Source organism: Rhea pennata, unplaced genomic scaffold (assembly GCF_028389875.1).
Source record: "Rhea pennata isolate bPtePen1 unplaced genomic scaffold, bPtePen1.pri scaffold_44, whole genome shotgun sequence".
NCBI classification, from domain to species: domain Eukaryota; kingdom Metazoa; phylum Chordata; class Aves; order Rheiformes; family Rheidae; genus Rhea; species Rhea pennata.
Genome location: NW_026907683.1, coordinates 653,707 through 794,814, shown reverse-complemented (window position 1 = coordinate 794,814; position 141,108 = coordinate 653,707). Strand labels below are relative to the sequence as shown.

The following is a 141,108-nucleotide window of genomic DNA, read 5'->3' as shown; positions in this document are numbered from 1 at the left end:
TATCGGTGGGACTCTGTCAGTGGGGTGACAGCTGTACCGAGTCCGAGAAAGCATTGGTGGGACTCTGTCAGTGCGGTGACAGCTGTAATGAGGCTGCGCCACCTGCACTGGTGAGACTCAGTCATTGAGGTGCACAGCTGTAGTGAGCGTGCGCGTTGTGCATGGGTGGAACTCGGTCAGTTGGGTGTACAGCTGCACCGACGTCTTACCACCTGCATTGGTGGGACTTGGTCAGTGGGATGCACAGCTGTACTGAGCGTGCGCAATGTGCATTGGTGGGACTCGGTCAGTGGGGTGCACAGCTGTACCAAGGCCGGGCAACCTGCATTGGTGGCACTCGGTCAGTGGTGTACACAGCTGTACTCAGGCTTCGCCGCCTGCATTGGTGGGACGCGTTAAGTGGGGTGCACACCTGTAATGAGGACTCGCCACCTGCACTGGTAGGACTCGGTCAGTGGCGTGCACAGCCGTAACTGAGCCTGTGCCACGTGCACTGGTGGTACTCGGTCAGTGGTGTGCAAAGCTGTACCGAGGGCTCGCCACCTGTATCGATGCCGAGCCACTTGCATTGGTGGGACTTGGTCAGTGGGGTACACAGCTGTACTGAGGCCTTGCCACCTGCATTGGTGGGACTCTCTCAGCGGGGTGACAGCTGTACCGAGGGCTCGCCACCTGTAACGGTGGGACTCAATCAGTGGGGTGCACAGAGAAATACTGTTAGAGAAATTCTGTGAGAAAAGCATTGCAAATAGGTAACAAGACTCTAGGACAAGAGAGGTAGAAAAGCCGTACTGCAAAGTATAACCAGCTCCGGCCAAATTAGCCTTCATAAAACCGCAGTGCTTCTAAGAATGCGATGGTTAGGTAAGACAAAAACAGCAGAGTAACGCAGAAGTGACCTTAGGTTCATTAAGGCTTATTAACATATTAAACTTCACAACCCTAAATGAATAATGAGATGGAAATGACATGATAATGATGTTACCGCCTCTTCTTCACTTCCTATGCTAATTAACAAGAGCATTAAAACGCAAATGCAGAACAATTACCTGATGTAATGAAACTGTAACCAATAGAAAGATTTGTATAAAATACTCCCTGAAAAGTGTGTATAAATCAAGAATGAGAGGGGGAGAAGGTGTGCTAGCTTTGTGGATTTACCACCTCGCACCCATCTCTGCGCAGAAATGAAATAAACAAGTGTCTTGACCCTGTGTGTCTATTGGTTGCTTGCACGCTGGGTAACAGAACCCATATTTTGGACAACAGCAGGACAAACACTTTCTTCTGAAATGGCAAAAGGCAGTGAGAGCTACATGGGGCTCCTCACTACCACCACCCAAAGCACAGGAAAAATCCAGTCCCTTGCCAGGGTCAGCAGGGTCAGCACCTAACCACACCACACTTAGCACACTGATGGCTACACGTGGCTGCTTTCTTATTTCCCCGCTGCAGCACAGAAAGCTCACACTACAGCACGATGGTGGGGTAACTTGCAGAGACTGCACCTGGAAGGAAGAGAGACCTGGGCTGCGCATCCCTTGCAGGGCACTTTTGCCTTGCTGCTCCCATTCAAAGGCACTCCTCCAAACAGATCTCCTACAGGAAGGACTCAGACCCTTGACAGTCAGCTCCCAAGAACTCACCTGCCTTTCTCCAAAGACCACCACACCACAAGGCCTTCACTCCTTCAAAGGGATTCCAACAGGCTAAGGCCCAGCCAGAAAAGCTCATCTCCCACAAAGTCTTTCCCTCTCAGCAAACACTGCTGCAGACCAAAGCTCTTATGAGCAAGAGGAAATGAGAGGAAAGGAGGGAAAACGCAGGCTTGGTTCGCATCCGGGAGCAAGGAGAAACACTCCCTGGCCTTCAGGAAAAATCCATGCTGCAGGTGCTGGCATGCGCTTGGCAACCCCAAGGCCTGAACCTCAGTGCATCAAAGGCAGCAGGCTGCCAGCAACTCTGGCCCATGACACCAGGGCAGCCTAGGCCCAGCCAGCATATTCACACCCCCACCTTGCAGTGCTCCCCAGCTCCCCACTCTGGCAGCATTCCTCATGCACAGCACCGCCCTCTCCAGCTATCTCCTCCCATGATGAGCACCAAAATACTGGGACCACCACCCGGCTCCCCAACAGGGAACCCCTGCAGTGCAACACCCTGCCCACACCACTGCTCGCCTGACAGACGGGGGCCAGCAAATGTGCACCTCTGCATCAGCAACGCATAGGGCCCCACAAGTGCCCCACAACACAGCCAAGCTCTCCAACTCTGCAGTTCCCTTCTAGTCCTCCAAGGCTTTGCAACATGCACTGCCTCTCAGCATCCACTCACAGTCCTACACATGGTTACTTCCCTTCTCCAGGAAGCAGACGAGTGCTCTCACAAGCCCTCATCAGGCCACCTCTTGCCATTCGTTTGTGCCTCAACTTCCCTGAACAAGAAATCTCTTTCAAAATGTGGCCGGTACCTGTTTGGGGGTGACATTCCTTCTGTCTCCTCCAACAGACTTTGCACCCATTCTCCACTGGCTGCATACTCAGACAAAAATCATCAATTTCTAAGGCGTTACAGATCCAAATGTGTCATAAAAGCATGTGGACACCTGAAAGACAGGCACAGCATTTAGACCTTGCAGGAACATCTCACAAGCTCCCTCCTGTTTCCACAGGGGGAATTTCCAAAGCACACACACATGCTGGCAATCAGAGATAACTAACGCTGCTTAGACTAGCATTAGATTGATTTAGCAGTTTAAAAAGCCCAGCTGGACTCCCTAGCTGTCTGGCAGCAGGCCGTAAGCTTCTACTTAGCAACAAGGGGGAAAAACAAACACCATGTCCATATTCACTAGAGAACATCACCCACATTTTAAATGTAGTAGTACTAACTCAGGATCATGGAGTGGAATAGAATTTGTGTCAGACGATGGGGAACATCTTCTTGATTAATTAGTTGACTTTCTCTACTGCTGTAGAGTTCTGCAGCAATCAATCCCTCCTCTGGGCACACACAACAAACCGAGGAGTCACCTCACCACCACCATCCAGGCCATGTGGCTTCTCCTGACCTGTCAGCTGCTCACAAGGGCAAACCCCCAACACATGCCTGCTGAGGGCCTACGGGCTTCAGAGACACTAGTTGTATCAATATAACTTCCCCAGCCATGAACCACTACTGCCCGAGCAGGTACTCGGACAAAAGAGACCTCACACTCAACGCCCAGGCCTAACTGCCTGCTGCCGGTCTATCAGGGACTCAGACGGGACCTCGCAGTCACCTGACCAACCAGGTCTCTGTCACTGGCCAAAAAGCCCCCAAGGCAGGAATTACCTCACTAGAACTTCCCCAGCCAGCAGACAAATCCTGGCTGATCCGCTGCTCAGGCAGAAACCATCTCAAAAACACATCCCAGTGCGGACCTGCTGCTGCCCTATCCACTGCTCCGCGGGAAGTGACATCACAAGCAACAGCCACGCCTTCTCCCTCCAGCCGGCCTATCAGGGACTTGTGCAGAACTGACCTCACCATCAACAGCTGAGCCATGGGCCTCCTCCAGCCCCACCAGCTACCTACAAACACTTGATGGGATACAGGGCATTTTCTCATACAGCCCTTTTAAACACTAGGGACCTCACTGCCCACCCTGCTGCTGCCTGCAGCTTCCCCTGCCCTTTCCCATGGCTGAGCCACCTCCCAAATGGCCTCCCTGATTCACTTCCTGGCTTCATAATGCTCACAGTGCAGCAAAGCACCCATTACGTAGCAGTTGCAACCCCCCAAAAAAAGATTCTCTTCTGCCTAGGTAGTCTCTATATGTAGCAAGAGAACAGGGCCTCATGTCCCAGTCAGAGGGAGAAGCCTTCCCACAGCTCACAGTCTACTTCCTTCCCCATTGCTGAACAAGCACAGCAAATCCTCTCCACATCAAGCACGACAAGCACTCTCCTATTTTACGTGCTGACAATTTGAGACATGGCAACGGACTCCGTCCAGGACATTTCAATTGCTGAAACCAGCAGAGCCAGAATTCAGCAGCTCTTCATCCTCATCTAGGATTATGGGAATAACAACAGCAAGTGTGAAAATGGCCTTTTGTCAACTTCCAAGGCCCCTGAAAAGCAAAACACCTCACACTTAACAGAGCTCTTCTGCAAACACCCTTCAGGCTGCTCCCAGGGTCACAGGTCCTGGAGCAAACCAAGACATATGGAGCAAGCACAACGACTTGGTGACGACACGTCGCAAGGAGAGCGGCAACCTGCTCACACTTTGCCCAGCAGATCCCAAACACAGCTCTGAGCAGCACCTGGGGGCTGCAGGGGCAGCAGCAAATCAGGGAAACCCTTGAAAATGCATTTCAGACTCACAAAAGGTTCAAAGCTTCCTGCACCCAAACCCCACCAAGCCGCCCAGGCCCAGCTGCTCGGCGCAGGCTGGCACGCCTGGCTCGCAGGTCAGTTCCCCTCGGTGACAGGGCGCTGGGTCCCCTGCTCACAGCCCCAACAGCCCCTTCGGGAGCCCCTGCAGGGAAGCAGCCCCCTCACCAGCACCGCTGCCCCTGCTGCAGCGAGAGGGCACCCGCCGGCATTTGAACGCACCCGCAGCCCCCACCAGCCCCACTCGCACCCGCTCTCACTCCCGCTCCCTTCTCGCCTGCTTCGCTCCCTCCTTTCTCGCACCTCTCTTCCCTTGGCCTTTTCCCACTCTGGACTACGATTGGCTGACACAGCCGTCATTCCAATCCATCCCCGCCCTCCTCCTCAGGACAGCCAATAGGAGGGCCGCACTCAGGCGATGCCATGGCAACGCTGCGCCCTCCTGCCCTGGCAGCCAGCTCTGCCCCCTCCCCTCCCACCACGGGCCGGCGCCATCTTGTGGGTGGCAGCGCACGGTGCGGCAGGGCCTCAGGGCAGCCCGGCGCTGGGCAGTGCAGGGCCCCGGGGGCGGCCGCACTGCCGCAGGGTCCCCGTGGGGCTCCTCGCTGCCCTGTGCCCTGGGGGCCCTGCTGGGCTTGGAGGGCAGCCCTGGGGCCTGTGCTGGTGCCAGCCCATGTGCCGGCGCTGGGGCCCTGGGAATGGCCAGGGTGCCGGAGCCTGCGGGCGACGTGCTGCTGCCGCCAGGGCAGGGCAGTGTCCTCTCGGCCCTCGTGCCCCAGCCCCTTCCCCAGGGAAGCACTGGGGCTTGGCAGCCCTCCTGCTGCACCTGGCAGGGCTGGGCCACGGCCAAGCAGGGGCTGCTCTGTGTGGGGCCGGGCTGTGCCCCGACGGGTCGCTCCAGAGAGCTGAGGAGCCCCATGGGGACACAGGGCAGCGAGGTGGAGACCAGCTCTGGGCCTGCTGGTACCAGGGAGTGGAGGTTTTTGGTCAGGAGGGGGCTGGAGGAGATGGCCATGTTGGGCTCACCCCATAAGTGCACCCCACAGAGAAAAGTCCTTGGGGTAGCCAGGTCTTACAGGGTGACAGTGTCGCTTCCACCTGTGCACAAAGTGCTCTCCCAAACAGGCTGCCTTTTGGGTGCAGAGGTTGGAGCCCATTTTGCAGGAGGACAGAGGCTGTGGCCATCTCAAGATGGCATCTCAGAGTCCCAAATCTGCTCTGCCAAGTTACAGTCATAAAAGGGTATAAATGGTGTCAATCCTCACTGGAGAGCTACAGAAGGACTGGAAAGAAGGAAGTGCATTCCTGGTTGATGGTGTCCCTGCAGCAGTCCTCCATCTCGCTTGTCCCTTTGCCCTCAGCTTACCTCTCAAGCCCAGGACAAGGGATGCTCTTCCCATCTCATCACCCAATACGCCTTTCCAACATGATGCTGCCCCTCCGCATGTCTCCCAGGGCTCCCAGTGCAGCCCCATTGCCTCCTGTCCCCCATCATTGCCACAGAGCCACTACGAAGGACAGTGGTGGGGACTGCGTGAGCAGTGCCCAGCAGCGCCTGGGCCTCGCAGGGAAGTGAGGCCCCCACCCACGGCACCAGGGAGACCTCCCTGTGATGCAGCACGTCCCGCTGTGACCTCAGCTCGTGTCATCTGGGGGCTCACTATGCCGTCGCCATGGAGATGGCCCAGCCAGGGAGCAGAGAGATTTCCTCCCACGTCCTGGAAAGCCATCCACTCCCTTACCCCAGTTACTTCCCAAACATTTCTGATAAATTCCTTCATCTCCAGAGGGGCCTTGGGCATCAGGGCAGCCCCAGCCCCAGCACCCAGGAGTCCTGGCTGCCACACGGTCTCCCGAGCCACACAAGCTTCTCAGGCAGGATTTTGCCCAGGATCTACAGCAATTTTTTTCACTTAAGGGTTTCTGTGTGCCTCCTCAAACAGGAGCCCCTGAAGGCTCCCAGGGAGCTGCAGGAGCATTGGGAACAAGGAACTGTTGCCTGGGCTGATGGTATTGGTCCAGCAGTCCTCCCTCTCACTTGCTGCTTGTCCTTGGCTCACCTCTGTAGCTGAGGAGGAGGGATGCTCTTCCTGTTTTGGCACCCAAAACTCCTTTACAATGAGCCCCTGCCCCACTGCCTGCTGGCGAGGGGCCCCAATGTGGACCCATTGCATCCTGTCCCCACTTCTTTCCATAGAGCTGCTGTGGAAGACAGAAGTTTCTTTACTCTTCTTGCTGTCCATTTCCTGCTTTTGCCCATAGCAAGACAGCAGAAAAATCTCACTCTTTCAGCAGAGTCCCCTACTTTTACACACCTGCTTTCTGCACTTTTTCAACACCCTCTGTATTCCCTGCCTGCCGCCACCACTCACCCCAGTTCCTTTCCTTTGCTCCAGTTGCATGCTAAGATTGAGAAAGCCTAAGTGGGGTGTGTATGTGAGGGAAATAAAATAAATAACAAGATGCCAGCACGAACAGCAGTGGGATGGCAAAGCAGGTGGTGTAGGAAAATGCCATGTCAGACACCCCAAAGAAGTCATGTCCTTCCAAAATCTGCCAAGTGGAAATGACATACAAAGCTAAACATTTCTGAAGGCTTGTGGAGTTTGGTGCCTCTGGTTGTACATGATGCCAGGGACACAGGGCTGTAAGAAGCACTTGGGAGAGGGCCAAGCCTTGCAGGAGGCAGCCTCGGCTGGAGCTGAGCCCTGGCAGGAGCAGGAGAGAGCAAGGCAGGGGTCTTGCGGGTGCTCTGCTTCTCCTGCTAGCCAGGCTGGCTGGGCAGAGGCTTTGTCAGTGTGGGGCAAGAGATGGGAAATGGCAGCTGCCTTGGGCACCCCCAGATATATGAGGGCAGCCCTGGGGCCTGTGCTGGTGCTGGCGCTGGGGCCCTGGGAATGGCCGGGGTGCCGGAAGCTGTGGGCGATGTGGTGCTGCCGCCAGGGCAGGGCAGTGTCCTCTCGGCCCTTCTGCCCCGGCCCCTTCCCCAGGGTAGCCCCAGGGCTTTGCAGCCCTCCTTCTGTGCCTGGCAGGGCTGGGAGGGGGTCCTGGAGGGGTCACTCCAGAGGGCTGAGGAGCCCCATGGGGGCACAGGGCAGCAAGGGGGAGACCAGCTCTGGGCCTGTTCGTGCCAGGGAGTGGAGGTATGGAGTGACCAAGGGCATTGGGGAGATGGCCATGTTGGGCTCACCCCATAAGTGCACCCCACAGAGAAAAGTCCTTGGGGTAGCCAGGTCTTACAGGGTGACAGTGCTGCCTCTACCTGTTCACAAAGTGCTCTCCCAAACAGGCTGTCTTTTGGGTGCAGAGGTTGGAGCCCATTTTGCAGGAGGACAGAGGCTGTGGCCATCTCAGGATGAAATCTCAGAGCCCCAAATCTGCTCTGCCAAGTTACAGTTATAAAAGGGTACAAATGGTGTCAATCCTCACTGGAGAGATACAGAAGCACTGGAAACAAGGAAGTGCATTCCTGGCTGATGGTGTCCCTGCAGCAGTCCTCCATCTCGCTTGTCCCTTTGCCCTCAGCTCACCTCTAAAGCCCAGGACGAGGGACGCTCTTCCCATCTCATCACCCAATACTCCTTTCCAACATGCTGCTGCCCCTCCACATGTCGACAAGGGCTCCTAGTGCAGCCCCGTTGCCTCCTGTCCCCCGTCATTGCCATGGAGCCACCACGAAGGACAGTGGTGGGGACTGCGTGAGCAGTGCCCAGCAGCACCTGGGCCTCGCAGGGCGGTGAGGGCCCCCACCCAGGACACCAGGGAGACCTCCCTGTGATGCAGCACGTCCCGCTGTGACCTCAGCTCGTGTCATCTGGGGGCTCACTATGCCGTCGCCATGGAGATGGCCCAGCCAGGGAGCAGAGAGATTTCCTCCCACGTCCTGGAAAGCCATCCACTCCCTTACCCCAGTTACTTCCCAAACATTTCTGATAAATTCCTTCATCTCCAGAGGGGCCTTGGGTCAGGGCAGCCCCAGCACCCAGGACCCAGGCGTCCTGGCTGCCACACGGTCTCCCGAGCCACACAAGCTTCTCAGGGAGGATTTTGCCCAGGATCCACAGCAGGTTTTTCAGATCAAAGTTTCTGTGTGCCTCCTCAAACAGGAGCCCCTGAAGGCTCCCAGGGAGCTGCAGGAGCGTTGGGAACAAGGAACTGTTGCCTGGGCTGATGGTATTGGTCCAGAAGTCCTCCCTCTCACTTGCTGCTTGTCCTTGGCTCACCTCTGTAGCTGAGGAGGAGGGATGCTCTTCCTGTTTTGGCACCCAAAACTCCTTTACAATGAGCCCCTGCCCCACTGCCTGCTGGCGAGGGGCCCCAATGTGGACCCATTGCATCCTGTCCCCACTTCTTTCCATAGAGCTGCTGTGGAAGACAGAAGTTTCTTTACTCTTCTTGCTGTCCATTTCCTGCTTTTGCCCATAGCAAGACAGCAGAAAAATCTCACTCTTTCAGCAGAGTCCCCTCCTTTTACACACCTGCTTTCTGCACTTTTTCAACACCCTCTGTCTCCCCAACCTATGCCCCCCCATAGACCAGTTCCTGTCCTTTGCTCCAGCAGCATGCTAAGATTGAGAAAGCCTAAGTGGGGTGTGTATGTGGGCGAAATAAAATAAATAACGAGATGCCAGCATGAACAGCAGTGGGATGGCAAAGCAGGTGGTGTACGAAAATGCTTGCAAGCCATGTCAGACACCCCAAAGAAGTCATGTCCTTCCAAAATCTGCCAAGTGGAAATGACGTACAAAGCCAAACATTTCTGAAGGCTTGTTGAATTTGGTGCCTTCGGTTGTGCATGATGACAGGGCCACCTGGCTGTAAGAAGCACTTGGGAGAGGGCCAAGCCTTGCAGGAGGCAGCCTCGGCTGGAGCTGAGCCCTGGCAGGAGCAGGAGAGAGCAAGGCAGGGGTCTTGCGGGTGATCTGCTTCTCCTGCTAGCCAGGCAGGTTGGGCAGAGGCTTTGTCAGTGTGGGGTAAGAGATGGGAAATGGCAGCTGCTTTCGGCACCCCCAGGTATGTCCTTGCAGGCTGCCAGGCAGAGCATGCAGTCAGCCTGCTGGCAGGCAGAGACCTCCTGCTCCTTGCCAGGACTTCCCACCTGCTCCTCGGCAGCTCCGGGGAGTCAGGCAGAGGCTTTCAAGGCCACCGTCATGGTCAGCTCTGCACCTTTCCAGAAGCACGTGAGCCCTGTGCGTTGGGCAGCTGAGGCAGCCTGTGCCTTTGGTGGGAGCAAGCTGGGCTCCGGCTGCGCTGCACTGCTGCGTGCAGCTGCTGCTGGCCACCTGTGGGCAGAAGGACTCACAGGGTGGAGGTGGTTGCCTTGGGCTGAGTGGCTGGTGAAGAGCAGGAAACCTGAGGGCTGTGCGCAAGGGAAGCTCTGGCTGCACGCGGCCTGGCTGAGCTGGGCCCAGACCTGCTCTCTGCCCCTCAGCGCAGAGCTCACGGGCTCTGTGGGGCCCTTGGAACACGCAGGTTGCTGTGCTTTGTCCCAGGGAAAGTCCCAAGCACCGGCAAGAAATTCCCACCTGGCCGCAGCAGCTCCTGCCTGCCTCTTTCACCCCAGCTCCTTTGCCAAACCAGCTGCCTGCTCTCTGGGCAGCTCCCATGCCTGCTGCCTGCCCCTGCCTCCAGCCCCATGGCTCACCTCACCCCTGCGCTCCGGCGTGCCTGGCAGTGCGTGTGCAGCCTGGCAGCAGATGTTTGCTGCCGCTCCTCATCCCTCTGCATGATCCTCTGCTGGGGTCCTGCTGCTCTGGCCCCAAGGGCAGCTGCTGCCTCCTCAGGGAGCAGCTCTCCTCAGAGGGAGGACTCCGGGGGCTCTGTTCACAGCAGGGACACAGTCCCCATGGAGACAGCCCCATCACCATGGCCTTGGAGGCACCATGCCACCACCACCACCAAGCCCTGCTGCTCACCATGGAAACACCCCTCACCAAGCCCCGGGGATCGCTGGGGGCACCCCCAGCACAACGCCTTGGCAGTCCCCATGGGCACACCCATCCCCATGGCCTTGCCTCCAAGCCTCTGCTTTCAGCTTTGGAGCCTGCCTGGCAGCTGACAGCTGGGCAGCACCACCAAGTTGCCTCTCTCCACCCCTGCACTCCATGCCCCTTGCACAGGCTGCCCTTCTTCAGGCACTCCAGAGCACACAGCCACTCCAAGGACACCCCTTGCTCTGCCTGCTAATCCTCCCAGCACCATCCGGCACCTTTCCTTGCCATCCGAGGCCATCTCTTCCTTACTCACTTATATTACAGTTACCCTCTCCTCCAAGTTGCTGGTGCTAGAAGGCTCTCCTCTGCAGCTTGCCCAGCTGATTCACACTTACCAGCTGCAGCCCACAGCCCAGCTGGGCTAAGAGAGGGGCTGGGGACCTGCCCCAGGGAAAGCGGGGCTGTCAGCAGGGGCACCGGGGCGCTGGCTGCCTCCTGCCTCCAGCCCAGAGACACCAAAAGCACCGCTGCAGCCACGGCCTCTCCTCACAGCTGGGATGGTGCTGAGAAACTGGCACCACAGCTGGCACCGAGCCACGGGGCTGTTAGGAGAAAGGGTGCAAGAGCTGGGGACTCCCGGGGGCCGGAGGCGGCCCAGGCCGGGCCAGGCCTTCCCCACCGCTGCAGCCACACAGCCCGGCCGCGGCGGCTCCGGCTGCCCCACGCACACGGCCGCTCGCTCTGCCCAGCCCGCGGCCCTCGGCCCCAGCGCGGCAGCTCCCGGCGCTGCGGCTAAAGGCTCTGGGCGGCCCCGGGCCGGGAGACGCTGCCCCGCGGCAGCAGCCGCCTCTCGCCCCCTCCCCGCCCGCAGGGCCTGGGCAGCCCCGCACCCGCCCTGCCTGTCACCGCCTGCCTCTGGGCCACTGCGCATGCTCTGCCCTGACCGGCCACGCCACTCCCTCTTTACCACGCCCCTCTTGGTCCCTCCCCTTGGCTCCCCTGCCCGCCTCTCCCTCCCCAGCCCCTGAACAGCGCACGCGCACTGCTGCCTCCCTCCCGCCCCTCCCTGGGGTTCCACCCCACGAGGCCACACCCCACGGGAGCTATTGGAGGAGGGGTGGGAGGGTCTGTGGTGCAGGGGGCGTCACTTCCGGCTGTGGGGGCGGGGCCTGTGTGTCCCTGGCTGCTGGTGCTGGTGCGTGGGGAAACGCTGCTGCCGGGCGCTGCTGCTGCAGGGCCCCGCTCTGCCCCGGGGCCTGGGCGAGTCTGCGGGAGGGGAGGGGAGGGGAGGGACGGGAGAGAAACCTCTGCACTGCGCTGGGGGCAGCTGCTGCCCGTGAGCATCCCAGGGACACAGTGGGGGGTTTCAGCCTGCACTGCGGCCTGGCGGGTGCCGAGAAGCCCTGAGCTGTGAGAGCTGCAGCACTAGTGACCGCGCAGGCAGCAGGGCAGGAGGGAGAGGAACAGAGCAGCTGCTGCCTGTGCTGCTTCTGCCCCGGGATGTTCTCCCCTCCTGGAAAGCTGAAACGCCCTGGGCGTGTGTGGGGAGACTGTAAGGAAAAGCAGATAGGCAGGAGCTGCTGTTGTAGTGTGCGGGGGCAGTGCAGTATTCAGTTTTCTCGATCAACCTGTGAAAATTTGATTTATTTTCAGCTTTAAGTTACAAACGTTAGCAGTCTGTCCTCTGCAGTAATGAGGAAAGAAGATGGCTCTGAAAAAAAGCACGGCCTGAGCCCTGAGGTATGTACATGTAGAGCTCTAGTGCTGTTTTGGTATCTTCCTCTTGTCCTCCTTTTGCTAAGGAGGAAAGGAAAAAGATGGCCATAAATGGGCTCTGTCTTTGCTAGAGCAAGGAGAAGGATGTGAACACACCCTTGCATGGAGAGCTATTTCAAAGAGCTTACAGGTCAGGGCCCGTTGTTTCTGTTTATTTCTATTGACCCCGGTGTCCTTATTCCTTTTTCCCAGGCCCTTGGTTAAACCTACATTTTAAAGCCAGAGCATAAGGTGTGCACTGCTGCTGGAGACAGAGGTATCTAAGCAGAGATAGATTATTTTTTCTTGCATCTGCGTTGTGGCCATCCGTGTTCCCTGGCTGCAGCTGCTTTAGCAAATCCAAGCTCTCTCCATTCATTCCTGAATATGAAAATAAATTGGCTTTTCCTGTATGGTCAAACTACTTCTAACCCCCAGAGTGTTTGATAAGGGCAGAACAAGGTCTCCCACATGGTGAGTGCTCTCCTAAAACTGGAGAAAGATATGCTTCTGTTCAACAGTAGGTATTGCTACTACAGCCAGGTATTTAAACTGTCGTCATCCCTGAATGTCACCTTGAGCAGGCTGTAGTGTTCTTTCTCTCTGCTGGCAGGCAGATGCTGGCCAGTTGTGACTGAAGAGAGCTCGGCACAAACTTGTGTCTTGCTCAAAGTTGACCTGGGGGACACAGAAATCATAAAAATCATAGAACCACAGAATAGGAAGGGTTGGAAGGGACCTCTGGAGATCATCTAGTCCAACCCCCCTTCTCCTGCAGGGTCACCTAGAGCACGTTAGAGAGGGCTGCATCCAGGCAGGCTTTGAATATCTCCAGAGAAGGAGAAAAGATTCTGCCCTTATCACATGGGACAACTGAAAAGAGTTTGTCCCTGTCCCCTTGACACCCTCCCTTCAGATACTGAAGACATTGATAAGATTCCCCCCTCAGGCTTCTCTTCCCCAGGCTAAACAGGCCCAGCTCTCACAGCCGTTCCTCATAGGAACAGAGACTTTGAGCATCTCTCTCTGCTGGAATCTGACCCACACTTGCCCACCTTGCGGTCACTCCTGGTAATAGCAGCTGGACAGTGTGCATTTAGTAGTATAGCAACTGGTGCATAGGTGAAAATCCATTCCAAATTATATACTCAGGCAAATGGGGACTATCAAAATGTAAAAGTACCATTGAGACTGATGTTACCTCCTGCCTCCTGGGCACAGAAGCAAGACCATCCTAGCAGGGAACTGTACTATTTTAACACAGTGAAAAGACCTAAAAAATTAAATCAGTTAATGCGTGCACTGTTCCCAAGTGTGGGTGTCATCTCTGCCACCCTTGAAATCATTCAAAATGCTGCTCTTAAGTGTCTCAAGAAACCTAAAAGTAGAAGCAAAGTCTTTCTCTCCATTAGTCCTCTAGAATCGCTGGGCTTTAGATTACCTAGTGGCCACACAGAGGGGAGTGTGTGTGTTGGCATACACTGTCTGTGTTTTTTATGGAAACAAATAAAAACAAGTATTATGCAAACATCATTCAATGACATGTGCGTACCTTCCATCGAGTAGCCAAAGAGCAGTAACTGCTTAATTTCCTAGCAACAGAACTGGTCATGGTTGCGGTCATGGCTGCCAGGTCTGGGAGTGTGGACCAGATGTATTTTAATAATTTTAACATTAATCCTGGCAGTAGGAACGGTGCTTTTCTCTTGTCTCATGCATGGGTCAAATATGCCTCTCCATGTGTAAGGAGATATCGGTGTAGACCAGCATAATATTGAAAGGTGGTATGCATGAAATGAAAGGAGGGAATGTTAAGGGAATTTCCACTGTCCTCTAGTTTAGCAGAAAAAAGAACATAGAAACTTATGTACCCTGCAAGCAGAACATCTTATCTGACTTCGCCTTAGGCCTGTTCTTGTACAAAGTTGAAGATCTGCAAAGAAGCCAGGTTAATCCAGCCAGCAGTACAAAAGTTGTTCCAAGGTACCAGCAGAAGAGGTGCAAAATCAGCTCATGAAGAAGATGGACCATATGAGGCTGTCACGGAACTCTCTTGTACTGTAACACAGCAAGAGGATGGGTAGAAGTAAAAATTGTGGATCGATCTGGCTGGTTGTGTAAATTAAAGTATTGAACATGTAACAATTAACTATTGCTTAAAAGTTGTAACAAAAAGCTGCTTGCGGCCCCTTCTTGTGCTGCCAGCCAAGAGGCAGTTTATTGCTAGCAATAAAAATTAAAAAACTTAAAAATCTGACTCCAGCTGCTCATTACTGGTGCCTGTGAATACACAAACGAGAACAGGTAATTTTGACACCATAACCCACTTCCTGCTCACACAGTACCTCTGCCCTTCAACAGTTTTCATCCCCTGCCCAGCAGTTTTGCGGCCTTGTGTCCGAGCAGGACCTCTGGCTCACGTGTTCCTATTCCCATCATGTTCATTTTCTCTCTTTCCCACCCAGGCCCCTCAGACTTCTCTTGGCTCTCCCACTGGTGGGATCTGTGAGTGGAAGACCGTTTTCCCGACCTCCGGACGTCTCTCCTGCCTTGTGCTGACACATTCACTTCAGTGCAGGAGCAGGCCCTGCACAAACCTCCCAGCTCGCCAGACTCAAGCAACGCACTTGTGGGTGAAAAGGCTCCCTGCACTTGTGAATAGGGGCTGTCTGGTTTGTCAAGGAACTCTGCTCGGGAGGATCTAACAGCTGAGTAGGAAGGCTGAAAGCGATGTAGGAAAAAAACAGGCTTGGGGGAAATGTGAGGAAAGGTTATTGAAATTCTTTTTTACTCAGCAATATTGCCTGCCTCCTGGAGGCTGGGTTACAAAAAGCACTTAAGGTGCGCCTTACTCTGCTTCTTTACTGGCACGTCCTTTCCAAAGTCTATCAGCAGGTGTTACGTAGTTAAGCCTTGTTCTTGGCGCATACTCACTGTTAAAAGGTATGACCTTCTCCTAGAGCAGGCAGCAGATTGCTGAGCACATCACCATTTCTATTCTGATTACAACACCCTGGGGTGAATTCGGGGCTGAATTTCTGTACTTGCGCACAGCTGTACAGGGATCCTTCACAACATCTCCTGCCCCTCCCTGCCCCAGCTATGTCCTGATCCAGCTGAGCAGTCCAAAGGACTTGGAAGGATAACCATTTTATCTTCTGAAAGGGAAACCTTAATGGCAGCCCCGATGAGGACACCTCCGGGAGGCTGGGGGATCAACAGTGTTAGGACGAGCACCCAGCACAAGGCATACACTTTACTAGGGCTAAAATATAATCAGTCAGGGTTTATTGAAGGCTCTCTCTTATGCCCTGTGTCATCTTCCAAGAAAGAGAAGAGCGAGCATCCTGAGCAGCCACAAATGAAACCCAAGAGTTTCCCAAAGCATCTCCTGGCTGTGTCTTCACTGGCCTCTTGATTTGCTGGGAACCTTCTTGTGCCTCCCCTGCTCACGGGAAATGCTCTTTTCTGCTACCAGGAACTGACCTGGGAAACCCAGAGGGAAAAGGGAAAATTCCCCTCCTCACAACAGATGAGAGTGTGCAGGGTTGTTCAATTCAGCACTGCCTACAAGAGCACAGGACATGTAGTTCAGACTTCTCCCTGCTGCTCAGTCCCAATGTTCAAAAAAAGAAAAAAATCCTCACAAGTCCAGAAGTACCTACAGTGGCTGGATTTGTTTTATTCAAAGTTGAAAAATACCAACTGCCAACAACAGCATGGCAATGAGGTGGCCAGGGGGTTTACAGTGACGCACTGCTAATCTGTTCTGCACCATGCACACGGGCTCAATCAACATCCTCATCAAAGATGCTCCTGTTCCTGACTCAAGACCAGCCCGGAAGGAGTCTTTGGGGGCAGTGGGTGGTCTGCAGTCACTGTCCCCACAGGCAAGCATTTTCAAGGTCATTCTCAAAGCTGCCCAAGCAATCACCTGCTTCTCCCCACTCCTCTCACTTGAGCTCAGTCACAACAAAAGCCAAACATCTCTGGAGGGTACATCCCTGGGTCGGCAGACCTGCTGATGCCTGGGACATACATGCTGCTATGGGACATCCTTTCTGGACCATATGGGATGGCCAGAGAAGCTGAAGAGCAGCACGGAGGATGCATGTGTGTCTTGTTGAAGCTGAGCTGAGCTGAGCTGTGCCATCCCCCTCCCTGATACAAAGGACAGACAAGGACCAGCATGTATCCATTTTGAGTGGTCATGTCTGTACATCTCCCTCCTGAATGGGGAGAAGGGAGGATGCAGTGCCGTGGGGCAGCCAAAGAGGCCAGTTGAGTCCCTGCTCCTGTGACTGTGTGGGAATGTGGGAGCGCTTCAGAGCTCTGCCTGCTGTGCAGACAGCTCTGCCAGAGACCCCTGTGGCAGCGTTAGACCTTTATCTGCCCGGAGCACAACCTCAGCTGAGTGGGCAGTGCTCTTCCTCTAGTCTATGCTCAATCCTTGGCCTGACTTTTTGGCCGGAGAGAAGCTGAGACTGGAGACGGAGCAGGATGTCCTGTGTCACAGATGTAGCCAAGCTCCTGCTGGGACAGCAGGGTTGCTGCAGCAGCAGAACTTCTTCCCCTGTGCAGAGACAGGAGCTGCAAGGTGCTGCAGTTGGGCTGGCCCTGGCAGCCTGATGGATGAGTACATTTGGGTAAGGAAACTGGGAGGGGGGGGGATGCAGACATTTGTGCCGTGAGCTGGCACAGAGAACAAAAAGTTCAGGAGATGTAGAAAAACCCAGTAAATTTGTAGAGCAAAACTGAGTAGCAGTCTCTGATCTGGGGCTCATGTGAAGCCAAGGTTTTACAGTCAGGTTTCACCCTGCCTGCTACATCCCAGGGGAGTCACTGCGATTCTGCTGTGCCTTGGGCCCTTTCAGCAGGAAGGAGCTGATGCAGAGGAACATTCATTAGGGGTCCCAGGCAGATCTCTCTGTGCTCTTTCTCTTCCACAACACAGCCTGCTTTTTCTTTCCCTTTTACACCTCTCATTCCAAGCACCAGCTCCAAGAAATCTTTGGGGAATAAATCACAGCCAGGGATTCTGCATTTTTAACCATTTGCCCTTCCAAAAAGGAAACCTTAATGGCAGCCCTACAGAGGACACCTCAGGGAGGCTGGGTCCAAAGAGATCCATCCTTTCATGGCCTCCAGCACTTCACCTCAGGTCTTCAGCAGCTGCCACTGGCTTGGGAACAAGTGTCTCTCCTGGTTTAAACAATGTCATGCTTTATAAGAAACACCCTAGCAGAAACCTGAGCCCTTTGAAGGGACATCCCTAACAAGGAGAGGTGCCTGTGGAAAACAACATCGTGATACAGACCTCTGGAAAACATCCTCACAGGCTGATAACTGGAACCACCCAATCAGTGGTCTAGGTGCCTTCAGGGTGTCTCCAGGCTGCTAAGGGCATTGCAGCATCAGCTGTGGCCCCCTGAAAAAACACAGTATGCAGTTATACAAAGATACACAGGCTTGGAGTGACTGGGTTCAGCTACTGTCAACAGAGGCTCTTTTTCTGCAGAATCCAATGACATGCATGTACCTGAGAAAGAGTCATCACTAGGATCGGAGCTGCTCCAGCCTCTAGGGTGAAGCGAAAAATCTGAAATATCACCATTACAACACAGGGTGTCCTAATTCACTAGCAGTGGACTAAGACTACTCTTCAAGTCCTCATTTTCCATTGGCAATGTCAGCCTCCTGCTTTCCTCGGCCTGAATTTGCTCTGCCCTCTTCCCTTTTACAGGCAGTGTTGGTGACAGGCCTAACTGGTTCCCTGACAGAATAAAAGCAAGCTTCAGCACAGCGTATTTGTTGGTATGAATCACGAGGCCAATTAAAAAACTTGAGAGCAGAAATCTCAACAGGACTGCTGACAGCTCACTTTGCATTCTACAGCACTAGAGCTCTGAATTGCTAAGAGCAGCCATCCACCAATACATGGGGAAAATAACGCAGTTTACCCTTCTCTCTTCTTCAGCAGCAAAGGGACTACTACCACCAAGACTACCCTCACCACTACCACACCGGAGATGACTTCAGAAGCTATTACAATGCGTTTGTGTAGATCTTTATGAGCTGAAGCCTCCACTTTCTTCTTCTTACCCCACCTGGAGGCGAAATACTACCATTCTGCACACTAGAGTGGCAGACTCTGCATTACTCCTCACCTAATGGTGCCTCCAGATTTCCCAGGCAAGCTGAGGAGTTAACATGTCTGCCTGAGAGAAAACCCTGCAGCTGCAACGTTTTCTAGGTTCCACGAGGAACAGCGGGAACTCCCAGCTCCCTGCCAAGGAAGGCACTCCCAGCTCAGCACCCTAAGCCCAGCTCACAGAGGCAGGCTCTCTTGTGCTCCTGCTCTCTTGCTCAGGGACATTGGGGGCCCTGGCTGCAGAGAGGCACAGTTGCAGCTGGAACAGTACCAGCTGCACTTCCCAGCCCAGCAGTCACTGTGTGCTCTGGCTTCCCTAACACACAGGCATCACCTCACCTTCCTCCTCTCACAGCTCTTCCAGGGAACACTTGAATGCATCCAGGTTCCAGCACTGCTCTCTGGGGACTTTTGCATCCCCTCACAGCACCAAAGGCATGCAGCTAAGTGCGGGAAGCCCAGAAATAATCGTTACACCTACAAGCTGGTCCTCTAGCCTTGGCCAACAGAAAAATGCCCTTTAGGTCTCAGAGGCTCCCCTGAAAATGTATGTGAGGATCAAGAGAGACACGTATCGTGGGCTTTCACCACTATATTCCTCCTACAAGCAGCACCATTGCTGCACTCACAGAATCTTCCAAAATGTGCACACTACCTTTCCGTCAAGAGCAGGCTGCTCTACTAGACTCAGGAGAGAACTAGAATTCACACGGTGCTTTCCGAGGTTCGATTTGATGAGACCAAAGCGACACACCTGGGCTTCAGAATTAAAAGCACCAAACACAACAGGAGTCTTGCACGGGGTCTCCTTCTCCTGTCTCACTGCACATGAGGGTCCCCTTGCAGTTACACAGACTGCAACAACATCTGCCCCAGTAAATCACAAACAGCAATAATCGCCACATACCAGAGATGAAAGGCTGCTCCAAACAGCCACTGCTGGCCGGTCTTCCTATCTCCTAAGGAAGGAGCCCAGAGGCACACAAGCAGTTAGAGGTATTACACCAGCTGACAAGGGACAGCAATTACCTGGCATCCCTCTTCCTTCCATAGGCTTGGCTCCTCTATCGGAGACAAGCACTCTGTGACTGCCTCCTTCCCAAAACATCTCCTCTTCCACAGTCTCATTATCTGTCCCTTTAGAAAGAAAGAAAGGAAAGGTGAAAGCAAGGGAAGTCTTTAGAAAGCAAGGAACTGTGAGCAGACCTAACTGGGACCTCATCAGGAACACAGTATCTTCAGGAGGCAATACTTCCCAAAGGGCTTGAAGAACAAAACTTCTGTCCTTGGTGGTCCAGCTAGCCCACTAGCCCAAACAATGTTTCATGTGCGGAGAAAAAGGTAAGGGCACAACATCTTCCAAGAAACTGGTGCAGACAGCAAAACCAGACAGGCTGGATGATGAGAAACTTGCATGTGCTCTTCCTGCTCACATGCCAATTTTTGGCATTTTGGTGGGGGCAATGTAAGAGGACACTGAATCATAGAATGGTAAAGTTGGAAGGAACCTCTGGAGGTCATCTATTCCAACCCTCAGCACAGCCCATACAGGGATTGAACCTGCGACCTTGGCATTAGCAGCACCACACTCTAAACAACTGAGCTAAACCTGTCCCCCAAGGATTCACATCACAGAGGACAGGAAAAAAGGGGCAGGTGTTTCAGCTGGGGACAAAATCCTTCTGAGAAGCAAGTCCCATCATGCCAGGGAGCTTAACAGAAATTCCCCCTGCACTAAATTCCTCACACCTGAAAATCCCACAGAATATTCAGATGCTTTGTCTAGGAATCTTCTCTCCGAGGATCTACAGAGAAAGTAGTAAGTTACATTTCAAAGAATACAACACGAAAACAGAAAGGTTTCTTTGTGCATGGAAATCCATGGAGACCATTAACCCACAGGATCCCTCCCAGGCTTTGAATTCAGGAGCCACCTGAGAGGCAGGGTCACAAGTGTCTACAGGCACATCTACAACCAAATACAAATGAGAAGGTACCAGTGTTTTTTTTCCAATATGATACAAACTGCAGGGAAGGCGAGTGGATCATGTCACTCCACAGGATGTACATGTGGGTCTAGATTCTCAAAGTTGCAGAGTGGGGCAGGCGCCCTTTCAACTGGAACCGGCACCTCCCCAAATCCTGCATTGATGCAGGATTTTACATCCCTCAAAGATCAGCTGCACCAACAGCCTGGCCCTTGGTGCAATGTCCCTGACAAGGAGGTCTCTAATGGGACACCAAAGAAGCCACAGCTGGAGAGGCAGCATTTTGACCCAGCACACAAAACAGACCCTTTACACTTGCCTTGTACAAGAGCCCGTTGTACAATTGGTATGAATCTGGGCTTCATACCAAAGATGTTTGCTGGGTAGCCTGGATTCATCTGGAGGGCAGACAACTATTACAAGAGAAAAGACGATTTGTGCCAGTATTGAATAGCCACACCTCACCTGTGCAATTCAGACCTCTCTCCAAAACCTCAGCTAGCTGAGAATCTGCAGAAGCCTCCCTCCAGCCACATCTGCAACTGGAGAAGAGATTTCCTTCACTTACGTATTCAGATAGATGGCTTTGGAGTCACAAAAGTGATCCCATAACATCACAAGCTGCTTCATTCAGGGAAAAAGGTATTAACTACTTGCCTGTAGCGTTCTGCAGAGAGGCCAAAACCTCGTCCAGACGAAAGGCTGGGAAAGCTTCACCTACAGGCACATCTGCAATCAGAGAGGAGATTGGTTTTGCTTCTCTGTCATGGCAGACGTCTTTTGAGCTACCATCCAGATTACAGCACGGAAAAAATTGTTTAAAAAAATCTTGTCCCTGGCAGCAAATAAAACCTGACTCCTTACCCCTGGGGTCCCGCAGAGGCTCCCAAACCTCATCCAGCTGAGCAGCCACATGTGCAGCATCCATAGGCACATCTGTAAGCCCCGAGGCACTGCCAGAGGCTGCTGGAGGGCTGCAGCAGAGCCAGCGACAGCCGTTCCCGTCTATGGCACAGCTTGGGGCAGCAGCAGGTTTGCAGGCAAAGCCAGTGCTGGGCTTGGCCACGCTTTCCTCTTCCAGCCTCTTCAGGCTGTCTCCTGCCACACCAGCTCCCCAAAAGGCCCCGTGGGCCCCATGTCCCCTCCTGCCCTGCACCTCCACACTACCTTCCCACCACCTGCTCACTGCAGGGGCCTATATTGGCTCCGGCACCAGCCCTGGCACCAGCACCAGTGGTGCTGCCAGCCAGGCCAGCGGTGCTGCTGTCTCTGTGCTGTCTGTCCACCCTACCTGGGCCCAGCGCTCCCTGCGCAGCAGCCTGGGCATCACAGGCACACAGAGACCCTTTCAAAGGTGAGAGAGTGCAGCCTTGCAAGGACCTAGGCTAAAACGTTCAGCTCCCACAGATGCAATCTGTGAGGGGCCCACGCACTTCTATGGGCAGAGCTCTGGCAAGGAATCCCTCCCTCAAACCTTGCACGCTGCCTGTAGTTCATCTCCCCCACAACACCCCTCCACTAAGCATAGGAGCTGGGGGTGAGGGGGGATGTTGTTGTTGAAGACCAAGGCAAAGAAGGCACCGAGGACCTCACCTTTACCTGCCTCTGCTCTCTATCTCTCCTGCTAGGGAGCTTTCTCTTTCCTAAGGCCATGCCCATGTGCCTGGGCAACACTTCTAAACTCTTCCTCTGTAGCCTTCTCCCTTCTCCCTGCTCCTATCCCCCACGTGCTGCCTTTTTGCCTTCTAACTGCATCAGGAATTCGCTGTTTACAGCAGTGGTCTCCTGCTGTGCCCGTTCTCCTGAGCACAGGGCTGCACTCTTCTGGCACTTGGAGGCAGCTGCTTTTAAAGGCTTGCCAGCTTCCCTGCTCTCCTTCCCCCTTCAGAGCTGCCTCCCATGACATGCCCCCCACCAGGGGCCTCAAGGAGGTGAAGTCTGCTCTCTCAAAGGCCACATCTCTACATTTGATACTGTCCTTCCCCATTGCCCTCAGCATCTTGAACCTCCAGGACTGCATGGCGACTACAGGCACCAGCACCTGCCCACCAGCATCCTGGGCTGCATTAGGAGGGCAGTCACCTCCAGGTGATTCTTTCCTCTCCTCAGACCCAGTGAGGCCACACCTGGACTACTGTGTGCAGTTCTGCCCTCCCCAGTACAGGAGAGACATGGCCATACTGCAGCAAGTCCAGCAAAGGGTCATGAAGATGATTACAGGACTGCAGCATCACATGCAGAGAGGCTGGGAGTGGTCAGCGTGGAGAAAAGAAGTCTCGGGGGGAATCTGATCAATGTGTTTCAACACATTGGAAGAACAGCGGATGGAGGCTGACTCTTCTCCCTGGGGCCCAGTGACAGGACAAGAGGCAATGGGCACAAACTGGCATCTAGGAAATTCTCTTGAAACACAAAGGACAGGTTTTTCACTCAGGGGGGGGTGGTCAAACACTGCCCAGGTCACCCAGAGAGGCTGTGGGGTCTCTGTTGGTGGAGATATTGAAAACCTGACTGAACGCGACCCCAAGCAACCTGCTCTAGCTGACCCCCACCCTCTGCCGTTCCGTGGTTCCGTGACCCTGAGGTTGTTGATGTTCAAATCTCGGAACAAGCCTGAGTTCTCCCAGGCAGAGAGGACGCCACGCAACAAGCTAGAAAGCTTCCTGGTCTTCAGAGGTATACAGGCAGTGTATTAAGAGAGAGCCAACAGGTAAATCTTCCTTTAAAAAGCAGAATCACCCAGAACTCACTGAGATCAAGGGCAGGTCCTTGCCACCTCCCTCTGCTCTGCAGGAAGCATGTCTGCTTGCCCTTAGATTGTTCTCGGTAGTTCTGCGTATCCCGCCCCACTTTCACGCCTCAGCTATACATTACCTGACACCCCAACCCCACCCCTGCCCCCTCCACAGGCAGCTCTGTCTGACGAATGCTTCCCTTCCTCCTTCAGAAATGCTGGGCAATTCCACAGATTCATCCCGTATTTCTGCCTCTCCTCATGTTACCTCTGACGACTTCTCTGAATTCCGGATCGGTTGCGGCCTTATTCACACGGTTTGAGGTACCAAGCCACAGGTCGGCTTTTCCCCTAACTGCAGCCTGTTCCCTTCACAGCCACACGCACATACACACAGGGCCCTCCAGCCTGACAGCACCGCGCGGAGAGCGCACCTGAACCCTTGGAGGAGCCGAGACGCACCTGCGTTCCCCACGCGCACTGCCCCCAGCAGAGAAGCCCATGGAGGTGGGTGCCATCCGCTCTCACTGAGCAGCCCACAACTGACGGGACACGCGGAGCGACGGGGCTTGCTCTTATCATGCTGAGAGAGGCCATCACACTGCCACCTGCCGCCAAAGCCCCCGCCCTGCCCACTGTGAAGACACTGTCAGCTTGGGGAAGCTGCAGGGTCAGGAGAGGCCCCTGTCCTCTCCTCCAGCTCATCGCCTCTCCACCCTGCCTTGAAAAGAGCAGGGTTCAGAGCTGCCAGGGACAGGGGGTGTTGCTGAATTCTGCTGCCTTTGGCTGGATGGCAGCGCTGAGGGGCCCTCTCTCTGCCCAAAGAAATAACATTACTCCCTGACAGAGAACTCACGTGTCTGGGCCTGAACCTTCAACCAGACAGCTCAGGAAGCACCCTGAAAGCTGTGGAAAAGCGCAAAGATCCAGGAAGGCTTGCCAAAGGTGTCCAAGCCCTGGCACCATGTCCTTTCCCAACGGAACACTGGTCCTGTGGTCAGGGCGTCCTCTCTGTGCAGCTCAGGGCACCCTTGTGATGGCACCTCTGAGCTTCTGGGGCTGCTCTGCTCTCCGTGCAGCTTCCCAGGGGCAGAGTCCTGCCCAGCTTAGCTCACCCCCAGGCTGCTGATGAGCCTGTGTGCAAGACACAGCAGGAGCTCTGCTCACGCATGCCACTCTCACGGGGGCTGGGATGTTTTGGGGCTAGCAGCAGCGCAGGGTGCTCAATTCCAAAGGTGCCTTCTGTCTTTCCCATACTCCCACTGGGCTCACTGAGCTGACAGCGAGGCTGTGCATCTATGGCCAGTGCTCTGTGGGCACCAAGAGGCTGCAGGGGTCTCTGGAAACACTCAGGCACCTCGCTGCCTCTTCCTCAGTGCCCACCGGCAGCTCTGAGCTGCACCTGGCAATGTCCCGCAGGCTAGGCTAGGCAAGGAAGGGGTGATGGAGAGTGGGCTTTGGGGAAGTGCTCAGTCCCAAGCAGCACAGCAATGCTTTTGAAGAGGAGAAGCAGAAAGAGCTGCGCTGAGGCTGGGTACCCAAGAATGGCAAGGCCGCCCGTCGTCCCCAGGCACAGTATGTTGGTTCCCCAGGTACCTGGCTGCTCCCAGTTCATCAAGGAAGAGTTGCTCTGAGGCATGACTGAATGCACGTGCCCACAGCCTGCCGTGTTCGGCTGATGAAAGTGGTATCGGTGCAAACGGGCCTCTCCTCTTTCTGAGGAAGGAGGCAGAGAGCTTCTGCACATCCTAGGCAGTTCCTGAGCCTGAACATTTTTCAGTGCCTTTCCTTGCTCTCTTCCTTAGTTGGCAGGAGCTTGACCCACAACACCTCCCTTTTTGAGGGCACCCAGGCCTTCCAGGTTATTAGCCCACCAGCGCCCACATTCTTTTGTCTCAGCCCCAAAGGTGCCTCCTCTGAGTTTCGGTGTGTGCCAATGGTTCTTCTGCACCCCCGCCTGCACCCTAGTCCAGCCCCCACTTCACCCTCACAGTCTTCCTGACAAAGGGAATCATCTTGGCCTCTCTTTCTTCAGCAGAGCACAGCAGCAGCAGTTGACGCACCTGCCATGGATGGTAGTTCCTCATCCTCAGCTCTCCCCAGCCCTCTGCAGCACACCACACCAACACCAGCAGCTCCAGATGCTACGTGTCCCATCTGTCTGGACACCTTAGATGACGTTGCCTACGTGAAACCCTGCTTCCACAAGTTCTGCTTTGGTTGTGTGCTCCGCTGGTCGAAAACAAAGGCTGAATGCCCCCTCTGCAAGCAGGTTTTCCAGTCTATTCTGCACACAGTGCTGGCAGAAGATGACTACCAGGAGTATGTCGTGAGGCCTCCCAAAGATAGCTCTGGTGCCAGGCGGCCGTGACAGAGAGCTCCTCGGCGCCCTGCCACCAGGAGGCACCGTCGCCCTGCAGCTCACCCGCAGCAGCAGTCCCCTGCTCCTCAGATGCCATCCTCTGCCCAGGACGGCAGCAGCCTGGAGGGGCCTCTAAGCCACAGCAGGCAGAGGCAGAGAGCCGGAGGGCTGCGGGAGCCAAGCCAGAGGCTGTCCCCGCACAGGCAGGCCAGTACTGAGAGCAGACCTCAGAGACATGTGCCAGCGACAGAGGAGGAGATGCTGAACTTCCGCCGCACTCTGTACCGCACAGGGATGCGCGTGCAAAGGGTTCCCCATGGCGGCCACCCCCAAGACATCTCCGCAGAGTTCTTCTCCCGCAATCCGGACAGCATTCAGAGGTTGCTGCCCTGGCTCCAGCGCGAACTGAGAGTCCTCTTTGGAGTCCACCAGTCACTGATCACCATCACGGAGCTCATCGTCCTGACAAACCTCAGGAGGTATGACCTGGACAGTCAGGCCTTTGCTGACGACTTAGAGCTGCTGCTGCTGAGTCGCACCAGGCATTTCGTCCACGAGCTCATCAGCTTTGCCCAGTGCTCATGCACCATGGAGACCTACGACTAGCAGGCCATATATGATTGCCACTCTCACAGCCAGCACGAAGGAGGCCCCTCAGCATCATTAAGCCTGGCAGCTGCTGCGGGTACAGCCACGACTCCAGGGCCAGCCCAGAGTCCATCCCCAGCTGGCAGCCCTGGCTATACAATGCTTCCTGTCACCTCGTATGCAGGCCCCCGTGACATTGCCACAGCCACACAATCTCACCAAGATCTACAGACAAACTCTGACAACGGGGCAGCTCAAGCAGGAGGAGAAGCCCAGAGACAGTTGCCGGCTCCTGCCAACCCCCAGGACAGTGACTCCTCGTCAGACAGCTGTGTCCTTGTGGGATATTGGAAGCCCTCGGCAGAGAGAAGCCCTGAATGCATTGTGCTCTCCTCAGACTTGGAGCACTCAGCCCCAGCAGAGGAAGGTGACACGAGGCAGAAAGAGCAGCCACTCCACACACCCAGCTGCAGCCACAGCAAAGCCAGGGCAGGCAGCTCGCTAGTCTCTGCCATGCCAAACCAAACTAGCTGGAGCCACCCCAGCTGCTACCCTGCTGCCTCCAGGGAGGAGAGAGAGCTCCAGCAGGGGCACATGGAGGACACGGCTGCTTGCGCTGTGCAGGGCTGCAGCCACGTCCCCTTTGCTGATGGCAGGGACAGGCAGCGCTCACCCGGGAGGCCCCGGCTGCCCACCAAGAGGAAGGCAAGCAGCTCTGAGGCCTGTGCCCAGCCCAGCAAGAGGCACGCATGGCCTCGGCAGTAGGAGGGAGAGTGGGACTGCCCAGCAGACAGTCAGCAAGCAGAGATGAGAGCAGTCCAAGAAGCCTGGGGAGATGAGGACTACAAAAGAACACCAAAGCAAGTGGAAAGGGGGCTGGAGTGCTGCACTCTGAGGGCTGTCTTCAGCACGACGAGCTCTGATAGTCAGTTGGTGAGTAGTGTCATCCTTGGTGGAGGGGGAACTGCAATGCTAGGGGCAAAGACTCGTTAAGGTCCTTCTCAATGAGCTGAAGAAGGGCATGAAGGGCTCCTGGGGAAACCTTGGAGCACGAGCTGGGCTAGGCACTGGCAGGTGCAGAGCCCGCACACATGACCACGTCTGTCTGTCCCCACTGCTGTTAGTCGAAGAGCTGGCTGTCTAAAAGTACCTTTGGCAGGACACTGCAGCACCAGGTTTATAGAAAGACCAGCGCAATGCAGCTGGGTGCCATGACAAATGCTGAGCAGAGGGAAGGTATCAGAACATCTCCATGGGGGATTCAGGGAGACCCTGAGGAGTCCCAGTGAGACAGTTTTCTTGTTGTCTGTGCCCTTTACACTAGTCTAAGAGATGAACGCCAACACCACTCCAGATACAGCATCTGGGCCCTGCAACATGGGCTCTCCTACTGCAGGATTTGTGTTTTCAATAGACACAGACCACTGCTGTGCTGTCCAGGAGCCCCAGACGGACACGTGAGGATCGATGGCAGAGAGCAGTAAAAGGCTGTGCCAAGAGAGCAGCTGAGCACTGACAGAGCAGGTCCTGTCTGGAAGCAAAGTCCCACAGCTGTGCGATGTCCCCAACATCTCCCTCCTCCATACCGGAGCTGACTTCTAAGAGGTTCCTCAGCGTGACTCACTTGCCTCCTGTCACCCTCTGCTCTCCCTCAGCAGGCAAAGGAACGACACCCTGACTCCTGTCCTTCCCTGCTTTGTCTGGTATTCCTGCTGGTGCCTTGTTTGTAGGAGCTCTGCACAGCCATTGGAAGCTGGACAGAGGCAGGTAAGTGTGGTGGGAGAATTATGTGCACTGAGCTGCTTCGGGTAGGAATGGTTTGGATTGGGGTTTGGGTTTAGATTGCCTCCACGTTTTGCTCCTTTCACTCTCACCCCACCTGCCCATGGGATTTTATCTCCTTGTGTGTTTTAATTCTTCCCCTTTGTGCTGTTGCTGTGCAGTGCAAGCCACGGTGTTGGAGCGGGAGCTACCTTCCAGGTAAGAAGCTGGCACTGGCTCTCTTCAGCAGTGCTCTTGCTCTTGTTCATTTCAACTCCCTTAAGCCATGTAGCATGGGAGCTGCTGGAGAGCTGCAAGAGCTCAGGACACAAGAAGATTGCCTTCAGTTGCCTCGCTCTCCTCTGCTTGGAGGCAGAGCTAGCAGCACCAGGACATGACAACTTGACAACCCCACTTGGAAGCTTCTTTTAAGCAGCAGCAAGATCACCTCCGGGAGGTGCGTCACCTCAGCACGTCCAATGGCTCCTGCGAACTGGGCTGCAGCCCTGGTGAGTATGGCTTTGGCTGTGGGAGTTGGCAGGGCTGAGCAATGCAGGCTCTGGCACTCTCTCCCCAGGGCCCCTGCAATGAGGTGAGGAAATGCATGGCGTCTCTGATGTCTCCTCCCAGGGCCACCCTGCAGATCTGCAAGAGCAGATCACGCTGCCTGACCCCTGCTCATCTTTCTCACAGGCACTTCCCCACCCCCATGCTCCCGGTGTCACCTCAGCACAAGGCTGGGGGGAAGATTCCAGCATGAGCCCTTGTGCTGTTATGATGGAGAGCAGGCAGGTTGCTGAGAGCAGTGGGCAGCAGAGAGGCTGGTGCCAGATCAGGTGCAGACAGGAGCGTTGGCAGCTGGGCTGTAGGAGGGGCGGCCTGGGGAAAGCAGAGTGAGCTGCTGGGGGATGAGGGCTTCGTGATGGCGTGCCTGGCTTCAGGTCGCAGGTGGACAATTCCAACTGTTTGCTTTCCTGTCTCCTGCCCAGCACCATCTTTCCATGCCATCTGCGTGGCTCCTCAGCACTTCTGTCTCCCTTCTATGACTCACATGTGCTTTACGCTGGGGATGATGAAGTGTGTCCCATGTGAGCGAACCGCTGACCTGTCCGGTTCTTCTTCCAGCCTGCATTGCATCACCCACCTTGCTCACGGTGAAGTCCAAGGTGCTCTTGAGGTGCGTGAACAAAAGGCCATGGGCTGATAGGATGCGGCTGGAGAGACCCTGCAGAATGAGTCCATATTTCCCACTGCCAGCGGCATTCCTGCGCATTCCACACCACAAGTTTCATGGGCAGGTACTTTGCAGAGCCCTAACCTTCCCACACAAGGATTTGGGCATGACTACGTTGGGAGGGGGTACATCCATTTGTGATGTTGCACAGCTTTGGGGACCAGGCACTCTCCCCACATCGTCATGCAGTGCCCCACAGCCTGGCTCAGAGGAGCTCATCTCTTTGCCTTTAGGGTGGTGGAAACAGATGGCACTAGGAGACCAGGCCCAAGACGCTGTGGCTGAACTACTTGCTGGAATATTGTTCCCATTTACCATAGAAGGGAATAGGGGAGTGGCAGTATGTACCTTTAGCGTCTCAGTAGGGTACTGGATTCTTGGTCTTCAGGGCCATCAGAGTTCAAAAGAGTAAGTGGTATGCAGAAAAGAGAGGGGGGCAGATGACAGCCTCCGTTTCCAGCTTGATGCATGTACCACTGTTGGCTCGACCCAATTTACCTCTGAAAGTGGCCAGCTTACTGGTGGAAGTGCCAGCAGAATCAAACAACTTAGCTCCCTAGCTTTGGTGAATGAATTTAATTGACGTTCCATTTCCAAAGGGGACCTGAGAAGCGTAAAACTCTCAGCTCCTTGGCACACCACTTGTGCTTGCAGGATGGGCAGCCTCACCTCAGTCTGACAGGCAGTGGCGTAAACTCTCCAGGGGGTCTGTCTCCCAGCAAGTTTTGGAGCCTCTAGAGAGCCCTGTGGATCTCAAGGCGGACAAGGCCTAGTGCACCTTGTGTCTTCAGCTGTGGGCTTGTGGACTAGCGGAACGACACTTTGGCAGCTGCTGCTTCTCTGCAATGATGGTAAATGGAGCACAAAGAGAGTCATCCACAGGCAGACATCTGCATCACAAGGGTCTAAGGCTGCACAGGATGAATGCAGCACTCGCTGGGGGGTGATGTTAGCTTTCCCAGGGAGATTTGTGCCCTTTTTCTCTTCTGCTCTCCCACCAGGAATGATGCCAAAGAGAAACCTTCAAGTGGCAGCCTCTGAGATTTTTCCTTCCTACAAACTGAGCCCAGCCAAGAGCCTCACTGAGCCCAGCTCCATGTTTGTGCCTGCCGCGTAACTCTTTGCTGCAAGTGGGGAAATGCAACCACCACAAGCATCTACAAAATGACAGCAGGATGACACTTCCATTTCCAGGGCCTACGTAAAGGGATCAGCCCAGGGAGCAGCTGCACTGGAAAGGCTGTCTGACACTGACAGAGCAACTCAGCACTGCAACAGCCATCAACCTCATACCAGACCTCTGCTGTGCCAGCTAGTCTACAAACACACTGTCTCTGCCCCACACAGCTGCCTCGTCTGCTACATGCAACCAAGAGCCAGCAAGAAGATGGGTCTGCAGGACACTGGCCACTCACACTCCCCAGGCACTGCTCTGCTCACTGCCTTCCCGTCCCTCCAAAACACAGGCACACAGGGAAGCTCTTGTGCTAACATCACAAGGTGGCCAAGGCACTCTAGGCTCACAGGGCATGTGCAAATGATCAGCACAAGATCAAGCACAGGGCTGGCTCATTGGGCAATGCTGCTGTTTTCAGAGGGGAGGATTCTGCTTTCTTCAGGCAGAGCAGGCTGCTACTTTCCACCCCCACAATCTCAGGAACCTCCACCTACTCAGGGCAGGGATGGGGTTTTTCTTTAATAATACAACGCTACAGATATAATGTAGAAACATTTGAGAGTCCTTAAGGCCTCCTGAGATTGAGGCCTCCTGAGACCAAAGTAACCTCGCTTCCTTTCCTTTAGTTACTTGGACAAGAAGTCCCTGTGAAGGGAAAAAGTGTGCAGAGGCTTTGAAATGAGGCCCAAGCAAGCAGACAGCCCCAGCCTGGCGGTCTGCTGAAATGCCACCTGTCTGGCTGCACAGGCTTTGCAGCAGCACTCTGAGCTCCACAGCTGCATTCACAACCTGACCCTGGGTACATCTTCACCCCTCACAGAGACAGGAACCCAACAACTGTGAGACATCCTCAATTTCAAGCTACAGAGGCTTTGGGACACTCAGACAAATATGTGGCACCACAGCCTTCTTGGAAAAGGAGGGAACACCGTAGCATTTGCAGAGCAAGCTGGCACTAACAGCATTTGTGCGATGCAGAAGTTGCAGCACAGCGGACCTGAACCTACACCCCAAGTCACCCATGGAAGCCAGGCGCACTTACAGAAGCCTTCACATCCACTCGAAGTAGCCTCACCTCATTCAGCACCTCACCTCTTGCAGCTGCTTTCACAGACAGATCACAATGGTGGCAAAGATGTTGACAGGTACAGGCACACACCCTGGCATCCTGCCTCCATCCTCAGCAGTTCTAGGACTACACCAGCAACATACAGGACTGGAGTAACCTAGAAAGAAAGAGAAAATCAGCGTGTTACTGTCAGCTCTGCTGGCCTTCCACAGTTGCAACAGTCGGTGGCAAATGTCTCCCCTCTGCGCTGAGCTGTATTTGTGAGAGTACAGCCTGTGGGGCCACTGAAAGCTTCTACTCCTCTTTTTGGCACAGCTGAGACCATGTCTGTATATCGGGTCCCCTCTGGACACCCCAGTTCTGCAAAGGAACAAACACACAGCAAGGGGTCCAGCACAGGGACACCAAGACAGTCAAGGCCTGGAGCATGGGGCATACAGGTAGAGGCTGAGAGAGCTGGGATTCTTAAGCCTAGACAAGACAAAGCCAAGAGGGACACGCATGCTGTGCACAGCTGGCTTATGGAGGGCACAGACAAGACAGATGGATTTTTTTGCAGGTGCACACTGAGAGCATGAGAGGCCACAGGGACAAATTGGACAATGGCAAATTCTTCTTACATATTAAGAACCCTTGTTCTCCAGGAGGGTGGCCAAACTGTGGCACAGGGATCCAGGCACGTCCCCACATCTCCATCCAGGCAGATAATCAAAACTCTACTGAGAAAGGCCCAAATAGACCTGCTCCACTGGGACCTGCCTTCAGCAGGCTGTTAGATCCCTATCTCCAGATGTCTCCCCATTGCAGGCTCAAGGCATCTGCTGTTCTCAGACTCCTTCCAAAGGCACCAGTGGCTTTGCAGATGCTGCCTCCACCACTGACCAAGGACAGAAAGCCTTGAAGGAGTGAGAAGATTGCTTTCTCCAGGGGAAACGGTAAAATCTCAAAGACTCAGGAAAGCACAAGACCTTCAAAAACTGCAAGCCTGAACCTCAGCTGACAGAAATCACCAAACTGTAAGCATCTCTGGCTCACACCAGGATGCTCTAAGGTCAGAGCACGGTCACCAAGAGTCCTCACCCACGTTTCCCAGAAGGACACAGTGATCGCAGGCTGGGCTCTAGGAGCACAGCACTGCTCTGTCCAGACACCTCCTCCCATGGCTGAGCACCAAACCACTGGGGCCACCACACAGCTCCAACACAGCCCCTTGACAGTCAGCTCCCAAGAACATACCTGCCTGCCTCCAACAACCATCTTGCCAGAAGGCCTTCACTCCTTCAAAGAGCTTACGGCATTCCCTTGCCCACTTCCCAACCAGCATCCCCCGCCTGCTCCTCCTCTCTCAGCAAACACTGCTGCAGATAAAAGATTTCATCAGGAAAAGCAAACAAGAGGCAAGGAAGGAAAAAGCAGGCTTTGTTTGCATCTCAGAACAAGGAGAAACACTCCGGGTCCTTTAGGCAGCATCCTACCTGCACATCCTGGCAAGAGCTTAGCAAGCTCAAGGCCTGGACCTCAGCGCACTGAAGGCAGCAGTCTGCCAGCATCTCTGGCCCATGACACCACAGCAGCCTCAGTCCTTTGAGCAAACACCTCCTTACTTCACAGGGCTTCTCAGCTCCCCAACCTGGCAGCACTCCTCCTGCACTGTATTACTCTCTCCAGCTACCTTCCTCCATGCTGAGCACCGAGACATTGCAGCTACCACCCAGCCCTACCACAGGCCATGCCTGCACATGGATGCAAACCGCATTCATCGCCCCTCGCCTCTAAAAAGGGTTGTCAGCCAACATCCACAATTGTATCAGCGACACACACAGCACTGCACCACATATGACAGCTGGCAGGGCACCCCTATGTGCCCCACAACACACAAAGCCCAACTCTACAGCCTTCAACTCCCTTCTGCTCCTCCAAGGCCTTGCAACAGGCACTACCTCTCAGCATCCACTCACAGCCCAGGGCCTGCTCACTTCCCACCTCCAGAAAGCACAGAGCAAGGGGCTCTCACAAGGGAGGAGCAGGCCAGCTCTTGCCTCTTGCTTGTGTCTCAGCTTCCATGAAAATTAAATCTCTTTGAAAATGGGGCCCATAACTTTGGGGGGATGACATTCCTTCATTTCCCTCCAACACCCTTTGCACTCCTTCTCCAGTGACTGCATACTCGGACAGAAACTCAGAGACCTCTAACGTGTTACACTTCCAAATGCGTCATAAAAGCAGGTGGACACCTAAAAGACAGGCACAGCATTCAGACCTTGCAGGAAAATCTCACAGCCTCCCTACTGTTTCAACAGGGGGAATTTCTAAAGCACACACACACCCTGGGAATCAGAGATTACTAATATCTTTGTGCACATCAGCACTATATTCATTTAGCAGCCTCAAAACTCTACTTGGACTCTAGCTGACCAGGAATAGGCTGCAAGACTCTACTCAGCAAGAAGTACAAAGTCAAACTGCATGTCCACGTTCACCAGAGAACATCATCTGCATTTTAAACGTAGCAGGACTAACGCAGGATGATGGAGTGGAACAGAATTTGTGACAGATGGTATGGAGCATGTACTTCTTCTTGACTGAGTAGCTGCAGTTCCGTATTGCTGCAGAGCTCTGCAGGGGTCAACTCCTACCCTGGGCACAAAACCAGGAGTCACCTCACCACCACCATCCAGGCCATGTTGCTTCTCCTGACCTGTCGGCTGCTCACAGAGAGGGGACCTCACAAGTACAAACCCCCAACACATGCCTGCTGCTGCTATGGCCTTCAGGGACAGAAATTTCCTCAAAGTAACTTCCCCTGCCACGAACCACTGCTGCCCTAGCAGGGACTTGGACAAGAGACCTCACACTCAACACCCAGGCCTAACTGCCTGCTGCCGGTCTATCAGGGACTCAGAAAGACAGGACCTCACAGTCACCTGCACAACCAGGTCTCTGTCTTTCTTTGGCGAAGAAGACTCTGAGGCAAAAATTACCTCACTAGAACTTCCTCAGCCATGAGACAAATCCTGGCTGATCAGCTGCTCAGGCAGAAATGATCTCAAAAACACACAGCCCTGCCACAGACCTGCTGATGGCCGTGGTCACAGCCCCAACAGCCTCTTCGGGAGCTCCTGCAGGAAAGCAGCCCCCTCGCCAGCACTGCTGCCCCTGCTGCAGCGAGAGGGCACCCGCCGGCATTTGAATGCACCCGCAGCCCCCACCAGCCCCACTCGCACCCGCTCTCACTCCCGCTCCCTTCTCGCCTGCTTCGCTCACTCCGCTCTTGCACCTCTCTCTTCTCTTGGCCTTTTCCCACTCTGGACTACGATTGGCTGACACAGCCGTCATTCCAATCCATCCCCGCCCTCCTCCTCAGGACAGCCAATAGGAGGGCCGCACTCAGGCGATGCCATGGCAACGCTGCGCCCTCCTGCCCTGGCAGCCAGCTCTGCCCCCTCATCTCCCACCGCGGGACGGCGCCATCTTGTGGGCGGCAGCACAGAGCGCGATGGGGCCTTGGGGCAGCCTGGCGCGGGGTGCCCAGGCAGTGCGGGGCCCCGGGGGCGGCCGCTCTGCTGCAGGGGCCCCGTGGGGCTTCTTGCTGCCCTGCGCCCTGGGGGCCGTGCTGGGCTTGGAGGGCAGCCCTGGGGCCTGTGCTGGTGCCAGCCCTAGTGCGGGCGCTGGGGCCCTGGGAATGACCGGGGTGCTGGAGCCTGTGGGCGACGTGCTGCTGCTGCCAGGGCAGGGCAGTGTCCTCTCGGCCCTCCTGCCCCAGCCCCTTCCCCAGGGTAGCCCCAGGGCTTGGCAGCCCTCCTGCTGAACCTGGCTGGGCTGGGCCACGGCCCAGCAGAGGCTGCTCTGTGTGGGGCCGGGCTGTGCCCCAAGGGGTCGCTCCAGAGGGCTGAGGAGCCCCATGGGGGCACAGGGCAGTGAGGGGGGGGACCAGCTCTGAGCCTGCTGGTGCCAGGGAGTGGGGGTGTGGGGTCGTGAAGGGACTGGGGGAGATGGCTCTTTTGGGCTTACTACAGCACTGCACCCCAAAGCTCAGAGAAAAATCCTTGGGTCAGTCAGGACTTGGCAGTGGGGACCGTGCCTCCACCTATTTCCAAGGTGCTCTCCCAAATAGGCTTTCTTTTGCATGCAGATGTTTTGAGTCCAATCTGCGCAAGGACACAGGCTATGACCATCTCGAGATGGCTTCTCTGAGCCCAAAACATGCTGTACCAACTTGTACCAAGCATGAAAGGAACAGAGGTCCTCTCAAACAGGCAGGGGACCTGGGGTCATTACAAGGTGTTTCTTTATTGTACATGGACATTTCAGCAGGTTCTTGAGAGCCCCATGAGAGCAGCAGGCTGCCCCAGCCTCTGGGATGCAGGACCCCAATTCTTGTCAGAGCCAGATCGCAAAGGGGGACACGATCCGTGGAAAACCTGCCATGCATTCCCATGCCCCCCACAGACCCCAAAAGGCAATGGAGCTGGCCCCACTGAAGCCTTGAGGCTCAGCGCATCTCCTGCCCCATGACCCAGGAGTCCTGGATGTCCACTAAGACAGATGGGACCTTCAGAGATGACTCTTGTGGCAGCACTCAATCCTGTCCAGCCACCCCCACAGCCCTGGATTCACAGCAGTTTTTGCAGTTACCAATCTTTGTGCAACATCTCGGGAAGAAGTACCCGAAGCCCTTACCCTCAGTGGAGAGCTGCAGGAGCCTTGGGAACAAGGAACTGTGGTCTCGGCTGATGGCGTCCATCCAGCAGTCCTCCATCTCGCCTCTTTGCCCTCGGCTCACCTCTGCAGCCCAGGAGGAGGGATGTTCTTCCCTTCACCCAACACTCCTTTTCATCGTGCTCCTGTTCCTCTGCATGTCAGCGACGGATCCCAGCACAGCCCCCATTAACTCCTGTCTCCAGTCTTGCCATGGAGCCACTACAAGGGCAGCGGCAGGGAGGGCGTGAGCAGTGCCCAGCAGTGCCTAGGTCTCGGAGGGAACTGAGGGCCCTCACCCAGGACACCATGGAGACCTCCCTGGGATGCAGCACATCCCGCTGTGACCTCAGCTTGTGTCATCTGGGGGCACAGCAGGTCAGTGCCATGGAGATGGCACCGCCAGGGAGAGAGCAGAGAGATTTCCTCTCCCCTCCTGGAAAGCAGGCATCTCCCTTCCCCCAGTTATTTTCCCAAACTTTCTGATAAGTCCTTCAAGAATGTCTCCAGGTGGTGCCAAAGTCAGGGAAACATCTGAAGTGGGGACCTGGAGAGGTCACTGCTGTGCTCCTGCACTCCCTGGCTGCTGCACTAGGCAACAGGATTCTGTGCAGGAATCTGGGGTTTGGGGGTTGGATTGGGGTTTGGCATTTTTACAGGATCAAAGTCCGGTGGGATGAAAAAGCACAAAGGGTGGCCACAGGCTGAGATGCTTAGACGAGCCTCCAAACTGGTGGCTGCTGTGGATCTCGCTTTTATTTGAAGTAGGGTATAGGAGAATAAGGGACAGGACGTAACCTTCCTCCTTTAGGCACCAAAGCAGGCTCTTTGATTTGAGAAGCCTTCAGCAAGGTTTCTCGGTCTGCGGTGCTTAAGATAGAGATGATATGCCAGAAAAGAGCAAACACACAACATCTAGAGGGCTTTGCCTAGGAGACTCATCCCTGCCAGACTCCAAAGCCATGGGTCAGGCCACGTAGCCAATTGGAGGAAGTTTTCCCATTTCCCATGAACTTAGGCCACCTTACCTTCTGTGTGAGCCTGAGGTCTCAACTCTGGGCTTCAGATGGTCCTTGGGCTTTTCAGTGTCACTTTGGGGCTCTGCTTCTCCCCTGGGTATGCTCCTCAGCCCCCTGCCCTTCCCCACACCAGCACCCTGGCTCCTCCAGGGATCTGTGCAGCCCAGGCACCCTGGATCCACACTGGCACCCTTGCTCTCCCATGATCTGTACAGCTCTGGCACCCTGGATCTCCCACATTTGAGGATTCAAGGCTTCTCAGGACATCCCTCATACTGCAGTGCTGCTCTCTGGGCTCTGGTGCAGAGCCTACGAGGCACTACAATGCCTCAGGGCCTGCATTCAGAAGTTTGTAAGGGCACCTCCCTGCTCTGCAGCTGCTAAAGCTTGCAAGCGTCCCTACAGCCAACCTTCCTGCTCTTCCTAGTCTCTGCAGAGTGCTGGGGCAAGTCTTGCAGGAGGGAGACTCCACCCCCCTTAAATACTGTCCGAGATGTGCCTTTCCAAGTCCCTACAGGAGTTAGTTTGCTTAGTCAGCCTCTAGTCATCTGTGACGCAGGGAGCCCAACTCTACCTGCTGGCATCTCTGCCCTTTCTCTCCCTTGTCTCCTGTGTGCCTACCCAGTCTTCTCCATGCACCAGAGGCATGGGAAGTGTTGCCTGAGAGAACTCACCTGAAGCTATGACACGTTGTGGAGCTGAGGGCCTGATGGAAGCAAGTCTGGGATGACTGTTCCCCCATCTCCTCTCCTACTCCCAGCCCGAATGTTAAGAAAGTCCTCTGGAGAGAGTGGTTGGTTTGGTATGGCTGGGATGGGTTTCCCTCGACATCGCTGGGTCCTGCCTGTGTTGCTCTGAGTGCCCAGAAAATTTCTTTTCTCTGGGGGCTTGCATCAATGTTTTCCAGACTTTTGTACAGAAAGATAGCGTGCTCCAAGAGCCCCCAAATCCCTCCCCACACACACACACCCGCAGGACGGCACAATCTTGTAGAGATTTGTTTTGCTTCTCTGTCATGACAGACATCTTTTGAGCTACCGTCCAGATTACAGCAGGGAAAAAAAATGTTTGTTTAAAAAAATCTTATCCCTGGCAGCAAATACAAACTGACTCCTTACCCCTGCACCTCCACCATTCAGTAGAGCAGCAGCTCATGCCTCTCTGCTTTCCCCACCAGTTTCACCACCCACCCAGAGTGTTTCAGCTTTCCATTAGGAGGGAACATCAAGCAGTAGAAGTGGCAAAGAAAGCGGCTTCTCTCTTCTTTTCACTCTTCACCTGCTGCCTTAGGTTTCACTAGTGATGGAGCTCTCACAGCTCAGGGCTTCTCTGCACCTCTCAGGCTGCCGTGCTGCGACAAGAATTTCTGCTCTAAAGCAGGATTCAGGAAATGTGGAGGTTGCTGCGAGTTCTTATGCAGGCACAAAGCTGAGTGTATCAGCTAGTTACAGATTAATAATCTACAAGTAGAATCACAAAGAAAGGAATCGTTTCCCAGCAGATACAGAAGTATTCCTAATGGCACTTGAGGGATAGCATATGACGTACTGTGAGTAATTCTGGTTTCCTTGGAGAAAAAGGAACTGAGATTGCAACAAAAAGCAACAAAGGCAGGCTATGCAAATGCCCCAGAAGTGAAGTGCCAATCACACGGAAGCACACTAGGAGAATTCAGTTTGACATAGCCAAACTAAAACAGAGGAAACAGGATTGTTCCGTACAGGAGAAGTTGCTCTATGGAGAGAGAATCAGTTACCCTCACAAGCAATGCTGCCACAAGGAGCAATACTCATAAAGCTGCCATCAGGAAATGCCACTTGGATTTGAAAAGACTTCAAATTCCTGAAAAGGAAATTCTGCATGTGGCTCTCAATCAAGGAAATATCTCACAAGGGAACTTAAGTCTATCTATAAAATCGATTCTGCGATAGATTTGCCTGGAGCAGGTGACTGAACTCCAGGACCCAGGAGATTCTTTGGGAGGGGATGAGATGTCAAGGAAAAACAGGCAAATAGGGACCCAAACCTGAGTCACAGCGACAGGCACAGGAAGCTAAGCAGTGCCCCTTTAGCCTCTAGGCTAACCCCACTGCCCAAGCACACAGCGTTCTTCTGTGCATAAGGAATAAGACAACTTAGTAACTGAGGAGCAAACCACAACAAATTAAAAGCTGCTTGTGCCTATGCGATGGAAGGCATCAGGCAGTCTTCTTGCCTCTTTCAACCCCAGCCATCGCTTGGATAAGTTTTAGAGTGGAAAAAAAAGGAGCATGAAGTGTATATGCCAACTTCTCACTGTTCCTTCAGTTTTTCTGAGGAAGAAGATAGGTCCTCCCTGATTAGAGGATACATCTAGTATGGCCATACTTATCAATGTGTAAGTTATAATGAGACAGGGATAATAAAAGTTCTCTCGGACTGTGACACTCTGAGAGCGTGTGAGAGACTGTGTCACTCTGAGAAATTGAGACAGGTACATAAAACCATAGAAAAGAGGAAAAAAAGAAGGAAATGGTCCCTTTGGAGAGATCATTAAGAACAAGCATTTAAGAACTTGCAATTACATGTTGCACTTAGATTCCATTTTCCCTCCTGCTGAGTGCAGTGAAAGAAAAGCAAAGAATTTGAAAAGAAAATTCACATACACAGTCAAGAGGTATGAGAACATGACTACACGGCAGCAGACATTACCTCATCCTTGAACTAGCAAAGGTTCCTTAGTCTATGGATATCCTCAAGGGTGGCAGTGAGGTCGAAAGCACTACTCCTGATCTCCTCTGGCTTGCCTTCCTCCAATGCAGCAGTGAGCTCTCTCACAGTGGCCTGAAAAAACACAGTGAAAGCGCAAAGGGCTCACTGAGCACACAAACCTGGATGGAGCAGTCGCCTGAAAAAAGGCCCACCAAAAAGCCGGTCAAGTTAGACCTTGGAAACTGTCACAGTGTTTCAGAGCGGAGGATCACAGGCTTCCTCAGCTTGCTGCTCAGGTAGCAACAGCAGCCGGGTTCTTTGTTTCACACTCCTCGCTTGGAAGGGCACAGTTGTTTCAGGCTGTTCTCACTTCAGCAGTAACAGGGGAAAGAGAGGAAGCTGACAGAAAACAGGAGGACTAGCACAGGAGGACTAGCACTAGCACTTAAAACAGGAGGGCTACACAAGAAAGCAGCTCAGGAATGAACACGAGAACAGCAAAGGCCTCTTGTGCCACATGACGCTGTAGCCCTCCCAACACTGAGGTTTCAGACAACCACAGCAGGCGTTCTCCAGACCAAGGCACCAAAGACAGGAGTCTGGAAGAACTGGAGGCAGGTGAGCTCCAAAGGGAGCTGAGCTGACAACCAAAGGGGAACAGACAACAACACTGGAGTCAGGCAATAAAGACACCACGGTGTGCATTAGACTGGCTGCAACACGGCTGTTGGCATCCAAGTGTGCTTAAGGAAGGCAAACAACCCCTGGGCCTGTTAGGATAAAATACCTGGATCTGCAATAGGGCTGGGTTCACAAACAACAACAACAAAAAAAAATAAATAAAGAAAAAATATCCCTTTTTCCTCAGGCTGTAGCATGACTCTGCAGGCCCTTGTTTTCCTAGTCCTCTGAAAGCCAAGTGCTAGCAAACAAGGACAGACCGTCTGACTAGCAGACAGTGCAAAGAGTCTTCCTCATGCATAAAACAGCGAGAAGGATACTTTTGCACACAAAAGCACCCAACCAACCAGCACATTCCTCCTTTTCCAAACTCCCAAGGTCCTTCTTTGGGATGGCTGCTTTCAAACTACCCCACTGTGTACTACTGTTTCTGTGCTCAGAATGGCACAGAAACAAAATAAGTGACAGCAGGCAACCTCTGGGAAAGTGTCATTTGCAGAAGGATGCTCTCCTCTCCCCTGGGGAAAAAATAAGGCAGCAGAGCATTCTTTACAACATACAAAGAATGCAATGGCTGAATACACTCAATCATCATTCCCTAAAAATGAAATGATAAGGAACACTAGCTTACCTCTGCACTGGCTTGCTTCACTGGTTTGCCCTTGTCACAAGCATTTTCTGCTGGTCTGTAATGCCTGAGAGAAGCAGAGAAAGACAGCAACGAGTTGTTTCAATGCCATCACCTCCAGTGCTGATGAATCCACCTCAGGGTTAGGAGGTGCCCTTTTTGCAGTGCTCAGTCTGGCTACAACCTCCATTGCACAAATGGACAGGGGAAACATCACATCAGCTTCCAGCACTATTCTTTCTGAGCAGCAAGAGAAAAAAAGAGAAAAGAGAAAGAAGAGCTCACATGCTTTCCCACTGTCTTCTCTCAACGCATGGCAGGAGCCTTTCTCTTTTGCTGTGTCACTTTCACTCATTGGAAAAGGGGGAAGCCACCAGCACCTCCTCTGTAAAGCCCTTGGTGATCTACTGGGGAGGAAGACTGCAAGACGCATGTTATCCTGCCAGGGAAAACAGGAACATTTCCAAGCATACTTGCCTCCAAGCACAGTTAGCTCACTCCAAGTAAAGACCAGCACACCGAGCTAAAACTGGACGTCTCCAAAATGCTCACTTGCATTTTAGAGGCCAGTCAGCAGAGTGACTATCTCCACCTGGAAAGGAGTACTATTAAACCACATAGACTCTGAACACCAAGCACATACACAGACATTCCCTGTATACACCTCTACTGCCCCCCAAAGGAGTACTTTCACTGTCACCAGAGATGGGACTGTTCACTCTGGCTCAGCCTTTGCGCCTAACACCTGGCTCCTGCTGAGGCCTGTCGTAGGCTGCGGGCAGCACCATTAGGCTACAGCGAGAGCAAACACCTACACCACACCCTCGCGGACAAAAAGAATGAGGTCTGCTATCCTTGCAGGTTTTTCAGTAACTCTTTGTTTATACCTGCCAAGTCTGGAACTCTTTGGAATTAAGTCAATCCTTCCCCAGTAACCAAAAGGACCAATAGGGATGGTATGGACCAAACTTCCCAGCTCGAAGGTACTGGAAGGAAAATGCTCTCCACGCAAGGGTGTGTTCAAGTCCTTCTCCTTGGTCTAGCAAGGACAGTGCCCGTTTGCGGCCATCCTGTTGCTTTCTTCCTTAGCAACTGCAGGAAGAGAGGAAGCTTTCAACAAAGCTCTAGAGTGCTACATATAGTTACCTCAGGGCTCAGGCCCCGCTCTTTTCACAGCCCTCTTTTCTCCCCACTCCTGGACATGACACCTTGCGACTGTTCCTAATTGAAAGCTGAAGAAAGAAGTCACATTTTCACAGGTTGATCGAGAAAACTGAATACTGCACTGCCCCAGCACACTACAACAGCAGCTCCTGCCTATCTGCTTTCACCAAGTTTCCCCCCCACACACCCAGGGTGTTTCAGCTTTCCAGGAGGGGAGAACATCCCGGGGCAGAAGCAGCACAGGAAGCAGCTGCTCTGTTCCTCTCCCTCCTGCCCTGCTGCCTGCGCGGTCACTAGTGCTGCAGTTCTCACAGCTCAGGGCTTCTCGGCACCCGCCAGGCCGCAGTGCAGGCTGAAACCCCCCACTGTGTCCCCGGGATGCTCACGGGCAGCAGCTGCCCCCAGCGCAGTGCAGAGGTTTCTCTCCCATCCCTCCCCTCCCCTCCCCTCCCGCAGTCTCGCCCAGGTCCCGGGGCAGAGCAGGCCCCTGCGGCAGCAGCGCCCGGCAGCAGCGTTTCCCCACACACCAGCACCAGCAGCCAGGGAAACACAGGCCCCGCCCCCACAGCCGGAAGTGACGCCCCCGGCACCACAGACCCTCCCACCCCTCACTCCTCCAATTGGCTCCGGTTGGACGTGACCTCATGGGGCGGGACCCCAGGGAGGGGCGGGAGGGAGTCAGCAGTGCGCATACGCTGTTCAGGGGCCAGGTGGGAGGGGGGCAGGGGAGCCGAGGGGAGGGACCAAGAGGGGCGTGGCAAAGAGCTGGGGGCGTGGCCGGTAAGGGCAGAGCATGCGCAGTGGCCCAGAGGAGGGCGGTGAGGGGCGGGGTGGGGGCGGGTGCAGGGCTGCCCAGGCCCTGCGGGTGAGGAGGGCGCGAGAGGCGGCTGCTGCCGCGGGGCAGCGTGTCCCAGCCCGGGGCCGCCCGGAGCCTTTAGCCGCAGCGCCGGGAGCTACCGCGCCGGGGCCGAGGGCCGTGGGCTGGGCAGAGCGAGCGGCCGTGCATGGCGGCAGTCGGAGCCGCTGCAGCCCGGCTGTGTGGCCGCAGCGAATGGGGAAGGCCTGGCCTGGCCTGGGCCACCTCCGGCCCCTGGGAGTCCCCGGCTCTTGCGTCCTTTCTCCTTGTGGCCCCATGGCTCGGTGCCGGATGCTGTGGTGCCGGTTCCTCAGCACCATTCCAGCTGTGAGGAGAGGGTGCAGGTACAGTCGAGGGTCTGAAGGTGACATTTCCTCAAGAGAGCAATGACCCACAGGCCCATCACAGTCCTGTGTGCTCAGCTCTGCCCCACAGACACGTCCTGGCAGCGAGGCAGTGTTGAGGGGCATCTGCGTGTTGGCAGGTGCTCAGGGGCAGTGGGGACAGATCCTGCTGAGGCCAGCAAAGGTGCTGCTGGTGCTGTGCATATCGGGGAAGGAACTTTGTGAGCTTCCTTCAGACCTGCTGGTCTCTCCATCAGCTTTGGAGTCTCGGGCTCTTGTCCAGGCTTGGCAGCGCCTCTCCCTTCCCCCCACCCCAGCAGCTGGGACCTGAAAGCAGAGATGTGGGGAAGCTCCTTGCCTTTGATGTCATCCCTGCCAGCAGTTACCTTTTGAGAAGCCCCTGCGAAGTGTCCTGGGGGTGAGCAGGAGCTGTGAGGAGCCCTGCCCCATGCAGACCCCTCTCCATGGGGGAATGACCCTGCCCTGCGTGGGCCACTCCTTCACCCTAGAGCTTCCCCAGCCCGTGTTCAGCCTATTTGTAGTTATCCCTGTGTTGTCCCCAAACTGCGTTCTATTACCCAGTGTGCAAGCACCCAATAGACACACAGGGTCCAGAAAATTGTTTCTTTCATTTCTGCACAGAGATGGGTGCCAGGTGGTAGATCCACAAAGCTAGCACACCTTCTCTGCTTCTGACTCTTCTTCCCTTCTTTTCCTTGAGTCTTGTTTGCTATTTACAGGGTTTTTTTCACAGCATTGCTCAAACAAGTGTAGCAGCGTTTCTTTGGCAGGAGACTTGCCAAGTGCTGAGCTGATGGTGATTCAGCTGGGCAAGCTGGTGGGGGGGCAACCTAGAGGAGACACTGACTGCAAGAAGAGTGAGGAAGCAATGTCCTGGGATTTCAAGCAAAGGTGCCAGGTGGTGTGGGGAAAAACAAGCCCATCACAACAGCAGCAGGAATGCAGGGAGCTGTGGCGTGGGCTGCACAAGGAGCCACTGGAGAGGGCTGAGGATTAGCAGGCAGAGCGAGGGGTAGCCTTGGAGTGGCTGTGTGCTCTGGAGTGCCTGAAGAAGGGCAGCCTGTGCAAGGGGCATGGAGTGCAGGGGTGGAGAGAGGCAACTTGGTGGTGCTGCCCAGCTGTCAGCTGCCAGGCAGGCTCCAAAGCTGAAAGCAGAGGCTTGGAGGCAAGGCCATGGGGATGGGTGTGCCCATGGGGACTGCCAAGGCGTTGTGCTGGGGGTGCCCCCAGCGATCCCCGGGGCTTGGTGAGGGGTGTTTCCATGGTGAGCAGCAGGGCTTGGTGGTGGTGGTGGCATGGTGCCTCCAAGGCCCTGCTGATGGGGCTGTCTCCATGGGGACTGTGTCCCTGCTGTGAACAGAGCCCCCGGGGTCCTCCCTCTGAGGAGAGCTGCTCCCTGAGGAGGCAGCAGCTGCCCTTGGGGCCAGAGCAGCAGGACCCCAGCAGAGGATCATGCAGAGGGATGAGGAGCGGCAGCAAACGTCTGCTGCCAGGCTGCACACGCACTGCCAGGCACGCCGGAGCGCAGGGGCGAGGTGAGCCATGGGGCTGGAGGCAGGGGCAGGCAGCAGGCATGGGAGCTGCCCGGAGAGCAGGCAGCTGGTTTGGCAAAGGAGCTGGGGTGAAAGAGGCAGGCAGGAGCTGCTGCGGACAGGTGGGAATTTTTTGCCGGTCCTCGGGACTTTCCCTGGGACAAAGCACAGCAACCTGCATGCTCCAAGGCCCCCATGGAGCCCATGAGCTCTGTGCTGAGAGGTAGAGAGCAGCTCTGGGCCCAGCTCAGCCAGTCCGCGTGCAGCCAGAGCTTGCCTTGCACACGGCCCTCAGGTTTCCTGCTCTTCACCAGCCACTCGGACCAAGTCAACCGCATCCACCCTGTGAGTCCAACTGCCCACAGGTGGCCAGCGGCAGCTGCACGCAGCAGTGCAGCACAGCCGGAGCCCAGCTTGCTCCCACCAAAGGCACAGGCTGCCTCGGCTGCCAAACGCACAGAGCTCACGGGCTTCTGCACGTGTCCTCGCAAAGGTGCAGAGATGACCATGATGATGGCTTTGAAAGCCTCTGCCTGACTCCCCAGAGCTGCCGAGGAGCAGGTGGGAAGTGCTGGCAAGGAGCAGGAGGTCTCTGTCTGCCGGCAGGCTGACTGCATGCTCTGCCTGGCAGCCTGCAAGGACTTACCTGGGGGTGCCCAAGGCAGCTGCCATTTCCCATCTCTTGCCCCACACTGACAAAGCCTCTGCCCAACCAGCCTGGCTAGCAGAAGAAGCAGATCACCTGCAAGACCTCTGCCTTGCTCTCTCCTGCTCGTACAAGGGCTCAGCTCCAGCCGAGGCTGCCTCCTACAAGGCTTGGCCCTCTCCCAAGTGCTTCTTACAGCCCTGTGTCCCTGGCATCATGTACAACCAGAAGCACCAAACTCCACAAGCCTTCAGAATTCTTTAGCTTTGTACGTCATTTCCACTTGGCAGATTTTGGAAGGACATGACTTCTTTGGGGTGTCTGACATGGCATTTTCATACACCACCTGCTTTACCATCCCATTGCTGCTCGTGCTGGCATCTCGTTTTTTATTTTATTTCCCCCGCATACACACCCCACTTTTACTTTCTCAATCTTAGCATGCTGCTGGAGCAAAGGACAGGAACTGGGGTGTGTGGTGGTGGTAGGCAGGGAATACAGAGTGTGTTGAAAAAGTGCAGAAAGCAGGTGTGTAAAAGTAGGGGACTCTGCTGAAAGAGTGAGATTTTTCTGCTGTCTTGCTATGGGCAAAAGCAGGAAATGAAGAGAAAAGAAACTTTTGATTTGCATAGCAGCTCTATGGAAAGAAGTGGGGACAGGATGCAATGGGGCCACATTGGGGCCCCTCGCCAGCAGGCAGTGGGGCAGGGGCTCATTGTAAAGGAGTTTTGGGTGCCAAAACAGGAAGAGCATCCCTCCTCCTCAGCTACAGAGGTGAGGCAAGGACAAGCAGCAAGTGAGAGGGAGGACTGCTGGACCAATACCATCAGCCCAGGCAACAGTTCCTTGTTCCCAATGCTCCTGCAGCTCCCTGGGAGCTTTCAGGGGCTCCTGTTTGAGGAGGCACACAGAAACCCTTAAGTGAAAAAAACTGCTGTGGATCCCGGGCAAAATCCTGCCTGAGAAGCTTGTGTGGCTCGGGAGACCATGTGGCAGCCAGGACGCCTGGGTCCTGGGGCTGGGGCTGCCCTGATGCCCAAGGCCCCTCTGGAGATGAAGGAATTTATCAGAAATGTTTGGGAAATAACTGGGGGAAGGGAGGGGATGGCTTTCCAGGACATGAGAGGAAATCTCTCTGCTCCCTGGCTGGGCCATCTCCATGACGATGGCGTAGTGAGCCCCCAGATGACACGAGCTGAGGTCACAGCAGGATGTGCTGCATCACAAGGAGGTCTCCATGGTGCCGTGAGTGGGGGCCCTCACTTCCCTGCGAGGCCCAGGTGCTGCTGGGCACTGCTCACGCAATCCCCACCACTGTCCTTCTTGGTGGCTCCGTGGCAATGACGGGGGACAGGAGGCAACAGGACTGCACTAGGAGCCCTTGTCGACATGTGGAGGAGCAGCAGCATGTTGGAAAGGAGTATTGGGTGATGAGATGGGAAGAGCGTCCCTCGTCCTGGGCTTGAGAGGTGAGCTGAGGGCAAGGGACAAGCGAGATGGAGGACTGCTGCAGGGACACCATCAGCCAGGAATGCACTTCCTTGTTTCCAGTGCTTCTGTAGCTCTTCAGTGAGGATTGACACCGTTCGTATCCTTTTATGATTCTAACTTGGCAGAGCAGATTTGGGGCTCTGAGATGCCATCTTGAGATGGCCACAGCCTCTGTCCTCCTACAAAACAGGCTCCAACCTCTGAACCCAAAAGACAGCCTGTTTGGGCAAGCACTTTGTGAACAGGTGGAGGCACCACTATCAGCCTGTAAGACCTGCCTACCCCAAGGACTTTTCTCTGTGGGGTGCACTGCTGGGGTGAGCCCAACATGGCCATCTCCCCCAGCCCCCTCCTGACCCCACACCTCGACTCCCTGGCACGAGCAGGCCCAGAGCTGGTCTCCCCCTCACCGCCCTGTGCCCCCATGGGGCTCCTCAGCCCTCTGGAGTGACCCCTTGGGGCACAGCCCAGACCCACACAGAGCAGCCCCTGCTGGGTCGTGGCCCAGCCCTGCCAGGTACAGCGGGAGGGCTGTCAAGCCCTGGCACTACCCTGGGGAAGGGGCTGGGCAGGAGGGCCGAGAGGACACTGCCCTGCCCTGGCGGCAGCAGCACGTCGCCCGCAGGCTCCGGCACCCCGGCCATTCCCAGGGCTTCATCGCTGGCACCAGCACAGGCCCCAGGGCTGCCCTCCAAGCCCAGCACGGCCCCCAGGGCGCAGGGCAGCGAGGAGCCCCGCAGGGACCCTGCGGCAGAGCGGCTGCACCCGGGGCCCCGCACTGCCCGGGCACCCCGCTCAGTACTGCCCTGAGGCCCCACCGCGCTCCGCGCTGCCGCCCACAAGATGGCGCCGTCCCGCGGTGGGAGGGGAGGGGGCAGAGCTGGCTGCCAGGGCAGGAGGGCGCAGCGTTGCCATGGCATCGCCTGAGTGCGGCCCTCCTATTGGCTGTCCTGAGGAGGAGGGCGGGGATTGGATTGGAATGACGGCTGTCTCAGCCAATCGGAGTCCAGAGTGGGAAAAGGCCAAGAGAAGAGAGGTGCGAGAAGGGAGGGAGCGAAGCAGGCGAGAAGGGAGCGGGAGTGAGAGCGGGTGCGAGTGGGGCTGGTGGGGGCTGCGGGTGCGTTCAAATGCCGGCGGGTGCCCTCTCGCTGCAGCAGGGGCAGCGGTGCTGGCGAGGGGGCTGCTTCCCTGCAGGGGCTCCCGAAGCGGCTGTTGGGGCTGTGAGCAGGGGACCCAGCGCCCTGTCACCGAGGGGAACTGACCTGCGAGCCAGGCGTGCCGGCCTGCGCCGAGCAGCTGGGCCTGGGCAGCTTGGTGGGGTTTGGGTGCAGGAAGCTTTGAACCTTTTGTGGGTCTGAGATGCATTTTCAAGGGTTTCCCTGAGTTGCTGCTGCCCCCGCAGCCCCCAGGTGCTGCTCAGAGCTGTGTTTGGGATCTGCTGGTCAAAGTGTGAGCAGGTTGCTGCTGTCCTCGCAAGGTGTCGTGCCCAAGTCGTTGTGCTTGCTCCATAGTTCTTGGTGTGCTCCAGGACCTGTGACCCTTGGAGCAGCCTGAAGGGTGTTTGCAGAAGAGCTCTGTTAAGTGTGAGGTGTTTTGCTTTTCAGGGGCCTTGGAAGTTGATGAAAGGCCATTTTCACACTCGCCGTTGTTATTCGCATAATCCTAGCTGAGGATGAAGAATTGCTGAATTCTGGCTCTGCTGGTTTCAGCAATTGAAATGTCCTGGACGGAGTCCGTTGCCGTATCTCAAATTGTCAGTGCGTAAAATAGGAGAATGCTTGTCGTGCTCGATGTGCAGAGGATTTGCTGTGCTTGTTCAGCATTTGGGAAGGAAGTAGACTTGTGAGCTGTGGAAGGCTTCTCCCTCTGACTGGGACATGAGGCCCTGCTCTCTTGCTACATACACAGACTGTCTAGGCTAAAGCTAATGTATTTTTAGGGGATTGCAACTGCTACGTAATGGGTGCTTTGCTGCACTGTGAGCATTGGGAAGCCAGGAAGTGAATCAGGAGGTGGCTCAGCCGTGGGAAAGGGCAGGGGGAGCTGCAGGCAGCAGCAGGGTGGGCAGTGAGGTCCCTAGTGTTTAAAAAGGCTGTATGAGAAAATGCCCTGTGTCCCGTCAAGTGTTTGTAGGTAGCTGGTGGGGCTGGAGGAGGCCCATGGCTCAGCTGTTGATGGTGAGGTCAGTTCTGCACAAGTCCCTGATAGGCCGGCTGGAGGGAGAAGGCGTGGCTGTTTCTTGTGATGTCACTTCCCGCGGAGCAGTGGATAGGGCAGCAGCAGGTCCGCACTGGGATGTGTTTTTGAGATGGTTTCTGCCTGAGCAGCAGATCAGCCAGGATTTGTCTGCTGGCTGGGGAAGTTCTAGTGAGGTAATTCCTGCCTTGGGGGCTTTTTGGCCAGTGACTGAGACGTGGTTGTGCAGGTGACTGCGAGGTCCCATCTGGCTGAGTCCCTGATAGACCGGCAGCAGGCAGTTAGTCGTGGGCATTGAGTTTGAGGTCTCTTTTGTCCGAGTACCTGCTAGGACAGCAGTGGCTTATGGCTGGGGAAGTTATTTTTGAGGCAGCTAGTGTCTCTGAAGCCCGTAGGCCATCAGCAGGCATGTGTTGGGGGTTTGCCCTTGTGAGCAGCTGACAGGTCAGGAGAAGCCTCATGGCCTGGATGGTGGTGGTGAGGTGACTCCTGGGTTTGTTGCGTGTGCCCAGAGGAGAGATTGACCCCTGCAGAGCTCTACCGCAGCAGAAAAGGGCAACAAATTAATCAAGCAGAAGTAGATGTCCCCCATCATCTAACACAAATTCTAGTCTACTCTGTCATCCTGCGTTAGTACTGCTACATTTAAAATGTGGATGATTGTCGGAGGCGGGCTTGCGGAATCATAAGACGACCCAATATGAGCTAGCAATATGATCCGTTTATTTCAGCAACTTAACCTGCTTATATACCATCGTATGCTGTTCACACGCTCAAGCATCCAGCTGGCTATATCTAATTGGCTTACTACTATAGTTCACGCCGCAAAGCTCTGTGCTATTGGCTATCCACATATTCACTGTCCCGTCTCGCCAACCCCTTCATCCTGTTTTTACACAGCATTCATTCTTACTCCCTCATTACTTGTCCTTCAAGGTGTCTCCAAGGTTACTCCATATCAGCAAGTCAGGGTTGCTCATTTGCATGGCCTGATATCCATGCTCAGGCAGCCAATTCTCTACAGATGATGTTCTCTGGTGAACATGGACATGGAGCTTGACTTTGTTGAGTTCCTAAGTAGAAGCTTGCAGCCTACTAGTGGTCATCATGGGAGTCCAACTAGATCTTTTAAACTACTGAATAAATCTAGTGCTGGTGTACGCAGTGGTGCTAATAATCTCTTCTTCCCAAAGTGTGTGTTAGGCATTGGCGTTGAGTGTGAGGTCTCTTTTGTCTGAGTACTTGCTCAGGCAGCAGTGGTTCATGGCGGGGGAAGTTATTTTGAGGAAATGTGTATCTCTGCAGCCCGTAGCAGCTGTAGGCGTGTGTTGGGGGTTTGCCCTTGTGAGGTCACTTCTCTGAGCAGGTGGTAGATCAGGAGAAGACACGCAGCCTGGATGGTGGTGGTGAAGTGACTTCTGGGTTTGTTGTGTGTGCCCAGAGGAGGGACTGACCGCTGCAGAGCTCTACAGCAATATGTAAATGTAACTATTCAGTCAAGCAGATGTTCCACATCGTCTGACAGAAATTCTGTTCCAGTCTGTCATCCTGTGTCAGTACTACTACATGAAAAATGTGGGTGTTGTTCTCTGGTGAATATGGACATGGAGTTTGACTTTGCACTTGTTGCTAAGTAGAAGCTTGCAGGCTGCTCCCGGTCAGCTAGGGAGTCCAGACAGAGTTTTGAGGCTGCTAAATCAATCTGATGCTGGTGTAAGCAGTGGTGTTAGTAATCTCTTCTCCCCATTGTCTGTGTGTGCTTTAGAAATTCCCCCTGTGGAAACAGCAAGGAGCTTATGAGATGTTCCTGCAAGGCCCAAATGCTGTACCTGTCTTTCAGGTGTCCACCTCCTTTTATGACACATTTGGAACTGTAATACATTAGAGGTTGGTGATTTTCTGTCCAAGTGTGCAGCCAGTGGAGAATGGGTGCCAAGTCTGTTGGAGGAGACAGAAGGAATGTCACCCCCAAACAAGTATGGGCTACATTTTGAAAGAGATGTTCTTTTCAGTGAAGTTGAGGCACAAATGAGTGGCAAGAAGTGGCCCGATCAGGGCTTGTGAGAGCACTTGTCTGCTTCCTGGAGAAGGGAAGTAACTGTGTATAGGACTGTGAGTGGATGCTGAGAGGCAGTGATTGTTGCAAAGCCTTGGAGGACTAGAAGGGAACTGCAGAGTTGGAGAGCTGGGCTTTCTGTGTTGTGGGGCACTTGGGGTGCCCTCTGTGTTGCTGATGCAGAGGTGCACGTTTGCTGGCCCCCGTCTGTGAGGCGAGCAGTGGTGTGGGCAGGGTGTCACAGTGCAGGGGTGCCGGGTGGTGGTTCCAGGTGGTGGTCCCAGTGTTTTGGTGCTCATCATGGGAGGAGATAGCTCGCGAGGGATGTGCTGTGTTTGAGCAGTGCTGCCAGAGTGTGGAGCTGGGGAGCACTGCAAGGTGAGGGTGTGACTATGCTGGCTGGGCCTAGGCTGCCCTGGTGTCATGGGCCAGAGTCGCTGGCAGCCTGCTGCCTTTGATGCACTGAGGTTCAGGCCTTGGGGATGCTAAGCAATTTCCAGGATCTGCAGCATGGATTTTTCCTGAAGGCCAGGGAGTGTTTCTCCTTGCTCCGGGATGCGAACCAAGCCTGTGTTTTCCTTCCTTTCCTCTCATTTCCTCTTGCTCATAAGAGCTTTGGTCTGCAGCAGTGTTTGCTGAGAGGGAAAGACTTTGTGGGAGATGTGCTTTTCTGGCTGGGCCTTAGCCTGCTGGAATCCCTTTGAAGGAGTGAAGGCCTTGTGGTGTGGTGGTCTTTGGAGAAAGGCAGGTGAGTTCTTGGGAGCTGACTGTCAAGGGGTGGAATGCTTCCTGCACAACATTTTTTTGGAGGAGTGCCTTTGAATGGGAGCAGCAAGGCAAAAGTGCCCTGCAAGGGATGTGCAGCCCACGTCTCTCTTCCTTCCAGGTGCAGTCTCTGCAATTTACCCCACCATCGTGCTGTAGTGTGAGCTTTCTGTGCTGCAGCGGGGAAATAAGGAAGCAGCCACGTGTAGCCATCAGTGTGCTAAGTGTAGTGTGGTTAGGTGCTGACCCTGCTGACCCTGGCAAGGGACCGGATTTTGCCTGCACTTTGGGTGGTGGTGAGGAGCCCCACTTAGCTCTAGCTGCATTGCTCGGAGTAGCTGGAGTCAAGGCAGTGGTGGTGAGCACATACATCCCACCGCTAGCCTCCCAGCTGTTTGGCGTGCATTATGTCCCCTCTGTTCTTGAAGCCTTTTACTGCTGGCTCCACTGTGGGAAGGCCTAAGTTCAGGAGCTGTGTTATGTCAGGTACTGCTCTGGAGATGGCTCAGCACCACGCTTTGTCCTCTGGCATCACTCCCTGGATTCTCTGAGGATGATCGATGGCAAATGGCAGGTCATCAAGGCCAGGGCCCAAGTCTGTGTGCTCCCTGACTGAGTTTCAGTGCCAACCTCAGCTGTCGAGTATTGTGGAGTGGCTTGTGAATTGGACAGTCAAGTCCTTCTGCTCCTGTCAGGCATGATGGGTCATGCTTCCTGGTGTACTTAAGACATGGAGTACCATCTTTGACCCTTTCTTGCCCAAAGCATCCCTCTGGCAGCAGGCGATGCCCAAGCAGCCTTGCATTTATTTCAGAGATTCACAAAGCTGCCATGAGCTCCAGCAGTCTCTGAGGCCACTGCATTTCCCTTGGTGCTGAAGCCTGCCCCCAGCCAGTCATCTCTGGGTACCTTGTGGGCTGTCGGGCAGCTGTCATCTGCATGTGGAGAATGAGCCTGTGGATCTGTCCTCCTTTTTTGTTCAAGTGAAGCTACCTTTTGCCATTTCAGAAGAAAGTGTTTGTCCTGCCTCCAAGCTGTAGGGAAGAGAAGGCGTGAGGATGGGCTTCCCTTTGAAGGCTCTAGGGGCCTGTCAGTAGGAAGGCCCCTTTGGGTGAGTGCCTTGAGGGCATGTAAGGCAAAAGTGAGCGGCAAGAGCTGGCCTGATCAGCAGCTGTGAGAGCGCTTGCTCTCTGCTTCCTGGAGATGGGAAGTGACCATGTCAGGGCTGTGAGTGGATGTTCAGAGGAAGCACTGTTTCCAAGGCGTTGGAGGCCTAGAAGGGACTGGAAGGGCTGGAGAGTTGTGCTTTCTGTGTTGTGGGGCCCTTGGGGGTGTCCTGTGTGCTGCCGTGTGTGGTGCTGTGCCCTGTACACCACTGATGCACAGGCACATGTTGGCTCAGTGTTGTGCTGCTCAGCATGGGAGGAGATGTGTGGAGAGAGCAGTGCTCTGCTCCCAGAGGCCAGCCTGCCATCCCAGTGTCCTTGTGGGAGCCCTGGGTGAGCACTGGTGCTGACTGTGCTCCCTGCTTGGAGCATCCTGGTGTGAGCGAGGGACGCTTGCAGTTAGTTGTTTTCTGTCAGCTGAGGTCCAGGCTTGCAGTTTCTGAAGGTCTTGATGCTTCCTGAGTCTTCTGGGTTTTACGGACTCTGCTGGAGAATGTGGTCTGCTCATTCCTTCAAGGCTTTCTGTGGAATCTGGACCCTCCTTGCATCTTCCCATCTCAGAACGTACTGCATCCTAATCGATTCTGTCTTTCTTTCTTTCTAGGTTGCTCCAGTTGTGTAGGTTCCCCGTGCAATCTCCGAGCCACTGAGGATGGAGGCAGGATGCCAGGGTGTGTCCCTGTAGCTGTCAGCATCTTTGCCGCCATTGTGAGCCCTCTGTGAAAGCAGCTGCAAGTGAATGAGATGAGGCTATGCGTGGATGTGAAGGCTTCCATGAATGCGCCCATCTTCCATGGGTGATCTGGGGCGTGTGGGTTCACCTTCTGGTACCTCTGCTGTGCTACACGTCCCACATCATACAGATGCTGTTACTGCCAGCACACTCAGGAAATGAGATTGTGCCCCTTGCTTTTCCTAGAAGGTTGTGGTGCCCTGTAGGATGAGTGAAAGACCCTTACAATGAAAGCCAGCATCTGTCGAGTGCCTTTGTGTGAGTGCCCGAAATCCTTGGTAGCTTGAACGGAGGTCTCAGAGCCATTGGGCTCCTGGCTCTGCGAGGGCTGAAGATGTGCCCAGGGCCAGGCTGCTCGTGGCACTCAACCCTCAGTGCTGTTGTGAACCCAGCTGTGGAGCCGGGACTCCTGCTGCAGAGGCTGCGCAGCCAGGAGAGCTGGCATTTCAGCAGCCCTCCAGCCTGGGGCTGTCTCCTTGCTAGGGCCTCATTTCAAAACCTCTGCACCTTTGTCCAATCACAGGGGCTCTAAGTAAGGAAAGGAAGGGAACTGAGGTTACTTTGAGGTCAGGGGGCCTTCAGGACTCTCAAATGTTTCGACGTTGTATCTGCAACTTCTGTATTCCTAAAGAAAATCTCGGTCCCTCCATACTTAGGTGGAGATTCTTGAGCGGATGGGGATGGAAAGCAGCAGCCTGCTCTGCCCAAAGAGAGCAGGATCCTGCCGTGTGAAAAGAGCCACATCATGCCAGGAGCCAGCTCTGTGCCTGATCATTTGCATGTGCCTTGTGAGCCTGGAATGCCTTGGCCACCTTTGGTGTTAGTGCAGGAGCTTCCCTGCATGCCTGGGTTTTGGAGTCAAGGGAAGGCAGTGAGGAGAGCAGTGCCTGGGGCGTGTGCAAGTGGGGAGTGCCCTGCATGCCTGTCTTCTTGCTGGCACTTGGTTGCATGTAGTAGACGAGGCAGCTGTGTGGGGCAGAGATGGTGGCACAGCTGGCACAGCAGAGGTGTGGCGTTATGTGGGGTGCTGTTGCAGTGCTGAGTTGCTCTGTCAGTGTCAGACAGCCTTTCCAGTGCAGCTGCTGCCTGGGCTGATCTCTCAACGTTGGCCCTAGAAATGGAAGTGGCATCCTGCTGTCAACTTGTAGGTGCTTGTATCCGTACTACGTGAGACTTGATGGGAATGGTCTGTGTTGTAACATTTTAGTGCCTAGAACAATACCGCTGTGTTAAGTGGCATACAAATACGTAACTAACAAGGTCCTGGAAATCTGTGAGAAAGAACAGCAGTTGGTTACATATGGGTTGTGTGGCTTCCAGACACAGAATAATCATGAGAAGCAGTTAACATGAAGGTCAGAAGATGAAGAGTAATGAAGTAGTGACCCCCAAAGTCAAGTGTGGCCCCCGAAATAAGTCTGCACATGCGTGCAGTATGATAGCCCGGTTGTGCGACTGGGGCGGAGTTGGGCTAGACTCCCTGCATTTGGGGGCCCCATGTGCCAGGACTCCTGCCTACCGCAAATAATCATAAATACCTGATTTTTTCCAAAGGAGAGAGAGGCTGCTACACAACAGAGGACCACTTTGCCTCCTCGGGGACGCCCGCAAAGATTGTGCCTGACGACTCTCTCTCTCGCCATGCAGACGATCGGGACAAGCGTTGAGGTGGTCCTTGTCGAGATTACCATCGGGTCGGTCTGTTTGTAAATATCTCCTAATAAGCTTGCTACTGAAGAGTGTTTGTGTGTGTGTGTGCGTGTGTGTGTGTGTGTGCTGGCTTGCCAACCCAGATGTTTACTCCTGGGAATCTATCTACAACATAAATTGGTGACGAGAAAGGAATTGCCATGGTTTGCAGCATAGTGAGATTGGTGAAGCGAACAGCTGTACGGACGCTGAGCCGCCTGCATTCGTGGGACTCGGTCAGTGGGGTGCACAGTTGTACCAAACCTGGGCCACCTGCACTGGTGGAACTCGGTCAGTGGGGTGCAAAGCTGTAAGAAGGCCTTGCAACCTGCATTGATGGGACTCGGTCAGTGGGGTACACAGCTGTACGGAGTCTGCACTACCTGTATTGGTGGGACTCGGTCAGTGGGGTGCACAGCTGTATGTAACCTACACCACCTGCATTGGTGGAACTCGGTCAGAGGGGTGACAGCTGTACCGAGGCCTCGCGACCTGCATTGGTGGGACTCGGTCAGTGGGGTGCAGAGCTGCACCGAGTCTGCACTACCTGCATTGGTGGGACTCGGTCAGTGGGGTGCACAACTATACCGAGGCGAGCCACCTGCATTGGTGGGACTCGGTCAGTGGGGTTCACAGCTGTACAGAGAACTTGCCACCTGCTTTGGTGGGACTCGGTCAGTAGTGTGCACAGCTGTACCAAGGCCGTCCCACCTGCATTCGTGGGACTCTGTCAGTGGGGTGCACAGCTGCACTGATGCCTCGCCACTTGCATTGGTGGGAATCGGTCAGTCGGGTGCAAAGCTGCACCGAGGCTTTCCCAACTGCATTGGTGGGACTTGGTCAGTGGGGTACACAGCTGCACCGAGGCCTTGCCACCTGCATTGGTGGGACTCGGTCAGTGGGGTGCGTAGCTTTAATGAGGCTGCGTGACCTGCATTGGTGGGACTCAGTCAGTGGGGTGCATACCTCTACTGAGGCCGTGCTACCTGCATTGGTGGGACTCGGTCAGTGGGGTGCACAGCTGTACGGAGGCCGAGCCAGCTGCATTCGTGGGACTTGGTCAGTGGGGTGACAGCTGTACCGAGGCCTCGCCACCTGCATTTTTGGGACTCGATCAGTGGGGTGCACAGCTGTACGGAGGCCTTGCAACCTGCATTGGTGGGACTCAGTCATTGGGGTGCACAGCTGTACTGAGCGTGTGCGATGTGCATTGGTGGGACTTGGTCAGTGGGGTACAAAGCTGCACTGATGCCTCGCCAGCTGCATTGGTGGGACTCGGTCAGTGGGGTGCACAGCTGCACTGATGCCTCGCCGCCTGCATTGGTGGGAGTCGGTCAGTGGGGTGCACAGCAGTATCGATGCTATGCCAGCTGCATTGGTAGGACTTGGTCAGTGGGGTGCACAGCTGCACCAAGTCTGTACTACCTGCATTGGTGGGACTCGGTCAGTGGGGTGCAAAGCTGTATGTAAGCTATCACCTGCATTGGTGGGACTCGGTCAGTGGGGTGACAGCTGTACTGAGGCCGAGCAACCTGCATTGGTGAGACTTGGTCAGTGGGGTGCACACCTGTACCGAGGCTGCACCACCTGCATTGCTGGGACTCGGTCAGTGAGATGGACAACTGCACTGAGGCCGCGCTACCTGCATTGGTGGGACTCGGTCAGTGGGGTGCACAGCTGTACCGAGGCTGCACCACTTGGATTGGTGGGACTCAGTCAGTGGATCCCATAGCTACACCGAGGTGAGCCACCTGCATTGATGGGACTCGGTCAGTGGGGTGCACAACTATACCGAGGAGAGCCACCTGCATTGGTGGGACTCGGTCATTGGGGTGCACATCTGTACTGAGGAATTGCCACCTGCATTGGTGGGACTCGGTCAGTGGGGTGCACAGCTGCACCGAGTCTGCACTACCTGCATTCGTGGGACTCGGTCAGTAGGGTGCACAGCTGCACCGAAGCCTCGCGACCTCCATTGGTCGAACTTGGTCAGTGGGGTGCGCAGCTGTGCTGAGGCGTCGCCACCTGCATTGGTGAGACTCGGTCAGTGGGGTGCACAGCTGTACCAAGGCCGAGCCACCTGCATTGTTGGGACTCTGACAGTGGGGTGACAGCTGTACAGAGGCCTCCCCACATGCACTAGTGAGACTCCGTCAGTAGGGTGCACAGCTGTACCGAGGCCGAGCCACCTGCATTGGTGGGACTCAGTCATTTGGGTGCACAGCTTTACTGAGGCCGAGCCACCTGCATTGGTGGGACTCGGTCAGTGGGGTGCACAGCTGTACTGAGGCCGCGCCACCGGCATTCGTTGGACTAGGTCAGTGCGGTGCACAGCCATGCTGAGCCTGTGCGACGTGCATTGGTGGGACTTTGTCAGTGGGGTGAAAGCTCTACGGAGTCCGAGCAACCACCATTGGTGGGACTGTGTCAGTGGGGTGGCAGCTGTACCGAGGCCGAGCAACCTGCATTGGTGGGACTCGGTCAGTGGGGTGCACAGGTTTAATGAGGCTTCGCCGCCTGCATCGGTGGGACTCTGTCAGTGGGGTGTACACGTGTAATGAGGCTGCGCGACCTGTATTGGTGGGACACGGTCAGTGGGGTGCATAGCTGTACCGAGGACTCACCACCTGCATTTGTGGGACTCGGTCAGTGGGGTGACAGCTGAACGGAGGCCGAGCCAGCTGCATTTTTGGGACTCGGTCAGTGGGGTTCAAAGCTGTACTGAGCGTGCGTAATGTGCATTGGTGGGACTTGGTCAGTGGGGTGCACAGTGTAATGAGGCTGCGCCACCTGCATTGATGGGACTCGTTCCGTGGGGTGCACAGCTGAACCGAGCCTCGCCACCTGCATTGGTGGGACTCGGTCAGTGGGGTGCACAGCTGTACCAAGGCCAAGCCACCTGCATTTTTGGGAGTAGATCAGTGGGGTGCACATCTGCACTGAAGCCTCGCTACCTCCATTGGTGGGACTCGCTCAGTGGTGTGCACAGCTGCACCGAGTCTGCACTACCTGCATCGGTGGGACTCGGTCAGTGGGGTGCACAGCTGTATGTAAGCTACCACCTGCATTGGTGGGACTCGGTCAGTGGGGTGCACAGCTGTACCAAGCCTGGGCCACCTGCACTGGTGGGACTCGGTCAGTGGGGTGCACAGCTGTACTGAGGCCAAGCCCCCTGCATAGGTGGGACTCGGTCAGCGGCGTTACAGCTGTACAGAGGCCGAGCAACCTGCATTGGTGAGACTTGGTCAGTGGGATGCACATCTGTACCGAGCCTGCACCACCTGCATTCGTGGGAATCGGTCAGTGAGATGGACAACTGCCCTGAGGCCGCGCTACCTGCATTGCTGAGACTTGGTCAGTGGGGTGCACAGCTGCCCTGAGGCTGAGCCACCTGCTTTGGTGCCACTCGGTCAGTGGGGTGCACAGCTGTACTGAGGCTGCACCACCTGCATTGTTGGGACTTGGTCAGTGGGATGGAGAACTGCACTGAGGCCGCGCTACCTGCATTGCTGAGACTGAGTCAGTGGGGTTCACAGCTGTACCGAGGCCTTGCGACCTGCATTGGTGGGACTCGGTCAGTTGAGTGCACAGCTGCACCGAGTCTGCACTACCTGCATCGTTGGGACTCGGTCAGTGGGGTGCACAGCTGTATGTAAGCTACCACCTGCATTGGTGGGACTCGGTCAGTGGGGTGCACAGCTGTACCAAGGCCGAGCCACCTGCATTGGTGGGACTCGGTCAGTGGGGTGCACAGCTGTAGTGAGGCCGAGCCCCCTCCATAGATAGGACTCGGTCAGCGGCGTTACAGCTGTACAGAGGCCGAGCAACCTGCATTGGTGAGACTTGGTCAGTGGGGTGCACAGCAGTACCGAGGCTGCACCAACTGCATTGGTGGGACTCGGTCAGTGAGATGGACAACTGCACTGAGGCCGCGCTACCTGCATTGCTGAGACTTGGTTAGTGGGGTGCACAGGTGCACTGAGGGTGAACCACCTGCTTTGGTGCGACTTGGTCAGTGGGGTGCAGAATTGTACTTAGTCTGAGCTACCTGCACTGGTGGGACTTGGTCAGTGGGGTGCACAGTTGTACTGAGGCTACGCCACCTGCATTGGTGGCACTCGGTCAGTGGGGTGCACAGCTGCACCGAATCTGGGCCACCTGCATTGGCGGTACTCTGTCAGTGGGGTGCAGAGCTGAACTGAGGCCGAGACGCCTGCATAGGTGGGACTCGGTCAACGGAGTGACAGCTGTACCGAGGCCGAGCAACCTGCATTGGTGGAACTCGGTCAGTGGGGTGCACAGCTGTTCTGAGCGTGCGTGATGTGCATTGGTGGGACTTGGTAACTGGGGTGCACAGCTGTACTGAGGCTGCGCCACCTGCATTGCTGGGAGTCGGTCAGTGGGGTGAGCAGCTGTACCGAGGCTGTGCCACCTGCATTGGTGGGACTCGGTCAGTGGGGTGCACAGCTGCACCGAGCACACACCACCTGCATTGGTGGGACTCGATCTGTGGAGTGCACAGCCGTACAGCTGCAGCACCACCTGCACTGGTGGGACTCGGTCAGTTGGCTGCACAGCTCTACAGAGGCTGAGCCACCTGCGTTTGTGGGACTTGGTCAGTGTGGTGCACCACTGTACCAAGCCCGAGCCACCTGCATTGGTGGGACTCGGTCAGTGGGGTTCACAGCTGTACCGAGGCTGAGCTATCTGCATTGCTGAGACACGGTCAGTGAGGTTCACAGCTGTACCGAGTTTGAGCTGCCTGCATTGGTGGGACTCGGTCAGTGGGGTGCACAGCTGTACCAAGCCTGGGCCACCTGCACTGGTGGTACTTGGTCAGCGGTGTGACAGCTGTACCGAGGCCGAGCAACCTGCATTGGTGGGACTCGGTCACTGGGGTGCACAGCTGTACTGAGGCTGCGCCACCTGCATTAGTGGGACTCGGTCAGTGGGGTGAGCAGCTGTACTGAGGCTGTGCCACCTGCATTGGTGGGACTCGGTCACTGAGATGGACAACTGCACTCAGGCCGCGCTACCTGCATTGCTGAGACTTGGTCAGTGGGGTGCACAGCTGTACTGAGTCTGAGCTACCTGCTTTGGTGCGACTTGGTCAGTGGGGTGCACAGTTGTACTGAGGCTACGCCACCTGCATTGGTGGCACTCGGTCAGTGGGGTGCACAGGTGCACTGAAGCCTCGCTACCTCCATTGGTGGGACTCGGTCAGTGGTGTACACAGCTGCACCGAGTCTCACTACCTGCATCGGTGGGACTCGGTCAGTGGGGTGCACAGCTGTATGTAAGCTACCACCTGCATTGGTGGGACTCGGTCAGTGGGTGACAGCTGTACCGAGGCCTCCCACCCTGCATTGGTGGGACTAGGTCAGTTGGGTGCACAGCTGTACCGAGGCTGCACCACCTGCATTGGTGGGACACGGTCAGTGGGGTGCAAAGCTGCACTGAGGCTGAACCACCTGCTTTGCTGAGACTCGGTCAGTGGGGTGCATAGTTGTACTTAGTCTGAGCTACCTGCATTGTTGGGACTCGGTCAGTGGGGTGAGCAGCTGTACCGAGGCTGTGCCACCTGCATTGGTGGGACTCGGTCAGTGGGGTGCACAGCTGCACCGAGCACACACCACCTGCATTGGTGGGACTCGATCTGTGGAGTGCACAGCCGTTCAGCTGCAGCACCACCTGCACTGGTGGGACTCGGTCAGTGGGCTGCACAGCTCTACAGAGGCTGAGCCACCTGCGTTTCTGGGACTTGGTCAGTGTGGTGCACCACTGTACCAAGCCCAAGCCACCTGCATTGGTGAAATTCGGTCAGTGGGGTTCACAGCTGTACCGAGGCTGAGCTATCTGCATTGTTGAGACACGGTCAGAGAGGTTCACAGCTGTACCGAGGCTGAGCCGCCTGCATTGGTGGGACTCGGTCAGTGGGGTGCACAGCTGTACTGAGTCTGAGCTACCTGCAGTGGTGGGACTCGGTCAGTGGGGTGCACAGCTGTACCGAGGTAGAGCCGCCTGCATTGGTGGGACTCGGTCAGTGGGGTGCACAGCTGTACCAAGCCTGGGCCACCTGCACTGGTGGTACTCGGTCACGGGGTGCACAGCTGAACTGAGGCCGAGCCCCCTGCATAGGTGGGACTCGGTCAGCGGAGTGACAGCTGTACCGAGAACCAGCAACCTGCATTGGTGGAACTCGGTCAGTGAGGTGCACAGCTGTTCTGAGCGTGCGTGATGTGCATTGGTGGGACTTGGTCACTGGGGTGCACAGCTGTACTGAGTCTGAGCTACCTGCATTGGTGGGACTCGGTCAGTTGGGTGCACAGCTGCACCGAGTCTGAACTACCTGCATTGGTGGGACTAGGTCAGTGGGGTGCACAGCTGTATGTAAGCTACCACCTGCATTGGTGGGACTCGGTTAGTGGAGTGACAGCTGTACTGAGGGCTCCCACCCTTCATTAGTGGGACTCGGTCAGTGGGGTGCACAGCTGTTCCGAGGCCGAGCCACGTGCATTGGTGGGACTCGGTCAGTGGGGTGCACAGCTGTACTGAGGCCGAGCCCCCTGCATAGGTAGGACTCGGTCAGCGGCGTTACAGCTGTACAGAGGCCGAGCAACCTGCATTGGTGAGACTTGGTCAGTGGGGTGCACAGCTGTACCGAGGCTGCACCACCTGCATTGCTGGGACTCGGTCAGTGAGATGGACAACTGCACTGAGGCCGCGCTACCTGCATTGCTGAGACTTGGTCAGTGGGGTGCACAGCTGCCCTGAGGCTGAGCCACCTGCTTTACTGCGACTCGGTCAGTGGGGTGCAGAATTGTACTTAGTCTGAGCTACCTGCACTGGTGGGACTTGGTCAGTGGGGTGCACAGTTGTACTGAGGCTACGCAACCTGCATTGGTGGGACTCAGTCAGTGGGGTGCACAGCTGTACTGAGGCTGCACCACCTGCATTGTTGGGACTCGGTCAGTGGGATGGAGAACTGCACTGAGGCCGCGCTACCTGCATTGCTGAGACTGAGTCAGTGGGGTTCACAGCTGTACCGAGGCCTTGCGACCTGCATTGGTGGGATTCGGTCAGTTGGGTGCACAGCTGCACCGAGTCTGCACTACCTGCATCGTTGGGACTCGGTCAGTGGAGTGCACAGCTGTATGTAAGCTACCACCTGCATTGGTGGGACTCGGTCAGTGGGGTGACAGCTGTACCGAGGCCTCCCACCCTGCATTGGTGGGACTTGGTCAGTGGGGTGCACAGCTGTACCGAGGCTGCACCACCTGCATTGGTGGGACACGGTCAGTGGGGTGCAAAGCTGCTCTGAGGCTGAACCACCTGCTTTGGTGAGACTCGGTCAGTAGGGTGCATATTTGTACTTAGTCTGAGCTACCTGCATTGGTGGGACTCGGTCAGTGGGGTGACAGCTGTACCGAGGCTGTGCAACCTGCATTGGTGGGACTCGGTCAGTGGGGTGAGCAGCTGTACCGAGGCTGTGCCACCTGCATTGGTGGGACTCGGTCAGTGGGGTGCACAGCTGCACCGAGCACACACCACCTGCATTGGTGGGACTCGATCTGTGGAGTGCACAGCCGTACAGCTGCAGCACCACCTGCACTGGTGGGACTCGGTCAGTGGGCTGCACAGCTCTACAGAGGCTGAGCCACCTGCGTTGGTGGGACTTTGTCAGTGGGGTGCACAGCTGTACTGAGTCTGAGCTACCTGCATTGGTGGGACTCGGTCAGTGGGGTGCACAGCTGTACCGAGTTTGAGCCGCCTGCATTGGTGGGACTTTGTCAGTGGGGTGCACAGCTGTACCAAGCCTGGGCCAGCTGCACTGGTGGTACTCGGTCAGTGGGGTGCACAGCTGAACTGAGGCCGAGCCCCATGCATAGGTGGGACTCAGTCAGCGGAGTGACAGCTGTACCGAGACCGAGCAAACTGCATTGGTGGAACTCGGTCAGTGGGGTGCACAGCTGTACTGCGCGTGCGTGATGTGCATTGGTGGGACTTGGTCACTGGGGTGCACAGCTGTACTGAGGCTGCGCCACCTGCATTGGTGGGACTCGGTCAGTGGGGTGAGCAGCTGTACCGAGGCTGTGCCACCTGCATTGGTGGGACTCGGTCAGTGGGGTGCACAGCTGCACCGAGCACACACCACCTGCATTGGTGGGACTCGATCTGTGGAGTGCACAGCCGTACAGCTGCAGCACCACCTGCACTGGTGGGACTCGGTCAGTGGGCTGCACAGCTGTACTGAGGCTGAGCCACCTGCGTTGGTGGGACTTGGTCAGTGTGGTGCACCACTGTACCAAGCCCGAGCCACCTGCATTGGTGGAAATTCGTTCAGTGGGGTTCACAGCTGTATCGAGGCTGAGCTATCTGCATTGCTGAGACACAGTCAGTGAGGTTCACAGCTGTACCGAGGCTGAGCCGCCTGCATTGGTGGGACTTTGTCAGTGGGGTGCACAGCTGTACTGAGTCTGAGCTACCTGCATTGGTGGGACTTTGTCAGTGGGGTGCACAGCTGTACCAAGCCTGGGCCGGCTGCACTAGTGGGACTCGGTCAGTGGGGTGCACAGCTGAACTGAGGCCGAGCCCCATGCATAGGTGGGACTCGGTCAGCGGAGTGACAGCTGTACCGAGACCGAGGAAACTGCACTGGTGGAACTCGGTCAGTGGGGTGCACATCTGTACTGAGTCTGAGCTACCTGCATTGGTGGGACTCGGTCAGTGGGGTGCACAGCTGTACCGAGGTTGAGACGCCTGCATTGGTGGGACTTTGTCAGTGGGGTGCATAGCTGTACTGAGTCTGAGCTACCTGCATTGGTGGGACTCAGTCAGTGGGGTGCACAGCTGTACGAAGCCTGGGCCACCTGCACTGGTGGTACTCGGTCAGTGGGGTGCACAGCTGAACTGAGGCCGAGCCCCCTGCATAGGTGGGACTCGGTCAGCGGAGTGACAGCTGTACCGAGGCCGAGCAACCTGCATTGGTGGAACTCGGTCAGTGGGGTGCACAGCTGTACTGAGCGTGCGTGATGTGCATTGGTGGAACTCGGTCAGTGGGGTGCACAGCTGTACTGAGGCTGCGCCACCTGCATTGGTGGGACTCGGTCAGTGGGGTGCACAGCTGTACCGAGGCTGTGCCACCTGCATTGGTGGGACTCGGTCAGTGGGGTGCACAGCTGCACCGAATCTGGGCCACCTGCACTGGTGGTACTCGGTCAGTGGGGTGCACAGCTGAACTGAGGCCAAGCCCCCTGCATAGGTGGGACTCGGTCAGCGGAATGACAGCTGTACCGAGGCCGAGCAACCTGCATTGGTGGGACTTGGTCACTGGGGTGCACAGCTGTACTGAGGCTGCGCCACCTGCATTGGTGTGACTCGTTCAGTGGGGTGCACAGCTGTATGTAAGCTACCACCTGCATTGGTGGGACTCGGTCAGTGGAGTGACAGCTGTACTGAGGCCTCCCACCCTTCATTGGTGGGACTCGGTCAGTGGGGTGCACAGCTGTACTGAGGCCGAGCCCCTGCATAGGTAGGACTCGGTCAGCGGCGTTACAGCTGTACAGAGGCCGAGGAACCTGCATTGGTGAGACTTGGTCAGTGGGGTGCACAGCTGTACCGAGGCTGCACCACCTGCATTGCTGGGACTCGGTCAGTGAGATGGACAACTGCACTGAGGCCGCGCTACCTGCATTGCTGAGACTTGGTCAGTGGGGTGCACAGCTGCCCTGAGGCTGAGCCACCTGCTTTGGTGCGACTCGGTCAGTGGGGTGCAGAATTGTACTTAGTCTGAGCTACCTGCACTGGTGGGACTTGGTCAGTGGGGTGCACAGTTGTACTGAGGCTACGCCACCTACATTGGTGGCACTCGGTCAGTGGGGTGCACAGCTGTACTGAGGCTGCACCACCTGCATTGTTGGGACTCGGTCAGTGGGATGGAGAACTGCACTGAGGACGCTTCACCTGCATTGCTGAGACTGAGTCAGTGGGGTGAGCAGCTGTACCGAAGCCTTGCGACCTGCATTGGTGGGACTCGGTCAGTTGGGTGCACAGCTGCACCGAGTCTGCACTACCTGCATCGGTGGGACTCGGTCAGTGGAGTGCACAGCTGTATGTAAGCTACCACCTGCATTGGTGGGACTCGGTCAGTGGGGTGACAGCTGTACCGAGGCCTCCCACCCTGCATTGGTGGGACTTGGTCAGTGGGGTGCACAGCTGTACCGAGGCTGCACCACCTGCATTGGTGGGACACGGTCAGTGGGGTGCAAAGCTGCTCTGAGGCTGAACCACCTGCTTTGGTGAGACTCGGTCAGTAGGGTGCATATTTGTACTTAGTCTGAGCTACCTGCATTGGTGGGACTCGGTCAGTGGGGTGACAGCTGTACCGAGGCTGTGCAACCTGCATTGGTGGGACTCGGTCAGTGGGGTGAGCAGCTGTACCGAGGCTGTGCCACCTGCATTGGTGGGACTCGGTCAGTGGGGTGCACAGCTGCACCGAGCACACACCACCTGCATTGGTGGGACTCGATCTGTGGAGTGCACAGCCGTACAGCTGCAGCACCACCTGCACTGGTGGGACTCGGTCAGTGGGCTGCACAGCTCTACAGAGGCTGAGCCACCTGCGTTGGTGGGACTTTGTCAGTGGGGTGCACAGCTGTACTGAGTCTGAGCTACCTGCATTGGTGGGACTCGGTCAGTGGGGTGCACAGCTGTACCGAGTTTGAGCCGCCTGCATTGGTGGGACTTTGTCAGTGGGGTGCACAGCTGTACCAAGCCTGGGCCAGCTGCACTGGTGGTACTCGGTCAGTGGGGTGCACAGCTGAACTGAGGCCGAGCCCCATGCATAGGTGGGACTCAGTCAGCGGAGTGACAGCTGTACCGAGACCGAGCAAACTGCATTGGTGGAACTCGGTCAGTGGGGTGCACAGCTGTACTGCGCGTGCGTGATGTGCATTGGTGGGACTTGGTCACTGGGGTGCACAGCTGTACTGAGGCTGCGCCACCTGCATTGGTGGGACTCGGTCAGTGGGGTGAGCAGCTGTACCGAGGCTGTGCCACCTGCATTGGTGGGACTCGGTCAGTGGGGTGCACAGCTGCACCGAGCACACACCACCTGCATTGGTGGGACTCGATCTGTGGAGTGCACAGCCGTACAGCTGCAGCACCACCTGCACTGGTGGGACTCGGTCAGTGGGCTGCACAGCTGTACTGAGGCTGAGCCACCTGCGTTGGTGGGACTTGGTCAGTGTGGTGCACCACTGTACCAAGCCCGAGCCACCTGCATTGGTGGAAATTCGTTCAGTGGGGTTCACAGCTGTATCGAGGCTGAGCTATCTGCATTGCTGAGACACAGTCAGTGAGGTTCACAGCTGTACCGAGGCTGAGCCGCCTGCATTGGTGGGACTTTGTCAGTGGGGTGCACAGCTGTACTGAGTCTGAGCTACCTGCATTGGTGGGACTTTGTCAGTGGGGTGCACAGCTGTACCAAGCCTGGGCCGGCTGCACTAGTGGGACTCGGTCAGTGGGGTGCACAGCTGAACTGAGGCCGAGCCCCATGCATAGGTGGGACTCGGTCAGCGGAGTGACAGCTGTACCGAGACCGAGGAAACTGCACTGGTGGAACTCGGTCAGTGGGGTGCACATCTGTACTGAGTCTGAGCTACCTGCATTGGTGGGACTCGGTCAGTGGGGTGCACAGCTGTACCGAGGTTGAGACGCCTGCATTGGTGGGACTTTGTCAGTGGGGTGCATAGCTGTACTGAGTCTGAGCTACCTGCATTGGTGGGACTCGGTCAGTGGGGTGCACAGCTGTACGAAGCCTGGGCCACCTGCACTGGTGGTACTCGGTCAGTGGGGTGCACAGCTGAACTGAGGCCGAGCCCCCTGCATAGGTGGGACTCGGTCAGCGGAGTGACAGCTGTACCGAGGCCGAGCAACCTGCATTGGTGGAACTCGGTCAGTGGGGTGCACAGCTGTACTGAGCGTGCGTGATGTGCATTGGTGGAACTCGGTCAGTGGGGTGCACAGCTGTACTGAGGCTGCGCCACCTGCATTGGTGGGACTCGGTCAGTGGGGTGCACAGCTGTACCGAGGCTGTGCCACCTGCATTGGTGGGACTCGGTCAGTGGGGTGCACAGCTGCACCGAATCTGGGCCACCTGCACTGGTGGTACTCGGTCAGTGGGGTGCACAGCTGAACTGAGGCCAAGCCCCCTGCATAGGTGGGACTCGGTCAGCGGAATGACAGCTGTACCGAGGCCGAGCAACCTGCATTGGTGGGACTTGGTCACTGGGGTGCACAGCTGTACTGAGGCTGCGCCACCTGCATTGGTGTGACTCGTTCAGTGGGGTGCACAGCTGTATGTAAGCTACCACCTGCATTGGTGGGACTCGGTCAGTGGAGTGACAGCTGTACTGAGGCCTCCCACCCTTCATTGGTGGGACTCGGTCAGTGGGGTGCACAGCTGTACTGAGGCCGAGCCCCTGCATAGGTAGGACTCGGTCAGCGGCGTTACAGCTGTACAGAGGCCGAGGAACCTGCATTGGTGAGACTTGGTCAGTGGGGTGCACAGCTGTACCGAGGCTGCACCACCTGCATTGCTGGGACTCGGTCAGTGAGATGGACAACTGCACTGAGGCCGCGCTACCTGCATTGCTGAGACTTGGTCAGTGGGGTGCACAGCTGCCCTGAGGCTGAGCCACCTGCTTTGGTGCGACTCGGTCAGTGGGGTGCAGAATTGTACTTAGTCTGAGCTACCTGCACTGGTGGGACTTGGTCAGTGGGGTGCACAGTTGTACTGAGGCTACGCCACCTACATTGGTGGCACTCGGTCAGTGGGGTGCACAGCTGTACTGAGGCTGCACCACCTGCATTGTTGGGACTCGGTCAGTGGGATGGAGAACTGCACTGAGGACGCTTCACCTGCATTGCTGAGACTGAGTCAGTGGGGTGAGCAGCTGTACCGAAGCCTTGCGACCTGCATTGGTGGGACTCGGTCAGTTGGGTGCACAGCTGCACCGAGTCTGCACTACCTGCATCGGTGGGACTCGGTCAGTGGGGTGCACAGCTGTATGTAAGCTACCACCTGCATTGGTGGGACTCGGTCAGTGTGGTGCATCACTGTACCAAGCCCGAGCCACCTGCATTGGTGAAATTCGGTCAGTGGGGTTCACAGCTGTACCGAGGCTGAGCTATCTGCATTGCTGAGACACGGTCAGTGAGGTTCACAGCTGTACTGAGTCTGAGCTACCTGCATTGGTGGGACTCGGTCAGTGGGGTGCACAGCTGTACCGAGGTTGAGCCGCCTGCACTGGTGGGACTCGGTCAGTGGGGTGCACAGCTGAACTGAGGCCGAGCCCCCTGCATAGGTGGGACTCGGTCAGCGGAATGACAGCTGTACCGAGGCCGAGCAACCTGCATTGGTGGAACTCGGTAAGTGGGGTGCACAGCTGTACTGAGCGTGCGTGATGTGCTTTGGTGGGACTTGGTCACTGGGGTGCACAGCCGTACTGAGGCTGCGCCACCTGCATTGGTGTGACTCGTTCAGTTGGGTGCACAGCTGCACCGAGTCTGCACTACCTGCATTGGTGGGACTCGGTCAGTGGGGTGCACAGCTGTATGTAAGCTACCACCTGCATTGGTGGGACTCGGTCAGTGGAGTGACAGCTGTACTGAGGCCTCCCACCCTTCATTGGTGGGACTCGGTCAGTGGGGTGCACAGCTGTACCGAGGCCGAGCCACGTGCATTGGTGGGACTGGGTCAGTGGGGTGCACAGCTGTACTGAGGCCGAGCCCCCTGCATAGGTAGGACTCGGTCAGCGGCGTTACAGCTGTACAGAGGCCGAGCAACCTGCATTGGTGAGACTTGGTCAGTGGGCTGCACAGCTGTACCGAGGCTGCACCACCTGCATTGCTGGGACTCGGTCAGTGAGATGGACAACTGCACTGAGGCCGCGCTACCTGCATTGCTGAGACTTGGTCAGTGGGGTGCACAGCTGCCCTAAGGCTGAGCCACCTGCTTTGGTGCGACTCGGTCAGTGGGGTGCAGAATTGTACTGAGGCTACGCCACCTGCATTTTTGGCACTCGGTCAGTGGGGTGCACAGCTGTACTGAGGCTGCACCACCTGCATTGTTGGGACTCGGTCAGTGGGATGGAGAACTGCACTGAGGCCACGCTACCTGCATTGCTGAGACTAAGTCAGTGGGGTTCACAGCTGTACCGAGGCCTTGCGACCTGCATTGGTGGGACTCGGTCAGTGGGGTGCACAGCTGCACCGAATCTGGGCCACCTGCACTGGTGGTACTCGGTCAGTGGGGTGCACAGCTGAACTGAGGCCGAGCCCCCTGCATAGGTGGGACTCGGTCAGCGGAATGACAGCTGTACCGAGGCCGAGCAACGTGCATTGGTGGAACTCGGTAAGTGGGGTGCACAGCTGTACTGAGCGTGCGTGATGTGCATTGGTGGGACTTGGTCACTGGGGTGCACAGCTGTACTGAGGCTGCGCCACCTGCATTGGTGGGACTCGGTCAGTTGGGTGCACAGCTGCACCGAGTCTGCACTACCTGCATTGGTGGGACTCGGTCAGTGGGGTGCACAGCTGTACTGAGGCCTCCCACCCTTCATTGGTGGGACTCGGTCAGTGGGGTGCACAGCTGTACCGAGGCCGAGCCACGTGCATTGGTGGGACTCGGTCAGTGGGGTGCACAGCTGTACTGAGGCCGACCCCCTGCATAGGTAGGACTCGGTCAGCGGCGTTACAGCTGTACAGAGGCCGAGCAACCTGCATTGGTGAGACTTGGTCATTGGGGTGCACAGCTGTACCGAGGCTGCACCACCTGCATTGCTGGGACTCGGTCAGTGAGATGGACAACTGCACTGAGGCCGCGCTACCTGCATTGCTGAGACTGAGTCAGTGGGGTGCACAGCTGCCCTGAGGCTGAGCCGCCTGCATTGGTGGGATTTGGTCAGTTGGGCGCACAGCTGCACCGAGTCTGCACTACCTGCATCGGTGTGTCTTGGTCAGTGGGGTGCACAGCTGTACCGAGGCTGCACCACCTGCATTGGTGGGACACGGTCAGTGGGGTGCAAAGCTGCACTGAGGCTGTACCACCTGCTTTGGTGAGACTCGGTCAGTGGCGTGCATAGTTGTACTTAGTCTGAGCTACCTGCATTGTTGGGACTTGGTCAGTGGGGTGCACAGCTGTACCGAGGCTGCGCAACCTGCATTGGTGGGACTCGGTCAGTGGGGTGAGCAGCTGTACCGAGGCTGTGCCACCTGCATTGGTGGGACTCGGTCAGTGGGGTGCACAGCTGCACCGAGCACACACTACCTGCATTGGTGGGACTCGGTCAGTGGGTGACAGCTGTACTGAGGCCTCCCACCTTTCATTGGTGGGACTCGGTCAGTGGGGTGCACAGCTGTACCGAGGCTGAGCCACGTGCATTGGTGGGACTCGGTCAGTGGGGTGCACAGCTGTACTGAGGCCGAGCCCCCTGCATAGGTAGGACTCGGTCAGCGGCGTTACAGCTGTACAGAGGCCGAGCAACCTGCATTGGTGAGACTTGGTCAGTGGGGTGCACAGCTGTACCGAGGCTGCACCACCTGCATTGCTGGGACTTGGTCAGTGAGATGGACAACTGCACTGAGGCCGCGCTACCTGCATTGCTGAGACTTGGTCAGTGGGGTGCACAGCTGCCCTGAGGCTGAGCCACCTGCTTTGGTGCGACTCGGTCAGTGGGGTGCAGTATTGTACTTAGTCTGAGCTACCTGCACTGGTGGGACTTGGTCAGTGGGGTGCACAGTTGTACTGAGGCCGAGCCCCCTGCATAGGTGGGACTCGGTCAGCGGAATGACAGCTGTACCGAGGCCGAGCAACCTGCATTGGTGGAACTCGGTAAGTGGGGTGCACAGCTGTACTGAGCGTGCGTGATGTGCATTGGTGGGACTTGGTCACTGGGGTGCACAGCCGTACTGAGGCTGCGCCACCTGCATTGGTGTGACTCGTTCAGTTGGGTGCACAGCTGCACCGAGTCTGCACTACCTGCATTGGTGGGACTCGGTCAGTGGGGTGCACAGCTGTATGTAAGCTACCACCTGCATTGGTGGGACTCGGTCAGTGGAGTGACAGCTGTACTGAGGCCTCCCACCCTTCCTTGGTGGGACTCGGTCAGTGGGGTGCACAGCTGTACTGAGGCCTAGCCCCCTGCATAGGTAGGACTCGGTCAGCGGCGTTACAGCTGTACAGAGGCCGAGCAACCTGCATTGGTGGGACTCGGTCAGTGGGGTGCACAGCTGAACTGAGGCCGAGCCCCCTGCATAGGTGGGACTCGGTCAGCGGAATGACAGCTGTACCGAGGCCGAGCAACCTGCATTGATGGAACTCGGTAAGTGGGGTGCACAGCTGTACTGAGCGTGCATGATGTGCATTGGTGGGACTTGGTCACTGGGGTGCACAGCTGTACTGAGGCTGCGCCACCTGCATTGGTGGGACTCGGTCAGTTGGGTGCACAGCTGCACTGAGTCTGCACTACCTGCATTGGTGGGACTCGGTCAGTGGGGTGCACAGCTGTATGTAAGCTACCACCTGCATTGGTGGGACTCGGTCAGTGGAGTGACAGCTGTACTGAGGCCGACCCCCTGCATAGGTAGGACTCGGTCAGCGGCGTTACAGCTGTACAGAGGCCGAGCAACCTGCATTGGTGAGACTTGGTCAGTGGGCTGCACAGCTGTACCGAGGCTGCACCACCTGCATTGCTGGGACTCGGTCAGTGAGATGGACAACTGCACTGAGGCCGCGCTACCTGAATTGCTGAGACTGAGTCAGTGGGGTGCACAGCTGCCCTGAGGCTGAGCCGCCTGCATTGGTGGGACTTGGTCAGTTGGGTGCACAGCTGCACCGAGTCTGCACCACCTGCATCGGTGTGACTCGGTCAGTGGGGTGCACAGCTGTATGTAAGCTACCACCTGCATTGGTGGGACTTGGTCAGTGGGGTGCACAGCTGTACCGAGGCTGCACCACCTGCATTGGTGGGACACGGTCAGTGGGGTGCAAAGCTGCACTGAGGCTGTACCACCTGCTTTGGTGGGACTCGGTCAGTGGCGTGCATAGTTGTACTTAGTCTGAGCTACCTGCATTGTTGGGACTTGGTCAGTGGGGTGCACAGCTGTACCGAGGCTGCGCAACCTGCATTGGTGGGACTCGGTCAGTGGGGTGAGCAGCTGTACTGAGGCTGTGCCACCTGCATTGGTGGGACTCGGTCAGTGGGGTGCACAGCTGCACCGAGCACACACTACCTGCATTGGTGGGACTCGATCTGTGGAGTGCACAGCCGTACAGCTGCAGCACCACCTGCACTGGTGGGACTCGGTCAGTGGGCTGCACAGCTCTACAGAGGCTGAGCCACCTGCGTTGGTGGGACTTGGTCAGTGTGGTGCACCACTGTACCAAGCCCGAGCCACCTGCATTGGTGGGACTCGGTCAGTGGGGTTCACAGCTCTACCGAGGCTGAGCTATCTGCATTGCTGAGACACGGTTAGTGAGGTTCACAGCTGTACCGAGGCTGAGCCGCCTGCATTGATGGGACTTTGTCAGTGGGGTGCAGAGCTGTACTGAGTCTGAGCTACCTGCACTGGTGGTACTCGGTCAGTGGGGTGCACAGCTGAACTGAGGCCGAGACCCCTGCATAGGTGGGACTCGGTCAGCGGAGTGACAGCTGTACCGAGGCCGAGCAACCTGCATTGGTGGAACTCGGTCAGTGGGGTGCACAGCTGTATTGAGCGTGCGTGATGTGCATTGGTGGGACTTGGTCACTGGGGTGCACAGCTGTACTGAGGCCGAGCAACCTGCATTGGTGGGACTCATTCAGTGGTGTACACTGAACTGTGGGGTGCCCAGCCGTACTCAGCCTGTGCCACGTGCATTGGTGAGACTTGTTCAGTGGGGTGCACAGCTGTACCGAGGCCTCGCGACCTGCATTGGTGGGACTCGGTCAGTGGGGTGCACAGCTGTACGGAGATCTTGCCACCGGCATTGGTGGGACTCAGTCAGTGGGGTGACAGCTGTACAGAGGCCGAGCCAGCTGCATTCGTGGGACTTGGTCAGTGGGGTGCACAGGTCTACCGAGGCCTCGCCACCTGCATTGGTGGGACTCGATCAGTGGGGTGCACAGCTGCACCGAGGCCTCGCCACCTGCATTGGTAGGACTCCGTCAGTGGGGTGCACAGCTGTACTGAGGCCTTGCCACCTGCATTGGTGGGACTAGGTCAGTGGGGTGCACAGCTGTATCGATGCCGAGCCACTTGCATTGGTGGGACTTGGTCAGTGGGGTACACAGCTGTACTGAGGCCTTGCCACCTGCATTGGTGGGACTCTCTCAGCGGGGTGACAGCTGTACCGAGGGCTCGCCCCCTGTAACGGTGGGACTCAATCAGTGGGGTGCACAGAGAAATATTGTTAGAGAAATTCCGTAAGAAAAGCATTGCAAATAGGTAACAAGACTTTAGGACAAGGGAGGTAGAAAAGCAGTACTGCAAAGTATAAGCAGCTTTGGCCAAATTAGCCTTGATAAAACCGCAGTGCTTCTAAGAATGCGATGGATAGGTAAGACAAAAACAGCATTATAACCCAGAAGTGACCTGAGGTTCATTAAGGCTTATTAACATATTAAACTTCACACCCCTAAATGAATAATGAGATGGAAATGACATGATAGTGATGTTACCGCCTCTTCTTCACTTCCTATGCTAATTAACAAGAGTGTGAAAGCGCCAGCGCAGAGCAGTTTACCTGATGTAATGAAACTGTAACCAATAGAAAGATTTGTATAAAATACTCCCTGAAAAGTGTGTATAAATGAAGGATGAGAGGGGGAGAAGGTGTGCTAGCTTTGTGGATTTACCACCTCGCACCCATCTCTGCGCAGAAATGAAATAAACAAGTGTCTTGACCCTGTGTGTCTATTGGTTGCTTGCACGCTGGGTAACAGAACCCATATTTTAGACAACAGCAGGACAAACACTTTCTTCTGAAATGGCAAAAGGCAGTGAGAGCTACATGGGGCTCCTCACCACCACCACCCAAAGCACAGGAAAAATCCAGTCCCTTGCCAGGGTCAGCAGGGTCAGCACCTAACCACACCACACTTAGCACACTGATGGCTACACGTGGCTGTTTTCTTATTTCCCCGCTGCAGCACAGAAAGCTCACACTACAGCACGATGGTGGGGTAACTTGCAGAGACTGCACCTGGAAGGAAGAGAGACCTGGGCTGCGCATCCCTTTCAGGGCACTTTTGCCTTGCTCCTCCCATTCAAAGGTACTCCTCCAAACAGATCTCCTACAGGAAGGACTCAGCCCCTTGACAGTCAGCTCCCAAGAACTCACCTGCCTTTCTCCAAAGACCACCACACCACAAGGCCTTCGCTCCTTCAAAGGGATTCCAGCAGGCTAAGGCCCAGACAGAAAAGCGCATCTCCCACAAAGTCTTTCCCTCTCAGCACACACTGCTGCAGACCAAAGCTCTTATGAGCAAGAGGAAATGAGAGGAAAGGAGGGAAAACGCAGGCTTGGTTCGCATCCCGGAGCAAGGAGAAACACTCCCTGGCCTTCAGGAAAAATCCATGCTGCAGATCCTGGAAATCGCTTAGCATCCCCAAAGCCTGAACCTCAGTACATCAAAGGCAGCAGGCTGCCAGCAACTCTGGCCCATGACACCAGGGCAGCCTAGGCCCAGCCAGCATATTCACACCCTCACCTTGCAGTGCTCCCCAGCTCCCCACTCTGGCACCACTGCCCACACACAGCACCGCCCTCTCCAGCTATCTCCTCCCATGCTGAGCACCAAAACACTGGGACCACCACCCGGCTCCCCAACAGGGAACCCCTGCAGTGCAACACCTGCCCACACCACTGCTCGCCTGACAGACGGGGGCCAGCAAACATGCACCTCTGCATCAGCAACGCACAGGGCCCCACAAGTGCCCCACAACACAGCCCAGCTCTCCAACTCTGCAGTTCCCTTCTAGTCCTCCAAGGCTTTGCAACACGCACTGCCTCTCAGCATCCACTCACAGTCCTACACATGGTTAATTCCCTTCTCCAGGAAGCAGACGAGTGCTCTCACAAGCCCTCATCAGGCCACCTCTTGCCATTCGTTTGTGCCTCAACTTCCCTGAACAAGAAATCTCTTTCAAAATGTGGCCGGTACCTGTTTGGGGGTGACATTCCTTCTGTCTCCTCCAACAGACTTTGCACCATTCTCCACTGGCTGCATACTCGGACAAAAATCATCAATTTCCAAGGTGTTACAGATCCAAATGTGTCACAAAAGCATGTGGACACCTGAAAGACAGGTACAGCATTTAGACCTTGCAGGAACATCTCACAAGCTCCCTCCTGTTTCCACAAGGGGAATTTCCAAAGCACACACACATGCTGGCAATCAGAGACAACTAACGCTGCCTACACCAGCATTAGATTGATTTAGCAGTTTAAAAAGCCCAGCTGGACTCCCTAGCTGTCTGGCAGCAGGCTGCAAGCTTCTACTTAGCAACAAGGGGGAAAAACAAACTCCATGTCCATATTCACTAGAGAACATCACCCACATTTTAAATGTAGTACTACTAACTCAGGATGATGGAGTGGAATAGAATTTGTGTCAGACGATGGGGAACATCTTCTTGATTAATTAGTTGACCTGTATTGCTGTAGAGCTCTGCAGCAATCAATCCCTCCTCTGGGCAAACAACAACAAACCCAGGAGTCACCTCACCACCACCATCCAGGCCATGTGGCTTCTCCTGACCTGTTAGCTGCTCACAAGGGCAACCCCCCAACACGTGCCTGCTGATGGCCTATGGGCTTCAGAGACACTACTTGCCTCAAAAATAACTTCCCCAGCCATGAACCACTACTACCCGAGCAGGGACTCGGACAAAAGAGACCTCACACTCAACGCCCAGGCCTAATTGCCTGCTGCCGGTCTATCAGGGACTCAGACGGGACCTCGCAGTCACCTGCACAACCAGGTCTCAGTCACTGGCCAAAAAGCCCCCAAGGCAGGAATTACCTCACTAGAACTTCCCCAGCCAGCAGACAAATCCTGGCTGATCCGCTGCTCAGGCAGAAACCATCTCAAAAACACATCCCAGTGCGGACCTGCTGCTGCCCTATCCACTGCTCTGCGGGAAGTGACATCACAAGCAACAGCCACGCCTTCACCCTCCAGCTGGCCTATCAGGGACTCGCGCAGAACTGACCTCACCATCAGCAGCTGAGCCATGGGCCTCCTCCAGCCCCACCAGCTACCTACAAACACTTGACGGGACACAGGGCATTTTCTCATACAGCCCTTTTAAACACTAGGGACCTCACTGCCCACCCTGCTGCTGCCTGCAGCTCCCCCTGCCCTTTCCCACAGCTGAGCCACCTCCCAAATGGCCTCCCTGATTCACTTCCTGGCTTCACAATGCTCACAGTGCAGCAAAGCACCCATTACGTAGCAGTTGCAACCCCCCAAAAATACATTAGCTTTAGCCTAGACAGTCTCTATATGTAGCAAGAGAGCAGGGCCTCATGTCCCAGTCAGAGGCAGAAGCCTTCCCACAGCTCACAAGTCTACTTCCTTCCCAAATACTGAACAAGCACAGACAATCCTCTACACATCAAGCACGACAAGAACTCTCCTATTTTAAGCACTGACAATTTGAGACATGGTAACAGACTCCGTCCAGGACATTTCAATTGTTGAAACCAGCAGAGCCAGAATTCAGCAACTCTTCCTCCTCAACTAGGATTATGGGAATAACAACGGCGAGTATGAAAATGGCCTTTCGTCAGTTTCCAAGGCCCCTGAAAAGCAAAACACCTCACACTTAACAGAGCTCTTCTGCAAACACCCTTCAGGCTGCTCCCAGGGTCACAGGTCCTGGAGCACACCAAGAACTATGGAGCAAGCACAACAACTTGGGCAGGACACCTCACGAGGACAGCAGCAACCTGCTCTCAACTCTGACCAGCAGATCCCAAACATAGCTCTGAGCAGCACCTGGGGGCTGCAGGGGCAGCAGCAGCTGAGGGAAAAAGTCAAAAATGCATCTCAGACCCACAACACGCGCAAAGCTTCCTGCACCCAAACCCCACCAAGCTGCCCAGGCCCAGCTGCTCGGCGCAGGCCGGCACGCCTGGCTCGCAGGTCAGTTCCCCTCGGTGACAGGGCGCTGGGTCCCCTGCTCACAGCCCCAACAGCCCCTTCGGGAGCCCCTGCAGGGAAGCAGCCCCCTCACCAGCACCGCTGCCCCTGCTGCAGCGAGAGGGCACCCGCCGGCATTGAACGCACCTGCAGCCCCCACCAGCCCCACTTGCACCCGCTCTCACTCCCGCTTCCTTCTCACCTGCTTCGCTCCCTCCCTTCTTGCACCTCGCTCTTCTCTTGGCCTTTTCCCACTCTGGACTCCGATTGGCTGACACAGCCGTCATTCCAATCCATCCCCGCCCTCCTCCTCAGGACAGCCAATAGGAGGGCCGCACTCAGGCGATGCCATGGCAACACTGCGCCCTCCTGCCCTGGCAGCCAGCTCTGCCCCCCTCTCTCCCACCGTGTGATGGCGCCATCTTGTGGGCGACAGCGCAGGGTGCGGCGGGGCCTGGGGGCAGCCTGGCGCCAGGTGCGCAGGCAGTGCAGGGCCCCGGGGGCGGCCGCTCTGGGGGGCCATGCTGGGATTGGAGGGCAGCCCTGGGGCCTGTGCTGGTGCCAGCCCTGGTGCCGGCGCTGGGGCCCTGGGAATGGCCGGGGTGCCGGAGGCTGCGGGCGACGTGCTGCTGCCACCAGGGCAGGGCAGTGTCCTCTCGGCCCTCCTGCCCCGGCCCCTTCCCCAGGGTAGCCCCAGGGCTTGGCAGCCCTCCCACTGCGCCTGGCAGGGCTGGGCCACGGCCAAGCAGGGCCTGCTCTGTATGGTGCCGGGCTGTGCCCCAAGGGGTCACTCCAGAGGACTGAGGAGCCCCATGGGGGCACAGGGCAGTGAGGGGGTGGACCAGCTCTGAGCCTGCTGGTGCTAGGAAGTGGGGGTGTGGGGTCGTGAAGGGACTGAGGGAGATGGCTCTTTTGGGCTTACTGCAGCACTGCACCCCATAGCTCAGAGAAAAATCCTTGGATCAGTCAGGACTTGGCAGTGGGCACCGTGCCTCCACCTGTTTCCAAGGTGCTCTCCCAAATAGGCTTTCTGTTGCATGCAGATGTTTTGAGTCCAACCTGCGCAAGGACACAGGCTATGACCATCTCGAGATGGCTTCTCTGAGCCCCAAACATGCTGTACCAACTTGTACCAAGCATGAAAGGAACAGAGGTCCTCTCAAACAGGCAGGGGACCTGGGGTCATTACAAGGTGGTTTCCTTATTGTACATGGACATTTCAGCAGGTTCTTGAGAGCCCCATGAGAGCAGCAGGCAGCCCCAGCCTCTGGGATGCAGGACCCCAATTCTTCTCAGAGCCAGATCGCAAAGGGGGACACGATCCGTGGAAAACCTGCCATGCATTCCCATGCCCCCCACAGACCCCAAAAGGCAATGGAGCTGGCCCCACAGAAGCCTTGAGGCTCAGCGCATCTCCTGCCCCATGACCCAGGAGTCCTGGCTGTCCACTAAGACAGATGGGACCCTCAGAGATGACTCTTGTGGCAGCCCCCAGTCCTGTCCAGCCACCCCCACAGCCCTGGATTCACAGCAGTTTTTGCAGTTACCAATCTTTGTGCAACATCTCGGGAAGAAGTACCCGAAGCCCTTACCCTCAGTGGAGAGCTGCAGGAGCCTTGGGAACAAGGAACTGTGGTCTCGGCTGATGGTGTCCATCCAGCAGTCCTCCATCTCGCCTCTTTGCCCTCGGCTCACCTCTGCAGCCCAGGAGGAGGGATGTTCTTCCCTTCACCCAACACTCCTTTTCATCGTGCTCCTGTTCCTCTGCATGTCAGCAACAGATCCCAGCACAGCCCCCATTAACTCCTGTCTCCAGTCTTGCCATGGAGCCACTACAAGGGCAGCGGCAGGGAGGGCGTGAGCAGTGCCCAGCAGTGCCTAGGTCTCGGAGGGAAGTGAGGGCCCTCCCCCAGGACACCATGGAGACCTCCCTGGGATGCAGCACATCCCGCTGTGACCTCAGCTTGTGTCATCTGGGGGCACAGCAGGTCAGTGCCATGGAGATGGCACCACCAGGGAGAGAGCAGAGAGATTTCCTCTCCCCTCCTGGAAAGCAGGCATCTCCCTTCCCCCAGTTATTTTCCCAAACTTTCTGATAAATCCTTCAAGAATGTCTCCAGGTGGTGCCTAAGTCAGGGAAACATCTGAAGTGGGGACCTGGAGAGGTCACTGCTGTGCTCCTGCACTCCCTGGCTGCTGCACTAGGCAACAGGATTCTGTGCAGGAATCTGGGGTTTGGGGGTTGGATTGGGGTTAGACATTTTTATAGGATCAAAGTCCGGTGGGATGAAAAAGCCCAAAGGGTGGCCACAGGCTGAGATGCTTAGGTGAGCCTCCAAACTGTGGATCACTCTTTTATTTGAAGTAGGGTATAGGAGAATAAGGGACAGGACGTAACCTTCCTCCTTTAGGCACCAAAGCAGGCTCTTTGATTTGAGAAGCCTTCAGCAAGGTTTCTCGGTCTGCGGTGCTTAAGATAGAGATGATATGCCAGAAAAGAGCAAACACACATCATCCAGAGAGCTCTACCCAGGACCCTCGTCCCTGCCAGACTCCAAAGCCATTGGTCAGGCCACGTAGCCAATTGGAGGAAGTTTTCCCATTTCCCATGAACTTAGTCCATCTTTCCTTCTGTGTGAGCCTGAGGAAAGCCAGGTCTCAACTCTGGGCTTCAGATGGTCCTTGGGCTTTTCAGTGTCACTTTGGGGCTCTGCTTCTCCCCTGGGTACGCTCCTCAGCCCCCTGCCCTTCCCCACACCAGCACCCTGGCTCCTCCAGGGATCTGTACAGCTCTGGCACCCTGGATCTCCCACATTTGAGGATTCAAGGCTTCTCAGGACATCCCTCATACTGCAGTGCTGCTCTCTGGGCTCTGGTGCAGAGCCTACGAGGCACTGCAATGCCTCAGGGCCTGCATTCAGAAGTTTGTAAGGGCACCTCCCTGCTCTGCAGCTGCTAAAGCTTGCAAGCGTCCCTACAGCCAACCTTCCTGCTCTTCCTAGTCTCTGCAGAGTGCTGGGGCAAGTCTTGCAGGAGGGAGACTCCACCCCCCTTAAATACTGTCCGAGATGTGCCTTTCCAAGTCCCTACAGGAGTTAGTTTCCTTAGTCAGCCTCTAGTCATCTGTGACGCAGGGAGCCCAACTCTACCTGCTGGCATCTCTGCCCTTTCTCTCCCTTGTCTCCTGTGTGCCTACCCAGTCTTCTCCATGCACCAGAGGCATGGGAAGTGTTGCCTGAGAGAACTCAGCTGAACCTATGACACATTGTGGAGCTGAGGGCCTGATGGAAGCAAGTCTGGGATGACTGTTCCCCCATCTCCTCTCCTACTCCCAGCCCGAGGGTTAAGAAAGTCCTCTGGAGAGAGTGATTGGTTTGGTATGGCTGGGATGGGTTTCCCTCAACATCGCTGGGTCCTGCCTGTGTTGCTCTGAGTGCCCAGAAAATTTCTCTTCTCTGGGGGCTTGCATCAATGTTTTCCAGACTTTTGTACAGAAAGATAGCTTGCTCCAAGAGCCCCCAAATCCCTCCCCACACACACACACCCGCAGGACGGCACAATCTTGTGGAGATTTGTTTTGCTTCTCTGTCATGACAGACATCTTTTGAGCTACCGTCCAGATTACAGCAGGGAAAAAAAATGTTTGTTTAAAAAAATCTTATCCCTGGCAGCAAATACAAACTGACTCCTTACCCCTGCACCTCCACCATTCAGTAGAGCAGCAGCTCATGCCTCTCTGCTTTCCCCACCAGTTTCACCACCCACCCAGAGTGTTTCAGCTTTCCATTAGGAGGGAACATCAAGCAGTAGAAGTGGCAAAGAAAGCGGCTTCTCTCTTCTTTTCACTCTTCACCTGCTGCCTTAGGTTTCACTAGTGATGGAGCTCTCACAGCTCAGGGCTTCTCTGCACCTCTCAGGCTGCCGTGCTGCGACAAGAATTTCTGCTCTAAAGCAGGATTCAGGAAATGTGGAGGTTGCTGCGAGTTCTTATGCAGGCACAAAGCTGAGTGTATCAGCTAGTTACAGATTAATAATCTACAAGTAGAATCACAAAGAAAGGAATCGTTTCCCAGCAGATACAGAAGTATTCCTAATGGCACTTGAGGGATAGCATATGACGTACTGTGAGTAATTCTGGTTTCCTTGGAAAAAAAAAGGAACTGAGATTGCAACAAAAAGCAACAAAGGCAGGCTATGCAAATGCCCCAGAAGTGAAGTGCCAATCACACGGAAGCACACTCGGAGAAATCAGTTTGACATAGCCAAACTAAGACAGAGGAAACAGGATTGTTCCGTACAGGAGAAGTTGCTCTATGGAGAGAGAATCAGTTACCCTCACAAGCAATGCTGCCACAAGGAGCAATACCCATAAAGTTGCCATCAGGAAATGCCACTTGGATTTGAAAAGACTTCAAATTCCTGAAAAGGAAATTCTGCATGTGGCTCTCAATCAAGGAAATATCTCACAAGGGAACTTAAGTCTATCTATAAAATCGATTCTGCGATAGATTTGCCTGGAGCAGGTGACTGAACTCCAGGACCCAGGAGATTCTTTGGGAGGGGATGAAATGTCAAGGAAAAACAGGCAAATAGGGACCCAAACCTGAGTCACAGCACAGGAAGCTAAGCAGTGCCCCTTTAGCCTCTAGGCTAACACCACTGCCCAAGCACACAGCGTTCTTCTGTGCATAAGGAGTAAGACAACTTAGTAACTGAGGAGCAAACCACAACAAATTAAAAGCTGCTTGTGCCTATGCGATGGAAGGCATCAGGCAGTCTTCTTGCCTCTTTCAACCCCAGCCATCACTTGGGAAAGTTTTAGAGTGGAAAAAAAAGGAGCATGAAGTGTATATGCCGACTTCTCACTGTTCCTTCAGTTTTTCTAAGGAAGAAGATAGGTCCTCCCTGATTAGAGGATACCTCTAGTATGGCCTTACTTATCAATTTGTAAGTTATAATGAGACAGGGATAATAAAAGTTCTCTCAGACTGTGACACTCTGAGAGAGTGTGAGAGACTGTGTCACTCTGAGAAATTGAGACAGGTACATAAAACCATAAAAAAGAGGAAAAAAAAAAAAGAAGGAAATGGTCCCTTTGGAGAGATCATTAAGAACAAGCATTTGAGAACTTGCAATTACATGCTGCACTTAGATTCCATTTTCCCTCCTGCTGAGTGCAGTGAAAGAAAAGCAAAGAATTTGAAAAGAAACTTCACATACACAGTCAAGAGGTATGAGAACATGACTACACGGCAGCAGACATTACCTCATCCTTGAACTAGCAAAGGTTCCTTAGTCTATGGATATCCTCAGGGGTGGCAGTGAGGTCGAAAGCACTACTCCTGATCTCCTCTGGCTTGCCTTCCTCCAATGCAGCAGTGAGCTCTCTCACAGTGGCCTGGAAAAACACAGTGAAAGCGCAAAGGGCTCACTGAGCACACAAACCTGGATGGAGCAGTCGCCTGAAAAAAGGCCCACCAAAAAGCCGGTCAAGTTAGACCTTGGAAACTGTCACAGTGTTTCAGAGCAGAGGATCACAGGCTTCCTCAGCTTGCTGCTCAGGTAGCAACAGCAGCCGGGTTCTTTGTTTCACACTCCTCGCTTGGAAGGGCACAGTTGTTTCAGGCTGTTCTCACTTCAGCAGTAACAGGGGAAAGAGAGGAAGCTGACAGAAAACAGGAGGACTAGCACAGGAGGACTAGCACAGGAGGACTAGCACTAGCACTGAAAACAGGAGGGCTACACAAGAAAGCAGCTCAGGAATGAACACGAGTACAGCAAAGGCCTCTTGTGCCACATGACGCTGTAGCCCTCCCAACACTGAGGTTTCAGACAACCACAGCAGGCGTTCTCCAGACCAAGGCACCAAAGACAGGAGTCTGGAAGAACTGGAGGCAGGTGAGCTCCAAAGGGAGCTGAGCTGACAACCAAAGGGGAACAGACAACAACACTGGAGTCAGGCAATAAAGACACCACGGTGTGCATTAGACTGGCTGCAACACGGCTGTTGGCATCCAAGTGTGCTTAAGGAAGGCAAACAACCCCTGGGCCTGTTAGGATAAAATACCTGGATCTGCAATAGGGCTGGGTTCACAAAAAACAACAACAACAACAAAAAAAAATAAATAAAGAAAAAATATCCCCTTTTCCTCAGGCTGTAGCATGACTCTGCAGGCCCTTGTTTTCCTAGCCCTCTGAAAGCCAAGTGCTAGCAAACAAGGACAGACCGTCTGACTAGCAGACAGTGCAAAGAGTCTTCCTCATGCATAAAACAGCGAGAAGGATACTTTTGCACACAAAAGCACCCAACCAACCAGCACATTCCTCCCTTTCCAAACTCCCAAGGTCCTTCTTTGGGATGGCTGCTTTCAAACTATCCCACTGTGTACTACTGTTTCTGTGCTCAGAATGGCACAGAAACAAAATAAGTGACAGCAGGCAACCTCTGGGAAAGTGTCATTTGCAGAAGGATGCTCTCCTCTCCCCTGGGGAAAAAATAAGGCAGCAGAGCATTCTTTACAACATACAAAGAGTGCAATGGCTGAATACACTCAACCATCATTCCCTAAAAATGAAATGATAAGGAACACTAGCTTACCTCTGCACTGGCTTGCTTCACTGGTTTGCCCTTGTCACAAGCATTTTCTGCTGGTCTGTAATGCCTGAGAGAAGCAGAGAAAGACAGCAACGAGTTGTTTCAATGCCATCACCTCCAGTGCTGATGAATCCACCTCAGGGTTAGGAGGTGCCCTTTTTGCAGTGCTCAGTCTGGCTACAACCTCCATTGCACAAATGGACAAGGGAAAACATCACATCAGCTTCCAGCACTATTCTTTCTGAGCAGCAAGAGAAAAAAAGAGAAAAGAGAAAGAAGAGCTCACATGCTTTCCCACTGTCTTCTCTCAATGCATGGCAGGAGCCTTTCTCTTTTGCTGTGTCACTTTCACTCACTGGAAAAGGGGGAAGCCACGAGCACCTCCTCTGTAAAGCCCTTGGTGATCTACTGGGGAGGAAGACTGCAAGACGCATGTTATCCTGCCAGGGAAAACAGGAACATTTCCAAGCATGCTTGCCTCCAAGCACAGTTAGCTCACTCCAAGAAAAGACCAGCACACCGAGTTACAACTGGACGTCTCCAAAATGCTCACTTGCATTTTAGAGGCCAGTCAGCAGAGTGACTATCTCCACCTGGAAAGGAGTACCATTAAACCACATAGACTCTGAACACCAAGCACATACACAGACATTCCCTGTATACACCTCTACTGCCCCCCAAAGGAGTACTTTCACTGTCACCAGAGATGGGACTGTTCACTCCGGCTCAGCCTTTGCGCCTAACACCTGGCTCCTGCTGAGGCCTGTAGTAGGCTGCGGGCAGCACTATTAGGCTACAGTGAGAGCAAACACATACACCACACCCTCGCGGACAAAAAGAATGAGGTCGGCTATCCTTGCAGGTTTTTCAGTAACTCTTTGTTTATACCTGCCAAGTCTGGAACTCTTTGGAATTAAGTCAATCCTTCCCCAGTAACCAAAAGGACCAATAGGGATGGTATGGACCAAACTTCCCAGCTCGAAGGTACTGGAAGGAAAATGCTCTCCACGCAAGGGTGTGTTCAAGTCCTTCTCCTTGGTCTAGCAAGGACAGTGCCTGTTTACGGCCATCCTGTTGCTTTCTTCCTTAGCAACTGCAGGAAGAGAGGAAGCTTTCAACAAAGCTCTAGAGTGCTACATATAGTTACCTCAGGGCTCAGGCCCCGCTCTTTTCACAGCCCTCTTTTCTCCCCACTCCTGGACATGACACCTTGCGACTGTTCCTAATTGAAAGCTGAAGAAAGAAGTCACATTTTCACAGGTTGATCGAGAAAACTGAATACTGCACTGCCCCCGCACACTACGACAGCAGCTCCTGCCTATCTGCTTTCACCAAGTTTCCCCCCCACACAGCCAGGTTGTTTCAGCTTTCGAGGAGGGGAGAACATCCCGGGGCAGAAGCAGCACAGGAAGCAGCTGCTCTGTTCCTCTCCCTCCTGCCCTGCTGCCTGCACGGTCACTAGTGCTGCAGCTCTCACAGCTCAGGGTTTCTCGGCACCCGCCAGGCCGCAGCGCGGGCTGAAAACCCCCACTGTGTCCCCGGGATGCTCACGGGCAGCAGCTGTCCCCAGCGCAGCGCAGAGGTTTCTCTCCCATCCCTCCCCTCCCCTCCCGCAGACTCGCCCAGGCCCCGGGGCAGAGCGGGGCCCTGCAGCAGCAGCGCCCGGCAGCAGCGTTTCCCCACGCACCAAAACCAGCAGCCAGGGACACACAGGCCCCGCCCCCACAGCCGGAAGTGACGCCCCCTGCACCACAGACCCTCCCACCCCTCACTCCTCCAATTGGCTCCCGTTGGACATGACCTCGCGGGGCGGGACCCCAGGGAGGGGCGGGAGGGAGGCAGCAGTGCGCATGCGCTGTTCAGGGGCCGGGTGGGAGGGGGGCAGGGGAGCCAAGGGGAGGGACCAAGAGGGGCGTGGCAAAGAGTTGGGGGCGTGGCCGGTCAGGGAGGAGCATGCGCAGTGGCCCAGAGGAGGGCGGTGAGGGACGGGGCGGGTGCGGGGCTGCCCGGGCCCTGCGGGCGGGGAGGGGGCGAGAGGCGGCTGCTGCCGCGGGGCAGCGTCTCCTGGCCTGGGGCCACCCGGAGCCTTTAGCCGCAGCGCCGGGAGCTGCCGCGCCGGGACCAAGGGCTGCAGGCTGGGCAGAGCGAGTGGCCGTGCGCACGGGGCAGCCGGAGCTGCCGCGGCCCGGCTGTGTGGCAGCAGCGGCTGGGGAAGGCCCGGCCCGGCCTGGGCCACCTCCGGCCCCCGGGAGTCCCCGGCTCTTGCGTCCTTTCTCCTTGTGGCCCCATGGCTTGGTGCCGGATGCTGTGGTGCTGGTTCCTCAGCACCATCCCAGCTGTGAGGAGAGGGTGCAGGTACAGCGGTGCTTGTGGTGTCTCCAGGCTGGAGGCAGGAGGCAGCCAGCGCCCCGGTGCCCCTGCTGACAGCCCCGCTTTTCCCCGGGCAGGTCCCCAGCTCCTCTCTAAGCCCAGCCCGGCTGTGGGCACCGTGAGGAGCAGGACGTGCGGAGGCTTCTGAGGGCCGTGGCCAGAGCCAGGATCTTGGGTATCGCGGCAAAGTGGCTGTGGAAGAGCTGTGCCCTTCTGGAGGGCGCTCACAGCCCCTCGGGACACCTCCCCAGAGACAGTCGAGGGTCTGAAGGTGACATTTCCTCAGGAGAGCAATGACCCACAGGCCCATCACAGCCCTGTGTGCTCAGCTCTGCCCCACAGACACCTCCTGGCAGCGAGGCAGTGTTGAGGGGCATCTGCGTGTTGTCAGGTGCTCACGGGCAGTGGGGACAGATCCAGCTGGGGCCAGCAAAGGTGCTGCTGGTGCTGTGCATGTCGGGGAAGGAACTTTGTGAGCTTCCTTCAGACCTGCTGGTCTCTCCATCAGCTTTGGAGTCTCGGGCTCTTGTCCAGGCTTGGCAGCTCCTCTCCCTTCCCCCCACACCAGCAGCTGGGACCTGAAAGCAGAGATGTGGGGAAGCTCCTTGCCTTTGGTGTCATCCCTGCCTGGAGCTACCTGCTGAGAAGCCCCTGGGAAGTGTCCTGGGGGTGAGCAGGAGCTGTGAGGAGCTCTACCCCATGCAGACCCCTCTCTGTGGGGGAATGGCCCTGCCCTGCGTGGGCCACTCCTTCACCCTAGAGCTTCCCCAGCCCGTGTTCAGCCTATTTGTAGTTATCCCTGTGTTGTCCGCAAACTGCATTCTATTACCCAGTGTGCAAGCACCCAATAGACACACAGGGTCCAGAAAAATTTTTCTTTCATTTCTGCACAGAGATGGGTGCCAGGAGGTAGATCCACAAAGCTAGCACACCTTCTCTGCTTCTTACTCTTCTTCCCTTCTTTTCCTTGAGTTTTGTTTACTATTTGCAGGGTTTTTTTCACAGCATCGCTCAAAAAAGGGTGGCAGCGTTTCTTTGGCAGGAGACTTGGCAAGTGCTGAGCTGATGGTGATTCAGCTGGGCAAGCTGGTGATGGAGCAACCTAGAGGAGACACTGACTGCAAGAAGAGTGAGGAAGCAATGTCCTGGGATGGCAAGCAAAGGTGCCAGATCGTGTGGGGAAAAACAAGCCCATCACGACAGCAGCAGGAATGCAGGGAGCTGTGGCGTGAGCTGCACAACGAGCCACTGGAGAGGGCTGAGGATTAGCAGGCAGAGCGAGGGGTAGCCTTGGAGTGGCTGTGTGCTCTGGAGTGCCTGAAGAAGGGCAGCCTGTGCAAAGGGCATGGAGTGCAGGGGTGGAGAGAGGCAACTTGGTGGTGCTGCCCAGCTCTCAGCTGCCAGGCAGGCTCCAAAGCTGAAAGCAGAGGCTTGGAGGCAAGGCCATGGGGATGGGTGTGCCCATGGGGACTGCCAAGGCGTTGTGCTGGGGGTGCCCCCAGCGATCCCCGGGGCTTGGTGAGGGGTGTTGCCACAGTGAGCAGCAGGGCTTGGTGATGGTGGTGGCATGGTGCCTCCAAGGCCATGGTGATGGGGCTGTCTCCATGGGGACTGTGTCCCTGCTGTGAACAGAGCCCCTGGGGTCCTCCCTCTGAGGAGAGCCGCTCCCTGAGAAGGCAGCAGCTGCCCTTGGGGCCAGAGCAGCAGGACCCCAGCAGAGGATCATGCAGAGGGATGAGGAGCAGCAGCAAACGTCTGCTGCCAGGCTGCACACACACTGCCAGGCACGCCGGAGCGCAGGGGCGAGGTGAGCCATGGGGCTGGAGGCAGGGTCAGGCAGCAGGCATGGGAGCTGCCCGGAGAGCAGGCAGCTGGTTTGGCAAAGGAGCTGGGGTGAAAGAGGCAGGCAGGAGCTGCTGCGGCCAGGGGGGAATTTCTTGCCAGTCCTCAGGACTTTCCCTGGGACAAAGCACAGCAACCTGCATGCTCCAAGGCCCCCACGGAGCCTGTGAGCTCTGTGCTGAGGGGCATAGAGCAGCTTTTGACCCAGCTCAGCCAGGCCGCGTGCAGCCAGAACTTCCCGTGCACACGGCCCTCAGGTTTCCTGCTCTTCACCAGCCACTCGACCAAGTCAACCGCATCCACCCTGTGAGTCCTTCTGCCCACAGGTGGCCAGCAGCAGCAGCCCGCAGCAGTGCAGCACAGCCGGAGCCCAGCTTGCTCCCACCAAAGGCACAGGCTGCCTCGGCTGCCCAACGCACAGGGCTCACGGGCTTCTGCACGTGTCCTCGCAAAGGTGCAGAGATGACCATGATGATGGGTTTGAAAGCCTCTGCCTGACTCCCTGGAGCTGCCGAGGAGCAGGTGGGAAGTGCTGGCAAGGAGCAGGAGGTCTCTGCCTGCCGGCAGGCTGACTGCATGCTTTGCCTGGCAGCCTGCAAGGACATGCCTGGGGGTGCCCAAGGCAGCTGCCATTTCCCATCTCTTGCCCCACACTGACAAAGCCTCTGCCCAACCTGCCTGGCTAGCAGAAGAAGCAGAGCACCCTCAAGTCACCTGCCTTGCTCTCTCCTGCTCCTGCCAGGGCTCAGCTCCAGCCGAGGCTGCCTCCTGCAAGGCTTGGCCCTCTCCCAAGTGCTTCTTACAGCCCTGTGTCCCTGGCATCATGCACAACCAGAGGCACCAAACTCCACAAGCATTCAGAATTGTTTAGCTTTGTACGTCATTTCCACTTGGCAGATTTTGGAAGGACATGACTTCTTTGGGGTGTCTGACATGGCATTTCCATACACCACCTGCTTTTCCATCCCACTGCTGTTCGTGTTGGCATCTTGTTATTTATTTTATTTCCCCCACATACAAACCCCACTTAGGCTTTCTCAATCTTAGCATGCTGCTGGAGCAAAGGACAGGAACTGGGGTGTGTGGTAGCGGTAGGCAGGGAATACAGAGGGTGTTGAAAAAGTGCAGAAAGCAGGTGTGTAAAAGTAGGGAACTCTGCTGAAAGAGTGAGATTTTTCTGCTGTCTTGCTATGGGCAAAAGCAGGAAATGAAGAGAAAAGAAGCTTTTGATTTGCATAGCAGCTCTATGGAAAGAAGTGGGGACAGGATGCAGTGGGTCCACATTGGGGCCCCTTGCCAGCAGGCAGTGGGGCAGGGGCTCATTGTAAAGGAGTTTTGGGTGCCAAAACAGGAAGAGCATCCCTCCTCCTCAGCTACAGAGGTGAGGCAAGGATAAGCAGCAAGTGAGAGGGAGGACTGCTGGACCAATACCATCAGCCCAGGCAACAGTTCCTTGTTCCCAACGCTCCTGCAGCTCCCTGGGAGCCTTCTGGGGCTCCTGTTTGAGGAGGCACAGAGAAACCCTTAACTTAAAATACTGCAGTGGATCCCGGGCAAAATCCTGCCTGAGAAGCTTGTGTGGCTCGGGAGACCATGTGGCAGCCAGGACGCCTGGGTCCTGGGGCTGGGGCTGCCCTGATGCCCAAGGCCCCTCTGGAGATGAAGGAATTTATCAGAAATGTTTGGGAAATAACTGGGGGAAGGGAGGGGATTGCTTTCCAGGACTTGAGAGGAAATCTCTCTGCTCTCTGGCTGGGCCATCTCCATGGCAATGGCATCATGAGCCCCCAGATGACTCGAGCTGAAGTCACAGCAGGATGTGCTGCATCACAGGGAGGTCTCCATGGTGCCGTGGGTGGGGGCCCTCACTGCCCTGCAAGGCCCAGGCGCTGCTGGGCACTGCTCAGGCAATCCCCACCACTGTCCTTCATAGTGGCTCCCTGGCAATGACGGGGGACAGGAGGCAACGGGGCTGCACTAGGAGCCCTTGTCGACATGCGGAGGAGCAGCAGCATGTTGGAAAGGAGTATTGGGTGATGAGATGGGAAGAGCGTCCCTCGTCCTGGGCTTGAGAGGTGAGCTGAGGGCAAGGGACAAGCGAGATGGAGGACTGCTGCAGGGACACCATCAGCCAGGAATGCACTTCCTTGTTTCCAGTGCTTCTGTAGCTCTCCAGTGAGGATTGACACCGTTCGTATCCTTTTATGATTCTAACTTGGCAGAGCAGATTTGGGGCTCTGAGATGCCATCTTGAGATGGCCACAGCCTTTGTCCTCCTACAAAACAGGCTCCAACCTCTGAACCCAAAAGACAGCCTGTTTGGGCAAGCACTTTGTGAACAGGTGGAGGCACCACTATCACCCTGTAAGACAGGCCTACCCCAAGGACTTTTCTCTGTGGGGTGCACTGCTGGGGTGAGCCCAACATGGCCATCTCCCCCAGCCCCATCCTGATCCCACACCTCCACTCCCTGGCACCAGCAGGCCCAGAGCTGGTACCCCCCCTCACTGCCCTGTGCCCCCATAGGGCTCCTCAGCCCTCTGGAGCGACCCCTCGGGGTACAGCCCAGACCCACACAGAGCAGCCCCTGCTGGGCCATGGCCCAGCCCTGCCAGGCGCAGCGGGAGAGCTGCCAAGCCTGGGGCTACCCTGGGGAACGGGCTGGGGCAGGAGGGCCGAGAGGACACTGCCCTGCCCTGGTGGCAGCAGCATGTCGCCCACAGGCTCCGGCGCCCCGGCCATTCCCAGGGCCCCAGCGCCGGCACCAGGGCTGGCACCAGCACAGGCCCCAGGGCTGCCCTCCAAGCCCAGCACGGCCCCCAGGGCGCAGGGCAGTGAGCAGCCTCGTGGGGCCCCTGCGGCAGAGCGGCCGCGCCCGGGGCCCCGCACTGCCCGGGCACCCGGCGCTGGGCTGCCCCGAGGCCCCACCGTGCCCTGCGCTGCCGCCCACAAGATGGCGCCGTCCCGCGGGGGAGGGAGCGGAGCTGGCTGCCAGGGCAGGAGGGCGCAGCGTTGCCATGACATCGCCTGAGTGCGGCCCTCCTATTGGCTGTCCTGAGGAGGAGGGCGGGGATGGATTGGAATGACGGCTGTGTCAGCCAATCGGAGTCCAGAGTGGGAAAAGGCCAAGAGAAGAGCGAGGTGCGAGAAGGGAGGGAGCGAAGCAGGCGAGAAGGGAGCGGGAGTGAGAGCGGGTGCGAGTGGGGCTGGTGGGGGCTGCGGGTGCATTCAAATGCCGGCGGGTGCCCTCTTGCTGCAGCAGGGGCAGCGGTGCTGGCGAGGGGGCTGCTTCCCTGCAGGGGCTCCCGAAGGGGCTGTTGGGGCTGTGAGCAGGGGACCCAGCGCCCTGTCACCGAGGGGAACTGACCTGCGAGCCAGGCGTGCCGGCCTGCGCCGAGCAGCTGGGCCTGGGCAGCTTGGTGGGGTTTGGGTGCAGGAAGCTTTGAACCTTTTGTGCGTCTGAGATGCATTTGCAAGGGTTTCCCTGGGTTGCTGCTGCCCCCACAGCCCCCAGGTGCTGCTCAGAGCTGTGTTTGGGATCTGCTGGGCAAAGTGTGAGCAGGTTGCTGGTGTCCTCGTGAGGTGTCGTGCCCAAGTCGTTGTGCTTGCTCCATAGTTCTTGGTGTGCTCCAGGACCTGTGACCCTGGGAGCAGCCTGAAGGGTGTTTGCAGAAGAGCTCTGTTAAGTGTGAGGTGTTTTGCTTTTCAGGGGCCTTGGAAGTTGACGAAAGGCCATTTTCACACTCGCCGTTGTTATTCCCATAATCCTAGATGAGGATGAAGAGTTGCTGAATTCTGGCTCTGCTGGTTTCAGCAATTGAAATATCCTGGATGGAGTCCGTTACCATGTCTCAAATTGTCAGTGCGTAAAAGAGGAGAATGCTTGTTGTGCTCGGTGTGTAGAGGATTTGCTGTGCTTGTTCAGCAATGGGGAAGGAAGTAGACTTGTGAGCTGTGGGAAGGCTTCTGCCTCTGACTGGGACATGAGGCCTTGCTCTCTTGCTACATAGACTGTCTAGGCTAAAGCTAATGTATTTTTGGGGGGTTGCAACTGCTACGTAATGGGTGCTTTGCTGCACTGTGAGCATTGTGAAGCCAGGAAGTGAATCAGGAGGAGGCTCAGCTGTGGGAAAGGGCAGGGGGAGCTGCAGGCAGCAGCAGGGTGGGCAGTGAGGTCCCTAGTGTTTAAAAGGGCTGTATGAGAAAATGCCCTGTGTCCCGTCAAGTGTTTGTAGGTAGCTGGTGGGGCTGGAGGAGGCCCATGGCTCAGCTGTTGATGGTGAGGTCAGTTCTGCACAAGTCCCTGATAGGCCGGCTGGAGGGAGAAGGCGTGGCTGTTGCTTGTGATGTCACTTCCCGCGGAGCAGTGGATAGGGCAGCAGCAGGTCTGCACTGGGATGTGTTTTTGAGATGGTTTCTGCCTGAGCAGCGGATCAGCCAGGATTTGTCTGCTGGCTGGGGAAGTTCTAGTGAGGTAATTCCTGCCTTGGGGGCTCTTTGGGCAGTGACTGAGACCTGGCTGTGCAGGTGACTGTGAGGTCCCGTCTGAGTCCCTGATAGACCGGCAGCAGGCAGTTAGTCGTGGGCGTTGAGAGTGAGGTCTCTTTTGTCCGAGTACCTGCTAGGACAGCAGTGGCTTATGGCTGGGGAAGTTATTTTTGAGGCAGCTAGTGTCTCTGAAGCCCGTAGGCCATCAGCAGGCATGTGTTGGGGGTTTGCCCTTGTGAGCAGCTGACAGGTCAGGAGAAGCCACATGGCCTGGATGGTGGTGGTGAGGTGACTCCTGGGTTTGTTGCGTGTGCCCAGAGGAGAGATTGACCCCTGCAGAGCTCTACAGCAGCAGAGAAAGGCAACAAATTAATCAAGCAGAAGTAGATGTCCCCCATCATCTAACATAAATTCTAGTCTACTCTGTCATCCTGCGTTAGTACTGCTACGTTTCAAATGTGGATGATGTTCTCTGGTGAACATGGACATGGAGCTTGACTTTGTTGAGTTCCTAAGTAGAAGCTTGCAGCCTACTCCTGGTCATCATGGGAGTCCAACTAGATCTTTTAAACTACTGAATAAATCTAGTGCTGGTGTACGCAGTGGTGCTAATAATCTCTTCTTCCCAAAGTGTGTGTTAGGCATGGGCGTTGAGTGTGAGGTCTCTTTTGTCTGAGTACCTGCTCAGGCAGCAGTGGTTCATGGCGGGGGAAGTTATTTTGAGGAAATGTGTATCTCTGAAGCCCGTAGCAGCTGTAGGCGTGTGTTGGGGGTTTGCCCTTGTGAGGTCACTTCTCTGAGCAGGTGGTAGATCAGGAGAAGACACGCAGCCTGGATGGTGGTGGTGCGGTCACTTCTGGGTTTGTTGTGTGTGCCCAGAGGAGGGACTGACCACTGCAGAGCTCTACAGCAGTATGTAAATGTAACTATTCAGTCAAGCAGATGTTCCACATCGTCTGACACAAATTCTGTTCCAGTCTGTCATCCTGTGTCAGTACTACTACATGAAAAATGTGGGTGTTGTTCTCTGGTGAATATGGACATGGAGTTTGACTTTGCACTTGTTGCTAAGTAGAAGCTTGCAGGCTGCTCCCGGTCAGCTAGGGAGTCCAGACAGAGTTTTGAGGCTGCTAAATCAATCTGATGCTGGTGTAAGCAGTGGTGTTAGTAATCTCTTCTCCCCATTGTCTGTGTGTGCTTTAGAAATTCCCCCTGTGGAAACAGCAAGGAGCTTATGAGATGTTCCTGCAAGGTCTAAATGCTGTGTCTGTCTTTCAGGTGTCCACCTGCTTTTATGACACATTTGGAACTGTAATACATTAGAGGTTGGTGATTTTCTGTCCAAGTGTGCAGCCAGTGGAGAATGGGTGCCAAGTCTGTTGGAGGAGACAGAAGGAATGTCACCCCCAAACAAATATGGGCAACATTTTGAAAGAGATGTTCTTTTCAGTGAAGTTGAGGCACAAATGAGTGGCAAGAAGTGGCCCGATCAGGGCTTGTGAGAGCACTCGTCTGCTTCCTGGAGAAGGGAAGTAACTGTGTATGGGAGTGTGAGTGGATGCTGAGAGGCAGTGATTATTGCAAAGCCTTGGAGGACTAGAAGGGAACTGCTAGTCCTCTAGAAGGGACTAGAAGGGAGTTGGAGAGCTGGGCTTTCTGTGTTGTGGGGCACTTGGGGTGCCCTCTGTGTTGCTGATGCAGAGGTGCACGTTTGCTGGCCCCCATCTGTGAGGCGAGCAGTGGTGTGGGCAGGGTGTCACAGTGCAGGGGTGCCGTGTGGTGGGTCCGGGTGGTGGTCCCAGTGTTTTGGTGCTCATCATGGGAGGAGATAGCTGGCGAGGGCGGTGCTGTGTGAGGGCAGTGGTGCCAGAGTGGGGAGCTGGGGAGCACTGCAAGGTGAGGGTGTGACTATGCTGGCTGGGCCTAGGCTGCCCTGGTGTCATGGGCCAGAGTTGCTGGCAGCCTGCTGCCTTTGATGCACTGAGGTTCAGGCCTTGGAGTTGCCAAGCGCTTGCCAGCACCTGCAGCATGGATTTTTCCTGACGGCCAGGGAGTGTTTCTCCTTGCTCCCGGATGCGAACCAAGCCTGCATTTTTTCTCCTTTCCTCTCATTTCCTCTTGCTCATAAGAGCTTTGGTCTGCAGTAGTGTGTGCTGAGAGGCGCGGACGTTGTGGGACATGCGCTTTTCTGTCTGGGCCTTAGCCTGCTGGAATCCCTTTGAAGGAGTGAAGGCCTTGTGGTGTTGTGGTCTTTGGAGAAAGGCAGGTGAGTTCTTGGGAGCTGACTGTCAAGGGGCGGAATCCTTCCTGTACCACATTTCTTTGGAGGAGTGCCTTTGAATGGGAGCAGCAAGGCAAAAGTGCCCTGCAAGGGATGTGCAGCCCACGTCTCTCTTCCTTGCAGGTGCAGTCTCTGCAAGTTACCCCACCATCGTGCTGTAGTGTGAGCTTTCTGTGCTGCAGCAGGGAAATAAGAAAGCAGCCACGTGTAGCCATCAGTGTGCTAAGTGTGGTGTGGTTAGGTGCTGACCCTGCTGACCCTGGCAAGGGACTGGATTTTGCCTGTGCTTTGGGTGGTGGTGGTGAGGAGCCCCACTTAGCTCTAGCTGCATTTCTCGGAGTAGCTGGAGTCAAGGCAGTGGTGGTGAGCACATACATCTGACTGCTAGCCTCCCAGCTGTTTGGCGTGCATTATGTCCCCTCTGTTCTTGAAGCCTTTTACTGCTGGCTACGTTGTGGGAAGGCCTAAGCTCAGGAGCTGTGTCATGTCAGGTACTGCTCTGGAGATGTCTCAGCACCATGCTTTGTCCTCTGGCATCACTCCCTGGATTCTCTGAGGATGACCGATGGCAAATGGCAGGTCATCAAGGCCAGGGCCCAGGTCTGTGTGCTCCCTAACTGAGTTTCAGTGCCAACCTCAGCTGTCGAGTGTTGTGGAGTGGCTTGTGAATGGGACAGTCAAGTCCTTCTGCTCCTGTCAGGCATGGTGGGTCATGCTTCCTGGTGTACTTAAGACATGGAGCACCATCTTTGACCCTTTCTTGCCCAAAGCATCCCTCTGGCAGCATGCGATGCCCAAGCAGCCTTGCATTTATTTCAGAGATTCGCAAAGCTGCCATAAGCTCCAGCAGTCTCTGAGGCCACTGCATTTCCCTTGGTGCTGAAGCCTGCCCTCAGGCAGTCATCTCTGGGTACCTTGTGGGCTGTCAGGGGCAGCTCTCATCTGCATGTGGAGAATGAGCCTGTGGATCTGTCCTTCTTTTTTGTTCAAGTGAAGCCGCCTTTTGCCATTTCAGAAGAAAGTGTTTGTCCTGCCTCCGAGCTGTCGGGAAGAGAAGGCGTGAGGATGGGATTCCCTTTGAAGGCTCTAGGGGCCTGTTAGTAGGGAGGCCCCTTTGGGTGAGCGCCTTGCGGGCATGTGAGGCAAAAGTGAGCGGCAAGAGCTGGCCTGATCAGCAGCTGTGAGAGAGCTTGCTCTCTGCTTCCTGGAGATGGGAAGTGACCATGTCAGGGCTGTGAGTGGATGTTCAGAGGAAGCACTGTTTCCCATGCCTTGGAGGCCTAGAAGGGACTGGAAGGGCTGGAGAGTTGTGCTTTCTGTGTTGTGGGGCCCTTGGGGGTGTCCTGTGTGCTGCCATGTGTGGTGCTGTGCCCTGTGCACCACTGATGCACAGGCACATGTTGGCTCAGTGTTGTGCTGCTCAGCATGGGAGGAGATGTGTGGGGAGAGCAGTGCTCTGCTCCCAGAGGCCAGCCTGCCATCCCGGTGTCCTTGTGGGAGCCCTGGGTGAGCACTGGTGCTGACTGTGCTCCCTGCTTGGAGCATCCTGGTGTGAGCGAGGGACGCTTGCAGTTAGTTGTTTTCTGTCAGCTGAGGTCCAGGCTTGCAGTTTCTGAAGGTCTTGATGCTTCCTGAGTCTTTTGGGTTTTACGGACTCTGCTGGAGAAAGTGGTCTGCTCATTCCTTCAAGGCTTTCTGTGGCATCTGGACCCTCCTTGCATCTTCCCATCTCAGAACGTACTGCATCCTAATCGATTCTGTCTTTCTTTCTTTCTAGGTTGCTCCAGTTGTGTAGGTTCCCCCTGCAATCCTCGAGCCACTGAGGATGGAGGCAGGATGCCAGGGTGTGTCCCTGTAGCTGTCAGCATCTTTGCCACCATTGTGAGCCCTCTGTGAAAGCGGCTGCAAGTGAATGAGATGAGGCTATGCGTGGATGTGAAGGCTTCCATGAATGTGCCCATCTTCCATGGGTGACCTGGGGCGTGTGGGTTCACCTCCTGGTACCTCTGCTGAGCTGCACGTCCCACATCATACAGATGCTGTTACTGCCAGCACACTCAGGAAATGAGAACCTTCCTTTTCCTAGAAGGTTGTGGTGCCCTGTAGGATGAGTGAAAGACCCTTATAATGAAAGCCAGCATCTGTCGAGTGCCTTTGTGTGAGTGCCCGAAATCCTTGGTAGCTTGAACGGAGGTCTCAGAGCTGTTGGGCTCCTGGCTCTGCGAGGGCTGAAGATGTGCCCAGGGCCAGGCTGCTCGTGGCACTCAACCCTCAGTGCTGTGTGAACCCAGCTGTGGAGCCGGGACTCCTGCTGCAGAGGCTGCGCAGCCAGGAGAGCTGGCATTTCAGCAGCCCTCCAGCCTGGGGCTGTCTCCTTGCTAGGGCCTCATTTCAAAACCTCTGCACCTTTGTCCAATCACAGGGCCTCTAAGTAAGGAAAGGAAGGGAACCGAGGTTACTTTGAGGTCAGGGGGCCTTCAGGACTCTCAAATGTTTCGACGTTGTATCTGCAACTTCTGTATTCCTAAAGAAAATCTCGGTCCCTCCATACTTTAGGTGGAGCTTCTTGAGCGGATTGGGGATGGAAAGCAGCAGCCTGCTCTGCCCAAAGAGAGCAGGATCCTGCCGTGTGAAAAGAGCCACATCATGCCAGGAGCCAGCTCTGTGCCTGATCATTTGCACGTGCCTTGTGAGCCTGGAGTGCCTTGGCCACCTTTGGTGTTAGTGCAAGAGGTTCCCTGCGTGCCTGGGTTTTGGAGTCAAGGGAAGGCAGTGAGGAGAGCAGTGCCTGGGGTGTGTGCAAGTGGGGAGTGCCCTGCATGCCTGTCTTCTTGCTGGCACTTGGTTGCATGTAGTAGACGAGGCAGCTGTGTGGGGCAGAGATGGTGGCACAGCTGGCACAGCAGAGGTGTGGCATTATGTGGAGGGCTGTTGCAGTGCTGAGTTGCTCTGTCAGTGTCAGACAGCCTTTCCAGTGCAGCTGCTCCCTGGGCTGATCTCTCAACATTGGCCCTAGAAATGGAAGTGGCATCCTGCTGTCAATTTGTAGGTGCTTGTATCCGTACTACGTGAGACTTGATGGGAATGGTCTGTGTTGTAACTTTTTAGTGCCTAGAACAATACCGCTGTGTTAAGCGGCATACAAATACGTAACTAAGAAGGTCTTGGAAATCTGCGAGGAAGAACAGCAGTTGGTTACATATGGGTTGTGTGGCTTCCAGCCACAGAATAACCATGAGAAGAAGTAAAAATGAAGGTCAGAAGTTGAAGAGTAATGAAGTAGTGACCCCCAAAGTCAAGTGTGGCCCCCGAAATAAGTCTGCACACGCGTGCAGTATGATAGCCCGGTTATGCGACTGGGGCGGAGTTGGGCTAGACTCCCTGCATTTGGTGGCCCCATGTGCCAGGACTCCAGGCTACCACAAATAATCATAAATACCTGATTTTTTCCAAAGGAGAGAGAGGCTGCTACACAACAGAGGACCACTTTGCCTCCTCGGGGACGCCCGCAAAGATTGTGCCTGCCGACTCTCTCTCTCTCGCCATGCAGACGATCGGGACAAGCATTGGAGTGGTCCTTGTCGAGATTACCATCGGGTCGGTCTGTTTGTAAGTATCTCCTAATAAACAGCTTGCTCCTGAATAGTGTTTGTGTGTGTGTGTGTGTGTGTGTGTGTGTTTGCACTGGCTTGCCATACGAGATTTTTGCCCCCAGGAATCTAACTAGAACATAAATTGGTGATGAGAATGAGAATCCTGGGGTTTGCAGCATAGTGAGATTCGTTAAGCAAACAATTGTACAGATGCTGAGCCGCCTGCATTGGTGGGACTCGGTCAGTGGGGTGCACAGCTGTACCGAGGTCGAGCCACCTGCATTGGTGGGACTCGATGAGTGGGGTGCATAGCTATACGGAGGCTTCACCACCTGCATTCGTGGGACAAGGTCAGTGGGGTGCACAGCTGTACCAGGCTGCGCCAACTGCATTGGTAGGACACGTTCAGTGGGGTGCAGAGCTGTACTGAGGTCCCGCTACCTGCGTTCGTGGGACTTGGTCAGTGGGGTGCACAGCTACACCGACACCGAGCCAACTGCATTGGTGGGACTCAGTGAGTGGGGTATACAGCTGCACAGAGGCCGAGCCACGTGCATTCTTGGGACTTGGTCAGTGGGGTGCACAGCTGTAACGAGCCTACACCACTTGCATTGGTGGGACTCGGTCAGTGGGGTGCACAGCTGTACCGAGGCCGAGCCAGCTGCATTGGTGGGACTCAGTCAGTGGGGTGCACAGCTGTACCGAGGCCGAGCCACCTGCATTGGTGGTTCTCGTTCAGTGGGTTGCACAGCTGCACCGAGGCCTCTCCACCTGCTTTAGTGGGACGCGTTCAGTGGGGTGCACAACTGTACCAATGCGAGCCACGTGTATTGGTGGGACTTGGTCCGTGGGGTGCACAGCTGTACCAAGGCCGAGCCAACTGCATTGGTGGGACTCTGTCAGTGAGGTGCACACCTGTACCGAGGTGAGCCACCTGCATTAGTGGGACTCGGTCAGTGCGGTACACAGCTGTACTGAGGCCTCTCCACCTGCATTGGTGGGACTCGGTCAGTGGAGTGCACAGCTGTACGAAGAGTGCACCAACCGCATTGGTGGGACTCGGTCACTGGGGTGCACAGCTGTAACCAGGCTGCTTTACATGCATTGGCAGGACTCGTTCGGTGCAGTGAGCAGCTGTACTGAGGCTGTGCCACCTGCCCTGTTGGGACTCGGTCAGTGGGGTGCACAGGGAAATACTGTTAGAGAAATACTGTGAGAAAACCTTGCAAATTGGTAACAAGACTCAAGGACAAGGTAGAGAGGAAAGCAGTACTGCAAAGTATAACGAGCGCCGGCTAAATAACCTTGATGAAACTGCAGCGCTTTGTAGAATGCGAGGGGTAGGTAAGACAAAAACAGGAGAATAACCCAGAAGAGACCTTACGTTCATTGAGGCATATTAATATATTAAGCTTCACACCCCTAAATTAATAATGAGATGGAAACCACATGATAGTGATGTTACTGCCTCTTCTTCACTTCCTATGCTAATTAACAAGAGCATTAAAATGCAAGTGCAGAGCAATTACCTGATGTAATGAAACTGTAACCAATAGAAAGATTTGTATAAAATACTCCCTGAAAAGTGTGTATAAATGAAGGATGAGAGGGGGAGAAGGTGTGCTAGCTTTGTGGATTTACCACCTCGCACCCATCTCTGCGCAGAAATGAAATAAACAAGTGTCTTGACCCTGTGTGTCTATTGGTTGCTTGCACGCTGGGTAACAGAACCCATATTTTGGACAACAGCAGGACAAACACTTTCTTCTGAAATGGCAAAAGGCAGTGAGAGCTACATGGGGCTCCTCACCACCACCACCCAAAGCACAGGAAAAATCCAGTCCCTTGCCAGGGTCAGCAGGGTCAGCACCTAACCACACTACACTTAGCACACTGATGGCTACACGTGGCTGCTTTCTTATTTCCCCGCTGCAGCACAAAAAGCTCACACTACAGCACGATGGTGGGGTAACTTGCAGAGACTGCACCTGCAAGGAAGAGAGACGTGGGCTGCGCATCCCTTGTAGGGCACTTTTGCCTTGCTGCTCCCATTCAAAGGCACTCCTCCAAACAGATCTCCTACAGGAAGGACTCAGCCCCTTGACAGTCAGCTCCCAAGAACTCACCTGCCTTTCTCCAAAGACCACCACACCACAAGGCCTTCGCTCCTTCAAAGGGATTCCAGCAGGCTAAGGCCCAGACAGAAAAGCGCATCTCCCACAACGTCCGCTCCTCTCAGCAAACACTGCTGCAGACCAAAGCTCTTATGAGGAAAAGGAAATGAGAGGAAAGGAGGGAAAACGCAGGCTTGGTTCACATCCCGGAGCAAGGAGATACACACTCCCTGGCCGTCAGGAAAAATCCATGCTGCAGGTGCTGGCAAGCGCTAGGCAACTCCAAGGCCTGAACCTCAGTGCATCAAAGGCAGCAGGCTGCCAGCAACTCTGGCCCATGACACCAGGGCAGCCTAGGCCCAGCCAGCATAGTCACACCCTCACCTTGCAGTGCTCCCCAGCTCCCCACTCTGGCACCACTGCCCACACACAGCACCGCCCTCGCCAGCTATCTCCTCCCAGGATGAGCACCAAAACACTGGGACCACCACCCGAAACCACCACCCGGCACCCCTGCACTGTGACACCCTGCCCACACCACTGCTCGCCTCACAGACGGGGGCCAGCAAATGTGCACCTCTGCATCAGCAACACAGAGGGCACCCCAAGTGCCCCACAACACAGAAAGCCCAGCTCTCCAACTCTGCCGTTCCCTTCTAGTCCTCCAAGGCTTTGCAACACGCACTGCCTCTCAGCATCCACTCACAGTCCTACACATGGTTAATTCCCTTCTCCAGGAAGCAGACGAGTGCTCTCACAAGCCCTCATCAGGCCACCTCTTGCCATTCGTTTGTGCCTCAACTTCCCTGAACAAGAAATCTCTTTCAAAATGTGGCCGGTACCTGTTTGGGGGTGACATTCCTTCTGTCTCCTCCAACAGACTTTGCACCCATTCTCCACTGGCTGCATACTCGGACAAAAATCATCAATTTCCAAGGCGTTACAGATCCAAATGTGTCATAAAAGCACGTGGACACCTGAAAGACAGGCACAGCATTTAGACCTTGCAGGAACATCTCACAAGCTCCTTGCTGTTTCCACAAGGGGAATTTCCAAAGCACACACACATGCTGGCAATCAGAGACAACTAACGCTGCCTACACCAGCATTAGATTGATTTAGCAGTTTAAAAAGCCCAGCTGGACTCCCTAGCTGTCTGGCAGCAGGCTGCAAGCTTCTACTTAGCAACAAGGGGGAAAAACAAACTCCACGTCCATATTCACTAGAGAACATCACCCGCATTTTAAATGCAGTAGTACTAACTCAGGATCATGGAGTGGAATAGAATTTGTGTCAGACGATGGGGGACATCTGCTTAATTAATTAGTTGACCTTCTGTATTGCTGTAGAGCTCTGAAGCAGTCAATCCCTCCTCTGGCCACACGCAACAAACCGAGGAGTCACCTCACCACCACCATCCAGGCCATGAGGCTTCTCCTGACCTGTCAGCTGCTCACAGAGAGGGGAGCTCACAAGTAGAAACCCCCAACACACTCCTGCTGATGGCCTATTGGCTTCAGAGACACTAGTTGCCTCAAAATAACTTCCCCCGCCATGAGCCACTGCTGCCCTAGCAGGTACTTCGAAAAGGAGACCTCACACTCAATGCCCAGGCCTAACTGCCTGCTGCCGGTCTATCAGGGACTGAGAAAGATGGGACCTCGCAGTCACCTGCACAACCACGTCTCTGTCACTGGCCAAAAAGACCCCAAGGCAGGAATTACCTCACTAGAACTGCAAATGACACTTTCCCAGAGGTTGCCTGCTGTCACTTATTTTGTTTCTGTGCCATTCTGAGCACAGAAACAGTAGTACACAGTGGGATAGTTTGAAAGCAGCCATCCCAAAGAAGGACCTTGGGAGTTTGGAAAGGGAGGAATGTGCTGGTTGGTTGGGTGCTTTTGTGTGCAAAAGTATCCTTCTCGCTGTTTTATGCATGAGGAAGACTCTTTGCACTGTCTGCTAGTCAGACGGTCTGTCCTTGTTTGCTAGCACTTGGCTTTCAGAGGGCTAGGAAAACAAGGGCCTGCAGAGTCATGCTACAGCCTGAGGAAAAGGGGATATTTTTTCTTTATTTATTTTTTTTTTTTTTGTTGTTGTTGTTTTTTGTGAACCCAGCCCTATTGCAGATCCAGGTATTTTATCCTAACAGGCCCAGGGGTTGTTTGCCTTCCTTAAGCACACTTGGATGCCAACAGCCGTGTTGCAGCCAGTCTAATGCACACCGTGGTGTCTTTATTGCCTGACTCCAGTGTTGTTGTCTGTTCCCCTTTGGTTGTCAGCTCAGCTCCCTTTGGAGCTCACCTGCCTCCAGTTCTTCCAGACTCCTGTCTTTGGTGCCTTGGTCTGGAGAACGCCTGCTGTGGTTGTCTGAAACCTCAGTGTTGGGAGGGCTACAGCGTCATGTGGCACAAGAGGCCTTTGCTGTTCTCGTGTTCATTCCTGAGCTGCTTTCTTGTGTAGCCCTCCTGTTTTCAGTGCTAGTGCTAGTCCTCCTGTGCTAGTCCTCCTGTGCTAGTCCTCCTGTTTTCTGTCAGCTTCCTCTCTTTCCCCTGTTACTGCTGAAGTGAGAACAGCCTGAAACAACTGTGCCCTTCCAAGCGAGGAGTGTGAAACAAAGAACCCGGCTGCTGTTGCTACCTGAGCAGCAAGCTGAGGAAGCCTGTGATCCTCTGCTCTGAAACACTGTGACAGTTTCCAAGGTCTAACTTGACCGGCTTTTTGGTGGGCCTTTTTTCAGGCGACTGCTCCATCCAGGTTTGTGTGCTCAGTGAGCCCTTTGCGCTTTCACTGTGTTTTTCCAGGCCACTGTGAGAGAGCTCACTGCTGCATTGGAGGAAGGCAAGCCAGAGGAGATCAGGAGTAGTGCTTTCGACCTCACTGCCACCCCTGAGGATATCCATAGACTAAGGAACCTTTGCTAGTTCAAGGATGAGGTAATGTCTGCTGCCGTGTAGTCATGTTCTCATACCTCTTGACTGTGTATGTGAATTTTCTTTTCAAATTCTTTGCTTTTCTTTCACTGCACTCAGCAGGAGGGAAAATGGAATCTAAGTGCAGCATGTAATTGCAAGTTCTCAAATGCTTGTTCTTAATGATCTCTCCAAAGGGACCATTTCCTTCTTTTTTTTTTTTTCCTCTTTTTTATGGTTTTATGTACCTGTCTCAATTTCTCAGAGTGACACAGTCTCTCACACTCTCTCAGAGTGTCACAGTCCGAGAGAACTTTTATTATCCCTGTCTCATTATAACTTACAAATTGATAAGTATGGCCATACTAGAGGTATCCTCTAATCAGGGAGGACCTATCTTCTTCCTCAGAAAAACTGAAGGAACAGTGAGAAGTTGGCATATACACTTCATGCTCCTTTTTTTTTTTCCACTCTAAAACTTATCCAAGCGATGGCTGGGGTTGAAAGAGGCAAGAAGACTGCCTGATGCCTTCCATCGCATAGGCACAAGCAGCTTTTAATTTGTTGTGGTTTGCTCCTCAGTTACTAAGTTGTCTTACTCCTTATGCACAGAAGAACGCTGTGTGCTTGGGCAGTGGTGTTAGCCTAGAGGCTAAAGGGGCACTGCTTAGCTTCCTGTGCTGTGACTCAGGTTTGGGTCCCTATTTGCCTGTTTTTCCTTGACATTTCATCCCCTCCCAAAGAATCTCCTGGGTCCTGGAGTTCAGTCACCTGCTCCAGGCAAATCTATCGCAGAATCGATTTTATAGATAGACTTAAGTTCCCTTGTGAGATATTTCCTTGATTGAGAGCCACATGCAGAATTTCCTTTTCAGGAATTTGAAGTCTTTTCAAATCCAAGTGGCATTTCCTGATGGCAACTTTATGGGTATTGCTCCTTGTGGCAGCATTGCTTGTGAGGGTAACTGATTCTCTTTCCATAGAGCAACTTCTCCTGTACGGAACAATCCTGTTTCCTCTGTCTTAGTTTGGCTATGTCAAACTGATTTCTCCGAGTGTGCTTCCGTGTGATTGGCACTTCACTTCTGGGGCATTTGCATAGCCTGCCTTTGTTGCTTTTTGTTGCAATCTCAGTTCCTTTTTCTCCAAGGAAACCAGAATTACTCACAGTACGTCATATGCTATCCCTCAAGTGCCATTAGGAATACTTCTGTATCTGCTGGGAAACAATTCCTTTCTTCGTGATTCTACTTGTAGATTATTAATCTGTAACTAGCTGAAACACTCAGCTTTGTGCCTGCATAAGAACTCGCAGCAACCTCCACATTTCCTGAATCCTGTTTTAGAGCAGAAATTCTTGTCGCAGCACGGCAGCCTAAGAGGTGCAGAGAAGCCCTGAGCTGTGAGAGCTCCATCACTAGTGAAACCTAAGGCAGCAGGTGAAGAGTGAAAAGAAGAGAGAAGCCGCTTTCTTTGCCACTTCTACTGCTTGATGTTCCCTCCTAATGGAAAGCTGAAACACTCTGGGTGGGTGGTGAAACTGGTGGGGAAAGCAGAGAGGCATGAGCTGCTGCTCTACTGAATGGTGGAGGTGCAGGGGTAAGGAGTCAGTTTGTATTTGCTGCCAGGGATAAGATTTTTTTAAACAAACATTTTTTTTCCCTGCTGTAATCTGGATGGTAGCTCAAAAGATGTCTGTCATGACAGAGAAGCAAAACAAATCTCCACAAGATTGTGCCGTCCTGCGGGTGTGTGTGTGTGGGGAGGGATTTGGGGGCTCTTGGAGCAAGCTATCTTTATGTACAAAAATCTGGAAAACATTGATGCAAGCCCCCAGAGAAGAGAAATTTTCTGGGCACTCAGAGCAACACAGGCAGGACCCAGCGATGTTGAGGGAAACCCATCCCAGCCATACCAAACCAATCACTCTCTCCAGAGGACATTCCTAACCTTTGGGCTGGGAGTAGGAGAGGAGATGGGGGAACAGTCATCCCAGACTTGCTTCCATCAGGCCCTCAGCTCCACAACGTGTCATAGGTTCAGCTGAGTTCTCTCAGGCAACACTTCCCATGCCTCTGGTGCATGGAGAAGACTGGGTAGGCACACAGGAGACAAGGGAGAGAAAGGGCAGAGATGCCAGCAGGTAGAGTTGAGCTCCCTGCGTCACAGATGACTAGAGGCTGACTAAGCAAACTAACTCCTGTAGGGACTTGGAAAGGCACATCTCGGACAGTATTTAAGGGGGGTGGAGTCTCCCTCCTGCAAGACTTGCCCCAGCACTCTGCAGAGACTAGGAAGAGCAGGAAGGTTGGTTGTAAGGACGCTTGCAAGCTTTAGCAGCTGCAGAGCAGGGAGGTGCCATTACAAACTTCTGAATTCAGGCCCTGAGGCACTGCACTGCCTTGTAGGCTCTGCACCAGAGCCCAGAGAGCAGCACTGCAGTATGAGGGATGTCCTGAGAAGCCTTGAATTCTCAAATGTGGGAGATCCAGGGTGCCAGAGCTGTACAGATCATGGGAGAGCAAGGGTGCCAGTGTGGATCCAGGGTGCCTGGGCTGCACAGATCCCTGGTGGAGCCAGGGTGGTGACACTGAAAAGCCCAAGGACCATCTGAAGCCCAGAGTTGAGACCTGGCTTTCCTCAGGCTCACACAGAAGGAAAGATGGACTAAGTTCATGGGAAATGGGAAAACTTCCTCCAATTGGCTACGTGGCCTGACCAATGGCTTTGGAGTCTGTCAGGGACGAGGGTCCTGGGTAGAGCTCTCTGGATGATGTGTGTTTGCTCTTTTCTGGCATATCATCTCTATCTTAAGCACCGCAGACCAAGAAACCTTGCTGAAGGCTTCTCAAATCAAAGAGCCTGCTTTGGTGCCTAAAGGAGGAAGGTTATGCCCTGTCCCTTATTCTCCTATACCCTACTTCAAATAAAAGAGAGATCCACAGCAGCCACCAGTTTGGAGGCTCACCTAAGCATCTCAGCCTGTGGCCACCCTTTGGGCTTTTTCATCCCACCGGACTTTGATCCTATAAAAATGTCTAACCCCAATCCAACCCCCAAACCCCAGATTCCTGTACAGAATCCTGTTGCCTAGTGCAGCAGCCAGGGAGTGCAGGAGCACAGCGGTGACCTCTCCAGGTCCCCACTTCAGATGTTTCCCTGACTTAGGCACCACCTGGAGACATTCTTGAAGGATTTATCAGAAAGTTTGGGAAAATAACTGGGGGAAGGGAGATGCCTGCTTTCCAGGAGGGGAGAGGAAATCTCTCTGCTCTCTCCCTGGTGGTGCCATCTCCATGGCACTGACCTGCTGTGCCCCCAGATGACACAAGCTGAGGTCACAGCGGGATGTGCTGCATCCCAGGGAGGTCTCCATGGTGTCCTGGGGGAGGGCCCTCACTTCCCTCCGAGACCTAGGCACTGCTGGGCACTGCTCACGCCCTCCCTGCCACTGCCCTTGTAGTGGCTCCATGGCAAGACTGGAGACAGGAGTTAATGGGGGCTGTGCTGGGATCTGTCGCTGACATGCAGAGGAACAGGAGCACAATGAAAAGGAGTGTTGGGTGAAGGGAAGAACATCCCTCCTCCTGGGCTGCAGAGGTGAGCCGAGGGCAAAGAGGCGAGATGGAGGACTGCTGGATGGACACCATCAGCCGAGACCACAGTTCCTTGTTCCCAAGGCTCCTGCAGCTCTCCACTGAGGGTAAGGGCTTTGGGTACTTCTTCCCGAGATGTTGCACAAAGATTGGTAACTGCAAAAACTGCTGTGAATCCAGGGCTGTGGGGGTGGCTGGACAGGACTGGGGGCTGCCACAAGAGTCATCTCTGAGGGTCCCATCTGTCTTAGTGGACAGCCAGGACTCCTGGGTCATGGGGCAGGAGATGCGCTGAGCCTCAAGGCTTCTGTGGGGCCAGCTCCATTGCCTTTTGGGGTCTGTGGGGGGCATGGGAATGCATGGCAGGTTTTCCACGGATCGTGTCCCCCTTTGCGATCTGGCTCTGAGAAGAATTGGGGTCCTGCATCCCAGAGGCTGGGGCTGCCTGCTGCTCTCATGGGGCTCTCAAGAACCTGCTGAAATGTCCATGTACAATAAGGAAACCACCTTGTAATGACCCCAGGTCCCCTGCCTTTTTGAGAGGACCTCTGTTCCTTTCATGCTTGGTACAAGTTGGTACAGCATGTTTTGGGCTCAGAGAAGCCATCTCGAGATGGTCATAGCCTGTGTCCTTGCGCAGGTTGGACTCAAAACATCTGCATGCAACAGAAAGCCTATTTGGGAGAGCACCTTGGAAACAGGTGGAGGCACGGTGCCCACTGCCAAGTCCTGACTGATCCAAGGATTTTTCTCTGAGCTATGGGGTGCAGTGCTGCAGTAAGCCCAAAAGAGCCATCTCCCTCAGTCCCTTCACGACCCCACACCCCCACTTCCTAGCACCAGCAGGCTCAGAGCTGGTCCCCCCCCTCACTGCCCTGTGCCCCCATGGGGCTCCTCAGCCCTCTGGAGCGACCCCTCGGGGAACAGCCCAGCCCCACACAGAGCAGCCTCTTCTGGGCTGTGGCCCAGCCCTGCCAGGTGCAGTGGGAGGGCTGCCAAGCCCTGGGGCTACCCTGGGGAAGGGGCTGGGGCAGGAGGGCCGAGAGGAAACTGCCCTGCCCTGGCGGCAGCAGCACGTCGCCCACAGGCTCCGGCGCCCCGGCCATTCCCAGGGCCCCAGTGCCGGCACCAGGGCTGGCGCCAGCACAGGCCCCAGGGCCGCCCTCCAAGCCCAGCATGGCCCCCAGGGCGCAGGGTAGCAAGAAGCCCCACGGGGCCCCTGCAGCAGAGCGGCCGCCTCCGGGGCCCTGCACTGCCTGGGCACCCGGCGCCGGGCTGCCCCAAGGCCCCGCCGCGCCCCGTGCTGCTGCCCACAAGATGGCGCCGTCCCGCGGTGGGAGGGGAGGGGGCAGAGCTGGCTGCCAGGGCAGGAGGGCGCAGCGTTGCCATGGCATCGCCTGAGTGCGGCCCTCCTATTGGCTGTCCTGAGAAGGAGGGTGGGGATGGATTGGAATGATGGCTGTCTCAGCCAATCATAGTCCAGAGTGGGAAAAGGCCAAGAGAAGAGAGAGGTGCAAGAGCGGAGGGAGCGAAGCAGGCGAGAAGGGAGCGGGAGTGAGAGCGGGTGCGAGTGGGGCTGGTGGGGGCTGCGGGTGCATTCAAATGCCGGCGGGTGCCCTCTCGCTGCAGCAGGGGCAGCGGTGCTGGCGAGGTGGCTGCTTTCCTGCAGGAGCTCCCGAAGAGGCTGTTGGGGCTGTGACCACGGCCATCAGCAGGTCTGCGGCGGGGCTGTGTGTTTTTGAGATCATTTCTGCCTGCGCAGCTGATCAGCCAGGATTTGTCTCATGGCTGAGGAAGTTCTAGTGAGGTAATTTTTGCCTCAGAGTCGTCTTGGCCAAAGAAAGACAGAGACCTGGTTGTGCAGGTGACTGTGAGGTCCCGTCTTTCTGAGTCCCTGATAGACCGGCAGCAGGCAGTTAGGCCTGGGCGTTGAGTGTGAGGTCTCTTGTCCAAGTCCCTGCTCAGGCAGCAGTGGTTTGTGGCAGGGGAAGTTACTTTGAGGAAATTTCTGTCCCTGAAGGCCATAGCAGCAGCAGGCATGTGTTGGGGGTTTGCACTTGTGAGGTCCCCTCTCTGTGAGCAGCCGACAGGTCAGGAGAAGCAACATGGCCTGGATGGTGGTGGTGAGGTGACTCCTGGTTTTGTGCCCAGGGTAGGAGTTGACCCCTGCAGAGCTCTGCAGCAATACGGAACTGCAGCTACTCAGTCAAGCAGAAGTACATGCTCCATACCATCTGTCACAAATTCTGTTCCACTCCATCATCCTGCGTTAGTCCTGCTACGTTTAAAATGCAGATGATGTTCTCTGGTGAACGTGGACATGCAGTTTGACTTTGTACTTCTTGCTGAGTAGAGTCTTGCAGCCTATTCCTGGTCAGCTAGAGTCCAAGTAGAGTTTTGAGGCTGCTAAATGAATCTAGTGCTGATGTGCACAAAGATATTAGTAATCTCTGATTCCCAGGGTGTGTGTGTGCTTTAGAAATTCCCCCTGTTGAAACAGTAGGGAGGCTGTGAGATTTTCCTGCAAGGTCTGAATGCTGTGCCTGTCTTTTAGGTGTCCACCTGCTTTTATGACGCATTTGGAAGTGTAACACGTTAGAGGTCTCTGAGTTTCTGTCCGAGTATGCAGTCACTGGAGAAGGAGTGCAAAGGGTGTTGGAGGGAAATGAAGGAATGTCATCCCCCCAAAGTTATGGGCCCCATTTTCAAAGAGATTTAATTTTCATGGAAGCTGAGACACAAGCAAGAGGCAAGAGCTGGCCTGCTCCTCCCTTGTGAGAGCCCCTTGCTCTGTGCTTTCTGGAGGTGGGAAGTGAGCAGGCCCTGGGCTGTGAGTGGATGCTGAGAGGTAGTGCCTGTTGCAAGGCCTTGGAGGAGCAGAAGGGAGTTGAAGGCTGTAGAGTTGGGCTTTGTGTGTTGTGGGGCACATAGGGGTGCCCTGCCAGCTGTCATATGTGGTGCAGTGCTGTGTGTGTCGCTGATACAATTGTGGATGTTGGCTGACAACCCTTTTTAGAGGCGAGGGGCGATGAATGCGGTTTGCATCCATGTGCAGGCATGGCCTGTGGTGGGGCTGGGTGGTAGCTGCAATGTCTCGGTGCTCAGCATGGAGGAAGGTAGCTGGAGAGAGTAATACAGTGCAGGAGGAGTGCTGCCAGGTTGGGGAGCTGAGAAGCCCTGTGAAGTAAGGAGGTGTTTGCTCAAAGGACCAAGGCTGCTGTGGTGTCATGGGCCAGAGATGCTGGGAGACTGCTGCCTTCAGTGCGCTGAGGTCCAGGCCTTGAGCTTGCTAAGCTCTTGCCAGGATGTGCAGGTAGGATGCTGCCTAAAGGACCCGGAGTGTTTCTCCTTGTTCTGAGATGCAAACAAAGCCTGCTTTTTCCTTCCTTGCCTCTTGTTTGCTTTTCCTGATGAAATCTTTTATCTGCAGCAGTGTTTGCTGAGAGAGGAGGAGCAGGCGGGGGATGCTGGTTGGGAAGTGGGCAAGGGAATGCCGTAAGCTCTTTGAAGGAGTGAAGGCCTTCTGGCAAGATGGTTGTTGGAGGCAGGCAGGTATGTTCTTGGGAGCTGACTGTCAAGGGGCTGTGTTGGAGCTGTGTGGTGGCCCCAGTGGTTTGGTGCTCAGCCATGGGAGGAGGTGTCTGGACAGAGCAGTGCTGTGCTCCTAGAGCCCAGCCTGCAATCACTGTGTCCTTCTGGGAAACGTGGGTGAGGACTCTTGGTGACCGTGCTCTGACCTTAGAGCATCCTGGTGTGAGCCAGAGATGCTTACAGTTTGGTGATTTCTGTCAGCTGAGGTTCAGGCTTGCAGTTTTTGAAGGTCTTGTGCTTTCCTGAGTCTTTGAGATTTTACCGTTTCCCCTGGAGAAAGCAATCTTCTCACTCCTTCAAGGCTTTCTGTCCTTGGTCAGTGGTGGAGGCAGCATCTGCAAAGCCACTGGTGCCTTTGGAAGGAGTCTGAGAACAGCAGATGCCTTGAGCCTGCAATGGGGAGACATCTGGAGATAGGGATCTAACAGCCTGCTGAAGGCAGGTCCCAGTGGAGCAGGTCTATTTGGGCCTTTCTCAGTAGAGTTTTGATTATCTGCCTGGATGGAGATGTGGGGACGTGCCTGGATCCCTGTGCCACAGTTTGGCCACCCTCCTGGAAAACAAGGGTTCTTAATATGTAAGAAGAATTTGCCATTGTCCAATTTGTCCCTGTGGCCTCTCATGCTCTCAGTGTGCACCTCCAAAAAAATCCATCTCTGTCTTGTCTGTGCCCTCCATAAGCCAGCTGTGCACAGCATGCGTGTCCCTCTTGGCTTTGTGTTGTCTAGGCTGAAGAATCCCAGCTCTCTCAGCCTCTACCTGTATGCCCCATGCTCCAGGCCTTGACTGTCTTGGTGTCCCTGTGCTGGACCCCTTGCTGTGTGTTTGTGCCTTTGCAGAACTGGGGTGTCCAGAGGGGACCCGATATACAGACATGGTGTCAGCTGTGCCAAAAAGAGGAGTAGAAGCTTTCAGTGGCCCCACAGGCTGTACTCTCATAAATACAGCTCAGCGCAGAGGGGAGACATTTGCCACCGACTGTTGCAACTGTGGAAGGCCAGCAGAGCTGACAGTAACACTCTGATTTTCTCTTTCTTTCTAGGTTACTCCAGTCCCGTATGTTGCTGGTGTAGTCCTAGAACTGCTGAGGATGGAGGCAGGATGCCAGGGTGTGTGCCTGTACCTTTCAACATCTTTGCCACCATTGTGATCTGTCTGTGAAAGCAGCTGCAAGAGGTGAGGTGCTGAATGAGGTGAGGCTACTTCGAGTGGATGTGAAGGCTTCTGTAAGTGCGCCTGGCTTCCATGGGTGACTTGGGGTGTAGGTTCACGTCCGCTCTGCTGCAACTTCTGCATCGCACAAATGCTGTTAGTGCCAGCTTGCTCTGCAAATGCTACTGTGTTCCCTCCTTTTCCAAGAAGGTTGTGGTGCCACATGTTTGTGTGAGTGTCCCAAAGCCTCTGTAGCTTGAAATTGAGGATGTCTCACAGTTGTTGGGTTCCTGTCTCTGTGAGGGGTGAAGATGTGCCCAGGGTCAGGTTGTGAATGCAGCTGTGGAGCTCAGAGAGCTGCTGCGAAGCCCATGCAGCCAGACAGGTGGCATTTCAGCAGACTGCCAGGCTGGGGCTGTCTGCTTGCTTGGGCCTCATTTCAAAGCCTCTGCACACTTTTTCCCTTCACAGGGACTTCTTGTCCAAGTAACTAAAGGAAAGGAAGTGAGGTTACTTTGGTCTCAGGAGGCCTCAATCTCAGGAGGCCTTAAGGACTCTCAAATGTTTCTACATTATATCTGTAGCGTTGTATTATTAAAGAAAAACCCCATCCCTGCCCTGAGTAGGTGGAGGTTCCTGAGATTGTGGGGGTGGAAAGTAGCAGCCTGCTCTGCCTGAAGAAAGCAGAATCCTCCCCTCTGAAAACAGCAGCATTGCCCAATGAGCCAGCCCTGTGCTTGATCTTGTGCTGATCATTTGCACATGCCCTGTGAGCCTAGAGTGCCTTGGCCGCCTTGTGATGTTAGCACAAGAGCTTCCCTGTGTGCCTGTGTTTTGGAGGGACGGGAAGGCAGTGAGCAGAGCAGTGCCTGGGGAGTGTGAGTGGCCAGTGTCCTGCAGACCCATCTTCTTGCTGGCTCTTGGTTGCATGTAGCAGACGAGGCAGCTGTGTGGGGCAGAGACAGTGTGTTTGTAGACTAGCTGGCACAGCAGAGGTCTGGTATGAGGTTGATGGCTGTTGCAGTGCTGAGTTGCTCTGTCAGTGTCAGACAGCCTTTCCAGTGCAGCTGCTCCCTGGGCTGATCCCTTTACGTAGGCCCTGGAAATGGAAGTGGCATCCTGCTGTCATTTTGTAGATGCTCGTGGTGGTTGCATTTCCCCACTTGCAGCAAAGAGTTACGCGGCAGGCACAAACATGGAGCTGGGCTCAGTGAGGCTCTTGGCTGGGCTCAGTTTGTAGGAAGAAAAAATCTCAGAGGCTGCCACTTGAGGTTTCTCTTTGGCATCATTCCTGGTGAAAGAGCAGAAGAGAAAAAGGGCACAAATCTCCCTGGGAAAGCTAACATCACCCCCCAGCGAGTGCTGCATTCATCCTGTGCAGCCTTAGACCCTTGTGATGCAGATGTCTGCCTGTGGATGACTCTCTTTGTGCTCCATTTACCATCATTGCAGAGAAGCAGCAGCTGCCAAAGTGTCGTTCCCCTACTCCACAAGCCCACAGCTGAAGACACAAGGTGCACTAGGCCTTGTCTGCCTTGAGATCCACAGGGCTCTCTAGAGGCTCCAAAACTTGCTGGGAGACAGACCCCTTGGAGAGTTTACGCCACTGCCTGTCAGACTGAGGTGAGGCTGCCCATCCTGCAAGCACAAGTGGTGTGCCAAGGAGCTGAGAGTTTTACGCTTCTCAGGTCCCCTTTGGAAATGGAACGTCAATTAAATTCATTCACCAAAGCTAGGGAGCTAAGTTGTTTGATTATGCTGGCACTTCCACCAGTAAGCTGGCCACTTTCAGAGGTAAATTGGGTCGAGCCAACAGTGGTACATGCATCAAGCTGGAAACGGAGGCTGTCATCTGCTCCCCTCTCTTTTCTGCATACCACTTACTCTTTTGAACTCTGATGGCCCTGAAGACCAAGAATCCAGTACCCTACTGAGACGCTAAAGGTACATACTGCCACTCCCCTATTCCCTTCTATGGTAAATGGGAACAATATTCCAGCAAGTAGTTCAGCCACAGCGTCTTGGGCCTGGTCTCCTAGTGCCGTCCGTTTCCACCACCCTAAAGGCAAAGAGATGAGCTCCTCTGAGCCAGGCTGTGGGGCACTGCATGACGATGTGGGGAGAGTGCCTGGTCCCCAAAGCTGTGCAACATCACAAATGGATGTACCCCCTCCCAACGTAGTCATGCCCAAATCCTTGTGTGGGAAGGTTAGGGCTCTGCAAAGTACCTGCCCATGAAACTTGTGGTGTGGAATGCGCAGGAATGTCGCTGGCAGTGGGAAATATGGACTCATTCTGCAGGGTCTCTCCAGCCGCATCCTATCAGCCCATGGCCTTTTGTTCACGCACCTCAAGAGCACCTTGGACTTCACCGTGCGCGAGGTGGGTGATGCAATGCAGGCTGGGAGAAGAACCGGACAGGTCAGCGTTCGCTCACATGGGACACACTTCATCGTCCCCAGCACAAAGCACGTGTGAGTCATAGAAGGGAGACAGAAGCGCTGAGGAGCCACGCAGATGGCATGGAAAGATGGTGCTGGGCAGGAGACAGGAAAGCAAACAGTTGGAATTGTCCACCTGCGACCTGAAGCCAGGCACGCCATCACGAAGCCCTCATCCCCCAGCAGCTCACTCTGCTTTCCCCAGGCCGCCCCTCCTACAGCCCAGCTGCCAACGCTCCTGTCTGCACCTGATCTGGCACCAGCCTCTCTGCTGCCCACTGCTCTCAGCAACCTGCCTGCTCTCCATCATAACAGCACAAGGGCTCATGCTGGAAGCTTCCCCCCAGCCTTGTGCTGAGGTGACACCGGGAGCATGGGGGTGGGGAAGTGCCTGTGAGAAAGATGAGCAGGGGTCAGGCAGCGTGATCTGCTCTTGCAGATCTGCAGGGTGGCCCTGGGAGGAGACATCAGAGACGCCATGCATTTCCTCACCTCATTGCAGGGGCCCTGGGGAGAGAGTGCCAGAGCCTGCATTGCTCAGCCCTGCCAACTCCCACAGCCAAAGCCATACTCACCAGGGCTGCAGCCCAGTTCGCAGGAGCCATTGGACGTGCTGAGGTGACGCACCTCCTGGAGGTGATCTTGCTGCTGCTTAAAAGAAGCTTCCAAGTGGGGTTGTGAAGTTGTCATGTCCTGGTGCTGCTAGCTCTGCCTCCAAGCAGAGGAGAGCGAGGCAACTGAAGGCAATCTTCTTGTGTCCAGAGCTCTTGTAGCTCTCCAGCAGCTCCCATGCCACATGGCTTAAGGGAGTTGAAATGAACAAGAGCAAGAGCACTGCTGAAGAGAGCCAGTGCCAGCTTCTTACCTGGAAGGTAGCTCCCGCTCCAACACCGTGGCTTGCACTGCACAGCAACAGCACAAAGGGGAAGAATTAAAACACACAAGGAGATAAAATCCCATGGGCAGGTGGGGTGAGAGTGAAAGGAGCAAAACGTGGAGGCAATCTAAACCCAAACCCCAATCCAAACCATTCCTACCCGAAGCAGCTCAGTGCACATAATTCTCCCACCACACTTACCTGCCTCTGTCCAGCTTCCAATGGCTGTGCAGAGCTCCTACAAGCAAGGCACGAGCAGGAACACCAGACAAAGCAGGGAAGGACAGGAGTCAGGGTGTCGTTCCTTTGCCTGCTGAGGGAGAGCAGAGGGTGACAGGAGGCAAGTGAGTCACGCTGAGGAACCTCTTAGAAGTCAGCTCCGGTATGGAGGAGGGAGGTGTTGAGCGCATCGCAGAGCTGTGGGACTTTGCTTCCAGACAGGACCTGCTCTGTCAGTGCTCAGCTGCTCTCTTGGCACAGCCTTTTACTGCTCTCTGCCATCGATCCTCACGTGTCCGTCTGGGGCTCCTGGACAGCACAGTAGTGGTCTGTGTCTATTGAAAACACAAATCCTGCAGTAGGAGAGCCCATGTTGCAGGGCCCAGATGCTGTATCTGGAGTGGTGTTGGCGTTCATCTCTTAGACTAGTGTAAAGGGCACAGACAACAAGAAAACTGTCTCACTGGGACTCCTCAGGGTCTCCCTGAATCCCCAGCATGGGGATGTTCTGACACGTTCCCTCTGCTCAGCATTTGTCATGGCACCCAGCTGCATTGCGCTGCATAAACCTGGTGCTGCAGTGTCCTGCCAAAGGTACTTTTAGACAGCCAGCTCTTCGACTAACAGCTGTGGGGACAGACAGACGTGGTCATGTGTGCGGGCTCTGCACCTGCCAGTGCCTAGCCCAGCTCGTGCTCCAAGGTTTCCCCAGGAGCCCTTCATGCCCTTCTTCAGCTCATTGAGAAGGACCTTAACGAGTCTTTGCCCCTAGCATTGCAGTTCCCCCTCCACCAAGGATGACACTACTCACCAACTGACTATCAGAGCTCGTCGTGCTGAAGACAGCCCTCAGAGTGCAGCACTCCAGCCCCTTTTCCACTTGCTTTGGTGTTCTTTTGTAGTCCTCATCTCCCCAGGCTTCTTGGACTGCTCTCATCTCTGCTTGCTGACTGTCTGCTGGGCAGTCCCACTCTCCCTCCTACTGCTGAGGCCATGCGTGCCTCTTGCTGGGCTGGACACAGGCCTCAGAGCTGCTTGCCTTCCTCTTGGTGGGCAGCCGGGGCCTCCCGGGTGAGCGCTGCCTGTCCCTGCCATCAGCAAAGGGGACGTGGCTGCAGCCCTGCACAGCGCAAGCAGCCGTGTCCTCCATGTGCCCCTGCTGGAGCTCTCTCTCCTCCCTGGAGGCAGCAGGGCAGCAGCTGGGGTGGCTCCAGCTAGTTTGGTTTGGCATGGCAGAGACTAGCGAGCTGCCCGCCCTGGCTTTGCTGTGGCTGCAGCTGGATGTGTGGAGTGGCTGCTCTTTCTGCCCCGTGTCACCTTCCTCTGCTGGGGCTGAGTGCTCCGAGTCTGAGGAGAGCACAATGCATTCAGGGCTTCTCTCTGCCGAGGGCTTCCAATATCCCACAAGGACACAGCTGTCTGACAAGGAGTCACTGTCCTGGGGGTTGGCAGGAGCCGGCAACTGTCTCTGGGCTTCTCCTCCTGCTTGAGCTGCCCTGTTGTCAGAGTTTGTCTGTAGATCTTGGTGAGATTGTGTGGCTGTGGCAATGTCACGGGGGCCTGCATACGAGGTGACAGGAAGCGTTGTATAGCCAGGGCTGCCAGCTGGGGATGGACTCTGGGCTGGCCCTGGAGTCGTGGCTGTACCCGCAGCAGCTGCCAGGCTTAATGATGCTGAGGGGCCTCCTTCGTGCTGGCTGTGAGAGTGGCAATCATATATGGCCTGCCGGTCGTAGGTCCCCATGGTGCATGAGCACTGGGCAAAGCTGATGAGCTCGTGGACGAAATGCCTGGTGCGACTCAGCAGCAGCAGCTCTAAGTCGTCAGCAAAGGCCTGACTGTCCAGGTCATACCTCCTGAGGTTTGTCAGGACAATGAGCTCCGTGATGGTGATCAGTGACTGGTGGACTCCAAAGAGGACTCTCAGTTCGCGCTGGAGCCAGGGCAGCAACCTCTGAATGCTGTCCGGATTGCGGGAGAAGAACTCTGCGGAGATGTCTTGGGGGTGGCCGCCATGGGGAACCCTTTGCACACGCATCCCTGTGCGGTACAGAGTGCGGCGGAAGTTCAGCATCTCCTCCTCTGTCGCTGGCACATGTCTCTGAGGTCTGCTCTCAGCACTGGCCTGCCTGTGCGGGGACAGCCTCTGGCTTGGCTCCCGCAGCCCTCCGGCTCTCTGCCTCTGCCTGCTGTGGCTTGGAGGCCCCTCCAGGCTGCTGCCATCCTGGGCAGAGGATGGCATCTGAGGAGCAGGGGACTGCTGCTGCGGGTGAGCTGCAGGGCGACGGTGCCTCCTGGTGGCAGGGCGCCGAGGAGCTCTCTGTCGCGGCCGCCTGGCACCAGAGCTATCTTTGGGAGGCCTCACGACATACTCCTGGTAGTCATCTTCTGCCAGCACTGTGTGCAGAATAGACTGGAAAACCTGCTTGCAGAGGGGGCATTCGGCCTTTGTTTTCGACCAGCGGAGCACACAACCAAAGCAGAACTTGTGGAAGCAGGGTTTCACGTAGGCAATGTCGTCTAAGGTGTCCAGACAGATGGGACATGTAGCATCTGGAGCTGCTGGTGTTGGTGTGGTGTGCTGCAGAGGGCTGGGGAGAGCTGAGGATGAGGAACTACCATCCATGGCAGGTACCTCAACTGCTGCTGCTGTGCTCTGCTGAAGAAAGAGAGGCCAAGATCATTCCCTTTGTCAGGAAGACTGTGAGGGTGAAGTGGGGGCTGGACTAGGGTGCAGGCGGAGGTGCAGAAGAACCATTGGCACACACCGAAACTCAGAGGAGGCACCTTTGGGGCTGAGACAAAAGAATGTGGGCGCTGGTGGGCTAATAACCTGGAAGGCCTGGGTGCCCTCAAAAAGGGAGGTGTTGTGGGTCAAGCTCCTGCCAACTAAGGAAGAGAGCAAGGAAAGGCATTGCAAAATGTTCAGGCTCAGGAACTGCCTAGGATGTGCAGAAGCTCTCTGCCTCCTTCCTCAGAAAGAGGAGAGGCCTGTTTGCACCAATACCACTTTCATCAGCCGAACACAGGAGGCTGTGGGCACGTGCATTCAGTCATGCCTCAGAGCAATTCTTCCTTGATGAACTGGGAGCAGCCAGGTACCTGGGGAACCAACATACTGTGCCTGGGGACGACGGGCAGCCTTGCCATTCTTGGGTACCCAGCCTCAGCGCAGCCCTTTCTGCTTCTCCTCTTCAAAAGCATTGCTGTGCTGTTTGGGACTCAGCACTTCCCCAAAGCCCACTCTCCATCACCCCTTCCTTGCCTAGCCTAGCCTGCGGGACATTGCCAGGTGCAGCTCAGAGCTGCCGGTGGGCACTGAGGAAGAGGCAGCGAGGTGCCTGAGTGTTTCCAGAGACCCCTGCAGCCTCTTGGTGCCCACAGAGCACTGGCCATAGATGCACAGCCTCGCTGTCAGCTCAGTGAGCCCAGTGGGAGTATGGGAAAGACAGAAGGCACCTTTGGAACTGAGCACCCTGGGCTGCTGCTAGCCCCAAAACATCCCAGCCCCCGTGAGAGTAGCATGCGTGAGCGGAGCTCCTGCTGTGTCTTGCACACAGGCTCATCAGCAGCCTGGGGGTGAGCTAAGCTGGGCAGGACTCTGCCCCTGGGGAGCTGCACGGAGAGCAGAGCAGCCCCAGAAGCTCAGAGGTGCCATCACAAGGGTGCCCTGAGCTGCACAGAGAGGACGCCCTGACCACAGGACCAGTGTTCCTTTGGGAAAGGACATGGTGCCAGGGCTTGGACACCTTTGGCAAGCCTTCCTGGATCTTTGCGCTTTTCCACAGCTTTCAGGGTGCTTCCTGAGCTGTCTGGTTGAAGGTTCAGGCCCAGACACGTGAGTTCTCTGTCAGGGAGCAATGTTATTTCTTTGGGCAGAGAGAGAGCCCCTCAGCGCTGCCATCCAGCCAAAGGCAGCAGAATTCAGCAACACCCCCTGTCCCTGGCAGCTCTGGACCCTGCTCTTTTCAAGGCAGGGTGGAGAGGCGATGAGCTGGAGGAGAGGACGGGGGCCTCTCCTGACCCTGCAGCTTCCCCAAGCTGACAGTGTCTTCACAGTGGGCAGGGCGGGGGCTTTGGCAGCAGGCGGCAGTGTGATGGCCTCTCTCAGCATGATAAGAGCAAGCCCCGTCACTCCGCGTGTCCCGTCAGTTGTGGGCTGCTCAGTGAGAGCAGATGGCACCCACCTCCATGGGCTTCTCTGCTGGGGGCAGTGCGCGTGGGGAACGCAGGTGCGTCTCGGCTCCTCCAAGGGTTCAGGTGCGCTCTCTGCGCGGTGCTGTCAGGCTGGAGGGCCCTGTGTGTATGTGCATGTGGCTGTGAAGGGAACAGGCTGCAGTTAGGGGAAAATCCGACCTGTGGCTTGGTACCTCAAACCGTGTGAATAAGGCCGCAACTGATCCGGAATTCAGAGAAGTCGTCAGAGGTAACATGAGGAGAGGCAGAAATACGGGATGAATCTGTGGAATTGCCCAGCATTTCTGAAGGAGGAAGGGAAGCATTCGCCAGACAGAGCTGCCTGTGGAGGGGGCAGGGGTGGGGATGGGGGTGTCAGGTAATGTATAGCTGAGGCGCGAAAATGGGGCGGGATACACAGAACTACCGAGAGCAATCTAAGGGCAAGCAGACATGCTTCCTGCAGAGCAGAGGGAGGTGGCGAGGACCTGCCCTTGATCTCAGTGAGTTCTGGGTGATTCTGCTTTTTAAAGGAAGATTTACCTGTTGGCTCTCTCTTAATACACTGCCTGTATACCTCTGAAGACCAGGAAGCTTTCTAGCTTGCTGCGTGGCGTCCTCTCTGCCTGGGAGAACTCAGGCTTGTTCCGAGATTTGAACATCAACAACCTCAGGGTCATGGAACCACGGAACGGCAGAGGGTGGGGGTCAGCTAGAGCAGGTTGCTTGGGGTCGCGTTCAGTCAGGTTTTCAATATCTCCACCAACAGAGACCCCACAGCCTCTCTGGGTGACCTGGGCAGTGTTTGACCACCCCCTCTGAGTGAAAAACCTGTCCCTTGTGTTTCAAGAGAATTTCCTAGATGCCAGTTTGTGCCCATTGCCTCTTGTCCTGTCACTGGGCCCCAGGGAGAAGAGTTGGCCTCCATCCGCTGTTCTTCCAATGTGTTGAAACATGTTGATCAGATTCCCCCCGAGACTTCTTTTCTCCACGCTGACCACTCCCAGCCTCTCTGCATGTGATGCTGCAGTCCTGTAATCATCTTCATGACCCTTTGTTGGACTTGCTGCAGTATGGCCATGTCTCTCCTGTACTGGGGAGGGCAGAACTGCACACAGTAGTCCAGGTGTGGCCTCACTGGGTCTGAGGAGAGGAGAAGAATCATGTGGAGGTGACTGCCCTCCTAATGCAGCCCAGGATGCTGGTGGGCAGGTGCTGGTGCCTGTAGTTGCCATGCAGTCCTGGAGGTTCAAGATGCTGAGGGCAATGGGGAAGGACAGTATCAAATGTAGAGATGTGGCCTTTGAGAGAGCAGACTTCACCTCCTTGAGGCCCCTGGTGGGGGGCATGTCATGGGAGGCAGCTCTGAAGGGGGAAGGAGAGCAGGGAAGCTGGCAAGCCTTTAAAAGCAGCTGCCTCCAAGTGCCAGAAGAGTGCAGCCCTGTGCTCAGGAGAACGGGCACAGCAGGAGACCACTGCTGTAAACAGTGAATTCCTGATGCAGTTAGAAGGCAAAAAGACAGCACGTGGGGGATAGGAGCAGGGAGAAGGGAGAAGGCTACAGAGGAAGAGTTTAGAAGTGTTGCCCAGGCACATGGGCATGGCCTTAGGAAAGAGAAAGCTCCCTAGCAGGAGAGATAGAGAGCAGAGGCAGGTAAAGGTGAGGTCCTCGGTGCCTTCTTTGCCTTGGTCTTCAACAACAACATCCCCCCCACCCCCAGCTCCTATGCTTAGTGGAGGGGGGTTGTGGGGGAGATGAACTACAGGCAGCGTGCAAGGTTCGAGGGAGGGATTCCTTGCCAGAGCTCTGCCCATAGAAGTGCGTGGGCCCCTCACAGATTGCATCTGTGGGAGCTGAACGTTTTAGCCTAGGTCCTTGCAAGGCTGCACTCTCTCACCTTTGAAAGGGTCTCTGTGTGCCTGTGATGCCCAGGCTGCTGCGCAGGGAGCGCTGGGCCCAGGTAGGGTGGACAGACAGCACAGAGACAGCAGCACCGCTGGCCTGGCTGGCAGCACCACTGGTGCTGGTGCCAGGGCTGGTGCCGGAGCCAATATAGGCCCCTGCAGTGAGCAGGTGGTGGGAAGGTAGTGTGGAGGTGCAGGGCAGGAGGGGACATGGGGCCCACGGGGCCTTTTTGGGAGCTGGTGTGGCAGGAGACAGCCTGAAGAGGCTGGAAGAGGAAAGCTTGGCCAAGCCCAGCACTGGCTTTGCCTGCAAACCTGCTGCTGCCCCGAGCTGTGCCATAGACGGGAACGGCTGTTGCTGGCTCTGCTGCAGCCCTCCAGCAGCCTCTGGCAGTGCCTCAGGGCTTACAGATGTGCCTGTGGATGCTGCACATGTGGCTGCTCAGCTGGATGAGGTTTGGGAGCCTCTGCAGGACCCCAGGGGTAAGGAGTCAGGTTTTATTTGCTGCCAGGGACAAGATTTTTTTAAACATTCTTTTCCGTGCTGTAATCCGGATGGTAGCTCAAAAGACGTCTGCCATGACAGAGAAGCAAAACCAATCTCCTCTCTGATTGCAGATGCGCCTGTAGGTGAAGCTTTCCCAGCCTTTCGTCTGGACGAGGTTTTGGCCTCTCTGCAGAACGCTACAGGCAAGTAGTTAATACTTTTTTTCCTGAATGAAGCAGCTTGTGATGTTATGGGATCACTTTTGTGACTCCAAAGCCATCTATCTGAATACGTAAGTGAAGGAAATCTCTTCTCCAGTTGCAGATATGGCTGGAGGGAGGCTTCTGCAGATTCTCAGCTAGCTGAGGTTTTGGAGAGAGGTCTGAATTGCACAGGTGAGGTGTGGCTATTCAATACTGGCACAAATCGTCTTTTCTCTTGTAATAGTTGTCTGCCCTCCAGATGAATCCAGGCTACCCAGCAAACATCTTTGGTATGAAGCCCAGATTCATACCAATTGTACAACGGGCTCTTGTACAAGGCAAGTGTAAAGGGTCTGTTTTGTGTGCTGGGGCAAAATGCTGCCTCTCCAGCTGTGGCTTCTTTGGTGTCCCATTAGAGACCTCCTTGTCAGGGACATTGCACCAAGGGCCAGGCTGTTGGTACAGCTGGTCTTTGAGGGATGTAAAATCCTGCATCAATGCAGGATTTGGGGAGGTGCCGGTTCCAGTTGAAAGGGCACCTGCCCCACTCTGCAACTTTGAGAATCTAGACCCACATGTACATCCTGTGGAGTGACATGATCCACTCGCCTTCCCTGCAGTTTGTATCATATTGGAAAAAAACACTGGTACCTTCTCATTTGTATTTGGTTGTAGATGTGCCTGTAGACACTTGTGACCGTGCTTCTCAGGTGGCTCCTGAATTCAAAGCCTGGGAGGGATCCTGTGGGTTAATGGTCTCCATGGATTTCCATGCACAAAGAAACCTTTCTGTTTTCGTGTTGTATTCTTTGAAATGTAACTTACTACTTTGTCTGAAGATCCTCAGAGAGAAGCTTCCTAGATAAAGCATCTGAATATTCTGTGGGATTTTCAGAAGCTGTGAGGAAAATAGTGCAGGGGGAATTTCTGTTAAGCTCCCTGGCATGATGGGACTTGCTTCTCAGAAGGAATTTGTTCCTAGCTGAAACGCCTGCCCCTTTTTTCCTGTCCTCTGTGATGTGAATCCTTGGGGGGAAGGTTTAGCTCAGTTGTTTAGAGTGTGGTGCTGCTAATGCCAAGGTCGCGGGTTCAATCCCTGTATGGGCTATGCTGAGGGTTGGAATAGATGACCTCCAGAGGTTCCTTCCAACTTTACCATTCTATGATTCAGTGTCCTCTTACATTGCCCCCACCAAAATGCCAAAAATTGGCATGTGAGCAGGAAGAGCACATGCAAGTTTCTCATCATCCAGCCTGTCTGGTTTTGCTGTCTGCACCAGTTTCTTGGAAGATGTTGTGCCCTTACCTTTTTCTCCGCACATGAAACATTGTTTGGGCTAGTGGGCTAGCTGGACCACCAAGGACAGAAGTTTTGTTCTTCAAGCCCTTTGGGAAGTATTGCCTCCTGAAGATACTGTGTTCCTGATGAGGTCCCAGTTAGGTCTGCTCACAGTTCCTTGCTTTCTAAAGACTTCCCTTGCTTTCACCTTTCCTTTCTTTCTTTCTAAAGGGACAGATAATGAGACTGTGGAAGAGGAGATGTTTTGGGAAGGAGGCAGTCACAGAGTGTTTGTCTCCGATAGAGGAGCCAAGCCTATGGAAGGAAGAGGGATGCCAGGTAATTGCTGTCCCTTGTCAGCTGGTGTAATACCTCTGTGTGCCTCTGGGCTCCTTCCTTAGGAGATAGGAAGACCGGCCAGCAGTGGCTGTTTGGAGCGGCCTTTCATCTCTGGTATGTGGCGATTATTGCTGTTTGTGATTTACTGGGGCAGATGTTGTTGCAGTCTGTGTAACTGCAAGGGGACCCTCATGTGCAGTGAGACAGGAGAAGGAGACCCCGTGCAAGACTCCTGTTGTGTTTGGTGCTTTTAATTCTGAAGCCCAGGTGTGTCGCTTTGGTCTCATCAAATCGAACCTCGGAAAGCACCGTGTGAATTCTAGTTCTCTCCTGAGTCTAGTAGAGCAGCCTGCTCTTGACGGAAAGGTAGTGTGCACATTTTGGAAGATTCTGTGAGTGCAGCAATGGTGCTGCTTGTAGGAGGAATATAGTGGTGAAAGCCCACGATACGTGTCTCTCTTGATCCTCACATACATTTTCAGGGGAGCCTCTGAGACCTAAAGGGCATTTTTCTGTTGGCCAAGGCTAGAGGACCAGCTTGTAGGTGTAACGATTATTTCTGGGCTTCCCGCACTTAGCTGCATGCCTTTGGTGCTGTGAGGGGATGCAAAAGTCCCCAGAGAGCAGTGCTGGAACCTGGATGCATTCAAGTGTTCCCTGGAAGAGCTGTGAGAGGAGGAAGGTGAGGTGATGCCTGTGTGTTAGGGAAGCCAGAGCACACAGTGACTGCTGGGCTGGGAAGTGCAGCTGGTACTGTTCCAGCTGCAACTGTGCCTCTCTGCAGCCAGGGCCCCCAATGTCCCTGAGCAAGAGAGCAGGAGCACAAGAGAGCCTGCCTCTGTGAGCTGGGCTTAGGGTGCTGAGCTGGGAGTGCCTTCCTTGGCAGGGAGCTGGGAGTTCCCGCTGTTCCTCGTGGAACCTAGAAAACGTTGCAGCTGCAGGGTTTTCTCTCAGGCAGACATGTTAACTCCTCAGCTTGCCTGGGAAATCTGGAGGCACCATTAGGTGAGGAGTAATGCAGAGTCTGCCACTCTAGTGTGCAGAATGGTAGTATTTCGCCTCCAGGTGGGGTAAGAAGAAGAAAGCGGAGGCTTCAGCTCATAAAGATCTACACAAACGCATTGTAATAGCTTCTGAAGTCATCTCCGGTGTGGTAGTGGCGAGGGTAGTCTTGGTGGTAGTAGTCCCTTTGCTGCTGAAGAAGAGAGAAGGGTAAACTGCGTTATTTTCCCCATGTATTGGTGGATGGCTGCTCTTAGCAATTCAGAGCTCTAGTGCTGTGGAATGCAAAGTGAGCTGTCAGCAGTCCTGTTGAGATTTCTGCTCTCAAGTTTTTTAATTGGCCTCGTGATTCATACCAACAAATATGCTGTGCTGAAGCTTGCTTTTATTCTATCAGGGAACCAGTTAGGCCTGTCACCAATACTGCCTGTAAAAGGGATGAGGGCAGAGCAAATTCAGGCTGAGGAAAGCAGGAGGCTGACATTGCCAATGGAAAATGAGGACTTGAAGAGTAGCCTTAGTCCACTGCTAGTGAATTAGGACACCCTGTGTTGTAATGGTGATATTTCAGATTTTTCGCTTCACCCTAGAGGCTGGAGCAGCTCCGATCCTAGTGATGACTCTTTCTCAGGTACATGCATGTCATTGGATTCTGCAGAAAAAGAGCCTCTGTTGACAGTAGCTGAACCCAGTCACTCCAAGCCTGTGTATCTTTGTATAACTGCATACTGTGTTTTTTCAGGGGGCCACAGCTGATGCTGCAATGCCCCTAGCAGCCTGGAGACACCCTGAAGGCACCTGGACCACTGATTTGGCGGTTCCAGTTATCAGCCTGTGAGGATGTTTTCCAGAGGTCTGTATCACGATGTTGTTTTCCACAGGCACCTCTCCTTGTTAGGGATGTCCCTTCAAAGGGCTCAGGTTTCTGCTAGGGTGTTTCTTATAAAGCACGACATTGTTTAAACCAGGAGAGACACTTGTTCCCAAGCCAGTGGCAGCTGCTGAAGACCTGAGGTGAAGTGCTGGAGGCCATGAAGGGATGGATCTCTTTGGACCCAGCCTCCCTGAGGTGTCCTCTGTAGGGCTGCCATTAAGGTTTCCTTTTTGGAAGGGCAAATGGTTAAAAATGCAGAATCCCTGGCTGTGATTAATTTCCCAAAGATTTCTTGGAGCTGGTGCTTGGAATGAGAGGTGTAAAAGGGAAAGAAAAAGCAGGCTGTGTTGTGGAAGAGAAAGAGCACAGAGAGATCTGCCTGGGACCCCTAATGAATGTTCCTCTGCATCAGCTCCTTCCTGCTGAAAGGGCCCAAGGCACAGCAGAATCGCAGTGACTCCCCTGGGATGTAGCAGGCAGGGTGAAACCTGACTGTAAAACCTTGGCTTCACAGGAGCCTCAGATCAGAGACTGGTACACAGTTTTGCTCTACAAATGTACTGGGTTTTTCTACATCTCCTGAACTTTTTGTTCTCTGTGCCAGCTCACGGCACAAATGTCTGCATCCCCCCGCCCCCTCCCAGTTTCCTTACCCAAATGTTCTCATCCATCAGGCTGCCAGGGCCAGCCCAACTGCAGCACCTTGCAGCTCCTGTCTCTGCACAGGGGAAGAAGTTCTGCTGCTGCAACCCCTCAGCAGCTCTTGCTGCTGCTGAACCCTGCTGTCCCAGCAGGAGCTCAGCTACATCTGTGACACAGGACATCCTGCTCCGTCTCCAGTCTCAGCTTCTCTCCGGCCAAAAAGTCAGGCCAAGGATCGAGCATAGACTGGAGGAAGAGCACTGCCCACTCAGCTGAGGTTGTGCTCTGGGCAGATAAAGGTCTAACGCTGCCACTGGGGTCTCTGGCAGAGCTGTCTGCAAAGCAGGCAGAGCTCTGAAGCGCTCCCACATTCCCACACAGTCACAGGAGCAGGGACTCAACTGGCCTCTTTGGCTGCCCCACGGCACTGCACCCTCCCTTCTCCCCATTCAGGAGGGAGATGTACAGACATGACCACTCAAAATGGATACATGCTGGTCCTTGTCTGTCCTTTGTATCAGGGAGGGGGATGGCACAGCTCAGCTCAGCTCAGCTTCAACAAGACACACATGCATCCTCCGTGCTGCTCTTCAGCTTCTCTGGCCATCCCATGTGGTCCAGAAAGGATGTCCCATAGCAGCATGCATGTCCCAGGCACCAGCAGGTCTGCTGACCCAGGGATGTACCCTCCAGAGATGTTTGGCTTTTGTTGTGACTGAGCTCAAGTGAGAGGAGTGGGGAGAAGCAGGTGATTGCTTGGGCAGCTTTGAGAATGACCTTGAAAATGCTTGCCTGTGGGGACAGTGACTGCAGACCACCCACTGCCCCCAAAGACTCCTTCCGGGCTGGTCTTGAGTCAGGAACAGGAGCATCTTTGATGAGGATGTTGATTGAGCCCGTGTGCATGGTGCAGAACAGATTAGCAGTGCGTCACTGTAAACCCCCTGGCCACCTCATTGCCATGCTGTTGTTGGCAGTTGGTATTTTTCAACTTTGAATAAAACAAATCCAGCCATTGTAGGTACTTCTGGACTTGTGAGGATTTTTTTCTTTTTTTGAACATTGGGACTGAGCAGCAGGGAGAAGTCTGAACTACATGTCCTGTGCTCTTGTAGGCAGTGCTGAATTGAACAACCCTGCACACTCTCATCTGTTGTGAGGAGGGGAATTTTCCCTTTTCCCTCTGGGTTTCCCAGGTCAGTTCCTGGTAGCAGAAAAGAGCATTTCCCGTGAGCAGGGGAGGCACAAGAAGGTTCCCAGCACATCAAGAGGCCAGTGAAGACACAGCCAGGAGATGTTTTGGGAAACTCTTGGGTTTCATTTGTGGCTGCTCAGGATGCTCGCTCTTCTCTTTCTTGGAAGATGACACAGGGCAGAAGAGAGCCTTCAATAAACCCTGACTGATTATATTTTAGCCCTAGTAAAGTGTATGCCTTGTGCTGGGTGCTGGTCCTAACACTGTTGATCTCCCAGCCTCCCGGAGGTGTCCTCATCGGGGCTGCCATTAAGTTTTCCTTTTCAGAAAGGGAAAATGGTTATCCTTCCAAGTCCTTTGGACTGCTCAGCTGGATCAGGACATAGCTGGGGCAGGGAGAGGTAGGAGACATTGTGAAGGATCCCTGTACAGCTGTGCGCAAGTACAGAAATTCAGCCCTGAATTCACCCCAGGGTGTTGTAATCAGAATAGAAAAGGTGATGTGCTCAGCAATCTGCTGCCTGCTCTAGGAGAAGGCCATACCTTTTAACAGTGAGTATGCGCCAAGAACAAGGCTTAACTACGTAACACCTGCTGATAGACTTTGGAAAGGACGTGCCAGTAAAGAAGCAGAATAAGGCGCACCTTAAGTGCTTTTTGTAACCCAGCCTCCAGGAGGCAGGCAATATTGCTGAGTAAAAAAGAATTTCAATAACCTTTCCTCACATTTCCCCCAAGCCTGTTTTTTTCCTACATCACTTTCAGCCTTCCTACTCAGCTGTTAGACCCTCCCGAGCAGAGTTCCTTGTCAAACCAGACAGCCCCTATTCACAAGTGCAGGGAGCCTTTTCACCCACAAGTGCATTGCTCGAGTCTGGCGAGCTGGGAGGTTTGTGCAGGGCCTGCTCCTGCACTGAAGTGAATGTGTCACCACAAGGCAGGAGAGACGTCCGGAGGCCGGGAAAATGGTCTTCCACTCACAGATCCCACCAGTGGGAGAGCCAAGAGAAGTCTGAGGGGCCTGGGTGGGAAAGAGAGAAAATGAACATGATGGGAATAGGAACACGTGAGCCAGAGGTCCTGCTCAGACACGAGGCCGCAAAACTGCTGGGCAGGGGATGAAAACTGTTGAAGGGCAGAGGTACTGTGTGAGCAGGAAGTGGGTTATGGTGTCAAAATTACCTGTTCTCGTTTGTGCATTCACAGGCACCAGTAATGAGCAGCTGGAGTCAGATTTTTAAGTTTTTTTAGTTTTTATTGCTAGCAATAAACTGCCTCTTGGCTGGCAGCACAAGAAGGGGCCGCAAGCAGCTTTTTGTTACAACTTTTAAGCAATAGTTAATTGTTACATGTTCAATACTTTAATTTACACAACCAGCCAGATCGATCCACAATTTTTACTTCTACCCATCCTCTTGCTGTGTTACAGTACAAGAGAGTTCCGTGACAACCTCATATAGTCCATCTTCTTCATGAGCTGATTTTGCACCTCTTCTGCTGGTACCTTGGAACAACTTTTGTACTGCTGGCTGGATTAACCTGGCTTCTTTGCAGATCTTCAACTTTGTACAAGAACAGGCCTAAGGCGAAGTCAGGTAAGATGTTCTGCTTGCAGGGTACATGAGCTTCCATGTTCTTTTTTCTGCTAAACTAGAGGACAGTTGAAATTCCCTTAACATTCCCTCCTTTCATTTCATGCATACCAGCTTTCAATATTACGCTGGTCTACACCGATATCTCCTTACACATGGAGAGGCATATTTGACCCATGCATGAGACAAGAGAAAAGCACCATTCCTACTGCCAGGATTAATGTTAAAATTATTAAAATACATCTGGTCCACACTCCCAGACCTGGTAGCCATGACCGCAACCATGACCAGTTCTGTTGCTAGGAAATTAAGCAGTTACTGCTCTTTGGCTACTCGATGGAAGGTACGCACATGTCATTGAATGATGTTTGCATAATACTTGTTTTTATTTGTTTCCATAAAAAACACAGACAGTGTATGCCAACACACACACTCCCCACTGTGTGGCCACTAGGTAATCTAAAGCCCAGCGATTCTAGAGAGCTAATGGAGAGAAAGACTTTGCTTCTACTTTTAGATTTCTTGAGACACTTAAGAGCAGCATTTTGAATGATTTCAAGGGTGGCAGAGATGACACCCACACTTGGGAACAGTGCACGCATTAACTGATTTAATTTTTTAGGTCTTTTCACTGTGTTAAAATAGTACAGTTCCCTGCTAGGATGGTCTTGCTTCTGTGCCCAGGAGGCAGGAGGTAACATCAGTCTCAGTGGTACTTTTACATTTTGATAGTCCCCATTTGCCTGAGTATATCATTTGAAAAGGATTTTCACCTATGCACCAGTTGCTATACTTCTAAATGCACACTGTCCAGCTGCTATTACCAGGAGTGACCGCAAGGTGGGCAAGCGTGGGTCAGATTCCAGCAGAGAGAGATGCTCAAAGTCTCTGTTCCTGTGAGGAACGGCTGTGAGAGCTGGGCCTCTTTAGCCTGGGGAAGAGAAGCCTGAGGGGGGATCTTATCAATGTCTTCAGTATTGAAGGGAGGGTGTCAAGGGGACAGGGACAAACTCTTTTCAGTTGTCCCATGTGATAAGGGCAGAATCTTTTCTCCTTCTCTGGAGATATTCAAAGCCTGTCTGAATGCAACCCTCTCTAACATGCTCTAGGTGACCCTGCAGGAGAAGGGGGGTTGGACTAGATGATCTCTAGAGGTCCCTTCCAACCTTTCCTATTTTGTGATTCTATGATTTTTATAATTTCTGTGTCCCCCAGGTCAACTTTGAGCAAGACACAAGTTTGTGCCGAGCTCTCTTCAGTCACAACTGGCCAGCATCTGCCTGCCAGCAGAGAGAAAGAACACTACAGCCTGCTCAAGGTGACATTCAGGGATGACGACAGTTTAAATACCTGGCTGTAGTAGCAATACCTACTGTTGAACAGAAGCATATCTTTCTCCAGTTTTAGGAGAGCACTCACCATGTGGGAGACCTTGTTCTGCCCTTATCAAACACTCTGGGGGTCAGAAGTAGTTTGACCATACAGGAAAAGCCAATTTATTTTCATATTCAGGAATGAATGGAGAGAGCTTGGATTTGCTAAAGCAGCTGCAGCCAGGGAACACGGATGGCCACAACGCAGACGCAAGAAAAAATAATCTATCTCTGCTTAGATACCTCTGCCTCCAGCAGCAGTGCACACCTTATGCTCTGGCTTTAAAATATACGTTTAACCAAGGGCCTGGGAAAAAGGAATAAGGACACCGGGGTCAATAGAAATAAACAGAAACAACGGGCCCTGACCTGTAAGCTCTTTGAAATAGCTCTCCATGCAAGGGTGTGTTCACATCCTTCTCCTTGCTCTAACAAGGACAGAGCCCATTTATGGCCATCTTTTTCCTTTCCTCCTTAGCAAAGGGAGGACAAGAAGAAGATACCAAAACAGCACTAGAGCTCTACATGTACATACCTCAGGGCTCAGGCCATGCTTTTTTTCACAGCCATCTTCTTTCCTCTTTTTTTTTTACTGCAGAGGACTGCTAACGTTTGTAACTTAAAGCTGAAAATAAATCAAATTTTCACAGGTTGATCGAGAAAACTGAATACTGCACTGCCCCAGCACACTACAACAGCAGCTCCTGCCTATCTGCTTTCACCAACAGTTTCCCCACACACGCCCAGAGCGTTTCAGCTTTCCAGAAGGGGAGAACATCCCAGGGCAGAAGCAGCACAGGAAGCAGCTGCTCTGTTCCTCTCCCTCCTGCCCTGCTGCCTGCGCGGTCACTAGTGCTGCAGCTCTCACAGCTCAGGGCTTCTCGGCACCCGCCAGGCCGCAGTGCAGGCTGAAAACCCCCGCTGTGTCCCCGGGATGCTCACGGGCAGCAGCCGCCCCCAGTGCAGCGCAGAGGTTTCTCTCTCGTCCCTCCCCTCCCCTCCCGCAGACTCGCCCAGGACTCGGGGCAGAGCGGGGCCCTGCGGCAGCAGCGCCCGGCAGCAGCGTTCGCCCACGCACCAGCACCAGCAGCCAGGGACACACAAGTCCCGCCCCCAGAGCCAGAAGTGACGCCCCCTGCACCACAGACCCTCCCACCCCTCACTCCTCCAATAGCTCCCGTGGGGTGTGGCCTCGTGGGGTGGAACCCCAGGGAGGGGCTGGAGGGAGGCAGCTGTGCGCGTGCGCTGTTCAGGGGCTGGGGAGGGAGAGGCGGGCAGGGGAGCCGAGGGGAGGGACCAAGAGGGGCGTGGCAAAGAGTTGGGGGCGTGGCTGGTCAGGGCGGAGCATGCGCAGTGGCCCAGAGGAGGGCGGTGACGGGCAGGGCGGGTGCGGGGCTGGCCGGGCCCTGCGGGCGGGGAGGGGGCGAGAGGCGGCAGCTGCCGCGGGGCAGCGTCTCCCGGCCCGGGGCCGCCCAGAGCCTTTAGCCGCAGTTGTGGGAGCTGCCGCACCGGGGCCGAGGGCCGCGGGCTGGGCAGAGCGAGCGGCCGTGTGCGTGGGGCAGCCGGAGCTGTCGCAGCCCGGCTGTGTGGCAGCAGTGGCTGGGGAAGGCCCGGCCTGGCCTGGGCCACCTCCGGCCCCCGGGAGTCCCCGGCTCTTGCACCCTTTCTCCTAACAGCCCCGTGGCTCAGTGCCGGCTGTGGTGCCAGTTTCTCAGACCCATCCCAGCTGTGAGGAGAGGCCGTGGCTGCAGCGGTGCTTTTGGTGTCTCTAGGCTGGAGGCAGGAGGCAGCCAGCTCCCCGGTGCCCCTGCTGACAGCCCCGCTTTCCCTGGGGCAGGTCCCCAGCCCCTCTCTTAGCCCAGCTGGGCTGTGGGCTGTAGCTGGTTAGGGTGAATCAGCTGGGCAAGCTGGAGAGGAGAGCCTTCTAGCACCAGCAACTTGGAGGAGAGGGTAACTGTAAGATCAGTGAGTAAGGAAGAGATGGCCTCGGATGGCAAGGAAAGGTGCCGGATGGTGCTGGGAGGATTAGCAGGCAGAGCAAGGGGTGTCCTTGGAGTGGCTGTGTGCTCTGGAGTGCCTGAAGAAGGGCAGCCTGTGCAAGGGGCATGGAGTGCAGGGGTGGAGAGAGGCAACTTGGTGGTGCTGCCCAGCTCTCAGCTGCCAGGCAGGCTCCAAAGCTGAAAGCAGAGGCTTGGAGGCAAGGCCATGGGGATGGGTGTGCCCATGGGGACTGCCAAGGCGTCGATCGCTGGGGTGCCCCCAGCGATCCCCGGGGCTTGGTGAGGGGTGTTGCCACAGTGAGCAGCAGGGCTTGGTGATGGTGGTGGCATGGTGCCTCCAAGGCCACGGTGATGGGGCTGTCTCCATGGGGACTGTGTCCGTGCTAGGAGCAGAGCCCCTGAGGTCCTCCCTCTGAGGAGAGCTGCTCCCTGAGGAGGCAGCAGCTGCCCTTGGGGCCAGAGCAGCAGGACCCCAGCAGAGGATCATGCAGAGGGATGAGGAACAGCAGCAAACGTCTGCTGCCAGGCTGCACACGCACTGCCAGGCACGCCGGAGCGCAGGGGCGAGGTGAGCCATGGGGCTGGAGGCAGGGGCAGGCAGCAGGCATGGGAGCTGCCCGGAGAGCAGGCAGCTGGTTTGGCAAAGGAGCAGGGGTTAAAGAGGCAGGCAGGAGCTGCTGCGGCCAGTGGGGAATTTCTTGCCAGTCCTCGGGATTTTCCCTGGGACAAAGCACAGCAACCTGCATGCTCCAAGGCCCCCACGGAGCCCGTGAGCTCTGTGCTGAGGGGCAGAGAGCAGCTCTGGGCCCAGCTCAGCCAGGCCGCGTGCAGCCAGAGCTTCCCTTGCACACAGCCCTCAGGTTTCCTGCTCTTCACCAGCCACTCAGGCCAAGGCAACCACCACCACCCTGTGAGTCCTTCTGCCCACAGGTGGCCAGCAGCAGCTGCACGCAGCAGTGCAGCGCAGCTGGATCCCAGCTTGCTCCGACCAAAGGCACAGGCTGCCTCGGCTGCCCAACGCACAGGGCTCACGTGCTTCTGGAAAGGTGCAGAGCTGACCATGACGGTGGCCTTGAAAGCCTCTGCCTGACTCCCCGGAGCTGCCGAGGAGCAGGTGGGAAGTGCTGGCAAGGAGCAGGAGGTCTCTGCCTGCCAGCAGGCTGACTGCATGCTCTGCCTGGCAGCCTGCAAGGACATGCCTGGGGGTGCCCAAGGCAGCTGCCATTTCCCATCTCTTGCCCCACACTGACAAAGCCTCTGCCCAGCCAGCCTGGCGAGCAGGAGAAGCAGAGCACCCTCAAGACCCCTGCCTTGCTCTCTCCTGCTCCTGCCAGGGCTCAGCTCCAGCCGAGGCTGCCTCCTGCAAGGCTTGGCCCTCTCCCAAGTGCTTCTTACAGCCCTGTGTCCCTGGCATCATGTACAACCAGAGGCACCAAATTCCATAAGCCTTCAGAAATGTTTGGCTTTGTACGTCATTTCCAATTGGCAGATTTTGGAAGGACGTGACTTCTTTGGGGTGTCTGACATGGCATTTTCATACACCACCTGCTTTGCCATCCCACTGCTGTTCGTGCTGGCATCTCATTATTTATTTTATTTCCCCCACATACAAACCCCACTTAGGCTTTCTCAATCTTAGCATGCTGCTGAAGCAAAGGAAAGGAACTGGGCTGTGGGGGGGCATAGGTGAGGGAGACAGAGGGTGTTGAAAAAGTGCAGAAAGCAGGTGTGTAAAAGTAGGGAACTCTGCTGAAAGAGTGAGATTTTTCTGCTGTCTTGCTATGGGCAAAAGCAGGAAATGGAGAGCAAGAAGAGTAAAGAAACTTCTGTCTTCCACAGCAGCTCTATGGAAAGAAGTGAGGACAGGATGCAATGGGGCCACATTGGGGCCCCTCACCAGCAGGCAGTGGGGCAGGGGCTCATTGTAAAGGAGTTTTGGGTGCCAAAACAGGAAGAGCATCCCTCCTCCTCAGCTACAGAGGTGAGGCAAGGACAAGCAGCAAGTGAGAGGGACGACTGCTGCACCAATACCATCAGCCCAGGCAACAGTTCCTTGTTCCCAATGCTCCTGCAGCTCCCTGGGAGCCTTCTGGGGCTCCTGTTTGAGGAGGCACACAGAAACGCTTAAGTGAAAAAAATTGCTGTAGATCCCGGGCAAAATCCTGCCTGAGAAGCTTGTGTGGCTCGGGAGATCATGTGGCAGCCAGGATGCCTGGGTCCTGGGGCTGGGGCTGCCCTGATGCCCAAGGCCCCTCTGGAGATGAAGGAATTTATCAGAAATGTTTGGGAAATAACTGGGGGAATGGAGGGCTTTCTGGGACGTGGGAGGAAATCTCTCTGCTCCCTGGCTGGGCAATCTCCATGGCGACGGCATAGTGAGCCCCCAGATGACATGAGCTGAGGTCACAGCAGGATGTGCTGCATCACAGGGAGGTCTCCCTGGAGTCGTGGGTGGGGGCCCTCACTGCCCTGCGAGGCCCAGGCGCTGCTGGGCACTGCTCACACCGTCCTCACCACTGTCCTTCGTGGTGGCTCTGTGGCAATGATGGGGGACAGGAGGCAACGGGGCTGCACTAGGAGCCCTTGTCGACATGTGGAGGAGCAGCAGCATGTTGGAAAGGAGTATTGGGTGATGAGATGGGAAGAGCGTCCCTCGTCCTGGGCTTGAGAGGTGAGCTGAGGGCAAAGGGACAAGCGAGATGGAGGACTGCTGCAGGGACACCATCAGCCAGGAATGCACTTCCTTGTTTCCAGTGCTTCTGTATCTCTCCAGTGAGGATTGACACCATTTGTACCCTTTTATAACTGTAACTTGGCAGAGCAGATTTGGGGCTCTGAGATTTCATCCTGAGATGGCCACAGCCTCTGTCCTCCTGCAAAATGGGCTCCAACCTCTGCACCCAAAAGACAGCCTGTTTGGGAGAGCACTTTGTGAACAGGTAGAGGCAGCACTGTCACCCTGTAACACCTGGCTACCCCAAGGACTTTTCTCTGGGGGGTGCACTGCTGGGGTGAGCACAACATGGCCATCTCCCCCGATGCCCTTGGTCACTCCATACCTCCACTCCCTGGCACGAACAGGCCCAGACCTGGTCTCCCCCTTGCTGCCCTGTGCCCCCATGGGGCTCCTCAGCTCTCTGGAGCGACCCCTCCAGGACACCCTCCCAGCACTGCCAGGCGCAGCGGGAGGGCTGCCAAGCCCTGGGGCTACCCTGGGGAAGGGGCTGGGGCACGAGGGCCGAGAGGACACTGCCCTGCCCTGGCGGCAGCAGCACGTCGCCCGCAGGCTCCAGCACCCCGGCCATTCCCAGGGCTTCATCGCTGGCACCAGCACAGGCCCCAGGGCTGCCCTCCAAGCCCAGCATGGCCCCCAGGGCGCAGTGCAGCGAGGAGCCCCGCGAGGACCCTGCGGCAGAGCAGCCGCCCCCAGGGCCCTGCACTGCCCGGGCACCTGGTGCCGGGCTGCCCCAAGGCCCCGCCGCACCTCGCGCTGCTGCCCAAAAGATGGCGCCATCACACGGTGGGAGAGAGGGGAGCAGAGCTGGCTGCCAGGGCAGGAGGGCGCAGTGTTGCCATGGCATCGCCTGAGTGCGGCCCTCCTATTGGCTGTCCTGAGGAGGAGGGCGGGGATGGATTGGAATGACGGCTGTGTCAGCCAATCGGAGTCCAGAGTGGGAAAAGGCCAAGAGAAGAGAGAGGTGCGGGAAGGGAGGGAGCGAAGCAGGCGAGAAGGGAGCGGGAGTGAGAGCGGGTGCGAGTGGGGCCGGTGGGGGCTGCGGGTGCGTTCAAATGCTGGTGCGTGCCCTCTCACTGCATCAGGGGCAGCGGTGCTGGCGACGGGGATGCTTTCCTGCAGGGGCTCCCAAAGGGGCTGTTGGGGCTGTGGCCAGGGGACCCAGCGCCCTGTCACCGAGGGGAACTGACCTGCGAGCCAGGCGTGCCGGCCTGCGCTGAGCAGCTGGGCCTGGGCGGCTTGGTGGGGTTTGGGTGCTGGAAGCTTTGAACCTTTTCTGAGTCTGAGATGCATTTTCAAGTGTTTCCCTCAGCTGCTGCTGCCCCCACAGCCCCCAGGTGCTGCTCAGAGCTGTGTTTGGGATCTGCTGGGCAAAGTGTGAGCAGGTTGCTGGTGTCGTTGCGTGGTGTCGTGCCCAAGTCGTTGTGATTGCGCCATAGCTCTTGGTGTGCTCCAGGACCTGTGACCCTGGGAGCAGCCTGAAGGGTGTTTGCAGAAGAGCTCTGTTAAGTGTGAGGTGTTTTGCTTTTCAGGGGCCTTGGAAGTTGAGGAAAGGGCATTTTCACACTTGCCGTTGTTATTCCCATTATCCTAGCTGAGGATGAAGAATTGCTGAATTCTGGCTCTGCTGGTTTCAGCAATTGAAATGTCCTGGATGGAGTCCGTTGCCGTATCTCAAATTGTCAGTGCGTAAAATAGGAGAATGCTTGCTGTGCTCGGTGTGTAGAGGATTTGCTGTGCTTGTTCAGCATTTGGGAAGGAAGTAGACCTTGAGCTGTGGGAAGGCTTCTCCCTCTGACTGGGACATGAGGCCCTGCTCTCTTGCTACATATAGAGACTACCTAGGTGAAAGCTAATGTATTTTTAGGGGATTGCAACTGCTACGTAATGGGTGCTTTGCTGCACTGTGAGCATTGTGAAGCCAGGAAGTGAATCAGGAGGTGGCTCAGCCGTGGGAAAGGGCAGGGGGAGCTGCAGGCAGCAGCAGGGTGGGCAGTGAGGTCCCTAGTGTTTAAAAGGGCTGTATGAGAAAATGCCCTGTGTCCCATCAAGTGTTTGTAGGTAGCTGGTGGGGCTGGAGGAGGCCCATGGCTCAGCTGTTGATAGTGAGGTCAGTTCTGCACGAGTCCCTGATAGGCTGGCTGGAGGGAGAAGGCGTGGCTGTTGCTTGTGATGTCACTTCCCGCGGAGCAGTGGATAGGGCAGCAGCAGGTCTGCACTGGGATGTGTTTTTGAGATGGTTTCTGCCTGAGCAGCGGATCAGCCAGGATTTGTCTGCTGGCTGGGGAAGTTCTAGTGAGGTAATTCCTGCCTTGGGGGCTTCCTGGCCAGTGACAGAGACCTGGTTGTTCAGGTGACTGTGAGGTCCCGTCTGAGTCCCTGATAGACTGTCAGCAGGCAGTTAGTCGTGGGCGTTGAGTTTGAGGTCTCTTTTGTCTGAGTCCCTGCTCGGGTAGTAGTGGCTTATGGCTGGGGAAGTTATTTTTGAGGCAGATAGTGTCTCTGAAGCCCGTAGGCCATCAGTAGGCATGTGTTGGGGGTTTGCCCTTGTGAGCAGCTGACAGGTCAGGAGAAGCCACATGGCCTGGATGGTGGTGGTGAGGTGACTCCTGGGTTTGTTGCGTGTGCCCAGAGGAGAGATTGACCCCTGCAGAGCTCTACAGCAGCAGAGAAAGGCAACAAATTAATCAAGCAGAAGTAGATGTCCCCCATCATCTAACATAAATTCTAGTCTACTCTGTCATCCTGCGTTAGTACTGCTACGTTTCAAATGTGGATGATGTTCTCTGAACATGGACATGGAGCTTGACTTTGTTGAGTTCCTAAGTAGAAGCTTGCAGCCTACTCCTGGTCATCATGGGAGTCCAACTAGATCTTTTAAACTACTGAATAAATCTAGTGCTGGTGTACGCAGTGGTGCTAATAATCTCTTCTTCCCAAAGTGTGTGTTAGGCATGGGCGTTGAGTGTGAGGTCTCTTTTGTCTGAGTACCTGCTCAGGCAGCAGTGGTTCATGGCGGGGGAAGTTATTTTGAGGAAATGTGTATCTCTGCAGCCCGTAGCAGCTGTAGGCGTGTGTTGGGGGTTTGCCCTTGTGAGGTCACTTCTCTGAGCAGGTGGTAGATCAGGAGAAGACATGCAGCCTGGATGGCGGTGGTGAGGTGACTTCTGGGTTTGTTGTGTGTGCCCAGAGGAGGGACTGACCGCTGCAGAGCTCTACAGCAATATGTAAATGTAACTATTCAGTCAAGCAGATGTTCCACATCGTCTGACACAAATTCTGTTCCAGTCTGTCATCCTGTGTCAGTACTACTACATGAAAAATGTGGGTGTTGTTCTCTGGTGAATATGGACATGGAGTTTAACTTTGCACTTGTTGCTAAGTAGAAGCTTGCAGGCTGCTCCCGGTCAGCTAGGGAGTCCAGACAGAGTTTTGAGGCTGCTAAATCAATCTGATGCTGGTGTAAGCAGTGGTGTTAGTAATCTCTTCTCCCCATTGTCTGTGTGTGCTTTAGAAATTCCCCCTGTGGAAACAGCAAGGAGCTTATGAGATGTTCCTGCAAGGCCCAAATGCTGTACCTGTCTTTCAGGTGTCCACCTGCTTTTATGACACATTTGGAACTGTAATACATTAGAGGTTGGTGATTTTCTGTCCAAGTGTGCAGCCAGTGGAGAATGGGTGCCAAGTCTGTTGGAGGAGACAGAAGGAATGTCACCCCCAAACAGGTACCGGCCACATTTTGAAAGAGATGTTCTTTTCAGTGAAGTTGAGGCACAAATGAGTGGCAAGAAGTGGCCCGATCAGGGCTTGTGAGAGCACTCGTCTGCTTCCTGGAGAAGGGAAGTAACTGTGTATAGGACTGTGAGTGGATGCTGAGAGGCAGTGATTGTTGCAAAGCCTTGGAGGACTAGAAGGGAACTGCAGAGTTGGAGAGCTGGGCTTTCTGTGTTGTGGGGCACTTGGGGTGCCCTCTGTGTTGCTGATGCAGAGGTGCACGTTTGCTGGCCCCCATCTGTGAGGCGAGCAGTGGTGTGGGCAGGGTGTCACAGTGCAGGGGTGCCGGGTGGTGGGTCCGGGTGGTGGTCCCAGTGTTTTGGTGCTCAGCATGGGAGGAGATAGCTGGCGAGGGCGGTGCTGTGTGTGGGCAGTGGTGCCAGAGTGGGGAGCTGGGGAGCACTGCAAGGTGGGGGTGTGAATATGCTGGCTGGGCCTAGGCTGCCCTGGTGTCATGGGCCAGAGTTGCTGGCAGCCTGCTGCCATTGATGCACTGAGGTTCAGGCCTTGGGGATGCTAAGCGATTTCCAGGATCTGCAGCATGGATTTTTCCTGAAGGCCAGGGAGTGTTTCTCCTCGCTCCGGGATGCGAACCAAGCCTGCATTTTCCCTCCTTTCCTCTCATTTCCTCTTGCTCATAAGAGCTTTGGTCTGCAGCAGTGTGTGCTGAGAGGGAAAGACTTTGTGGGAGATGCGCTTTTCTGTCTGGGCCTTAGCCTGCTGGAATCCCTTTGAAAGAGTGAAGGCCTTATGGTATGGTGGTCTTTGGAGAAAGGCAGGTGAGTTCTTGGGAGCTGACTGTCAAGGGGCAGAATCCTTCCTGTACCACATTTTTTTGGAGGAGTGACTTTAAATGGGAGCAGCAAGGCAAAAGTGCCCTGCAAGGGATGTGCAGCCCACGTCTCTCTTCCTTCCAGGTGCAGTCTCTGCAATTTACCCCACCATCGTGCTGTAGTTTGAGCTTTCTGTGCTGTAGCAGGGAGATAAGGAAGCAGCCACGTGTAGCCATCAGTGTGCTAAGTGTGGTGTGGTTAGGTGCTGACCCTGCTGACCCTGGCAAGGGACTGGATTTTTCCTGTGCTTTGTGTGGTGGTGAGGAGCCCCACTTAGCTCTAGCTGCATTGCTCAGAGTAGCTGGAGTCAAGGCAGTGGTGGTGAGCACATACATTCCACCGCTAGCCTCCCAGCTGTTTGGCGTGCATTATGTCCCCTCTGTTCTTGAAGCCTTTTACCACTGGCTCCACTGTAGGAAGGCCTAAGTTCAGGAGCTGTGTCATGTCAGGTACTGCTCTGGAGATGGCTCAGCACCACGCTTTGTCCTCTGGCATCACTCCCTGGATTCTCTGAGGATGATCGATGGCAAATGGCAGGTCATCAAGGCCAGGACCCAAGTCTGTGTGCTCCCTGACTGAGTTTCAGTGCCAACCTCAGCTGTCGAGTGTTGTGGAGTGGCTTGTGAATGGGACAGTCAAGTCCTTCTGCTCCTGTCAGGCATGGTGGGTCATGCTTCCTGGTGTACTTAAGACATGGAGTACCATCTTTGACCCTTTCTTGCCCAAAGCATCCCTCTGGCAGCATGCGATGCCCAAGAAGCCTTGCATTTATTTCAGAGATTCGCAAAGCTGCCATGAGCTCCAGCAGTCTCTGAGGCCACTGCATTTCCCTTGGTGCTGAAGCCTGCCCCCAGCCAGTCATCTCTGGGTACCTTGTGGGCTGTCAGGGGCAGCTCTCATCTGCATGTGGAGAATGAGCCTGTGGATCTGTC

The 141,108-nt window shown here is 55.2% G+C and overlaps 1 protein-coding gene and 1 pseudogene across 1 annotated transcript; one reads left to right on the top strand and one right to left on the bottom strand.

Annotated features, from left to right (window-relative positions):
* The first annotated feature begins 25,062 nt into the window (after nt 1-25,062).
* LOC134154793 (E3 ubiquitin-protein ligase Topors-like) lies at nt 25,063-25,908 on the top strand (annotated as a pseudogene).
* A 5,349-nt stretch (nt 25,909-31,257) lies between these two features.
* LOC134154792 (E3 ubiquitin-protein ligase Topors-like) lies at nt 31,258-118,337 on the bottom strand (the record flags this gene model as incomplete). The annotated part of the gene is made up of 3 exons (XM_062601450.1): nt 31,258-31,288; nt 114,581-114,632; nt 117,086-118,337. Coding segments are annotated over 3 exons (1,335 nt in total), but the record flags the coding sequence as incomplete, so codon positions are not given.
* Nucleotides 118,338-141,108: the final 22,771 nt, after the last annotated feature.